Source organism: Equus caballus, chromosome X (assembly GCF_041296265.1).
Source record: "Equus caballus isolate H_3958 breed thoroughbred chromosome X, TB-T2T, whole genome shotgun sequence".
Taxonomy (NCBI): Eukaryota; Metazoa; Chordata; class Mammalia; order Perissodactyla; family Equidae; genus Equus; species Equus caballus.
The window spans coordinates 140,146,959-140,291,137 of NC_091715.1; the positions used below are offsets into that span (position 1 = coordinate 140,146,959).

The following is a 144,179-nucleotide window of genomic DNA, read 5'->3' on the forward strand; positions in this document are numbered from 1 at the left end:
CCCAGGCTCCCACATCTGTCGTGGGGGAAAATTCTTCCCATTTGTATCGCCCTGGTGCCTTCTGCCTCACTTGTGCTCCTCACACTCACTGAGGCAGGAAGGGAGGGTACTAATATGTGAACAGGTGGTCAGGAGGAAGGATGAGAACATAGGGAGTCTCAACTTGCATAAGCCTCAGTCAGCAAGAACACACGACGCCGAGCCTTGAGTCTCCCGCTGCACTTGGGAGGGTGAGAGGACAAATCCCCTGGGGCCTTTCCTCCCTAGTAGTCTGGCGAGACTATTTCCCTGGCCCTGTCTGTACATGATGGCACGAGGTGCTCTCGGGGGATGCAAGAACACGGGAGTGGCCTGGTTCTAAACGCCCCTGTCAGAGGGGAGGAGAGAGGCCTAGGAGGTGGGCACGTGGCTGCGCTGCACCCCTTCACCGGGGCTCCTGGGAGGCTAGCAGTGAGATTCACCTGGGGCCCGGCTGAGCCCTGTGACTCCTGTCCCTGCAATGGCCTGGTCCCCAGCTCTCCTTGCAGGATCCCAGCACCAGCACGGATGTTAGAGGTGCTTGAGCAGTTGGGGTGCTCCCGAAGAGCAGCTCGGACTTCGCCAGGACCACTCTGTGGGAAGAGGCTCCCCCGCTGGGGGGTTTGCACGGGGTCCAGGGGCGAGCACACTGGCCCAGACCTCCAAGGCCCCATCTGGGAGATCTGTCACTGGCAATGTGGGCCCCCTCCTCTGCCCATGGCTGAGGTTCTCCTGCAGTCTAAAGGTGGTAAACTGGGGCCTGTCTCTGCACCTTGTCTCCAGGCCAGAGACTCTGCTTGGTTGTGGACGTGGACGAGACCCTCGTAAAGGTTCACACCAACCCCGCAACAGTTGTCCTCCACAGAGAGCTCACTCACCCGAACACTGGCGAGTGTCAGTCACCACAAGCTAGGCCCAGTGTGCTCCAAATGCTTGACGTTGTTGTACTGTCAACTCGTTTTTTAAATTTAGCTGAGGAACTGAGAATTTAAGAGTTGAAGAATTTAAGAGAAGAATCTAAGCATTTAGGAAATTTAGCTAAGAACAAAGAAACTAATGTTTCCTTGCCACCTGCCCTTTAGCTGTTTCCTAAGAGCTGAGGGGTCTTTCAAATGTTCACGTGCTGTCAGCCTGTGCCTTAAAGAGCCCCAATACTTCCCTGAAATAAAGTCCCTATTAGTGCCATTGATTCTACCACCCCAGACACCTGAACTTGTCACATTTTTGCCTGAACGGTCATCGTGTTTACCCGGACATTTCAACTCGTGTTTCTATGGAAGGGGAGCATGAATGCTTTTCCCTTGATCCTGCCTGGAAACTGAGGCCTCGTGACCTGGATCTGGTGGAAGGATGAGGAGCTAGGTTGAGAGATGAGGACATGCGAGTGGCGTTCTAGGACAGGGGCTCTGCACAGTGGCACCGTGGGCATCGGGGGCTGGCTCATGCTTTGCATGGGGGCTGTCCTGGGCACTGGAGCCCATTTACCAGCATCCCTGGGTTCTGCCCTCCAGATGTCAGTAGCATTCCCTCCCCACCTCCCTAGTCGGGACAACCAAAACTATGTCCAGACCTTGACACTTGTCCCCAGGAGGGGGATCACCCTAGGTGAGAAGCACTCTCCTTGGGGACTTACGTGGGAACTTCTAAGGCTTTACTGGGGAACCAGTTTTCAGCTCTCCTAAGAAAGCTCTCTCACGAATCGCTGCTCCCTCCACTGCTCTATAACCACGTGACCACCAATATCCATCTTTGGGGCAGTGACCCAGAGCTCCCGGGTGGTCCCTATGGCATGGGTATGTCCTGTTTCATACGGCAACCATCACAATGACTGTGGACACAATCATCCTCATCCCTAATGGACACACAGGCTGAAGGAGGTGTGCACATTTCCAGAGCATACACTACAGGACAGATAATGACAGCGCTTCTTTTTCCTGGGGTTGGTTATTCAGTGGGTTAAAGCCTCTGACACTTCCACCCTCCCTCCGGTCATGGTTTGGCCGTAGACAACTTCACCCAAGAAGGGACTGAGAAAAAAGGAACCTAGAGGAGATGGTGGGGGTGCACTGGGGAACAGAGCTGACCCCTGAGCTAGAGGAGGCTTGGGCAATGCCTTGTGGGAAGTGAGTCTGCCATCACCAAAATCACCTGGCTCTTCGACTTTACGCATCAGATGTCACATTTTATGTACTTTGGAGCACATTCTATGCAGCCCACTCTCTGCAACCCTTTCTGGTTGAACTGCATTTTCACTTTCCTAGACACTGTCACCTGTGATGCCCTGGGAACAAAAGTAAAATCCAGGGCTCTGGACCAGCCTGGTCCTTCCTCTGGTCCCCTTAGCACGAGTTGATTTCAAGACTTTATTTGGCTGTCATGGCCCAGCCCATGAGAGCCTTTAAGGGTCCCTTGACTCATGGGTGAGCTTAGAATGCTGCCTCTGCCCAAGCCCAGAAGGCCTCAAGGTCAGCCAATTTCAGTTAACAGTTAACAGATGTGAGGTTCACAGTCTAGACATGACCAAGTGGTAGGAATGAAGTACGGAACTGGTCAGTTACTGACGTCATGCCATCCAGATTTTGTAAATAAAACCATGCCCTTTTCGAAAGGCAGATAATTCAACAGTACAATCCTGCACATATGCCCCTTTCTATGTAGACTTACATGTAAGCAAGTCTCACATGGGCCTAGCTTTATAGGTAAGTGGCCCTTAAACAGCAGCATCTCCGTGTGATTGAAGATCAGGAGGCCCATGGAAGTCCAAGATAAAGATGAAAAAGGTACTTCTTAAAAGCCAAGGAGTCCCAAATGAACGAATGTTGGAAAGGGGATGAGCACCCATGTGTGAGTGTGGATTTCTCAGTGAGCAGGGTGGGGCAGGGAGAATCACCGCAGACCAGAGCTAGACCCAGGATGCCAGTGCTCCTGAGCTCCACTGCCACGTGTGCATTCTCTTACCAGGCTTCCCCCTCCTCACGGGACTGTCTACCTGCTGTCAGATCAAAACAAGGAGGGGGGAGCGGTGTCTTTTGGTCCTGCTGGATCGCCATTTGCACTCTCCCCTCCACCTGATTTCAGAGCTCTTCTGGTGTCTACAGCTGATTATTTCTACAGGAAGAACATGGAAGTTTATTTCTTATGCTCCCGAAGACAAACACTCTTTAAAGAGGCTCATCGACAAGGACATGTATTATGAGCCAGACACCCCAGCAACCAGAGGTTTATCCCTAAATTGAAACATGACACTCTTGAAATGTTTAGCTCAAAAAAGAAAGGAGGAAAAAAACAAAAGGGAAGAAAAAGGGAAAAGTCACCAGATCCACTATGAGCAGTAAAAGCTGATCGTCGATCCTGTGGTGCAGACGCCGAGGAGACCCCTCTAAGGTGACACCTGTGGGAGTCTGGCCGTGACTGTCTGCTCCATGTCTGCTTGTCGGAGAACAGTGAGGGCACTTGTTAGTCCTCTTACAAGGTGAGACTGGATCTCTTCTCCTCTGTGAGATGAAAATCCTCTTAGACAAAGGCACCAACATGACAGAAAGTTGTGTCTGGACGGCCAGGAAAGCAGTGCCATTATTATCACTGTTTGTTTGTTCTGTTTTTTTGTTTTAGGAACTCTATACTTTAAGCATGTACTTCAATTCTTCCAATGTCTCGGTTATACAGTTGTCAATTTAAAAAGCAAATCTGCCTGTTACTTTATCTCAAAATGAGTTTGTTCCAGAATAGCCAAAAGAACTGCAATTCGGGATGTGCATGCTGTGGCAGATCACAGGCAAATACAGAAAACAAGGGGAGCTGCTTCCATAGAGAAAAAGGGGGATTAGGGAGAGGCTGCCATAAAGTCAAGTCCATTGAGTGGAAGAAAGAGTTCAGGGCGGCAACGAGTTCTCAGTGGCTGAGCTGCAGCATTTCTCATTGGCTGGGCTGTTGCTAGGTAGGGAGAAAAATCTTACTTCAATAATAGTTTTGCTTTCCGTCCAAGATAAGAGCTGTCTGTCTCTTCCTGTTTGGTGCAATTGAAGACGTATGATAGGGTGTGTGAGCTCCCCCTACAGGCCTTCCTGACTCCAATTTAGTGAAGGTCTCTTTTATTAATTTCCACACTATCTATTGAATGAAATCTTCTTATTTCCTGGAGATTTTCCTCCCAGAGTCTCTAACCTTTTGTTTTAATCTGGACTGGTTCTCTAAGCCTGCTGCACAGTTGCCATGCTGGAGAATTTTCTGGAGATATATAGAGATATAGATAGTATAATATGCATAACATATATATGATAACATACATGTATGATGACACATGCATGGTAACATATACATGGTATTTATGATAACATATATCATGTGTGATATATGATAACATATATCATGTGTGATATATGATAACATATATCACATACATATATAACATATATGTTTTTAATGGTGATAGTGGTAGTGATGGTGGTATACTCCCATACTTCCTTGAGTTCCTAGAGTACATCCTTAACCTCCTAAGAAAGAGTTGAGTAGGACATATGTTTTGAATTGTCGAATGTCTATTCTATTCTCATTCTTGTTTGACAGTTTGGCTATGTATAAAACTTCATCCTGAAATTTTACATAATTTTTTAAATCTGAAAGCTTTTAGGATATTTTCTTATCCTTGGAGTTCTGAGCTTTCACAAAGCTATGGATCAGCTTGGGTATGTTTTCACTCATGGTGCTAGGCACTTAGTAAGTCATTTCAGTCTGACCTCAGTTTTTTCTTTAGCTCTAAAGCTATTTTTCTAATATATCTTTAATAATTTCCTCTCCTCCGTTTTTTCTTTCTCATTTCTATAACATACTAAGATGTTGGTCTTCCTAATTGGCTCTTATATTTTGTTTCGCATTTCCTAGATTTTGTTTTACCTATTTTATTGGGGCATAACTTACATACGTTAGTACCGTGCACAAATCTTAGGTGTAGAGCTTAATTGTCTCATATATACTCGCTCATGAAACCACCAATCAAATAAAATATTAGAACATTTCCAGGATCCCTGAAGACTTCCTCATGACCCCTTCCTGGTGAGTACCTTCCCCAAAGGTAACCACTATTCTGACCTTTATCATCACAGATCTGTATGCTGTTCCAGAACTTTATATAAATGTAATTGCACACTATGTACTCTTTTATGTCTGGTTTCTTTCAATCAATATTATATTTTCGGAATTCAACTATGTTGTTGCATGTATCAGTCGTTCTTATCTATTGCTGCATTGTATTCCATTTTGTAATTATATCTCAGTTTGTCTATCCCCAATTATTGAACACTGTTGAAGGACATCTGGGTTGATTCCAGTTTGGGACTATTACAAATAATGCTACTATTGGGGCTGCCTCATGGCCAAGTAGTGACGTTTGTGTGCTCCACTTTGGCAGCCTGGGGTTTCACTGGTTCAAATCCCAGGCACGGACATGACACCACTTGTTAGGCCATGCTGAGGTGGTGTCCCACATAGCACAACCAGAGGCACTCACAACTAGAATATACAACTATGTACTGGGGGGCTTTGGGGAGAAGAAGAATAAAAAAAGAAGATTGGCAAGAGTTGTTAGCTCAGGTGCCAATCTTTAGGAAAAAAAACAAATAATGCTACTATGAGTATTCTTGTCCATGTCTTTTGGTGGCCGTAAGTACTCATATCTGTTGGGTACATGCATTGAAGTTGAATTGCTGGGTCATGGAGTAGGCACATGTTTAGTGTTAGCCTTAGTAAATACTGCCACAGAGTTCTTTGCAGTGGTTGTACCAATTAACCCCCTATAAGCAATGGATGAGAGTTTGAATCACTCCACATTCTTGCCAGCACTTGGTGGTATCCTTTCCTGTCTTTCTGTTGTACATTGTACAAATTTCTCTCAACTTGATATTTCAGTTCTCTTATTGAATTTTTAATTTTGCAATCATAGTTTTAATTTCCAAGTGATCTTTTGTGTTGTGTTATAATTTTTTCATAGCAGCCTGTTCTTGTGCTATATATTCAATATCTTCTCAAGTCTTTCTGAGGCTATTAATATAAGATATGTATATATGTATTTTGGTGAGGAAGCTTGGCCCTGAGCTAACATCTGTTGCCAATCTTCCTCTTTTCCTTTTCTCCCCAAAGCCCCAGTACATAGTTGTATATCCTAGCCGCAAGTCCTTCTAGTTCTTCCATATGGGATGCTGCCACAGCGTGGTTCAATGAGTGGTGTGTAGGTCCACCCCCAGGACCTGAATTGGCAAACCCCGGGCTGCTGAAGCACTATGCCGCTGGGCCAGCCTCATAAAAGATATTTTTGTAGGGCCATTTTTTAAACTATTCTTTTCTGTCCTCTTAATTATCTCTTTCCTCTTGGGCCAGCTTTGCTGTTTGTTTTTCTTGATATTTCTCTGTCATCTTGTACACTCTCCTCATATGTTTGGCCTTTTTTGTTGTTGTCTGATTACACTTAAGAATGAGGCTGACTTGGCAGCTCTGTGTACATGGGTGGGACTTATTGATTTGTAGGCTTCATTTTAAAATAAAGAGGCAGCGTACTGACAGTTTTGTTGGGAGCCCTCCAAAATGTCATAATCTGGAAAGATTTTTTTTTGGTGGCTCCAACACTTGCTCCAGTTTTTCTAGTCCTTCCCAGACTATTTATTTGATTTCTTTAGAGAAGAACTCTTCTTTAATTAATTCTTGGGTTAAATACAGGCTTTTGGGTCTTCTGGGGAAGATTAACTTCCATAAAGAAACTTTCAATTAATCTCTCTAAGTCCCATTTCTCACTCCTCCCCTCTGTCATACCTGCTATCTCTGAGGTGGGAGACTTCTAGGCTAAGTTTGTTCCTTCTTTAACTGAAACCCCCTTCGTAGATGTTCTCGGCTGTAGGTTCCTTGGTCTCTACTGTGGCAGCTTTCAGAAACTTGGTGACATTTTTAATTCATTGCAGGTCCCTTCCCGTTCTTTTTTTTTTTTTTTTTACTGAGGTAAGATTCACATAACATAAGATTAACCATTTTAAAATGAACAATTTAGTGGCATTTAGTGTATTCACAATGTTGTACAACCACCATCTCTATCTCAAAACATTTTCATCACCCCAAAGGAAAACCCGTACCCATTAAGCAGTTGCTCTCCCCCAACTCCTGGCAACTGCCAATTTGTGTTGTCTCTATAGATTTCCCTATTCTGAATATTTCATATAAATGGAATCACATAATATGTGACCCTTTGTATCTGGCTTCTTTCAATTAGCATGATGTTCTCAAGGTTCATCCACGTTGTAGCAAGCATCAGTACTTCATTCCTTTTGTGGCTGAATAATATCCCATTATATGGATATAACTACAATTTGTTTATCCATGCATCTGTTGGTGAACATGTGGGCTGTTCCACCTTTCAGCTATTGTGAATAGTGCTGCTAGGGACATGTGTTTACATGTATTTGTTTGAGTACCAGTTTTGAATTCTTTTGTATATACTTAAGAGCGGAACTGCTGAGTCATGTGGTAATTCTATGTTTAATTTTTAGAGGAACCACGAAACTGTTTCCCACAGCAGCTGCATCATTTTGCATTCCCACCAGCAATGTATGAGGATTCCAATTTCTCTGCATCCTCACCAACACTTGATATTTTCCATTTTTTTGATAATAGTCATCCTAGTTGGTGTGAAGTGGTACCTCACTGTGGCTTTGATTTTCATTTCCCTAATAACTAATGAACTTGAGCATCTTCCTCCCATTCTTGCTTGCTGTCCAGTTATATTGTTTTTGTTCCTTCATAATTATTCTAAAGGGAGGAAGAGATGTGGTGAACATATAGATGTACCACCTAAGTCCCCTTTCAATGAAGGACTTCTTGCCACAGTTGCTGGGGAGGCTGTGGGCAGACAGCCTTCTGCTGTTCAACCCCTCGGGGCTTGCCTCAGCAGCAGAGAGCCACGTTTCCCAAGATCAGACCCCTCCCAGAGTAACTCACATTCAATGACTTATTAAGGTGATGTATAAATATCTGGCCATCTCGGCCTGACTCGAGACCACTCTGAAGTGCTATTCTAGCTCTAGACTGCCCCATGGGGTCAGCAAAGGCCTCTATCACAGATTGAGTACTCCTGTCCATTCTTGCTCCCTTCCAAGCCTTTCCACAGGTATTTCTCTGAAAGGCAATCCCAATAAAGATTCTGCACACTTAACTCTGAGTCAATTTTCTGGTGGATCCAACCCATAAGAGACAATAAATGCCTGTGTCTGGTTCATTAACTTAAACTGGAAGGGAACCAATCATTATTTCTTTACTATTCCGGATGTGTATTTAATATTTGCTTGTATGTATTTTATATAGAAAGATTGGGACTGTTTGCTTTGGATGCCCTATTAAATCTCATGCAGGCACTGAGCTACAAAGCAGTCCCATCTGGAGACATTAGATGTGGAAACTGGAGGCCTGATTTTATGATGCTCTCAGCTACATATTTTAGTTTTTGCTGAAACTAGGCTACCCCTCTAAAAACTGCTCCATGAATTGAAGCTACTGTGTGAATGCAGCTGATATTTAGGAAAGAAAGGTTCACATTCTGGTCTCTTGGGGTGTTTTAAATATTTTGGAAAACTGTCAATTTTGAAATTTTATTAGTGGGAATTGTTCAAGTCTGGGGTATCTCCAGCAAGCAGGGCTGCTTTGTGTTCCTTAAACTGGACTACATGTCCAACAAAGTCAGTCTTCAGCTTTTGCTTTCACTTTTTCTGCATCATCATCTCCTTGCACTTGTCCATTTGATCTTTCAAGCCTCTCCAGTTGCCCTGCAAGTTTAATCTCAGCTGTGTCTGTGGCCTCTTGGGCTTTGTTGGAACACTGAAAACATCCCCTTTTCCCTCAATCTTTTCTTTGATTATGGCCGTAGCTAGATTGAAGACAGAGAGGCTGTCGTTTCTCTCCAGAATTGTGTTGTCATCACATACCTCAGCATAGCTGGTGGATTGGTCTTAATGGGCGTGGTTTATGTGGAACAATTCAAAACTGCTTTCATGGACTCTTTTAGGGCATCAGTGCTTTGTTAACCATAAGAAGCTACTTCCACATCTGCTTGAGTTTTGTTAGAGTCACCCTAAAAATGGATCTGACCTTGAGGTCAAATGTCTATTAATGTTGAGAATGAATAATGCTATTGTATTCATTTTCTATTGCTGCTTAACAAGTTACCACAATTTTAGTGGCTTAAAACAACACATATTTATTAGTTCAGCTTCCACAGCTCAGGAGTCCAGGCACAGCTTAGCTGGAGCCTCTGCTCAGGGTCTTACAAGGCTGCAATTGAGGTATTGGCCAGACCGCATTCCCTTCTGGAATCTGGAGTCCTCCTCATGTGATTGTTGGCTGAATTCATTTCCTTGTGGTCCTAGGACTGAGTTCTTGACTTCTAACTGGCTGTTGGCTGGAGGCTGCTCTGAGGTCCTAAAGGCCACCCACAGTTCCCTGTCATGTGACATTCTCTAGGGGCAGTTACAATATGGCTTTTTCAAGACCAGCAGGAGAATCTCTCTAGTGTGTGCTAGCAAGATGGATTCATATATACATGGTAATGTAGTCACAGATGTGACATCCAGTCTCATCTTCACCGTATTCTATTGATTAGAAGCACAGGTTGCACCCACACTCAAATGGAGGGGATTATACAGGGTGTGACTCATTGGCGATCACCTTAGGGTCTGTCCGCCACAGCTGTCAATGAATGCTAGCTGTTCACCTTTATTCAAATCTAAACTCTCCGAGAAAGATATAGATGAGACTGCATGATCAAATGCATCATAGGCCCCATACCTGGTCTCTCATATCTGTCATTAGAGGGCTGGCTGTTCTCTAGAACCAGCTCTGCAGCTGCCCCTTCTTGGTGTCCTCCCACACCTCAGCAACATGGCAGAGGGCCTTGAATCAGTGTCAGACTGGGTGAACTTGTCTTCACATCTGATTGCTTCTTCTGGGGGAACTCTTCTTTTTGACAAATCAAAAGTCCACCTGTGTGATGGAGATCGCATTACACTGCTGCCCCTCCTCCCCACCGAATGTGCACTCTTCGGAGGGAGGAGGCAGGCAAGGCCCAGGCTGCCTCTTATTCCTCATGTATCCCACCAATTTGAAAGGCGTCCACAAATGAACTACAGACATTTTTAGAGCCAGCAACTGTGTGCAACTTCTGCCTCACTCCCTTCTTTGGCCAACCCTGGGGTTTACTGAATTATTTTTTCTTAATGGCTTTTTGATAAGGACAAGTACGGTCACACACTGCATTCTGCCGTTTTGGTCAATGGCGGACTGCATATATGATGGTTGATCCCACAAGATTAGTACCATATAGTCTCGATGTTGACAAATAAAAATGGCAAGCAATAGGATATATTGGAGTATATGAGGAAGCCATTTGGTATCAACCTAATTCAGCCTGACTTTGTTTTTTCCAAAAGGGCCTGACTGTGGCTATTGAGCACGCATTGCATATCTGCCTAGACATTTCCTATGGCCAGAACAAAGGCCCTTGAGACAAAGGTGCAACTTCCCCCCACAGTAGCATTTCCTTAGGGATAAGCATTTTTCCTTAGGCTAGGAACTGATTGCTGCACTCACCTTTGACCACCCAGCTCACCTGTGACCACTCAGCTGGAGACAACAGACTGCCACCCTGCTGTGTTCACTGAGACAGAAGACCTACCTGCTGTTTCCATCAATGCTGTGCCGACAGAGCAGTCTCGCGACTATTGTAAAAGGGACATTTCAATCCTATGTGAAACATCCTCTCTGGGGGTATATAACCAGTCTGTGCACCCCACTTCTTTGGTGTCCTTTCTTCCTTCGGGAAGAAAGGCCCCGGGTTATAATCCTCAGATTTAAGCTCAGAATAAACTCACCCAAATTTTCATTTATAGATTGGTTATGGATTATTTTCGTCGACAGTGTGTAGTAGGCTGTACCATCTAGGTTTGTGTAAGTGCACTCTATGATGCTTGCACAACAATGAAATCGCCTAATGATGCATTTCTCAGAACATATCTGTTGTTAAGTGGCACATGACTCGATATAATTAGGTCCTAAGTTTACAAACTCATAAGAGGCACCTATTGCTATAAGAATGTATTACAGATGCCAAGGAGAGAGGAAATAAGGGTAAAAGCAATTTTCTAGACATCCACTAGAGTCCTTGTTGACATGAGGCTCTGCGTTTCCTGAAATGTTAAGGCCATAATTTTAGGAGGGAAAGGGCAAGACCCTGAGCAGCCACCAAGACAAGGCAAATGTCAGGATGAGGAGGAACAGCTGAGGTGCCACCTGAAACTTGGCAGCTTGGGCCCTTGGCTGGGGTTGGCCCACCCTGAGGGACTCAATGTGTTCTGGCCTGGGGAGTGCAGATGGAGGCTAGCCCTTCCCAGTGGGTCGCCAGCCAGGCTCCAGTGTGAACAGCTGCCTGTGCTCAGGCCCGAGGAAACAGCAAAGCAAGTGCAGCAGCAATGGCAATAGGCCACGTGCGATGACCATGCTCTCGCCCCCTCCTGAGAAGGCACATTTCTCATGGAGAGTCACTCTGTTCCTCCACTTCCTGGCTGTGTGTCCTTGGTCAAGTGATTTAGTCTCTCTGAGTTTTAATTTCTGGCTCTGTAAAATGGGAATGATAGTAGCATCTAGCTCAGTGTCGCTGTGAGGAGAAAATGAGCATGTTGCCCCCAATAACAACACTAATATTTATGCATTCCTGCATGCAAAAAAGATCTTCAATCTGCCTGGCATTGTGTTAGGTTATTTCATCGGCGGGGGGCAGGAGGCGGCGGGCGGGGCGGGCATTGACTGTAATGATGTCCTTCCCAACTTTCTGCCTCAGGCAGACAGTGGGTGCTTCTTGCCAGCAGTGTGATGACTCTCACTCTTCCGGTCTGGTATCCTGGTTCCTTGCCAGCCACACCTGCCTCTGTGCTGTCCTCTAACACTGTCAAGCATACTCTCCACAATGGCTGCTCCCTCTGCCTGGAGCACCTTTCTTGAAGACATCCACGTGGCTTGCTCCCTTGCCTCCTTTAAGTTTTTGTTCAAATGTCATTTTACTAGTGAGGCTTTGCCTGGCCGCCCCATAGAAAATTACAAGAAACACCCCCTCACCTTACTTTTCTCCAGACCGCGTATGCCCGCTGCCATTCTATGTTTATTTGGTTATTTACTGTCTGCAAGGGCAGGGACTTAGAACTCCCAAGCCGCTAGCAGTGCTTGGTACACATATCTGCGGTACTTAATAAGTATTTGCTGAACAAATGCATAGGAAAGGGGGTGCTAAAGATGGAGGAAGGAGGGTTCTCAAAGGGCCTCACTGAAAGAGAATGGCATTTGGGCTGGTCTGCAAGGAAATGTGTGACTTTTATAGATAGTTGAGGGAAGGCAAGGGCTTCTAGGGGAAAGGCATAGCACGAGCAAAGGCAAAGAGGCTGGAAACTGCTGGTTAAGGACAGTGATTGCATCGCATCACAGCTCTTCCGAAACACCTGGAAAGATTCCCACAGCAACTCTCCAACTGTGAAGGGGCCCATGGGCCGCTGGGTGCGCGAGGCGGCGCCCGCTCTGCTGTGTCCCAGATCGCGCGAGGGCCTCGCTCCCCACCAGGCCCCGCCCCCGAGGGGCGGGGCGGGCGGGGGACGAAGAGCGCAAGCGCGCTCGTGCTCCGCCGGAGCCCCAGCCTGAAGAGCCACCTTTGGGTGGTTCCTGCGGACGGCCCTGGTTTCCCAGGCGGGGCTCGCGGTGGCGGCGGCGGCGGCGGCGGCGGCTCAGCCCTGCCCTCCCGCCGCAGCGTGTCGCCGTCGCCCCAGAACGGCTGCACCGGTGCCGAAATGCTGCCGCCCTGCCGGGGCCTGCTATGGCTTGGTCTGGTCTTGGGTTCCGTCTGCAGCTCCCTCGAGTCTGCGGCGCCAGGCGAGTCGGCCACAGGTTCCTCCCTCGCCCTCGCCCAGATTGCAGGACTCCCTCCCTCCTTCTCTGCCTACATCCATCCTTAACTGCCTTGCTCCTTCTCTGATACTGTTCCTTCTCCCATCCACTCTTCCCTGCCTCCATTCTTCACTCCTTTCCTTCCCTCCGACCCGCCATCATTTCTTCCCTCTGTCCAGCCTTCCCTCCATCCCTAAATTCTTCATTCCTTTCCTCTATCCTTCCTTCCCTCCTTCACTCTCTCTCTCTCCCTCATCCAGGCTTTGGCCATGGCCAAAGCCTAACCCTGCCACCCAAGACTGGGGCTTCCTCTGTACTCCCACTCCCACCCTCCCTGAGCCCCAGCCCTGGTCACCCTCTCCCTTGCTTGGCTGGCTGGGCTGTCAAGGTGCAGGGGCCAGCCTTGGGCCTCTCAGTACCCTACCACCTACCATGAGTAGGGGTTCAGTGTCAGTGCAGGTGATCTCACTGAAGCCCCTTCCCCCGTCCAGATCCTCTGAATGTCCTTCTGATCATCGTGGATGACCTGCGTCCCTCCCTGGGCTGTTATGGGGACCAGCTCATCAGGTCCCCAAACATCGACCAACTGGCATCCCACAGCCTCCTCTTCCAGAATGCCTTTGCTCAGGTATGTCTGGGGACCCCTAGGTGTGGATGTGTGCTTTGTGCACTGAGGGTTGGGGGATCCCTTCAGCTATTGTTAGATGGCACTGATTATGCCAGACATCTCTTTATTGGAGGGAGACATAGTCTGGAAAATGGCGTTTGAGAAGACCCAGGCGTCCACTGGCAAGGAAGCTTGTGCCTTCAAGCTTGGTGGAGGATATGCCCTTGGGTGGAGGATATGCCCTGGCTCTAACATGCTCGGGACGGTCCTGCCCAGCTTTCTTCCCCAAAGAGGGGATTGCCTGGTGCTGAGGAGGAAGGGGTGCTGCAGAATGCCATCCTCAGATCTGCTGACTGACCTTGGGCAGGTGCCAGCCTGCCAGCTTGCCATGGTTTTATGGTTTTAATTTGCATTTCCCTAATGACCAATGATGTTGAATATCTTTTCAAATGCTTATTATTCAACAGAATATCTTTTTATTAAATGTATATTTAAATAGTTTGCTCATTTTCAAATTGAGATGTTTTTCTTCTCATTTTTGAGTTGTAACAGTTATTTATGTTCTTAATACAAGTTCTTTATCAATATAAGATTCACAAATATAGTCACCGTTTTATGGCTGTCTTTTTATTTTCTTAATGTTATCTTTGGAAGAGCAAAAGGCTTACATTTTGATGAAGTCCAACTTAGCATATATTTTTAAAATTTTATGGCTCATGCTTTTGGTGTCTTATCTAAGAAATATTTGCCTGACTCAAGGTCACACAGATTTTTTTCTTGTGATTTCCTTTAGAAGTTCCAGTTCTTAAATTGTGGCCTGTGATCCACTGGAGTTGATTTTTGCTTATGATGTGAGGTAAAGTTCATTTTGTTTTTGGCATGTAGATAGCAAATTCTCCCAGCACCTTTATTGAAAAAGCTATCCTTTCTCTACTGAATTAGCTAATTAGCTTGGTACCTTGGTCAAAAATCAACTGACTATACATGTGAAAGTTTATTTCTGGACTTTCTATTCTTTTCCTTTTGTCTGTATTGTCTATCTTTAGACCAAACCCACACTGTATTTATTAGTGTAGCTTTATGGTATGTTTTGTCATTGGGAAGTGAAAACACTCATGATATTTTTTTCTTTAGAAAGATGTTTTGACCATTCTAGATCATTTGTATTCCCATATAACTTTTATGATTAGCTTGTCATCTTTACAAAAAGAGAAGCTTCTGAGATTTTGATAAGGAGTGTATTGACTTTGTAGATCAATTTGGAGAGAATCTTAACAATATTAGGACTTCTAGTTTATGAACATGTAATGTCTGAACATGTCATTTGCAATTAAAGACAGTTTTTTTCTTGCTTTCTCTTCTTTATGTCTTTAAGTTATTTTGCTTGCCTAAATTTTTAAACAGTTTTATTGAGATATGATTCACATGCCATATAATTCACCCTTTTCAAATACCCAATTAAATGGTTTTTAGTATATTCACAGATTTGTGCAGCCATCAACAATATCTAATTTCAGATCATTTTAGTTGCTCTAAAAAAGAAACTGCATACTCATTATCAGTCACTCCCCACTGCTGTCCTTTCTGCACTGTTTAAAATCTCCAGGACAGTGTTGAATAAGAGAGAGCAGACATCCTTGTCTTCTTCATGATCGTAGGGGGAAATAGTCTTTCATCATTAAGTGTGATGCTAGATGTAGATTTTTCATAAATGCCCTTTATCAGTTGAGAAAGTTCCCTTCTATTCCTAGTTTTTTGAGAGCTTTGGATCATGAATGGGTGTTGGATTTCATCTCCCTGCTTTTGCCCTTGCCCTCCTTCAATTTATTCTTCACACAGCTGTCAGAATAATCCTAAAATGTTGCTCAGATCAAGTCACCATTCTACTCAAAATCAAGCAAGACCTCCACATTTCACTTAGAGTAAAAGCCAAAATATCCTAGGAAGCCTCACACTATCTGATCCCTTCCCCATAGTTTTCTCTTTGAACTAATCTATTAGTCTTCCCCCTTGGTCTCTCAACTACAGTCACAGTGGCCTAGTTGCTATTCCTTGAACACACTGGGCACACTTCTACCTCAGGGCCTTTGCATTTGCTATTCCCTCTTCTTTGAACATTCTTTCTCCAGGTGTCCGCAAAGCTCACTCTCATTTCCTTCACGTCATTGCTCAGATGTCACCTGCTCAGTAAGGTATTCCTTGAAGACCCTTTTGAAAATTGCAATCCCTCCCCAATGTTTTCTACTTACATCTTATTATTCTTCCTGAGGCATACTACCTTTTAATATACTATATGTTACTTATCTTGTTTATTTTTTGTCTTTATTTAAATGTAAGCTCTAAAATGGCAACAATCTTGATATGTTACATTGCTTAGAATGATACCTGGCACATAGTAGGTGATCAACATTTGTTGAACACCAATGAGCGAGGAAACTTTTAGTCAGCTCTGTCCCAGACTTGTTGGGTGATTTTGTCAATTTCCTTCCCTTCTGTTTTATCATATGTAAAATATATGAGGGGATAAAAATGGATTTCTGTAAGGCTCTTCCAGCTCTGAAATTCTAGGAAAGAGGTTATATGCCCATTGAAGAGGATAGGTTGAGATATTATATTGTTAAGAAATCATGTTAAGATGCTATTTTTCCTGGAACCCTGGGACTACCTGAACCCTGGCTTGCCCAGCCTACACCTCCTCTCTGCAAGGTCCCCATAGAAATACACGTGTTTAGGAACGAAAATTCATTCATTCATTCATTCAGTAGATATATATTGAACATCTACAGTGTGCTGGGTACTGTGCTAGGCTCCTGGCACACATCAAAGAGAAAAGAAGACAAAAATTCATAACCTTGTCGTGAGGAGAGAAAAAATTTGATAATAGAAAAAATAAATTGTATGGCACGTTATATGTTAGGTGCTCTGGGAAGAGCAAAAGCATGGTAAGTCTTCCTAACCATAGTGTGGATAGGACACTGAGTGGAGGTCAGGGTGGGCCTCGTTTAGAAGATAATAATTAAGCAGAGATTCGAAAGAGATACAAGAGCATAGTGAGTGCAAAGGCCATGATGTAAGAAAGCCTGCCGAGTTGGAAGAGCAGCAAGAAAGCCAAAGCAGGCTGAGCAAGAGAGAGCACAGTAGGAGATAGGCCACAGAGGAACAGAAGACAAGATCATGCAAGACCCTGTAAACCGTGACAAGGACTTTGGCGCTTTCTCTGGGTAAGATGAGGAAACACTAGAAGGCCGTTGTGTAGAGAACAGACTCTAAGGGCAAAGGGTGAAGACAGAGAGACCAGTTAGGGCGCCATGGCAGTAAGAAAACTAACTTGTTGCTGTGGTGAAAGGAAAACCAACTGTGGAGCAGCAAAGGGTAGGGTGACATGGGAGCAAGGGTGCTACAAAGCCCAGTGAAATGAGGGCAATAACTGAGAGGGGTGTGTGTGTGTGCGTGTGCACGTGCACACAGGGCTGAAAAGGGCCTCCTTCCCATCTGCATTCCCATCTTTATCTCTCACCCCAGAAGAAGGGGATTTCCTGGATCGCCTCTTCCTTCCTATCTGGTGTTTGCATAGGAATCAAAGCAGGCCAAACGCCGGACTGGGACTGAAGTCCTATGATCTGAATGTCACATTTTGAGCGGGTCTCTGATCTTTTTTGAAAAGCCCACTAAAGACTATTTGCTGTACTGTGAAAATTATTCATCTTGCATAACTGAAACTTAGTACCCTTTCACTAATACCTCCCCACTGCCCCAACCCAGCACCTGGCAAACACGAGTCTACTCTCTGCTTCTATGAGTTTGACTGTTTTAGATTTCAGATGGCAGGACTTCCTTCTTTTTAAGGCCGAATAATATTCCATTGTATGTATATACATTTTCACTTTTATTGAAGTAACTTTGGTTTATAACATTATATAGATTTCAGGTGTACATCGTTATATTTTGACTTCTGTATAGACTGCATCATGTCCACCACCAAAAGTCTAGTTGCCATCTGTCACCATACAAATGTCCTCCTTTACCTCTTTCACGCTCCCCCTCCCCCTTTCCTCTCTGGTAACCACCAGTCTGTTCTCTGTATCTATGTGTTTATTGTTGTTTTGTAATCTTACACATATAAGTGAGATCATATGGTATTTATATTTCTCTGACTTATTTCACTTAGCATAATTCCCTCAAAGTCCATCCATGTTGTGGCCAAAGGCACAAATTTGTCTTTTTTATGGCTGAGTACTATTCCATTGTATATATATACACCATATCTTCTTTATCCATTCATCAGTTGGTGGGCACTTGGATTGCTTCCACATCTCGGTTATTGTGAATAATGCTGGGATGGACATACGGATGCATAAATCTCTTTGAATTGTTGATTTTATGTTCTTTGGATAAATACCCAGTAGTGGGATAGCTGGAGTGTATGGTATTTCTATTTTTAATTTTTTGAGAAATCTACATATTGTTTTCCATAGTGGCTCCACCAGTTTGCATTCCCACCAGCAGTGTATGAGGGTTCTCTTTTCTCTAAATCCTCTCCAACATTTATTATTTTCTGTCATGTTAATTATAGCCATGCTGATGGATGTAAGGTGAAATCTCGTTGCAGTTTTTATTTGCATTTCCCTAATAATTAGTGATGTTGAACATCGTTTTGTGTGCCTGTTGGCCATCTGTATATCTTCTTTGGTAATATGTCTGTTCATATCCTCTGCCCATTTTTTGATTGGGTTGTTCATTTTTTTGTTGTTGAGTTATATGAGTTCTTTACATATTTCGGATTTTAACCCCTTCTGGATATATGGTTTGCAAACATCTTCTCCCAAATGGTAGATTGTCTTTTCATTTTGTTGTTGGTTTCCTTTGCTGTGCAGAAGATTTTCAGTTTGATGTAGTCCCATTTGTTTTTTCTTTTGTTTCTCTTGCCTGAGGATACATATCCAAAAAGATATTGCTAAGGCCAAAATCAAAGAGCATACTGCCCATGTTTGCTTCTAGGAGTCATATGGTTTCAGGTCTTACATGCAAGTTTTTAATCCATTTTGAGTTAGTTTTTGTGTAGGGTGTAAGATAGTTGTCTACTATCATTCTTTTGCATGTGGCCATCCAGTTTTCCAAGCACCATTCATTGAAGAGACTTTCCTTTCTCCATTGTATGTTCTTGGCTCTTTTGTCAAAAATTAGCTGTCCATAAATATGTGGGCTTATTTCTTGGCTCTCAATTCTGTTCCATTGATCTGTGCATCTGTTTTTTTGCCAGTACCATGCTGTTTTGATTACCGTAACTTTTCAGTATACTTTGAAATCATGGAGTGTGACATCTCCAATTTTGTTCTTTTTCCTCTGGATTTCTTTGGCTATTTGGGGTCTTTTGTTGTTCCACATAAATTTTAGGATTTTTTGTTCTATTTCTATGAAAAAGTGTCATTGGGATCTTCATAAGGATCACATTGAATCTGTAGATGGCTTTAGGCAATATGGACATTTTAACTATGTTAATTCTTCCAGTACATGAGCACAGAATATCTTTCCATTTCTTTGTGTCTTCTTCAATTTCTTTCAACAATGTCTTATAGTTTTCAGTGTACAGGTCTTTCACCTCCTTGGGTAAATTTATTCCTAGGTATTTTGTTCTTTCTGTTGCAATTGTAAATGAGATTGTATTCTTTTTTTTTTTTTTTTCTGAGGAAGATTAGCCCTGAGCTAACTGCTACCAATCCTCCTCTTTTCTCTGAGGAAGACTGGCTGTGAGCTAACGTCCATGCCCATCTTCCTCCACTTTATATGTGGGACACCTACCACAGCATGGCATGCCAAGCAGTGCCATGTCCACACCGGGATCCAAACTGGAGAACCCTGGGATGCCAAGAGGCAGAACATGTGAACTTAACCACTGCACCACCGGGCCGGCCCCTGGGATTGTATTCTTGATTTCTCTTTCTGCCCGTTCGTTGTTAACAATAGAAATGCAACTGATTTTTATATGTTGATTATGTACTTTGAAACTTTACTCTATTTGTTAATTATTTCCTTTAGTTTTTTGGTGTATTCTTTAGAGTTCTCACTATATAAAATCATGTCATCTGCAAATAGTGACAGTTTTACTTCTTTATTCCCAATTTGGATATCTTTCATTTCGTTTTCTTGCCTAATTGCTCTGGCTAGGAATTCTAATACTATGTTGAATAAGAGTGGCAAGGGTGGGCATCCTTGTCTTGTTCCTGTTCTTAGGGGAATAGCTTTCAGTTTTTCATCATTGAGTATGATGTTGGCTATGGGTTTGTCATATATGGCCTTTATTATGTTGAGATACTTTCCTTCTATACCCATTTTATTGAGAGTTTTTATCATAAATGGATGCTGAATCTTGTTAAATGCTTTCTCTGCATCTATTGAGATAATCTTCTGATTTTTATTCCTTATTTTGTTAATGTGGTGTATTACGATTATGTTGAACCATCCTTGCATCCCTGGAATAAATCTCACTTGATTGTAGTATGAGCCTTTCCATGTATTGTTGTATTCCATTTGCTAGTATTTTGTTGAGCATTTTTGCATCTATGTTCATCAGCAGTATTGGCTGTAATTTTCATTTTTGTGTTGCCCTTGTCTGGTTTTGGTATCAGGGTAATGTTAACCTTGTAAAATGAGTTAGGAAGCATCCCCTCTGATTTTTTGAAAGAGTTTGTGAAGGACAGGTATTAAATCTTTGAATGTTTGGTAGAATTCACCAGAGAAGCTGTCTGGTCCTGGAATTTTGTTTTTTGGGAGGTTTTTGATTACTGTTTCAATCTCCTTACTAGTGATTGGTCTATTCAGATTCTCTATTTTTGCTTGATTCAGTTTTGGAAGGATGTATGATTCTAAGAATTTATCTATTTCCCTTGGTTATCCAATTTGTTGGCATATAGCTTTTCATGGTATTCTCTTATAATCCTTTGTATTTCTGTGCTATCCATTGTAATTTCTCCTCTTTTATTTCTGATTTTATTTATTTGAGCCTTCTATCTTTTTGTCTTAGTGAGTTTAGCTAAAGGTTTGTCAATTTTGATTATGTTTTCAAAGAACCAGCTCTTGAGTTCATTGATCTTTTCTATTGTCTTTTTAGTCTCTATTACATTTATTTCCACTCTGACTTTTCTTATTTCCTTCCTTCTACTGACTTTAGGCTTTGTGTGTTCTTCTTTTTTCTAGTTCCTTTAGGTGTACTGTTAGATTGTTTATTTGAGATTTTGTTTCTTGACACAGACCTATATTGCTATAAACTTCCCTCTTAGTCAGAGGCAAGAGTCACACGCACACCTCTGTTGCTGCCCACCAGGTTCTCTGAGGCTGGGGGTGACTCACTCAGCTGCCATGGCCAGGGGTCCAGGAGCCTGGGTACCACCTCTTCTGTTCCCCCATTTGGCCTCCTCTATGTGCTCCAATCCACCCACCTTTGTATGTACTGATGTGTGGCTCTCTCTGGCATTCTGCTGTGTTGGGCAATGTAGCCTTTGTTGGGTTATGGATGTTTTGCTTGCTGTAGATTGAAGGGGAGAGACAAAGGGATCCTCTTTACAGCACCATGATGATCTGTATATACATTTTCTTATGAATTCATCTATCGATGGATGCAGGTTGCTTCCATGTCTTGGCTATTGTGAATAGGGCTGCAGTGAACATGGTAGTGCAGATCTCTCTCTGAGATCAAGATTTCAATTTCTTTGGACATATATGCCCAGAAGTGCGATTGCTGCATCCTATGGTAGTTCTTTTTTAATTTTTTGAAGAACCTCCATACTGTTTTCCATAGAGGCTGCACCAATTTACATTCAAACCAACAGTGCACAAGGGTTCCCTTTTCTCTACATCCTCACCAACACTTGTTATCTTTTGTTTTTTTTTGATAATAGGCATCCTAACAGGTGTGAGGTGACACCTCATTGTGGTTTCAATCTGCCTTTCCCTGTTTATTAGTGATGTTGAGCATCTTTTCATATACTTGTGGCCATTTGAATGTCTCCTTTGGAGTAATGTGTATTCAGGTCCTTTACCAATTAACAATACTGTATTGTATACTTAAAATTTTGTTAAGTGGATAGATTTTATGTTTAGTGCTCTTGTCACACAATATAATAATAAGAAGAATAAAAAGAGGGTGAGAGAAAATATTTGGAGGGTATGAATATGTTTATGGCATAGATTGTAATGATGAGTATATTAGCCTGAGTATAGTCAGGGTGCTTTCTGCTGCAGGAAAAGCTTGAAGGGGTCTTTAAAGTTGTAGCAAGGTGGAAAGAAGGCGAGAAAGGCAGACAGTATGACACCGGAGATCAAAGAGCATTAGGATGTGTTTAAGAACCAATGAAATGAGTACAGCATAATTTGGCTTGTGAAGTTCTCTGCCACCACTAACATCTGCTTCCTCCTCTCTGCTCTGTGCTTAGGTGGGATGGGCAAGAAGTGGATGGGAAGGAAGACAGGAAAGTTATTATAAATCAGTTCTGCTCCTAACCAGAAATCAGTACCTTTTGCATCTTGCTTTGATAATCCATTTGTCGTGGTCTTATTTGCCATGTCCCCAGGACTGCTAGGTAGACATAAAGTAATTTCCCTTTGGCATTGCTCATAAGAAGCAATATCTTGGAAATACTAATATAAATGGAGAGAAGAAACACAATTTTATTTATTAAGCCCTCATGGAATTTTTTAAGTATCCAACACAGGGAGCAGTTTCTTAGTGAAATACATTTCTCTTGTGTCAGATTCTTTGAGTCTTGAATTCCTCTTTATGCCTTAATAATAAAGAGTAGATTGGTGGGATTTTGTAGGCTGACTTGAGAATTGAGCTTTTGTCCAAAAATCATGGGATATTTTGTAAATATCCAAGGGATTAGTTAGAACTGCAAGAACACCTGACCTCTACTTCCAGCCTCTTACTATTTAGAGAGGGAAACTGAAAACAAGGGATGGGTAGGTATTTGCTGAAGGGCATACACTTGGTGTCCACCTTTCAGCCTAGGGTTCTTGCTAATACACACCTGAGTATGTTTGCTTTAGTCAGTCTGCTTTGAGAAATATCTAATATCGCTGCTCTGATCATTTGTGAGGCATCACACATTCATCAGGTTTAACAATTAGCCAGGATGGGAGATGCTGCCCAGTTGGCCACCTAGAACACCAAGAGGATGGCAAGGATTGAATCCAATATAACCAGAGGTATACAGGTTATCTAGAAATAGTTACTCAGAGCTAGGCTCCAAAGAACACTGAATTTTTGCTGTGTGGGTTCCATTTCTACATAGGAGGCTATTGTCTATGCCAAGAACAGCTGAGGCTCAAAAAACTCGAAATCAATCAGAGGAGTAATCTTAGAATAGATTTCTTAGACAGACTAAAGCAGGAGAATGAGTATGGGCATGGCAAATAACAACCCCATCCAGATTTCCATTGAGGAATCCACGCACAGTCTCTCCTATATGTTTTCCCTGTGAAGACAGCATGAGCTCTTCAGACTTGACCGCTGAGGTTACTGATGTCCTCAACCACCTTTGTATTTTATTTTTTGGCTGGGAAAGATTTGCCCTGAGCTAACAGCTGTTGCCAAACTTCCTCTCTCTTCTTTTTATCTTGTTTTCCCTGCCCAAAGCCCCAGTACATAGTTGCATATTCTGCTTATAAGTCCTTCTAGTTCTTCCATATGAGTCGCCAACACAGCATGGCTGCTGACAGACAAGTGTGTGGTTCTGCACCTGGGAACTGAACCTGGACCACCAAAGTGGAGCATGCCAAACTTTAAACAATAGGCCATCCAGGCTGGCTCTGTATTTTTATTTTCTGGCCAGCTGCCGTGTGTGGGTGTGTATGAGTGTACAAGTGTGGATGTATTCTCCAAGAGCCATCTCCTTCAAAGCTATAGCAGTTGCTATGAGCAGCAGAACCATCTCTTGTGCTTGTTCATTATCAGGGTAAAAATTTTCTTTCTATGTATCTCTCCTCTCCAGTGCACTCTTTAAATTGGTTAACTCACACGATAGCCTGCTGAGGATAATTATTTCAGAAATAATTAAACTGCTATCAAGAGCGAATGAGTCAGGACCTGGGGTTTTTAGGCTTCAGTGGGAGGGTGGCTAAGGGAGCTCAGCTAGGTCAGATAAGTTACGTTTGATTTTCTAAAGGTGGTAAGATGGGATTTAGATCTGATCTAAAAATCTGAACACTGAATGCTGCTTTGAGAGCCTATCTAGTTCATGCAATTCATCCCTCGTGTTCATAAGAACTTGGTTCTCAGTGAACCTAAACAAACAAAACCCCACTATACCTAGGAGAATGCCATAACTGGTGAATGGGAACTCAGCTCCATGTTTAATGGCATTCATTTTAGCTTAATTTCATTTTCTGTTCTCCTTTCTTTTAGGTTAACAATTCATGCTGAGTGCCCCATGCATTTGGAAGATTTTCCTATGGATGTGCATGCCTGCCCACTGAAGTTTGGAAGCTGTACGTATTTTCTCACTTTTCTGCTTGCCTGGTCTTCTTCTAAAAGAAACTGAATATTTCCTATTCTGTCCTCTAGTAGTTTCTAAAGCCATTTCTAAAGCCTAGGCATTTAATCCAGGCTGCTATGGGAGTGGGGAAGGGAGTGGGGTTGAGTAGTACTAACTGATCAGGAGCGGGAGACAGCCTTTCATAGAGTTTTCATTCTAGACAGCAAACCTTATTTTACCATGTGAGACTCATTTCTCTCTCATTAGACTGAAACATTAACATCTGTTTCCTAAATTGTCCAGAAGACACAGCAAGAGAGAGCTGATATTCAGTAGCAGCTTCTAAGGACAAAATCCCTCAAATAGAATGTGTTTCTATTTTTGAAATGCCAATTCCACCTGCATCCTCATATACTTCCATCCAATTCTCTACAGTAAATGGTGGACAAGAAGAGACTCGAGATTTTCTCATTTTTAGAGAGTATTGCCTTTTCCAGTAGCTGTAAATCTGACAAAATGAGTAGATACATAGCCCATTTTCAAATGAATTAGAAAAATCAAAATAGAACAGAATTTGGGCAAGTTTCTGACTCTAAGAATTTCAGAGTAAATTTCCTATAGGGAGGTATCAGAGCAATATCTCAAGGTCTGTGGCGATCATCCCTAAATTAGATTTAGCTCTGTATTTTGAAGTAGAAAGTGCATTTAAAAAGACAAAAATAGGGGCCAGCCCGGTGGTGTACTGTTTAAGTTTGCGCGCTCCACTTCAGTGGCCCAGGGTTTGCAGGTTTGGATCCCGGGCGTGGACCCAGCACCACTCATCAAGCCACACTGTGGCGGCATCCCACATAAAATAGAGGAAGATTGGCAGAGATGTTAGCTCAGTGACAATCTTCCTCAAGCCAAAAGAGGAAGATTGGCAACAGATGTTCACTCAGGGCCAAGCTTCCTCACAAAAGAAAAGACACAAATAACTACATGTTATATATTTTTTCAATCATTGCCAAATAATTACAGATTGTCTCTTATGTGACAGGCTCTATTCTAGGAGATTGGAATGCATCCATAAATAAAACAAAGACCTTGCACTTATGAAATGATATTATAGAGGAGAGAGTGATGGTGAAAGATAAAAGAAACAATGGATTAAAAAGTAAAGTATAAAGTATGTTGTAAAGTGAGAAGCACCATGGGAATACATAAAAGTACCGCAGAATAAGGGGGGTCAGTCACGTCTAGGTGGAGGATAGGCATTGCCACTGAAATTTAAAATAGGGTGATCAGCATAGGCCTCTTTGAAAAAGTGACATTTGAGCAGAAATTTTAAGGAGATACAAGGGTTAACAGTGCAGATATCGGACAAAATCATGCTCCGGGTAGAGGGAACAGGCAGGGAAAAGATCCTGAGTGAGAAAAGTGTCTGACTTGTTCAAGGAACATCAAAGTGGCCAGTATGACTGGACAGAGGGAGTGAGGGGGAAAGCACTGAGAGAGGATGAGATCAATGAGGGAGCCAGGTAATCTAGAGTCTTGTAGGACATTAAAGGGCTTTGAATTTTATTCTGAGGGAAAATGGGGAGTGATTCCAGTTTGGGAACAGAATAATTACATTATCTTACATCTTAAAAGAATCATTATGGACACTCTTTTAAAACTGTAAGTATGGGAAGGATAGAAGCAGGGAGTCCAGTTGAGAGGGTATTGCTCTATTTCAGATGAGAGATGATAACGGTTCCGATCAGAGTGATGTTGGTAAAAGTGGTGAGAAGTAGCTTGATTCTGGATGTATTGTGAAGGGTGATCCAAAAGGATCTTGCAATAAATTACATGTATAATATTAGAAAAAGAACTCAAGGGTGACTTGTAGATTTTTGTCCTACTAGATTTACTATCAAATTAGATGGCTATTCCTTTCACTCCCGGTAGGACAGAGTTGTTTGTGGGTGAAAAGTGCTCCCCTCATGAAAAATTAGAAAACCTAGAACTGTAGAAGCAACAAGGATTGTAGAGACTGAAATTCTGGAGAAAGGGTTACCTCTCTTGGACGAATTTGTCACCTGCAGCTTCTTCATTCATGGTGGAACTTGTCAATTCTGGCCTTGAATTGAAGCTTGGAATTTAAGTTCTGCCCCAGCTGTAGGGCTGCTACTGGAGGATAGAAACAAAGCAACAGTTTTGATGGTCACATAGAGATCAAGTGATAAAAGTAGAGATCTAGAAGGTTTCAAACACTTAACTGATACCCCTTTCAAGACAGTTGCTGAATTTTGAATTTGCACAAATCATAAGGCTAAAAGTTAATATGAAAACCTTTCAAAAGTAGAGCTGGCTTTCCTTCAGTCTCCCAATGCTATCAAAAAGAAGACATGCCAGGCTATCTGTTTAAAACCCTAGAGAAGCTATGTTCTAGTTACAAGGGAACAGCAGAGACAGACCAGGTTTAACCAAAACTACAACCCAGCTCAGTCCCTTATGGCATTAAGGTGATAATTCTCCCACACTATCTGCCTAGCAAAGAAAAGAATAAAGTTTCTCTGGTGGAAGTTAATATCACTTGAAAACTCTACAGTTTTATTACACGATGTCTGGAATTCAATAAAAAATCATCAGGCATACCAATAGGTAGGACCATATGACCTAAAACCAAGATTTAAAAACAAAAAAACAGAATATGGAAACAGACCTCCAGGTGATCCAGATATCAGAGTTTGTAGATAAGAACTTTCAAAAACATTGCTTAATATGTTCAAGAAAAAAGAATAAAAGATGAATAAAATATATAAAAGATAGGGAACTTCAACAGAAAATTGGAATCTATAAAGAAGAATAAATTGGAAATTACTTATTGGGAAGTATATATCCAAAATTCATAATTCAATGGATGCTTTTAACAAGCAGAAGATAGGATTAGAGAACTTAAAATTAGGTAATAGAAAATAGGAAACCTGAAGTGTAGAGAGACAAAACTACAGAATAGAGTAAGAAACATGTGGGACACAGTAAAATCAAGTGTATTGTGTAATTTTGCAGAAGAAAAACAAGAAGAAAAAGGAGCAAAAGCAATAATTAAGAAGCTAAAGGCCAATCATTTTTAAAACTGATGAGAGTTATCAATCCAAAGATTCAAGAAGTTGGTAAACACTAAGCAGGATAAATACAAAGGAAAACAACACTGATTCTAAAGTTTATATAGAATGTCGACAAAAATAATCCATAACCAATCTATAAATGAAAATTTGGGTGAGTTTATTCTGAGCTAAAATGTGAGGACCATGGCCTGGGGCCTTTCTTCCTGAAGGAAGAAAGGGCACCAAAGAAGTGAGGTATACAGAGTGGTTATATACCCCCAAACAGGATGCTTTACATATGATTGAAATGTCCCTCCCACAATAGTCACAAGATTGCCCTGTTGGCACAGCACTTGATGGACACAGCAGGTAGTGGGTCTGCTATCTCTGAGGGCGTAGCAGGAGGCAAATCTATTGTCTCGAGCTGGGTGGTCACAGGTGAGCACAGCAATCAGTTCCTAGCCTAAGGAAAAATGCTTAATCCTTAAGGGAATGCCAACATTGAGAGGGGGAGGGAAGTTGCACCTTTATCTCAAGGGCCTTTGTTCTTGCCATAGGGAAAATCTCAAGCAGATACACAATGCATGCTCAACAGCCATGGTCAGGCCCTTTTGGAAAGACAAGGTCAGGCCGAATTAGGTTTACACCAAATGGCTTCCTCATATTCTCCAATATATCCTATTGCTTGCCATTTTTATTTGTGAAAGCTATAGGTTTATTTTAAAGGTATAGGTATTACTGTTGCAAAGATAGACAAACAGACTAATGAGACATAACAGAAAGTCCAAAAACAGAGAGAGAGAAAGGGAGAGAGAGATCTTGACTTTTATCTCTCATCATACTCAAAAATAAATTCCAGATGTATTACAGATAGAAATGTCAAAGGATGAAAGGTAAAACAATAACGCTTTTACAAGAAAACATAAGAGAATACATTCGTGATCGTGGAAGAGGTAGGGATTACTTAAATAGAACATAGACTACTGCTTAGCCACAACGGTAAAACAGGATGACTTGGAATATATTAAAAATAAAGAAATTCTCTTTATTAAAAAACAATGGTGAAATGGCAAGCCACAGGGTGGGAGAAAATATTTGTATTGGATGTACATGACAAGTGACTCAACTCCATAATTATTAAGATCCCCATACAAATCTCTAAGGAGTAGTTAGAAACTTAAATAGAAAAAGAGGCCAAAGTGTTGAACACGCACTTTATAAAACAGGGTTTCCTGATCACACACACAGACATATAAAGTGATTAATTACTTTAGTCTTGAAAGATATAGAAGAAGAGATAACATTTCTTAGCTCATTCAATCAGGTCAGTGTTAGTCTGATACCAAAACCAAAGATCAAAAGAAAAGAAAACCACAGGCAAATATTCCTTATGAATATAGACGCAAAAACCTTCAAGAAAATACTAGCAACCTGAATTAAGCAACTTATAAAGGGAAAAATACACTATCTTTAAGTGGGATTTACCCAAGAAATATAAAGTTGACCTTAACATTCAAAAATCAATGTAATACATCATATTAATAGAATAAGGAACAAAAATCACTTGATCATCTCAATAGATGCAGAAACACATACATATACCCCATGCTAGAAATCCAAAATTTGTCCTGATTTGCCAGTAACTAGAGGTTATAACTTGTTCCATCACTTTGGGTAATTTAAGGTCCTGAGAAGTGTAAGTATTTGTTTTAGTTATAAACCTATATAATGTCTGTTTCCATTTGGTTTCGTATGTATACAAATCCTAGGCTATAGTTGTTAGGTTCATCAGAACCCCTGTATTTATACTGAATATGCCCAAACCAAACTGATTATTTTTTCTCTAAAACCTTCTTTTACGTTCCCTGTCTTGGTTTAGATCCTGTATTCTGGTTGTTACAAACCTCTTCAACCTCATCTCATATCTCTCGCTCCTTTGCTTTGGTCTTCTGCCGGTTCCTAGAACACTGCAGGATCTTTCCCACTTAGAAGCCTTTCCACTTGCTGTTTTATTTGACCTGAAATATTCTCCATCAAGCTCTGGCTCTTTCTCATTTTTTATGTTTCAGCTTAAAAGCCACTCCCTCAAAGAGGTCTTCTCTGATTACTGTATCTAATGAAACCCCTCCCTACCTCATAAACTCTGTTTTATTTTTTTCATAACATTTATCACCATCTGATATTATTTTCTTTATTGTTTACTTATTTATTGTCTTTTTCCACTAGACTATAAGCTCAATGAAGGGATGAGATCTCAAATGTCTTAAGACCTCTGTACTTTAACTACCTAATATAATGCCTTAATATTTGTTGAATGAGTAACTGACTGAATCAAGCAAGCAATGAGTCTCTGACACTATGAGTTCAGAGGGAATGTTTTCTCATCAGTACTATTGTAGCAAGATTGTTTTTAACTTCCCATTTTCCTGGGGCCTGACATATACCGCAGCTTGAGTAACAGAAGGAAGCATTTGGCAAAGCAGCTAAAGGCAGGGAGATGCTTGTGGCATCATACCCCATACAATATATGTGACAGTGCCATTCTGCAAGTGCAGTAGTTCTAATCGCCTGGTAGATATCCTTTCTACAGTACCGCCCCCAACAACTCCTCCATGAAAATAGAATGATTGGAACTGAGGAGTAGGACACTCTGGGAGGGAAGCTGAGGGGTTAAAGGAATCCAAGGGGTGTGGAGGAAGGAGAGAATGAGGCAAAGGCCTAAAGGGGAAGAGTTCTGTTCTCCACTGGATGAATGAATTCCATCATTATCCACACACTTAGAAAAGCTACAATCTCAGGGTCATCTAGAATCCTTCCTTTAACTTCCTCCTTTCCTTTCTTAGCCATCATGAAAACCACCTGTTATAAAATGTTCTACCTCTAAAATTTATTTTCAGTCCACTGTCTACTACCATAGATTATACCCTAAGGCTCACTCACACCAGATACTGTAACGGCCTTTTAACTGCGGTCTTGGCTCCAGTTTCACTCTTCCCAGCCGGTCATCTATACTGCAGCTACTACAATCCTTCCAAAGCATACATCTGGTCATGTCAGCTCTCTACTTAGACACGTCCACAGCAACTTATAAACTATGAACTAGACCCCTTGTTTCTTAGTTTGCGTAATTAGGGGTTTTATGTTACCTCAGCTTCTCTCTAGCCTGTAAGTCCAGGGATATCATTAATTCCCTTAACACTCCATATTCTTGCCTGCTTTTTGCCTTGCTGTGTTGTTCTTTGCTAGGAATGTCCTTCTTTTACCTACTAAAGGTGGCCTCAACTTGTGAGTACCGTCAACTTTATGAGTCCTCTAACACTCCACCCTGGGCAGAAGCAACAGTGCCCCGCTCTGGTTTCATTTAACACGTATTTTTGTTCCACTGGTGTGCATACTTTTCCTGTTCAGGCTTGTACTATAACTATTGTGCACCCTCTGTCTCCCCCAGTAGATTGTCGGCACCCTGATGGCAGTTACTGTGCTTTATTAAGCTTTGTTTACCAGTACAGGGTAAGGCTGTGAGAAGACAATCAAGTAGTTTTCATTTTGTTTTTCAAATTTATTTCTCCATCTTCCTTCTCTTCCTTTATTAGATTATGCCTTTCCTGCTTTGACTTCCATCATATGAGAATATTTTTTCTTCCATAAATCTCTCTGTTCCCATACATTATTGTCATAGAAATGAAACTATTGCTTTTTGCATAAAGCAAGTTGCCACTCTGGGCCCAGTGAAGTGTCTAAGGTACTCGTAGCTGCACAATTTATTGTCACATTTGTGCTAGACCATGCTAGGAATTTAGGGCTAATATTCAAGATTGCATGCTCAAGGTACTCAGCTTAAGTTAAGAGATCCAGCAAGAAATTCTTTTTCTTTCTTAGGGGTTGAAACTCTTCCATCCCAAACACTTTCACGAGCAGACATGTTCTAGTTTTTACATTATCAAACTCTTGGGTGTACCGAGAACATTGCATTGTCCTTTAAACAGAGGGACTGACAACCACCTGAACAGCAAAGATAATAAGACATATTCATGTGATTCTCTGCTTAAGAGTAGTGGAACCCCAAGCAGATATACTAAAGATGGAAGGTAGTGGGGAAAATGAGAGGACAAGGGCCTTGTGAAATCACATTGCACAAATAGCCGTGGGACAGTCCTTACTTAATAGATTTTAGGTAAGGGTGTCAGAAGAGTCCTGAGGAGAGGATTTCCCTTTCTTCTTGGTGACAGAAATATAAAGATCTATAATTCCACCTGGGAGCCCTAGGATACCCCACAGGCAGGAGAGGATGCTTTGTTTCCAAGGCTGAATCACAAAAGACGGTCGCCATCTATAGGAGAAAGTCTCTAGACCAGAGGCTGCAAATTGGTGGTTTGCAGATGTGATTTGTTTGATCCATACAGTTTACAACTTTTTAAATTATTTGTCAAGATTTGAAATTTAGGAGCTGTCGTATAAAATTTCAGATTTGTTTATTTTTTATGAAATCAGAAGATCTGACAGCATCGGGTTCAAATTCCCACCTGGCCACAATCAGCTGGGGCGGAGTAGAGGCTGCCCCTTGTAGAGGGGCACAGCTTGCCCATTCCTCCAAGTCTCCATCACTTTCTGCTCTCTTCCTGAAAACAGGGTCCAGTGTCAGTTGCCGTTAATCAACTCACTTGCACTCTTGTTTTACATATTGTCGAATTAAGAGCTCCCAGTAGAGTCAAGAAGAAAGTGACATAGTTCTTGTACCCATAGCTATCAAAATTTTTAAAACTAAAAGACAGACTGAGAGGACTGTGTTTCAAAAAAGATGGGAGAGTTTGCAGTTCCGTGTAGAGATGAAGAATATTTCTACATCTTTACTATGCATACAAAGTATGCCTTTGTTGAAAAATAAAACTTCAGATATCAACATTATGCAATCCATTATAAAGAACTGTAATTGATATATAAAAAAGATGTACAATGAAAATCTTAGTTAACTTTAAAGAACAAACTGAAAGTTCAACAGATTTGGTATTTGAAGGCCTACACTAAGTGTTGCTGGGAAATGTAGTTATGCGTTAAGCAACAAAACTTCCCAGGCATGAAAATATTCTATAAATGCCAAATTTATTAAAATGTCTATTAATTGCAGCAGAAATTATATATTGAACTACAAGTATTTTTGTCAGTGTGTTGAAGAAATGGCTGAGACTATATATAGGGCATAGTATGTGGAAAAGTTAGATTTCTTGTGGCATTTTCTTTTGTAGCTCTGGAGAGCACAGATACGGAAAATACCATAGAGTTATGCATGATTTCAATGAGAATTTTGATGTGAATGAAGACCTTTTTGGCATATTGACCATTCCAAGCAAATCAGGAAATGGTTTCCTTAGGTATACTGAAAAAAGTCCTAAGAAGATCACAGTTTACATGTAAGGAAGTGTTAATGTCAGACTGTTACGAAATGTATATCCAACATGGCAATGTTTTGTAGGGACACAGAATTTATGTTTGTTCTTTGGTAGATATATTAGGAAGTATTCGCTTTGTGGTAAAAGGTTTAAATAGAGCACATTATGGACACGGAAGCTGCCACCATGAGCTGGAGACCGCACCACTGACTTGAACAACAGACAGCTCAAACCTTGGATGAAATGGGTGAACAGTATGCTGGTCAGCTTCCCTTTGTGAGCCTAGGTGCCTGAGTGAGGGCAAGGTGCTCACTCCAGATATAAAACCCACTGTGCAAAGAGTCGATCCATGTCTGGAAAGAAAACAACTCTCTTCCTTTAAGGCACTAAAATGAAATAACCTTACTCCTCATTCCCTCACCACTTCCCTTACCCACAACACGTCTTAAAACTAATCCGTACTAAATTCCGTACATTGGAATTCCAAACACAAGACCTAACATTAACACCCTTGTGCAGAAGAAAAGGTGGCAGGTTTCTGGTTTGCAAATCAAAGTGGTTATAAGTTTCAAAAGAAAATTCTAATCATTAATTATTGCCATTTTTAATTTTAAAATTTTTTTTAATTTAAAATATCCCTAATATGATTTTTTAGAATCTTATATGCCCACCCCATAATTAATTAAAGAAAATTTTATTACATTTCTGGCAGTTTATTTTTATTACAGCTGGCCTGATTTACTCATTTAAGATATCTCTCTAGCTCTTATAGGCATTTGAATTTGTGACATCCGCACTAGATAACATTATACCCATTCTTCCCTTGCCCCTACTCTCTACCCTCCAAGAGGAGGAAAAGCTTGACCATTTATTGGCAATCTAGAAGACTGTGAGTCATTGAAGGAAGAGAGCACTTTGGGTTCATTTCTGTATATCCAGCGTAAACCATAGTATTTAGTCAATGAGTGTTTATTAGATGGATGGATAAACGTACTTCAATTGAAGACAGACATACCCAGAATTGTTTGGGGATGGAAGTTGTATTTCAGTATCATGCAAGTTGAGTGTCAAGGATAAAATCTTGCCAGCTCCTCTCAATGGCTAATTCTTGGACATTGATAAATGGAACTCAGAGACTTGTTCTATAGGCTTAAGTCCTATCTGTTCGGAAGCTGACCAGTTGCAGGGGCTTGAGGCAGGAGGCGCCCTGAATCCCGACTAATCTTAGGGTTTTAGGCAAAGTGGAGTAAATCTTGAGGCCCACATATCTTACAATACTTTTTGCCTTGAAACGATGGGAACTTTCAACACTTATCTCTGTGGAAGATCTCTGAACCCACAATTAAAAATGAAGTAGGGTACTCTTGTCTTTTTATTTCATTATCTGGACACTGCTCTTCCCTCTCCTTGTGATGTGGCAGTATGTCACCTTGCCCGTGCCCTGTTCTCCCTCCACCCTAGGACCAGGAGAGGGTACCTTAAAAAAAGCAGCATTTGAAATAGACTTAAAGAATAACAAGATTTAGAGATTTGGAATTTGGTATGGGGAAAGGCTACTCTCGAGAAAGGAAATACGGAGGTGTCAAGAGGCCAGAGGTATTTGAGAACACAATCTGTTGGAAAAACTTCAAGTTCACAGTAAGAGGTGGAGGCGATAGAGTCTGGGGCTGCAGGGGTGTGGGCTGCCTCCTCGGAGGGGATTCTGGGGTCAGGTGCTTGGAGCCGGTAGTGGCTGGACCTGTAGCAGCCAAGCAGGCACTGTGTATGGCTGGCCAGGGTCCAGGATGCCCCTCCATCCAGCAGGTGGGGCCAACAGCCCAGCTTTGGAGGAAGCATACAGGTGCTGGTGGTTGCTGTGCCTAGGCCACCTGGACCCTGGCTGTTTGCTCGGAAGAGCACTCCATGACATCGTGTATGGGGTCAGCATGGCTGCTGCACGCCCGAGGCTCACATTCCGGCTGCACCCACCACCCTCTGGAAGTGTCGGAAGTGTGACCTGGGGCCAGTAGTCGCCTGGCCTCCCGGGCTCAGGAGGGTTTGCTTTGCTTCCAGTGAAGTGGAGACGACAGTATACTTGCTGCCCATCAGTTGCAGACTTGCTCCCAGGCTTGAGTGTCCTGACCCATGGACTGGACTCCAGTCTTGGTGTCCTGCTGGCAACCCACATGCCTGGGCCCCATGGAAGGGAAGGGCCAAGGCTATGGTCAGCCAGGCTGGGTGTGCTGGGGGGGAAATCCTCCTCACCTGGCCAGAGTTCTGCTCTCCCCAAGCAGGGTTAGGGAGCAGGACCTTCAGCGCCTGCATGTGCAAAGCACATTCTTCTGTCTCTAGTGCGCCCCTTGAGTTTTTGTGTGGAGGCCAGCCTCCTGCTCCCAGGGGTGCTTCTGCATGCGTCATGCTGCCAGAGGCAGCTGCTGCTACGACCTCCTGTCTGAGATCAGACCCGAAATGCACCACCTGCTCTCCCTCCCACTCTAAGCTTGTGGGCAAAGAGGACGGAGGTTCCTGGAGGAGGCTGTGTGCGCCTGGGTGCAGTGCCACACAGCGTGGCACAGCGGGCCCCTAGAGGCCCAGGGTGTCCCCCTGGCCCCTGGGTTGTCCATCTGGCTGGCGGGAGGGTGAGAATTCTGGTGCCGCTGCATATTGGCTTTGCAAACAATGTACATTGATAAAATGTACATCAGTAAATAGGTGACTTGATATATTAAGGTTCATTTACACAATTCAATAGTATCCTGGTGTTAGATGGAAAGAGATGAGAAAGTTATTTGTGTACTGTTCAGTGGGAATATCTGCAGCATATATCATTGAGGGATAAGAGCAAAGCACAGAACACCAAATGGTATAGGGGTGTATATTGTATAGGGATGATACTTCTAGAAAGATACACAACAATCTCTTCATTGTAGTTAAAGGAAGGAGAAATAAGATGAGTGGTTTGGGGACAGCTATAGGAGGAAGACTTTTTGCTGTATTCCCCTTGATTTAGGAACCATATAAACATTATTACCTTAGATATATGTATATTGTTTTCATGTGACGATAGATTATGGACATTCTTTCCTGAATTCTGGATAGGCTCCTCTATGTGGGGGTTCTGTATCCTGAAAACTTACTGAATTCATTTATTCAAACTTGTTTTTTTGGTGGACGTTTTAGGGTTATCTAAGATTATATCATCTGCAAACATAGACTTTAATATTTCTTCGTTTCCAATTTGGATATTTATTATATCTTTTTCTTGCCTAATTACTCTGCCTAGGACTTCCAGTACTAAATTGAATAGAAGTGGTGAGGTGGACATAGCTCTCTTGTTTCTGATGTTAGAGGAAAAGCTTTTAGCTTTACACCCTAGTATGATGTTAGCTGCGGGCTTGTCATATGTTGCTTTTGTTACCTGAGGTACATTCCTTCTATACCTAATTTGTTGACAGTCTTTATCATAGGAGGACGTTGAATTTTATCAAATGCTTTTCCCACATCTAACGAGATGATCAGTGATTTTTATCCTTTATTCGATTAACGTGGTTATCACATTTATCAATTTGCATATGTTGAACTATCATTGCATTCCAGGAATGATCAGGAATTCCGCCTGATCATGGGGAATGATCCTTTTATAGTGCTGCTGACTTTGGTTTCATAGTATTTGTTGATAATTTTTGCATCTATGTTCATCAGGAATATTGGCCTGTAATTTTCTTTTCTTCTAACATCCTTCTCTGGTTTCGGTATGAGGGTAATACTGGCCTTGTAAAATGAGTTTGGGGGGTTCCCTCCTCTTCAATTTTTTGGAAAAGTTTAGGAGGATTAGCATTCATTCTTCTTTAAATGTTTGGCAGATTTCACCCATGAAGCCATTTTGTCCTGGGCTTTTCTTTGTTGGAGGTGTTTAATTACTGACTACCTCTCTGTATGCAGGAGAGGAACAGCGAGGACTGGACCACGGAGCTCAGGGAATTGGAAAAAGTTGCGTGCAGCTGATGGCAAAGCAGACAAACTGTTTATTCACTCTGGCCAACAGACGGTGGCAGCGCAGCAGCTCCCCTTGTGGCCGCTTTTATATGACTACTAGGCAAAAGTGGCATACAGCCAGCAGATGACATACAATGTTTACATTATGCAGCTTACATAAGGTGTTTCCATACATGGTTGGTGCATGTGCTGCCTGCAGTGGACATGCTGAGTCACATCTGCCTGGAAGCTGCTGCAGTCTGATTGTCTACAGTACCTCCATTTCTCTTCAATCTCCTAACATGATATTGATCTGTTCAGATTTTCTATTTTTTCATGATTCAGTTGTCCCTGTTCCACTGTTCAGCAGGGCCACAGGGGGCCTCTGCTGGTTGGGGGACTAGCAGCTTGCAGCTATTTGTCACCCCCCACCAAAACTGGCTGGCATGCTCTATTCATTGGGGCTTTTAGGTTTTGACCCACTGTGGTGGGCAGTTCTGGTAAGTCAGGGCATTGAAGCCAGTGGGTTTTGACCCCGTGTGGTCACCGTTTTGGCGGGCAAAGGACTTGGAGACCCTCTAGCGGCGCCTGCAGCCGGTTTTGACCCTTGGCGCTCACGGTTTTGGTAAGCGGGAGTGCCACAGCATTAGGGGGTGTGACCTTTTTGACTGGCCAACCGCCTTTCAGTGAGGCCTCTGCTGGAGTTCTGCTGTTGGCTGAGCTCCACTGTGGGATGGGGCCTCTGCCGGCACTCATCTGTTTGCCAGAGCTACAGATGCCCTCAGAGGTTGGGTTTCCTGTGCAGGGAAGGCCAGGCACCTGGCTGGACTCGACGATCAAGCGGGGTTGCTGGCGGGAACCTGCTGCCACCGTGAGGATCTATGCACTAGTAGCTGTAAGTTCCACCCCCTTCTTTGGTCCTAGCTCACCCCACCTGGAATAGCCCTGCCAATTCCCCCAGTGTCCCTCATGAGGCAAGACAGAATTGAGCCTCCAGGGAAATGCCCCCAATGCTGGGGAAGCTGGATATCTGCCTTAGGCTCTCCTTTTCCCACTACAGAAACCACAGACCCAGAGAAACCATCCAGGTACTGCACCCAACTGGCGAGGGGGAGGGAAGAAAGCAGCAAAGTGAAACGATTTCTCTTTCCCTTTTTAAATATGTCTTCTCTTGGTCCTTGTGTGCCAAGAGGGTGTTTCAGCCTTACGCTCTGGTTCCAGGATTTTCACAAGGGCGTTTTTGTCTGTGGATAGTTGTTACTCCGTACTTTTGAGACGGAGTACTAGAGCCAGGGACATCCTATTCTTCTTCTCTTTGCTCTTTAGAAGAGAGACAGCAAGACAGAAATTTAAGGAAAGGAGGATAGAAAAGGATAGAATTGAAGAAAATATATTCAGTTATTTAAAACAAATGGCTAATTTGATAAGCTTTTGAAAAGTCCATTTGCTTTGCCTTTCAGATTTACAGAATATAACTAATTTATGAATATTTATTATATGTTTTATATATTAAATATTTACATGATCAGATATAAGATTAATAGACAAGATGTTAGGGATATGAAACTAAGATGGGGAAGGGGGAAAATTTCCCAAGCTACTCAAAGGCCAACTCTCGTTAAAAATAAATCCTCAGGGGCCGGCCCCAGGGCTGAGTGGTTAAGTTGCGTGCTCTGCCTTTGGCGGCCCAGGGTTTCACCAGTTCAGATCCTGGGCGCGGACATGGCACCTCTGGTCAGGCCATGTTGAGGTAGCGTCCCACATGCCACAACTAAGAGGACCCACAACTGAAAATATACAACTATGTACTAGGGGGATTGGGGGTGAAAATCCGGGGGGGGGGGGAAGAAGATTGGCAACAGTTGTTAGCTCAGGTACCAATAAAAAATAAATAAATAAATCCTCAATGCCTTCTTAATGGAGAGAGAGAGTGAAGGGAAGGACAGAGAGAGAAAGGAGTAGAAATGGACACAGAAAGGAGAGAGGGAGAGAGAGTAGGAGGGGGTGGGGAACAAAAACAGAAATAAAAGGGTTGAAAAAGAAGCGGAGAGAAAGAAAAGAGAGAAACTCCAAAGTTATAATAAAGAGCATATTTCATAATTTTGTATGAGACTACTTTGCTAAATTAAAAATAAGCCCCCTTCTATTTTTCATGTTCACATAAACAAGCTAGACTGTGAATACACACATAATATGGATTGTAGATTGAGCTTGGGATGACCAGATGCTGCTTTCTCGGCTTAGGTACAGGGAGTGGGTGGGGTAGGAAAGTGGGAAATTGCCTCATTTGGGAGACCTGCCAAAATGAAAGGTGGGTGGAGAGACGGGTGAAAAATAAGAAGCTCTGACAGGAAAGGTAGTAGAGCAACAAGATTGCGTGGGTCTTTGGGGACTGTTTTGGGGATTTTGGCTTTTACTCTGAGAGATGGGAAACCATTGGAGAGTCTTGAGCAAAAGAGAGACCAAATCTGACTTGTTTTAATAGGATCACTTTGGCAGCTGTGCTAAGAAGGCATTGAAGGGGATAAGTACAGAAGCAAGACTAGTTAGAAAGCTATTACAGTACTCTAGATCAGAAATGATGGTGGCTTAGATCAGAGTGGCAGCAGTGGAGGTGGGGAGAAGAGGTCCAATTATGGATATATTTTAAAGAAAGAATTGTGAAGGTTTGCTGATTGATTGAGTGTGTGTGTGTGTGTGTGTGTGTGTGCGCGCACATGGAGGCATGCATGAGGGAGGCAGGGAGAGAGAGAAGTCAATGATGATGCTTGGATTTTGACGAATTTGATTTTGGCCTGTGCTCCTGAGAGCTACCATTTACTGAAATGGGTAAATCTGTTAGAGGAGCCAGTTTGGAGCGGGGAGGAGATGGGGAGAGTAAAAGCTAAAACTTGGACATTTTAGGTCAAGATGCCTATTAGATCCCCAAGTGTGATGTCTAATAGGTAATTGAATATATAGGTCTAGAGTAGTATAGGGAATCCTAGGTCTGCCATATCAAAATGCCACAGACTAGGAAGCTTAAAACAACAGAAATTTATTATCTCCAAGTTCTGGAGGCCAGAAGTCTGAAACCAAGGTGTTGGCAGGGTTGGTTGATTCTGGAGGTTGTGAAAGAGAATCTATTGTGTGCCTCTCTCTCCTAGCTTCCAATGGCTGCTGGCAACCCTTGGCATTTCCTGGTTTGTGGATGCATCACTCCAGTCTCTGCTTCCGTCAGCGCATAGTGTCACACATCTCCCTGTGTGTATCTATCTTCTTTTTATAAGAGCATCAGTCATAGTGGATCAGGGCTCATCCTACTCCAGTATGGCCTCATCTTAACTAATTATATCTGCAACAACTCTGTTTCTAAAGAAGGTCACATTCTGAGGCACTCAGGATTAGAACTTCACCATATCTTTCCAGGAGACACAATTCAAGGCATAACAAGTAGGAAGCCCAGGCAGAAGATATACGTTGAGGAGTTATCAGAGTCTGCACTATTCTTTAAAGACACAGGTTGGATGAGAATGCCAAAGGAGTGAGACAGAAGTGAGTACAAGCACTGAGTTCTGACATCCTTGAATGTTTAGACATTTAAAGGAGACTAGAGAGGAAATGACGTAGGAGGGAAACTGGAAGAGCAGCACGGCCTAGAAGTTCCATAAAGAGAGTCATTCCAAGAGGATGGAGTGCTTCACTGGGTAAAATGCACTGACAAATCCAGTAGGACTGATAATTAACTATTGGCTTTAACAACATGGGTAATAATTAGTACCCACCTTACAGGGTTGGTGGGAGGGTGTAAAGTTAATACTCTTAAAACCCTCAAAGTTGTTGGGCACAAAGTAAGAACTCAGTCTGTGTTGACTCTTATTTTGGAGTCGGGGGATGGAGGCCAGCACACACTCTGCTCTGTGAACTTTGGGTTCTAACCCACTAAGTCCATTCGAACAGCAGAGGACAGTGGTTAGAAAGCATCAGCTGTGGAGCCAACACATCTGGGTTTGAATTCAGGCTCCTCTACTTACTAGCTGGGTAACCTTGTGCAGGCTGCTCAATCTCTCTTTGCCTCAGCGTATCGACCTATAAAATGAAGATAACAATAGTCCTGACGTCATCGGGTTGTTGTAAAGATTAAACATTTTAAGAATGTTAAAGTGCTAGAAGAGTGCCTGTCACATAGCAAATCCTGTAGAAGAGATTATTTCTTATTATTATTTAAATGAGGATATTAATTTGAATGAACATATCAAAATTGCTCTGAGCAAGCTGTGTTGGTACACTGTTAGCATATATTTTCATACACACAAAAATACGCACTACAGGTACTTCATGATCATTAAAAAGATTTGGTTACATGGACTTGGGAGGTGCTGGGATGTCTTGTTTTCAATATAAAAGGAGTTTGTGAACTGAATTGGGGCCCACCTTGATTGAAGATGGTTATTTGGCTACATACTGCCTAATTTTAACTCTCTCTCCAGGAGAATATGTCGTCATGACAACCCACTTCCATCTCGAGTGAAAAATTGGCTACTTTGTAATGCAGACCTACTTGCCATGTATCATGACTGTCATTCTGTCACAAGTGTCTTTCTGGCTCAACAGAGAGTCTGTCCCTGCCCGCACGGTCTTTGGTGAGTGTTGTTTTATGGAGAATGGTGGGGAAAACATTTGCGAAGTCTTATGATGGGCAGTCAGAGTCGAGGCGGGTAGAAGAACCATTATTGGAGATAGTGGGAGCAATGCCTGAGCCCAGCATTAGTGACTGAGTCATCGGATCCTGGTGTTTCAGAGAAGTGAATTCTTAACAAGGAACTGGGAATAAGAAGAGGGTTGGAACAGTAAGGTTACTGAGATGCTTCCTGTCTCAGTCAGGCTTGCTCCAGGAGCTGGGGAGGAAGTGAGTCTTCAGTGAAAAAGAGAGGGAATTAGTGGGCAGAGCTGGAGAAGTGAAGGGTGAGAAACTAAGGTGACGACAGAGAAGTGGATTGGGGCTTTTTTACAACCCATTTTTTTGTCTGAGCATCTGACTTTGCTGCTTCTCCTCTAGCCTTTTTGGAAGTATGAATTATCTGACATTCAGTAAAAGCTACACAAAGTTCAAAGGGTTTTTCAATGATCAGAAATTTTCCTCAATACGAATTTACTGATCTCTAGGAAGGGATTTGCATATCATTAGCACTTTTCCCTGGGAGACTTAAAGCATATAAAACATTTTCTGCCTGTTTTTCCCACTGTAAGACTTTTTAGGAGATAAATATTAATTAACTTAAACTGCCTCCATGGCAGTGGTGGCTGTGAGGCATATGCTGAGTACCCACATAGAAGGCCAATGATTCTTTCAAATATCCTGAAGCTACACTGTGTAGTTAAATAGTAAATGATGTTTCAGAAAGAAGCAGCCTTTTAGATCAAGTGGAGGAGGAGACAGCAGTGGTGAAAGAGAAAGAGTAATCTGTAAAGTGGAAACAAAGCTAAAACTAGAAGGGTGTAATATCATGGAAGTCAAGAGAGGAGAGTGTTTCAAGAAGCAGAGGGTAATCCTCTGGAGTGAGTTCTGCTGTGTGCCTAGGTAAGAGGCAGACAGAAACTGTCTGTTGGTTATGGTGATATGCTTGGTTGTTAGTGATCTTGAAAAGAACAGCTCTGGTGAATTGGAGGGAGCAGAGACTATATAGGAGTAAGTTAAAGATACCCATTTTGGGAAATGCAATAAACTAGATACCCTGAAAAATTCTTCCTCTACAGAATCCTAGAACAGCTACATAAAACATAGAAAACATTCTGTTTTAATATCTGAACTTATAAAAACTTAAAGGAAATACTCAGGGGCCCAAATGGAAGAAGGAACTGAAAGCTGGAGTGTTAATCACGTGAGCTGACACTGTCGTAGCGGAAGATGGGTGGATGGACTCCTAGTCTGGGTAAATGAGAGTGAGTTTTCAGGTTACGCAGAAAGGCTTTGAGCCTGAGTAAAGTTAAGGGGTGGAACTAGGATTGTGCGAGGCTGAATACTGGCCCCCAAAGACATCCGTGTCCTAATCCCTGGAACCTGAGAGTGTTACCTTATATGCCAAAAGGGACTCTGCAGATGTGAACTAAGTTAAGGATCTTGGGATGGGGAGATTATCCTGGATCATCTGGATGGGCTCTAAATGAAATCACAAGTGTCCTGATAAGAGTGAGGGAGAGGGAGATTTGCCTACAGAGCAGAAGGCAGTGTGGTGAAAAAAGCAGGGGAGATTTGAAGATGCTATGCTGTTGGTTCTGAAAGAGGAGGAAGGGGCCCCCAAGCCAAGGAATGCAGCTCTAGAAGCTGGGAAAGGCCATGGCTTCTCTCTCTAGAGCCTCCACTGGGAGTGAAGCCCTACTGACACCTCGACTTTAGCCCCATAAAACTGACATCAGAGATTCTGGCCTCCAGAACTGTAAGAGAATGTATCTGTGTTGTTTTAAGCCACTAAATTTGTGGCCATAGGAAACTAATATAAGCATTCATCCCATAAATCCAATACCATCGAAGGGTTATGCCCTCAATGCAAAAGAGCACTAGAAAAATACGGGAATCGGTGCAGGGAGACAACAAGGAAGCATATTGTTTTGGCCTGGGCTTTGTGTAAAATATAGGATTCCTTAAGAACTTATTTTTAATTCAAACTTGGCCTCATGTGAGTTTAGAGTTCATATTTACACTAACTGCATTGATGTGAGAACCTCCAAGATGAAATATTAATTTAAAAAGTGATTGCAAAATTTTTGTGTGACCCAACAGCCAAGAATAGCCAATATCCTCAAAAGAACAAAATGGAGAGACTAGCCTTGTAAGATGTCAAAAATGGTTAAAAAGCTATAGTAAAGACGTGTGTTATTGGCACAAGGAGAAGAAAAATAAATAAATGAAACACTATAGAGAGAGTAAAAATAGACCCACATATATAAAAACTTGATTTATGACAGAGATGGCATTGAAGAGAATTAATTTGAGGTTAATCATGGTCTTAAATATAAAAGCTAAAAATGTAATGCTCTTAGAACTAAATATAAGACAATATCTTTGCAAATTTGGAAGGAAGAAATTCCTTAGTGCACAGAAAAAGTGATAACAGTGAAGAAAAAAGAATAAATTGGACCTCATCAAAATTGAAAATTTCCACTCATCAGAGGATAACATTAAGAAAATGAAAAGGCAAGCCATAGACTGAGAGAAGATATTTTATAAATGTACAGATCTGATAAAACATATATTCCAAAAATATAAAGAATCCAATTTAAAAAACTGAAAAAAACATGAGCATTTTACCAAGAATATATATAAATGCCCATAAGCGCATGGAAAGACATTTAACATCATTTTATATCAGGGAAATGCAAATTAGAACCACACGGAGACATTACTTTATAAACACCAGAATGGCTAAAATTAAAAAGACTGGCAATTCCAAATATTTGTGAGGTTGAGGAGCAATTGGCGCTCTCATACTCTGCTGGTGAGGATGTAAAATGGTACAACCACTTAGGAAAACAGTTTGGCTACTTCTTATAAAGTTTAAAATACATTTACCCTAAAATCTAGGTATTTTACTCCTAGGTATATACCCAAGTGAAATGAAAATATATATCCATAAAAGGCTTATACAAGAATGTTCATAACAGCTTTATTCATGAAAGCCCCAAACTGGAAAACATCCAGTGTCCATCAACAAGTGAAGGGGTGAATACACTGCTGCATATGCGTACAGTGGATTAACAATATTGATTCACATAACGATTTGGATGAATCTCGAAAATTGTGTCGAGCTAAGAAGCCAGACACAAAATAGTACATAATATTTGATTTTATTTATATAAAATTCCAAAACAGGCAAAACTAAGCTATGGTGTTAGAGATCAAAGCAGTACTTTCTTCTGGGGGTGGTGGACTGACTGAAAAATCAAACTTTCGAATCGCTATGATGAATATGTTTAAGTAGTTGAAAGAAACATAAGAATTCCATCATATGACCAGTGTGTGGGGAGAGAGAGACAGAGAGAGCATGCATGAAAGAGCAAGCACATTGGAAATTCTAAAATTGGAATACATAGATAAAAACTCACTGGTATAGATACAGTTGAAGGGAGAAGGGAAAATTCATGAACTGGAAGAAAATATCTAGAATGAGGCCCAGAAAGACAAAAATGTATAAAATGCATTAAGAGAGAGAAACAACATACGATTTATTGGGAAGGTCTAACAGAGGGAATTGGAATCCTAGAAGGAGGGGAGGGAGAGAATGGTCCAGAAGAAATTTTTGAAGAGATAATGGCTGAACACTGTCCAAACCTGATGAAGGACAAATAGGCACGATTACAAGAAGGCCTATGAACTCAAGGAGGATAAATTAAAAGACATACAAACAGAGACACATTAGAGTGAGACTTTTGAAAACAAAAAACAAAGAGAAAAATCTTAAAAGTGGCCTGGAAAAAAAGTACCTTGCCTTTAAAGCCATAATAAATAGGTTATCAGTTGACTTCAACAGAAACAATAAAGACATTTTCAGACAAAAAAAAAAAAAACCACTAAAAATTCATTATCATCAAATTCTCACCAAATGGAGTTCTTCAAGCCAAAGAAAATTTGTCCCAGAACTGTTTAAGATGCATTTGAAAAGAGTGGGAATAATAAGTATCAATGAATGACTATTGAATGTATAAAAGAATAACAGTGGCTTATTGGGTGTACAATATATTTAGAATAAAAGACTAGACCGTAATGTAATGTATATAAGTTGAGATGGGGGTAGATGGTTTCATTGTCAGGGAAACGTGTAAAAATGTCAATATTTAATTTTCATAAGTCAAAGATGCATGCTGACTGAAACTCTCATACATCTGATGGGAATGTTAAATGGAACAACCACTTTACACAACCACTTGGCAGTCTCATGTAAAGTTAAACACGTACTTGCTATATAATCATGCAGTTCCATCCCTAGGTATTTACCAAGAGAAATGAAAGCGTATTCCAACACACAGACTTGTGTGTAAATCTTCCTAGCAGCTTTATTCATAATAGTTGAACATTGGAAACAGTCCAGATGTCCATTAGTAGGGGAATGGATAAACAAATTATGTTCTATCAATACAATGGAACACTACCCTGAAATTAACAGGAATGAACTAAAGATAGATGCAGCAACGTGAAGGAACCTAAAGAATACTATGCTGAGTGAAGGCAGTTAGACACAAATGAATACATACTGTATGATATTTATATGCAACTCTAGGTGGAAAAATCTAATCCAGACTGAAAGAACGCAGAGCAGTGCTTACCTGGGGCCAAAGAGGGGATGAAGTGGCTACAAAGGAACCTTTGGGGTGATAAACGTATTCTGTAGATCATACCTATGAGAAAGGGCGCAGAGGGGTATTACCAGATGGTAGAAATCTCACAGGAGCACAGGTTACCACAAGACTATGATAGTGTAATGGTCTAAGGAGTACTAAAGATCAAGAATGTGGACTCCTACCTCTTGAGCTCTTGATTCTGAATGATAAACCACCTCTTGAGAACCGAAACAGTATACTCAATAGGAGAGTCAGGTTTCAGTTCGGACCAAAAGAGGAAAGTGCATTCAGAGAAGAGGTGGAGAATATAGGTGGTCCTAGAGCAGCAGAGTTGGAAAGTTAGAAGAGTTTTGGAGAAAGGGGATGTTAAGAAGGAATGAGGGACTGGGTCATATTCAGTAACGTACTTTGTGAAACAGGATTCAAGCTGACTGACAATGCATTAACAAAAAGCCTTGCCCTTGTGGTGGTGTCTCAGCTCAACAGGTATATGAAGGATGATTAATTCTGATTGTCTCCTGGGGAGAGTGAGTGCTCATTTTGAATGCTGTGGTCTGAAATGTTTTAATTTTTGTATCCCTAGGACCTAACTCTATAAGGTACAGAATAGACAGTTGTTAATGTTGGAGAAAAGAAGAGAACAAGACCTATATTATCGATAATAATAACAATATTGTTACTGCAAGAAAAGAATATTATTCACTCTGATGGGAGCAAATGTGGTGCAATGCCATGGGCTATAGGCTGAGCAGAGCAGTTCCACTCATCACACAGGCACTAGGGGCCTACTCTGCCAGGTATTGTGTTTGCAGTTGAGCAGATAGAGACGAATTACCCATGGTCCCTGCTCTCAAGCAACTCCTGGTTTAGTGGGGCAGACATGTATAGTCAAAGAAGTATACTTTTAAGACTTTTAGAAGTGCTTAAAGGAAGTGAAGCAGGGCATTCACAAAAAACTTTCTAGAAGAGTCTTGAAAGAGAAGCACTGGATGGCAGGCCTGGATCTCTTTTAAAATGCCAAACCTCTTTGTCCATCCATGAAGTGTACCAAATGCTTGATTGAGGGTCTTACCAGCTCTGACTAGCTAAGAGCTTTTCACAACGTGACAGTGCTAATTAAGCCCTAGAGGCTAGAGCTCTAAAAATCTCTACTGAGCTATGGCACAGGAACACTTGTGTTGCAGTGCAGTCCTCTCCGTCCATGCACTGGCACACTGCTGTGAATGTGCCAGGGTGGACGACTGCATTTGCTGATAACCGTAAATGACGTAACTTGTTTCTCCCATGAACTACTCCTTGCTCGGTGTGGGCAGAGGGTTACTGCGCCCGGGGTCCATTCTCAGAGCTTAGCAGGCTACAAATTCAGACAGTTTGTTCATAGGTACTAGCTATGTGGCTGATTCCTGACAGAGCTTAAAATGTGTTTTTGCTAATTAGCCTTGACGACTCTCTGCCTAAGTTTGTGCAAAGGTACTCCTTTAAGGGTCTCTCTGTTGAAACTGTACTAAGTCTTTTCCAGTCTGGGTTTTCATTTATATAGCAAGTATGTAAGTAAGGTACTCAAGAAAGCAAGATATGATGAAGCCCCAGAGACTGCACCACACATGCTGACTCTCTGGGTAGAGTTAATAGTTAATAGGCTTTATCTGCTTGCTCTTCTATGTAACGTCTCCCACCCCATTAAGACTTCCTTCCTGGGGCCGGCCCGGTGGCACAGTGGTTAAGTGTGCACATTCCGCTTTGGCGGCCTGGGGTTCGCCGGTTCGAATCCCGGGTGCGGACATGGCACCACTTGGCACGCCATGCTGTGGTAGGCTTCCCACATATAAAGTAGAGGAAGGTGGGCATGGATGTTAACTCAGGGCCAGTCTTCCTCAGCAAAAAGAGGAGGATTGGCAGCAGTTAGCTCAGGGCTAATCTTCCTCAAAAACAAAAAAAAAAAGACTTCCTTTCATGCCCTGCTTGACCCAGCTCATAAGGCTCACATTCCCCATCCTCTTGAGCATGCCAACGCTCAGAAAGAGGTTCTGACTATTCCTCCTTCCTCAAGTCTGGATGACTGTGGGTACAGCAACTGCCTCATCAAAACTCTGAGGAATAGAGACTGCATGGAATATTCGTGGCTGGGGAGAATGAAGGCACAGAGAGACTAAGGAAATTGCCCAAGATACAAAGCAAGTAAGTGGGAGAACTCAGGCCTTCTAACTTCTATGGAAGTATTCAGGACTAGAGTATTATTGCTAACAGTTAGACAATTATTATAATACAGTTTAAAATGTGATTATAATTAATTATATAATTATGACAATACTATTGCTATAATAACAGTAAAAATAAGAGTAATGTTAATTATAGAAGCTACTATTTATTGAGTGATTACTCCCAGATGGTGTGCTATGGGCTTTATACACGTCATTTCGTGGGCTCCCCCAACAAATCTCTGAGTCTGGTATCAACACACACATTTTATACGTGATAAAGCTGAGACTTACTGGGGGTAAAGCACCATGTTCAAGGTCATGTTACTAGTAAGCGGGATTGCCGGAATTGTAGTCTATTTCAGTCTGACTCTACAGCTCATATTGTTAACCACAACACTGTATAGCTCATATGTATATCTAGAATATGAAAAGATTAGTAAAAAAATTTTAATAGAATTTAAAAGTGAATAAAGGAAAGTCTTAAATTTAGGTTAATAACACTACCAAGAAAAAGAATCAATTGATCGAAAAGCAAGCTCTTGTTTGGCAAAAACTCACAAGAACTAGATACTGGAACAGCTTTGGTTGTCCACAAAGCTCAATAGGACCTAGAGTGTGATGCAGATAAGAACCATTTTCTACAATAGTTTGTTGTATTTTTAGGAGAACATTGTCCACAATAAGGGAAGTGAAAATCCTACTGAGCTCAGACTATGTCCTGAGTCTTGGGCTCAGTTCTGGGCTGTTCAGAAAAGAACCAACTACCACACTGGGAAAGGAGGAGAAACAAGAGACAGGACTGACCATGTTCATTCTGGAGATGAACAGATTCATGAGGAACCATGGCCATCCTCTCCAACTCTCTGAAGGCCTATCCTGGAGAGGAGGGAGCAGGGTTTTTTTTTTTTTTTCCTGCATTGCCAGAGACAGAACTCTGAGATCAGTCAATGGGCTAAGAGGTACAGGAAAGCGGGTTTCAGCTCATAAGGTAGGTATTTCTAATTAAAAAGCTCTCTTACAATGAAATGGGTTACCTACTCGTCAGTGAAAATGTTTAAGCAGAGGCTAGAGGACAACTTTTAGAAGTGCTATACTGGAGATTCCTATTCCTGTGAAATTGGGATGGCGTGGTTACTAGGTAGAACTTTGACATTCTCTGTTTTTTCCTTTAAAGGGGCCCTTTTGAGTGGGGTATCTGGTAGGAAGTTGACGAGCTCATCAAATATGCTCTAAATGTCTTCCAGTGGAACTGGTTCTCATCTTTCCTCTCCCCAGGTGTCACCACAGTTCTTACCATGACCACCTTGAGTATCAGTGCCAGAAACTCCTTACCTGAAGTGGCATACGCGACGGCCATGGATTGGTTCATAGGCATCTGTTACACCTTTGTATTTTCTGTGCTGATCAGATTTGCCACTGTCAATTACATCACCAAGCGGAGCTGGGCTTGGGAAGGCAAGAAGGTGCCAGAGACCCTGGAGAGAAAGGGGAGATACAGCAAGCGTGGGGGCTGGGAAGCACTCCCTGAGAGAACTGTATTGGAACCAGGAGTGGGCAGCCTGCAGCCTATGGGAACTGGCCAGGGCTGTGAACTATTCACTGGGGTCATCAGTCTAATTCTCAACTGGAGTGCTTCTTGGCAATGTGGAGTGTTTGCTGGGAGAAAAAAGAAGAGGGTAGGTATCATGGAGGGTTGGTGTCTTATCGTGAGGGAACAAACCTAAGTGTGATACTGCTAGTCTCGAGGGGAAACCACTATACTGACAAAGTCACCCGGAAGAGTGGACTCTATCTTCAACCTGGAGAACAATCTTTAGGGCCACCTCTGCCCCTCACTTTCCAGTATGTTCCCATCTATAGTCAACCTAAAGTGATTGCCGTTCCTTCTGTGTCTTTGCTTAATTTTTACTCTCTACCTGGAATGTTCTTTTCTTTTTTCTCTGCATAGTGAAGACCCACTCATTCTTCAAGACACAGATGAAATGCTATTTTCTTCACAGAGCCTTTCCAAAATCATCCAGGTAGCTTTAGCTTTTCTTGGGGCAGGGGTGCTCCTGATATTAAAAGCATTTCTTTGTATTAGAGTTATTTGCCTGCCTCCTCGCTAGACTGAACTTCTTGAGGGCAGGGGTTTGCCTGCATGATCTTTCTGACTAGCCAGCATCCTTGCATAGCATCTGACTCATAGTGAAAGCTAAATAGATGTTAGTTGAATTGGTGGATGGATGGGAAGGAAGAAAACAGAGAGAAAAAAACAGTAAACCAACTGGAATTGGTAGGAATAAAACATGAATACAGTGAAATCAAGATTGTTACGCTTGGCTGCTTTAAAAGACTTCAGATCTCTAGATCTAGATGAAGACTATCCAAAGATGCTAAAAAGAACTGGCAGAAGTGGTCCCAGAACCATTCCAATACTCTTTGAAGAATCATGGAGAAGAGAAAAGATAATGAAGATTTTTCGAACGGGAGGAAAAGATATATTCCATAGAATACAGACTGGTGAGTTGGCAAAATTTTGGAATAGTTTTTAACTATTTATTTAGATAGAATTTATTAACTCCTTGCTATAAATTATGAAGAAATAAGTGTATTTCTACATCCTCCATCTACTCTACCATAGGAATTTTTGGTTGGTTTTATTATTATACTTAGTCTAGTTGTTATCTTTGGATCCTTAAAACATATTTACCCTTCCAGTACTTGATTTATCAGCTATGAACAGGGTCTGCTGACCCCTCACCCATTACAAGATAGCAGGAAATTAGTATACTTATCCTACCTCTCACCTGCTCTATCAGTCTCTGTTGTCTCCCAACTTTTTTTAATACCACTATTTCTGCATTGTCAAGTTCTATAGCATTTATATGCTTTTACGCAGCCATAATTCCTATAGTTGATTAGTCATAGTTCTACATTTAAATTCACTCTCTTCTCAAAATAATCCTTTTATCCATTTTTCCATTCATTGTTTAGTTCCCTCAAGGCTATCCTCTAGAAGTTTCTTTAAGAAGGTCTCATAGGAACCATATTTCCTACTCTCTTGCATGTGTAAAATTATCTGTCAATTGTGTTTATACTTGAATTATACTTGGGCCATTGTACAATTTGTGGGTCACATTCTCTTTCTCTGATGTCCATGTAGACATGGATTGTTATACTCAATTCTAGCAATGCGTGTTGTGATGAAGAAGTTTAAAACCAGCCTGAGAATCTCTCACATAATAGGTGACGATTTTATGGCCTAGAAGCCCATATGCATGTGTCTTTTATTTACAAACTGCAGTTACTTTACAAAGATATATCTTGATCTCTTTGTCTGAATGTTTTCTTGGACAGCATGCTGCCCTTTAAGCCTGTAGACTCACAGCTGTCTTTGTTTCAGGAAAGCTTTCCTGAAATACCTTGTTCTGCTCTCTTCCTGGAAGCACAGATTATACACATCATAGAGCTTTCTTTGTCTTCCATATCTACCATTTTTCTCTAATAAGTTTTAACTCTGTTATTTTCCATTTCATTTTTCTCAAGCCTGTCTTCCATGTCTCTGACCTTTTTCACCAGTGTCTTTTTGCCTTCATTTCTGGAGTAGTAGTATTTGTCCTTACGTTAATTTTATGATGTCTGATGACTTATTTTTCATGTGTTCTATGTTTATTTTGTGTGCTGTTCCACAATCCTTTTTGGTTATTTTTCCTCCTTTTTGCAACATGTTTTGCATCAGTACCACATTAGCTTGTTTTCAATTATTCCTTGAAGTTGCATTAGAGGAGTTCTTTACTAGCTCTGCTCTGTGTGAAAGTATCATTTTCGGGAGGAGCTGAGAGAGTGAGTAGGAGAGTGGTGAGTAGTTGGGAGTGAGTAGTTTGAGCATCATCTGTTGTCTATATAAACTCTTATGAGTACTCCTCCTCGTAGTTGTGATTCTGCTTCTCACTAGCAAGAAGTTTCCCTTGTTCACAGGAAAGCCCTCTATATATAGTTGTGTGTTTGTTTGTGTGTGTGTGTGTGTTTAGCATTATATCCTTTAATTTCTTCAGTCTCTACTTCCTCTGCCACTATGTGATGGTCAAGCAGTGTTCCAGGATGTTCTCACTACCAGCCTGAAAACTGATTTTGTTTCAAGACAGGGGTCCTTTTTTTTTCCTCACTCAGGTCATGCCACCCACCTTTTAGGCCTCTATTCTTGGCCTGAAATCCAGAACAGGCATCTTTGGTCCATTCTTTACCCTGATCTAATTTTTACTGCATTTGGGAGCCCCTACTTTTGGGGACAAGGGCTAAAAATGCTTTCAGGTTTAATCAAAGATGGAGTTTTTGTTTCTCTCTCTCATTTTCCTTATAGTTTTTGGTTGGTTCCGGAGAGGAGAAGGAAGCAAAGATGTCTTCACTCTGACATATTAAACTGAAAGCTCCCTAGAATACATTATTAAACAGATGTTTTAAGAGCAGTTAGCACTAATCACTGATATCCAGCCTGAGTTCACTAAGAAGAAATTATGCCAAACTAACCTTAAGAAATTTTATGAAAAGTTCATTAGACTGGTAGACCAGGAAATATCATAGACTTTATTAAGACATCTGAGTAACTTGTTTTATTATGCCTTCATGAAAAAGAAACAGTAGTTGAAAAATAGTACAATTAGGCTGATGTCACTGGTTGACCAATTGAACTCAAATAAAATTGACTGATGGATGGACAACAACCTGAATGTCCCAGTGATAGTCCACAGGGCTTTGTCATTGACCCTTCCCTCTTAAATGTCATCAGTGACTCAAATGAAGACATAGAAGGTAGGAGATTCCAATTTTTAAGCTGCCATTAATGAATGTTGGTTGGAGAAGAGTATCTTCTGAATTATGAATCAAGAAGAATTTCTAAAGTTTGAGAGAACAGGCTAAAATCAAAACATTAACATTTGCTAACTCAAATTCTTACACATAGGTAGAAAAAAAATAGTTCTGTGATAGACAAGCTAACAACAATTGCACATTATAAATAAGATGCTGGGATATAGGGAAAAAGCAAATTTAATGTAAGTCTTCCATGTGGTGTAACTCTCAAAAAGGCAGATTTAATTTGAGCCTGAGTTAACAGTTACCTAGAACAAGTGAGATGATAAGCCCTTTTACTCCGTACTGGTTGAGCCATGTTTAAAGTACATTGTTCCAGTTTGGTTACTGCAACGGAGGAGGGACAGATGCCTCAAGGGGATGGTGATTGCTAATTTCAGATATCTGAAAGGCTGTCACGGATGTCTTGCTGGGAAGAGGTGTGGGGGCAGTTTGATGTCAGCGAGAGAACTAGAATAGATTGTTAAGAGACTGTAGATGTAGATATCAAAAGTGACAACCATTTCCCCAATTCCAAGGAGCGCTGAAAATGAAAAAAGAGAACAAAAAGAATTGTCTAAAACTCTCTGCAAAGATGGTCATCTCAGTCTTCTTCCTTAGTTCCTCTCCATGGTAAATCCATTTAAGTTACCCAAAAGAAGTCAATTATGAGATTTGAAAAAAACAACAACTATGGAATGAATAAAAATAGGTCTCTAATGTGAGGGTGCTATACTTTGTCCACGCTGCTACAATGTGCAGGGATGAACGGTGAGAACCACTGACCCACAGGAAAAAAGGCTGAAGTGCACTGAGAGTAAAACTATTGGGACTTACATCGTAACTTAGTTTCTGTTTTCCTCCTTTAGAGAGACATATTAACCCTTATTTGCATCATAAAGCCAGAATGGGTGAGCATGAATCTGTTTAAAAATAATATAAATGATTTAAAAATCTATTTCTGATCTGGACTTTGATTAAGGATTACATAAAATGTAAGGAGAAAGGTTCCAAAAGAAAGAAAAAGAAGGAATAGGTGAAAACAAAATCTAATTTTCAAATGAAGACAAATGACTAGCTTATAATAGCACTCTAAAACATAGCTGAACTGCAGGCTTTAAGGATCAGCTGCATGTATTTGCACATCCTACTAAATGAGAGTCAAGAAATAAAATACAAACTCACAAGCATCAGGAGAACTGGAGAAGGGATTTCAGTCAGACAAGAGATTTTAATGCATTGTTTTAGAAGAATGAACTTGGAAAGAAAGAACCCATTTATTAAGCTGAAGTAAGACTGAATCTCCAAGAAACTCGGTGTTTGAGGTGATCGATACAGCAGAGAATAAAGCACAGGGGTGCAACTAGAGAGACTGTTAAAAGTGTGTGTACAGAATAGTCAAGACCCCAGAGCCTGCCCAACATGTGAAATGTCTGCAGCCAGATGTATACTTTGCAGAAAGACAGCAGAAGTCTCTCTTCTAAAGAAGCTGAATGTCTCCCGAGAAAAGACCTTTACATAGTGACATTTTGGACTACCCCATAAAATGATCTGCTTCCAACTGATCTTCTTAAATCATAGTCTGCAATCAATAAGCCAGCTCAAGTACACTGAGCATACACACATTTTTATGTTGCCAAATAATATTGAGATACCAAGGATTAGCAAAGGAAAGTTTGCAATCTGAAAGAGAAAAACAAAGGTTAAAAGAAAAAAGCTCATCTTGGAGGGAACAAAGATAAATTTTCTTTAATTCCCTAAATTTAAGAAAAATAAAACTAACTTTTATATTTGTAAATATATCATATCCGTAAAACAAGAATACGATGCTAATACAAAAGGAAATCAGAGAATAAGGAAGAGCTCTTAAAATTAAAAAGAATTACCAAAATAAAAATTTCAAGAGAGATGGAAAAATAAACTGAAGTTGGGGCCGGCTCCATGGCCGAGTGGTAAATTTCGCGTGCTCTGCTTCTGCTGCCCAGGGTTTCGCAGGTTCGGATCCTGGGTGTGAACATGGCAAAGCTCATCAGGCCATGCTGAGGTGGTGTCACACGTGGCACAACCAGAGGGACTCACAACTAGAATATACAACTATGTACGGGGGGGGGGGTTGGGGAGAAGAAAAAGGAAAAGAAAAGAAGACTGGCAACAGTTGTTAGCTCAGGCGCCAATCTTTAAAAAAAAAAAATAAACTCAGGGAAATCTCCCCACAAGTAAAGCAAAAAGAAAAAAATAAGCGGAGAAAGTTAAAGAAAATATAAGAGACTTAGGAATGAATCCAGGAAGTCCATCCAACTGAGAAGCTGCAGAATGAGTGAAAAGAGAAAAATGAATGAAGGGAATTAACAAAGCACTAATAGGAGACATTTTTACAAACGGAAAGACATAAGCCTCCAGGTTGAAAGCGTCCTCATAGGCCCACATGAAGGCACATCATCATGAAACTTCGGAAAACCAGCGATAAAGCGACAGTCAAAAGCTTCTAGAAAGAAAATAAATGTTATCTACAAAGAATTGATTGGCCAAATGGCATCACACTTCTCAACTACGTTGGATGCCGGAAGACAGTGGAGCAGTAAATCTCATAAATCTGAGGGACAAATGATTTTCAACCTAGAATCCTATGCCCTGCCAAAGTATCAACTAAGTAGAGATGTACAGTTGTCATTTTCAGACCTACAAGAACTCAGAAATGTCACTCCCCACGCACTCCACCTTAGGAAGATACTAGAGGATATGTTCTATTAAAACAAGAGAGGAGAACATAAAAGAAAACGACGCTGGATCCAGAAAAGAGGGCATCCAACAGAGAAGATAAGTGAAGAGAAGTCCTAAGATGAAACCTATGCAGCAAGCAAGCCTGGGGAGGAAGCAGTCCAATTTGGAGCAGGAGGCTAGAGGTATTTATATGGTTCTTTACAATGATGTTACCACTGATATCGATTGAACTAAAAATATTGCTGTAATTGTATTAGAGGATGGAGGAGGGGTTGCATAAGTGAGGTAAATCATTATCATGAAAAGATGGTAAGTTATGTGTAAAACCGGTGGCAGTATAAGCATATCATTTAGCAATAACCCTTAGAAGTATCAGCTAAGAGAATTAAAAACAATTATGAGTTGCTGGACAAGATTGGGGGTGCATCGGGGTAAGGGTTCCCTGGTTTTCATTATAAGCCTTTAAGTTCTATTTTTTTAAAAGTATGTGCATTATTACTTTGATTAATTTTTTGAAAATTACAATAAAAGCAAATTAAAATGAAATAAACCTCTACATTTAAAAAGAAGATAATCATTATTCTCAGAACTGCTTTTAAAATATTCATAAATGCTTTTTTTATTGGGTTCATAATAGTTTACATCATTGCGAGATTTCCGTTGTACATTATTTCTCGTCTGTCACTACGTAAGTGCTCCCCTTCACCCCTGTGCCTACCCCCCACCCCCCTTCCCCTGGTAACCACTGAACTGTTTTCTTTGTCCATGTGTTTGTTTATATTCCATGTATGAGTGAAATCATATGGTGTTTGTCTTTTGAATATTCGTAAAGTCTTATCTAAATTTTGAAAACAGTAATTCTTAGGCTCTTTTTCTTATTTCCAAATAATATTTGAATGCTCTAGAATAATATCTTATTTTACATTAGAGAAACTTCCACACACTTCCATACTGAACTTCCATCCTCATCTTGGAAAAGTTTAGTTACTTATCATTAATGGCCTTTAAATCTATGAGGCAGTCCTATAAACACAGCCACAAATCGAGTCACCCCTTAGTATTTTCTCTGTGGGGTGGATAATACTCACCATGGGTTAAGTTTTATTCATAAACTAGTGGTCTTCTCACCCTGTTCTACAGTAGGCATAAATGTCCTGGAAACAACTGTACTCTGTTACTGGTAAATCGATTGAAACAAAAACAAACAGCAATCATTTCTGGAATATCTGTGGGATGCAGAGCTAAACATTACATGACCCCAGTACTCAGGAGCTGACTGCCTAGGGAGGAAAGTAATGTATATATACACATAGACAGAGCCCAGAAACAGGACCAAGTGCCATAGGAGAGAGAAAACCAAAGTGTTCCCTCTCCATTTTTTTCTTTTCACCTTAACTTGGCTGTTTCCGGAGGAAACGACTTCCTCAGTTGCCATTGCAATAGGAAGCCACGCTTCTATCCCTTCCTTGCTGCTTCCAGGTCATTACCTCCTCCTTTACTTCATGCAGACTGCCTTGCGCTTTGATGCTTCTCTCATCTGGCTGTCTCACTCTCTGTTTTCCTTCATCTTACCAACGTTATTGACTCCAACATGCTCATTTCATATGTAGGATTTTTACAGGTAGTTTACGTTTTTTGCAACAACTGCAAGTTCTGTCTTTGTTTTTCACTTGGATGACCCATCTGATATCATAAACTAGAACTGAGCCTGTGGCCAGTACTATCAGCGGAGCTCTGGGTCATCTCACCTGCTGGGTACCGCTACTGTGTCCACCACTAGGTGAGGGCTTTGGAAATGGACCAATCTAATTACCTGTATACTTGCTCTGGTGGTTTGTTTCTTTGTTTTTGTCAAGAAGACTGTAAGAGTTAAATCTGCTAATTGTATTAGTATGTTTGGACCTGTCACCTGATAATCAGAAAGCTCATAATAAACTTTGTTGTGGACGTGCGAGGTCATATGTTCTACAGGACCCACCTCCATGTCATCTCTGATCAATGCACAAATTATAGTTTCCTCTGTGGTTATTTATCCTCCCCTCACTTCTTATCTTTATACTCTAATGTGCTTTTTTCTAGACTTATCCTCCTACCTCTCATAAACTTTCCTTCACTTCCTCCAGAAACTCTTGTTCACTGGAAAATAAACTATTCTGTACAACTGGTTTTTTCACTGAATGACCCCTCCAACTACTTCCTGTCTTGACTGACACCCATGTCTCAGCTGGAGATGTTAATCTTCTCTCTCCTGTTTTCCGGAAGTGAAGTTCACATCCTCTTAATCCCCAATATTGCTTTCAGACTATTACTCTTCCACTCTTTTATACTAAAGATGTCTCCTTTGAATCTCCAGATCTTCACTTGGATTCTCATACATCAGGATTTCCTGTTTTTCTCTTACTTCCTTGATATTCTCCTTCGCACTCAAGTTGCCATCTCTCTCACTGGCCTCATTGGATTTCCCTCTTAATTTTATTCCTGTGCTTTTTATGCCAACTATCTATTCTCTGCCCAACAGTCAGAATGATCATTCAAAACTGTAAATTAAAAAAATGTGGCTCAAAATACTTTAATGGCTTCCAACCATAGTTAGATCAAAATCCATAATGCTTATCATGGTTTTGAAAGTCTTATAGGATCTGGTCCCCAGATCTGTGATGCTACCTCTTACCATCCTTTTTTTTTTTTCATTCAACTCCACTTAGGTCAAGGAGTGGCCTCCTTGATGATCCTTGTACAAGTCACTCTTGTAGCAACCCGAAGTGCTTTGTCATTACTATTCCCTCTCTCTGCAAGTTTTGTTGCTCACATCTTTTCATGGCTCACTTTCTCATTTTATTCAGATCCCTGCTCACCTTCTCAGAGAGACTTTCTCTGACTAGCGTTCATCATCCTTCTTTGTCCCCGCCCTGCTCTATGTGTCGCCATTATACTTCTCATCTCCTGACATATATTGTTGTGTGTATTTAGTTGCTTACATGTTTATTACATACTCCTCTTCACTGGAATGTGAGCTCCTTGAGGGCATGGGCCATGTTTTACTGTTCACTACTGTACCCCTAGCACCTAGCATAGAGCCTGCCATGTAGTAGACACTCAGTAAATACTTGACAAATAAATGAATAACCTCTATAGTTTCTCAAAGTCCATGGTTCCCTCTCTTCTTGCTTTTCTCTCTAGCCTTGGCCATGTGCTGTATCACCGCAGTCACTCACCAGCACCCTCCACCTCCTCAGTCACTTCAGTCCAACTCCCCTACTTCTCTCTCAAAAAACTCCACAGCCATTGATGGATTGGTGACATTTATGAGTTTATACTTTTGAGGTCTGCTGGGCTTTAACCTGTCCTGCATTCCTTCTCTGTGTCCCTAATCAGTTCTGTCTTCTATTTCCTATAAAATCTATTTTAAACCTCGACTCTTCCCTTCACCTTCTCCATGAGGAATTTGCTTTAACTGTGCACCTTTGTCCCCACCAAAACATAGATAGTCTTTGAGTCTCATCCACTCTCGCCTTAGCTGTGATCTCGCCCCAGGCAACTCCCCAGTTTGGCTCTGGATGCTTCCCACCTTCTCAGGAAACTTGCGCAAGTGATTCCTTTTCTTCCACCTGCGTTTTTCTCTCCATCTATTGGCTTACTGGCCCCCTCCTAATCCCGCATGCGCCCTTCCTCTTTTGAATTTGCCTGACTCATTATTTATGCCTCTCTGCATGTTTCTTTTGCTTTTTCCCTTACATTTTAGTTCTCTTATTTTAATTAATCTCCCTCATTAGTCTAAAATTTATCATCTTAACCGTTTTTAAGTGTACAGTTCAGTAGTGTTAAGTATATTCACAGTGTTGTACAACCAATTTCCAGAATTCTTTTCATCTCACAAAACTAAAACTCTGTCCTCATTAAACAACAAATTCCCATTCTCCCCCCACCCTCCCCCTGGCACCCACCATTCTCCTTTCTGTCTCTATGACTCTAACTATTCTAAGTACCTCATATAAACGGAATCATATACTATTTGTCTTTTTGTGCCTGGCTTATTTTCCTTAGCATAATGTCCTCAAAGTTCATCCATGTTGTAGCTTGCGTCAGAATTTCCTTCCTTTTTAAGACTGAATAATATTCTATTGTGTGGATAGACCACATTTTGTTTATCCACTCTCCTCTCTATGGACACTTCAGTTGCTTCCACCTTTTGGCTATTGGGAATTAATGCTGCTATGAACGTGGGTGTGCAAATATCTCTTTCGAGACCCTGCTTTCAATTTTGGGGGATATATACCCAGAAGTGGAATTGCTGGGTCATATTTTAATTCTATTTTTAATTTTTGGAAAAACTAACATACCATTTTCCATAGCAGCTGCATCATTTTACATTCCCAACAGTACACAGGGTTCCAGGTTCTCCACATCCTTGCCAACACTTGCTATAGTCTGTTTTTTGCTGTTGTTGTTGGTAGTAGGTATCTAATGGGTGTAGGGTGATATCTCATTGTGGTTTTGATTTTCATTTCCCTAATGACTAATGACGTTAAGCATCTTTTCATGTGCCTGTCGGCCATCTGTATAACTTCTTTGGATAAATATCTATTCAAGTCCTTTGCCATTTTAAAAATTGGGTCATTTGTTTTTTGGGATTTTTGTCATTGCTCTGATTTGTCTTTGAATCCCACATAGTATATACTGCATTACCTTGCCCCGCTTCTGAAAACTTGGGTTTGGGAAAGTTGGATGGCTGTTGGGGGTTGTCACACAGGGTGCAGACCATATCTGCACATACTCTGAGGTCCTGGCTGGGTCTCAAGTACATTCAAGGTTCCAACTAAACCCCTAATTAGTACTTCTGGAAACAACAGCCAGGAGTGCCATCTGAGGAAAACTCTTGCGTGGTCCATAAAAGATTTCATTGCCTCATCCTAAAAACCCACATCAGGTGGCTTCCCAGGAGGAAAGGTGTCCTTGTCCTAGGGTCAGACTGCTTGGGGGAATTTGGAGGAGTCAATGTCAGTTTTCTGGTGTGGGAGTTAAGTCCAGCCTGAATTATAGAGATATGCTCTCCATATAGATGAGATCAGAACTCAGGAAGAACGAACTAGAAATCACATCGAGAATCTTCAATGCAGAGGAGGTCATTTTTCGTTCAGTAAACATCTATCATGTGCCTAAGAGCCAGGCACTTGGCTAGGGAGGTAGAAATAGAATCACAGTTTGGGCAAAGTTAAGTCCTTCTAGTTTGTATCTATCAAATTCCAGAACATAGAGAAGTATTAGAAAACTAGATGCCGAAATGGAGAAATATTAGCCATTAATCTCTGCCTTCTTCTCCTGTCTTCTTGACACTGTAGCTTTTGCTTTGATTTCCTTCTTTGACAATTTAGGTAAAAATTATAATGGCTGATTAAAATGTGCCATGTTGGAAAGGGCAAAGGAAATGAAAAGATATTTTTCTTTATTACTTAAAAAATCTGTGGTTTAATCAACTGCTGCTTCTCCCCACCTATAGACTACAGAGTGCCCCCGGAGCTAATGAAAGTGTTTGCTGTTAAGAATGATTGTTCCAGAGACTTGATCACAACCAGCTTATCAGATGACTAAATGAAATAACACATGTGAAAGCTTCTAGCAAAATCAGGGTAGTGGGGGTTTTTCTTTCCTTTTTTCTTTTTTTCTTGTCTACTCATGAAAAAAGAGATTACTAAGCAAATTAATGAGTAAGCAGGCGAAGAAGTAAAGTGCTCTTTTATTTAATAGCAGAGGCATTTAGCAGCAGGCCTCTATCCACACGTTGAATTTGCTAACTATAATTGAGTCCCGTGTAGTATTTACGGCATTTACAAGGTTCTTAGAAGCCTTAGAGTTCTGTCCGCCTTCCACTTGTAGCAGTGTGACTGCAATCCTCAAAGAGAAAGAACAGTATTGCTTTTTAAGTGTCCCATTAGTCAGACTGTTCATTTACTTAAACCAACACCCTCTCATTTGTCCCCCTCCCCCTCCCTGATTGAAAACCCTGCAGGCAGCACAGGCAGGCAGAGCAGGAGAGCCTGGCATACAAGGCCTTTGCCATGCACACTGTGATCCAGCTACAGCAAGCTCCTGGGCACCCCTCAAACAAGCAGTGCCCTTGGCCTGTGTACTGTCCTTTGCTGCATCTTCCTCTGGTGAGCTCCTGCTCATCTTCTGCCACCCAGCTCACAGAACTCATTGCCTTCTCTGAGCCACCTTCTCCAGCACCTGTCCAGTAGAGGGAGGTACTGTGCCCCTCCCTCTGCTGAATTCCCACCACATCTGGCCCACGTCTGTTAGAACTCTGATTACATTTTAAGTCAATGATGTGTTCACAGGGCTCTCTCCCCCAGTGGACTGTGAACTGGAAAACAGGGACTGAAACTGACTCATCTTTTAACCTTTCCACCCATCCCTAAATACCTACATAGTTCTTGGCCAAGTAGATACTCAGTAAATATTTGGCAAAAGTTATTATTAGGATCAGGAAGGTAAATGGCAGTGTGGTCAAAAGGAAAAAAATATGAAAATAGTGGAGACTCTGAAGTAAAGAAGAAAAGAGATAGAAAGAGATTCAGAGAAACGTGTAAGAGAGGGAGTAAAGGAGTAAAACACAGATGCTGGGAAGCCAAGTAACACTGAGAAAGGGAACATGGCGAGGTGTGTGAAATAAGCGTGATACAATGAGTTATCACTTCATACTCTTGGGCACTTCTGAAGCTCATCTAGCCCCACTTTTCCCTAGAAACGAAGAGGGATGGAAGGCAGAAAAGGCCAGAGGGGGAGTGAGGCAACCAACACTACAGGTTATGAGCTTGGCCACTGCCTTTGGCCTGAGTCAGGAACTGGCCTGCTCCCTTGGCCTCCTTTTCGTCAGCCTTTCTCTTCTGATCCAGGGCTGAGCTTTGTCTCCTCTTTTGTTTGCTACATGGAGGTTCATGTATACAGAAGTCATATATGTGGGAACAAATGGGCACATGTGTGCATGCTTGTTTCCTATTGAGTTTTTTTTTTTACTCTGAAAAGAAAAATCCAAAGGCAGTGTCATAGGAAGCCCCTACCTGTCCTTGCCTTTGCTGTGTCAGAGGGGAGTATTTGCATAGCTCCCTGGGAAGGCTGTGGCTCCTGCCTGCAGCTTTGCAAGAGTGGAAAACTCTAGTGTGGCCCCAGCTTGCTGAACACATTAACCGTGCGTGAAGGGTGAGATATTGTCGAAATAATGCATGTAAACATGCCGTAGGATTTATTGTGTCTTTATGACGAAATGACTTTTGGACTCACTGAGCTCTCTTCCTCACAGGAGATGTGCCACTTGATGAAGCCTTTTGGAGTTATTTCTCGGGTGACCAAAAAGTGTCTTGTGCCTAGAATGCAGCACTGGATAAAAGTCAGGAGCCCAGGTGGCTAGTGTGGGCTCTGCTACTCAGTCTGAGGCTGAGTTTTCTTGTCTGTCAAATGGGAGTAATCTCACTCACCAACCTCATAGGGTTACTGTGACGATCAAATCACATGATTATATAGGACCCTTCATGTGACCAACATTTCACAGTTTTCCGGTGATTTCTACAACCATTCTCTCATCTGATCCTCTCAACAACCGTGCCAAATATTTTGATCCTCATTTTGCAGATGAAGAAACGAAAGCTCAAAGAGAAATGACTTGGCCAAAGCCACATAGCTAGTAAACCAGGATAATGCAAGTTTTCTGTTTTCAAACTCATCTTCAATTATCCCCAGACACAACCTGGCTACTCAGAGCTGTTGGCTTCATGGCCACTGTTTCTTAACTTCCCTCATGGCTCCTCCTCCCCACAGCCTCTGAGAGTGCTCTGTTTAACGAATTAATTAGCTTTTGCTTTGTTTCCCCCTTCTCTCCTACTGTTTCTGGCCCCTAGAAGAAAACACTAGCAGCTCCAACAAAGAAAATCAGCACCACCTTCAACATCGTGGGGACCACCTACCCCATCAACTTGGCCCAGGACACTGAGTTCCCCACCATCTCCAAGGGTGCTGTTCCCAGTGTCTCCTCCAACCCAACAATCATTCCTTTGCCCAAGACCACCTATGTGCTGGACAACCCAACTGAGACCAAGACCTACAACAGTGTCAGCAAGGTTGACAAAATTTCTCGCATCATCTTTCCTGTGCTCTTTGCCATTTTCAATCTGGTCTGTTGGGCCACATATGTCAACCGGGAGTCAGCTATCAAGGGCATGATCCGCAAACAGTAGATAGTGGGTGCGCAGCAACCAGAGCACTGTCTACCCTAGGAAGCATCCAGGCACCCAAACCCTGGGGCTCCCCTTCGTGTGTTTCAGGATCTTTCATTTAACCCTCTACCAAGCCGTGACTCTCAAATCATATTTATGAATCTCAATGAAAAAACAATAACAACAGAAAAAAATTGCCCCTCTAACATTGCTGAGTGTACCCTCAGAGCCAAACACTGCCATTTGTCCAAATGCTCATCTTAGTCTGCCAGTCTCCCCCAGCTGAGGGCACTGCATGTATTTTACTGCACTCTGCCCTCTGCAGAAAGAACAGGAGACTCTACTACCTATAGTGGGAGCCTTGGCTGTTTGAGAGGTCCACACCAAGGACAATTGTGGACTGATGCAGATCAGATGATTCTGACTCACTAGGGAGCTAGGCTGGGCTATTGCATATGGGAAAGTCACCTCCCTGCCAAGACAATTAGTGAAATATTGGATGGGGCAAGAGGGTTGGGCTGGGTGGTAGTTGAGGCTTGAAGTCTGGCTCAAAAGAGAGGGCTACTGGCAGGCAAAAGTCAGATTCTATTCTCCATACCTGCCACACCCCAAAGCCTAGCCCAGGCCCAAGAACTTTGCTCCCATTGTGTCAGGGACCTCTGGTCCTCTGTTGATGCTGATTCTGAGAGGGGTGAATCAGAATAGAGTTGATTTTTGAGTCAACTAAAACATTATCTTTATTACCAGTTTGATAATATATTATTTATAGGCCATTTGATCTCATTTGTTCATAATGCGAGTAAAAAGGACATTTATAATTATAATTTTTTTTCTGAGGAAGATTAGCCCTAAGCTGACATCTGTGCCAATCTTCCTCCACTCAATATGTGGGTCACCACCACAGCATGGCTCATGAGTGGTGTAGATCTGCGCTCAGGATCCAAACCCACGAACCTGGGCCACTGAAGCAGAGTGCACCAAACTCAACCACTATGCCACGGGGCTGGCCCCTATAATTATAAAATTTTTATAAGGTAGCTAAACTAAGTCTCAGATGTTTGAATGACTTGCCTAGGCTCCTTACAAGTGTCTGTAGTAGAGAACTATCTTGCACCCCTTTCCAAGGCCAAAATGAAGACATGACTGAGAAGCCAGGTCCACCTTGACCTCAGAATTGGCACAATCTCAATAGGCCTGCTGGGTCCTGAAAACAGTTTGGTTGGACGCCTAAAAGAGTTTTAGAAAGTCACAATATGTCATCCAAGCAGACCACTTCTAATAGTCACAGCTCAAGGGAATGAGATTGTTTAAGATGGCAGCCCCAGCCCCTAGTCCAGAGTATCCTAGAAGGCTAAAATAAAGCCACAGATGGCACCAAAAGCAGATTCTCCCTGCCCACTCTGTGAACAACGCTCCTAAGGGGTCTATCATTAACTGCTGGTTACCTTTTCACCCATCCTTCCCCCATCCCCTGCTTCCTTGCCATTGCTGGGGTAATGCATGCCAGTCCCATTATTCCTAAGACTGTGTCTGTAGATAAATTCATGACTAGAAGAGTGTGGTGTCGTGGATCTGTGGGGATGGGGGGTGGGGTGGGTGGGGCTGCTAATGATCCTCTTAAGGAATTTAGAATGAGCCTGACTTTTGCCTCTCTGTAGAAAATGTTTCCAAATGCTTTGGTGCAATGTTTAGCAGCTGTTTATTAAACTCTCGCTGAATTATACTTGGGCTGGCGAACTTTTTTTGGTCACTCCTTGCCTAACACAAGCAGTACTCTGTTCTTGGCTTTCACCTCCACTCTCGTGCCACCCTTACTTTCCAGTTCTTAACACCATTGGACTATGCTGGAAAAAAGGTATATCCAGAGCAAGAGACCTACTACAGTGATCCAAAATGGAAGCCATGTGAAAACATAGCTTTGATTGACTCAGGGGTCTCATTACCCAATATGACAGAGAAGGAAACACTTGTATTGCTCCCTCTGCTAAATTCACCCACTCCCAGGACATAGAGAGAGGGATTTTCGTTGCAATGCTAAAGGCTCTCTCTCTTTTCCATTGATTACTATTTCCCTTAGGCAATAGTCTCCTTAGGTGATAGTTATTAAGCAGAAGGAGAGTGAGTGGTTGGTTGATCCACGTGTTGGAAAATGGATGATGACCCTTATTTCTTACAGAGTTAGGAAAAATCTGGGAAATAATCTCATGAGATCTGCTTGAGGAAATTGCATGGCTCTTAAGGGATGGGGAAAATCTCCTTGGGAGAGCATTTTAAATCATATAAAAGGTTTTCTTGTCTGAAATAAAATCAGAGACTTGGACAGTCTGACACTTGGTGCATGTTCCAGCCCTGTGGTCATCTGATGGATGCCCTGCTGCCCTAGCAATCTCACAGTCCCTGACTAGTTCAACCGTGCCCTGAGAACAACCATGCAAGGCACACATGGCTGCCTCCCTAGCAAAATTGCCTGATACCAATATTTAAGTGTTGTCGTTTCCTTGAAAACCTTTTGAAGCCACTTTGCCTCTGAAAACTATTTCCCTAGTCTTAGGGGAAATCTCAAGCTGTTCCCATCAGCACTTCTGTTGCTGAGCTCCCCTAGAGTTTGAAACCCTACGTCAAACTGGAACCAGCATCTCTGAACTCAAGTATTTTATGATATTTAGAGCATCAGAGTCATATCCCTAGCCATTCTAGAGGCTGCTGGAAGAATGTCTCACACAGTAGGTATTCAATAAATATTTATGAATAAATTGATGCGAATCTAGGTCAGAGCTATATGGGGGAGAGTCTCTTCAGGGCGGTGTTGGAGAGGAGACAAGCTAAACCATGATCAGTGGAGATTAATGGAAACAAATAAATGCAATTTGTAGCCTTCTAAAGCAGCTTGAAGAGCATCCAAGTACTAATAAATGTGCTTTGTTTTAAGTCATTTTAAATAGATTTTTCTTGCTTGAATAATTGTTTGCTCCTATTGGCTTTTAAATCTGGGAGGTTCATTTAATGGCCTATTAGTTCCTCATGCTAAAAGTACTGAGGGCAGGAGAGGAAGGCATGACTGGGTACCAAGTCCCTCTGAGAGCCCACTGGCCCATTGAAGATGCACCTGTGTTTTGACACCCTTTTGAGGGCTTCCAGTCTGAGCTTGGGAAGAAGGCCCTCCAGAACTCTGAATCTTTCCAAGAAGTCTAGCAGGAGATGGAATGAATGAAAAGGGAAAAGGAAGAGAAAGAATTGGGAGAAAATCTGTCAAAGAGGCCCTAGAATTGGAGGCAGGGATCTCTCTTCAGTCGCAACAGCTTCTAATTACACAGGCTCTCTTTCTCCTGGAAACATTAATCATGTGACCATCCACTGGAGTGAGGCTAAAGGTGCCTGCCCTTGTTGACTAGGCAAGCTGCCCTCTGGGGCCTCTTGCCTTTTCCATCAGAGAGCAACCTTGGACCTGTTATGCCTTGCATCTGCCTCAGCTCAAACAATTTGATATCAAGGGGAAAACATTGAGAAGAATGAACACTTGGATTTTAGCCAGGGCTTAGTCCCCTCACAGTTGCTGTGTGACGTTGGACTAGTCCCTCCCCTGAGCTAAGACTTCATCTCCCCTTTCGTAAAATGTGGTTCTGATCAGAGACAAGTCAACAGAGTACCCCTTCCAGCAGCAGCTGCCCCTGGTAGTCCACTGTGCCCCCGAGTATCACCACATCCTGGGGCCCCCACACCAGCACACTCCAGGAGCACAAGCCCCATCCTTTGGTTGCCTGTCACACAACTCAGATGAGTTGGCAGCTTCCAAAGAATTTGATTAAACACTAAGTAAGCACAGCTAGGAAGCTAAACCTGGGAATACAGAGGCCAAACTCTCAGGTCTATTAGTGATCTCCTTAACACCTCCCCACACACTATATCCTCCGCCTGAGCTTCATGTGGGAGTGTCTTGTGTGATGAGATGCAGGATTATTAGTGGCCCAGCTCCAGTCTTAGCATGGGACAAGTAGGGTGCTAAATTGAAAAGATTAAGGGGGTGCTAGTACCAAGCAGGGGGCCTCCAGGTAAGCCAAGAGCATAGATTTGGAACAAAAGACACCTCCTTTTTTCTTTTTTCCTCCAAAGGTTCAGCTTAGGGGAGGACAGAAATCCTCAGAAGGGAATTCCCTAAACTTCTTGTGACCAAATCAACAGAAGTCATGGGATCTCTCCCTTCCCTTTGTCACGGGCAAAAGATGGTCTCCCTCTGTCTAAGGCCAGTCCCTACTTTATTCTTCATCCATGTTCCTCTCTTCTAAAGGAATTCTATTTCTGTTATCTGCTCTCAGTGAAGCTGCTCTTGCTGAGTCACCACTGCCCTGGTTACTAAAACCTAAAGGCATTTTTCAGTATGTTACTTGACCTGTCAGCAGCATTTGACACTGCTGACAGTGACCTTATTCTTTGGTTTCCATGACACCACGGTCTCCTGATATCCCTGATTTTTTCCCTGCTACCTTCCGATTTCCTGTATTTTTTCTATTCAACTTCTCCCATCCCTGGGGTTCCCTATAGTGATTTGTCTCTGCTCTTTTCACTCCACAGACTCTCCCTGAATGATCTCATTTGTCCTGATGGCTTCAGTGACTGCATATTTGAATTATCTTTTGTTATGTAACAAACCACCCCCAAATTTCACAGCACAAAACAACAACCTTTATTATTCCCATGGGTCAAGAAGGTGGACAGGGCACAGCAGGGGTGGCTTATCTCTGCCTCATGATGCCTGGGACCTCAGATAGGAAGACTCAAATAAGCAAGGGTAACTTAACTGACTGGAACATCGGGGATGGAGGACCCAATTCCAAGCTCCGCATGGCAGGGGATTCTGTGGTGAGATATACAGGCATATTAGTTGCCCAGCTCCAGTTCTGTTCAGCAGGGAAAATATTGGGTCCGAAACTGAGAAAACGAAGGCGGTTCTGGGTGCCAGACCAGGAGGTGGGGTCTGTCACTCATGTGTCTGCCAGCTGGGATGTGATGGTTGAAGGAAGAGTTCAACTGGGACTGTTGACTAGAACATCTATACATGACCTTTCCTTATAGTTTCTCACAGCATGGCAGCTGGGCACTGAAAAGGAGCATCTCCAGAAGCGGCCTCTGGAGAACAAGTGTTCCAAGAGAACCACATGGAAGCTGCATGGTTTCTACTGTCCTAACCTGGGAAGTAGCTGCATTCTGTTTGTTACAATAGACTCACTAAAGCTAGCCCAGATTCAAGAGGAGGGGCACCGACCTCACCTCTTAACAGGAGGAGTGTCAAAGAATTTGCACACATGTATGAAAGCCGCCACACTTCCTTTATGCTGATGACTACCAAATCGACATCTCTAGCCTAGTCCTTTGACGTCAAACTTAGCATGTTCAAAGCGGAACTCTTGACTCTTCCACCCACACAGTTCTTCCCTTCATCATTCCTTTATCAATGAACGGAAGCATTGTTTGCTCAGATGCTTAAGCCAAAAACATAGGAGGAATTCCAGACACCTCTCTCGCATCCTCACATCCAGCATATCTGACAATCTTCTGCACTCAGCCTCTAATTTAAATCCCATATCGTGCCCCCTTCTCCTCGCTTCCACTACCAGCACCCTAGTCCAAGCCTCCACCATGATCTCTCACCTGGATCACGACAGAGCTAGCTTTTTAAACTATAAGGCAGATCATGTCACTTGCCTGTTTAATACCCTTCAATGGTATCCTGCTGCATTTAAAATCCAAATCTAACCCTGGCCTTAAAAGTCCTGCTCATCCTCCTGTTACCACAGTGCTGCCTCACTCACAATGCATCAGCCATATCAACTGCACATCAAGTACTAATATGTCTCAGGGCCTTTATGCAGGCTGTTTTCTCAGTCTAGAATGTTCTTTCCCTTCTTGCCCTAACCTGGCTGGCTCTTACTCATCCTTCAGTTCTCATCTGAAAGGTCATGTCTGTCATGCCTTGTCCTCCATGGCAAAGCAGCTGTGTGCTTGCTTCCACTCCACTCTGTATTGCTCTGCTATCCCAACATTCGCCATGCTTCATTGCAATCTCCCACTAGGTGTGAGGAAGAGCTGACCCTGCACACCACTTTGTAGGGCCAAAACCATAGTCCAAAGTCAGCAAATATTGCATAAAATAACTTCTGATCTGGGCTTTAAAGGATGATTCAGAATTTGCCAGGCAAAGAGGAGAAGGGCATTCAAGAAGGATGCACAGAGACCCAGAAGTGAGAGAGAACATAATGAGGCTTATGGCCAAATTTATTTGTCTTAGCTGTCCAGGCACTCTACCCACTAGGATGGATGATGACTATAGTGGTTCTGGACCTAAGAGGCGGTATGGGAGGCATAAGCTATTATCTATGTGAGAACCTGGCTGCATGCCATCATCTTGTTGACTTGTTATCCCAGAAAGTTGGCTTCTATAAACTTAGAAAGATGACAGCAGCACATGTGACCCGATTTGGGGAAACCCACTTGCTGTAGGATTGATGGCTCCATTCTACGCCAACTTCCTAAAGACCCATGGTCTAAGAGTTTCCCATCCTTTCAGCCGCTCCCCAGCCTTGCTGCATAACAAGCACATTCACTCACACTATTCCAAAGCCTACAGACCCTTTCTCAGATCATTAAAGGGTCAGACAAAATAAACAGAAGTCCATGAAGGGTAATAATAACACTGCTAGGTCCCATTGCAGGCCATTCAGTTTTATCATAGTCTCAGGACAACCCTGAAAGCTGCACCAGGCTGGGGGCTTAGGACTTTCCATTCTTAGCAGATTGAGTTTTATGCCTGCAGGTATCATGTTGGGTTAGGGCTCTTAGATCATTAAAAATTTCAAGCTGAGCCTCCTTCCTGAAATATAGATCTAGCTGGAATCATACCCTTCCCCTCCCTGCCTCTTGATGTGAGGAGAACTAGGGAAATTTAATGAACATTTATTGGCAAAGTAGAGAGCTGGTAAACTTTTAGCAGAAAAAGTATCAGACAGTGAAACCCAAAGTCTTATTAGTTACCACATTCCCTCCATGCTGATATTAGGAACAGCTGCTACTGACTTTGAAACTGTCTAGTACTCAAGCCATATCCATGCTGAGCTGGTCTCCTATGATGAACTATAGCCAACTTTCCCAGGCTTCTGTGGTGCTAGCAGGCCTGCTCCAGGTTAAGGTCAATGGGAGACGTTGCCCAAGGTTAGTGCTCTGGTCAATGGTGCCTCAGCCTGGAATCTGTTCTAGGCACTTTGGCTTTACGTCATGGCCACACTACAACCCCCTTGAAGGAGCCATCATGATAGATGCAGCAAAGCCTGAACATTGAGCAGATGGCCATATCCTCTTGTAAGTATTAATATGTGGCCATTTGAGAGGTTTTTATTGGGACTGGTCCTCATCTAAACCCATAAGAAGAATGAGATACCAACATGGTCAGAGTGAAAAGCTGGTGGTGGTTAGAGTAAATGTGAATGATAAAAAGACACAGGAACTGGGAGGCAAGAATACCGAGTTTTAATCTGGGTTATACCACTGTCTCAGCTGTATGACCTTGAGCAAGTCATTTAACCTTTATGTAACATAAATATAATCAGAAAACTTTTCCAGGGATGACTAGGATTAAAGGAGCTCCTGCCCATGGAAGATCATTGGAATTTTTAATTGCCATATACGTAAGGAACAAATCTTCTAATCTGAACACTGTTACTGAGAGTATCATCCCCAAGATGGCAAGGTAGAAGTTGTTCCTGACTTTGCTTCCCCTCCCAAGAAGAACAACCAACAACTGTCGATGGACAAGACACCACTGAGAGAATCCCAGAACACAAGAGTGAGGCTGAAGCACCCACCTGCACCGCAGAGACCAAGTTAGACCACATTAGAAGGGTATGAGGAGTGGCTACACACTGACCACATTGCCCCTCCCCCAGGGCAGTGCAGTACCATGCCAAGAGGTCTCCCCTGAGCCTACAGTTCCTCCAGTGAGAAAAGAGAGCCCAGAGGTGACATCCAGACCCCGTACCATTATGGGTTGCTTTGTGGGAGCCCCTAATCTGATTTCATGCTACAGGGATCACAGGGGAATCTTCAGAGCTCAACCACTGGGAATCTGATTGTGATGGGGAAGGAAGGAGAGGCTTCCAAAGACCAGCACTCAAATATTGAAGACCATGTTCCTGCCTGCAGAGCCTAAGTAGTAGTCTCAACCAGTGGCTTTGCTCATCTTCAGAACAAAGTTCATGGTGCAGTCTGACCAGGGAACTTGACAGGGTGCAGGTCTGCCTGATTTGGGTCCTCAAACAAGGAGTTTTGTTGGCCCTGGAGCCTGGTCTCTCCACATCCAGGCAGAAAAGCTGAGTCATAGCTTCACCATCTGCAGAATGTGGCCCCTGGCCCCATCTGACAGGAAGGGTGGGTGAGAACCCCTGTAAGCTGCATAACACAGCAACACTCGCTGAGCATTGGAAGGGGAGGGCAGAGCTTATCTCCCCCAGAGCAAGGCCAGTGGCCCCATTCAGGCAGGGACCTTGGGGCATGGGTTGACTTGAGTGAAGACCACAAAAACAAGAGCTTTATTGGCCTTGGAGCTGCTTCTCCCACTGTACCTGGGAAGGAAAACTAATTTGTAGCCCCAGTCATTGCTGAATATAGCCTTCAGCCTGCCCAACCAGGGACCATTGCCAGAGCACACAGGAGGCTGTGTAGCTCATCCAACAGCCCTGCTTACAGTGGCACCTGAACAGAGAGCACACCCCAAGGTTTTACCTGTCTGCAGAGCAAAACCTCTGGCCTCACCTGACCAGGACATTCAATGCACACTCTTGCCTGATTTGGTTCACCAAACAATGAGCTGTGCAGGTCCTGGGTCATGTCCTGCTACCCTGCCAGGGCGGGGAAGCTAATTCATAGTCCCACCTACTGCTGAGTATGGTACCCAGTTCCAACTGTCTAGTAAGTCTGACCAGAGAATAGAGGCAACTTCAGAGGTCATCCTACCACCTTAATCGGGCAGGGAACCAATCGAGCAGTCCTATCCAGCAGTTCTCAGGCTGTCGCAACCCCCCAACCCCTGACCTCAGAGCTTGAAAAATTCTCTTGCCCCAAAATAGGCCCTAATAGCAGGCCTCATCTGCCCAAGGACATTACAAGTAGACATGACCAGAAACCCAAACTGAGCTGACTAGTGAAGAACTGTTCCTGCCAAAGCAAACCTGCAAAGTCTAGAATGGGAGACCACTTTCTCCAGTGCACAGATACCAAAGTAAGGAAGCAAGGATCATGAAAAATCAGAAAATATGACACCACCAAGGAAAACTAAGAAAGCTCTAATAACTGACTTTAAAGAAATAGAGATCTATGAATTGTCAAAGAGTTCAGAATAATCATCCTAAAGAAGTTTAGTGGACTACAAGAACACACAGACAGGCAACTAAATGAAATTAGGAAAACAATGAACACAAACAAAACATGAAGTTCGACAAAGAAATAGAAACTATAAAAAAAACCCAAACAGAAATTCCAGAGATGAAAAATACAATAACTAAATCAAAGATTTCAACAGAGAGCTTAAAAAGCAGGCTCAACCATGCAGAAGAAAGAATCAGCAACCTAGAAGACAGGACATTTGAAATTATCCAGTCAGAGGACCAAAAAGAAAAAAGAATGAAAAGGAGTGAAGAAAGCCTATAGGATTTATGGGGCACAAGGAAAAGAAAGGATATTCATATTATGGGAATTCCAGAAGAAGAGAAAGAGAAAGGAGTGGAAAGTATATTCAAAGCAAAAATGGCTGAAAACTCCCCAAATCTAGGGTGAGAAACAGACATTCATATCCAAGAGGCCCAAGGGACCCAAATAGGTTGAATCCAAATAGGGCTGCACCAGGACACATTCTAATTAAATTGTCAAAAGTCAAAGACAGAATTTTAAAAGCAGCAAGAGAAAAAAGAGAAGTTACATGCAAGGGAATCCACATAAGAATATCGGTGGATTTCTCAACAGAAAATTTTCAGGGCAGAAGAGGATGGGATGATGTCTTCAAAATACTGAAACAGAAAAACTCTCTGTCAGCCAAGAATACTGTGCTTGGCAAAGCTATCCTTCAGAAATGAAAGAGATGAAGACTATCCCAAACAAACCGAAGCTGAGGGAATTCATCACTACTAGACCTGCCTTACAAGAAGTGCTAAAGGGAGTTCTTTGAGTGGAAATAAAAGGATACTAATTAACATCATTAAAACATAAGAAGGTAGTGTAAAACTCACTGGTAATGGTATATATAGAGTCAAAGTTAGATTCTGTAATATTGTAATGGTGATGCATAATTCATTTACAACTCTAGTTTAACAGTTAAAAAACAAACGTAGGAAAAATAACCTAAACTACAATAATCTGTTATTAGTTACACAATATTAAGAATATGTAAATTGTAACTTTAATAACCTAAAATGTGAGGGAGAGGAGAAATAAAAATGTAAAGCTTTGGAATTCTATTGAAGATAAGTTGTTATTAGTTTCAAATAGGGTGTTATAATTTTAAGATATTTTATGTAAGCCTCATGGTAGCCACAAGGGATAAACCTACAGTAATTACACAAAAGAACATGATAAAGAAGTCAAAGCATACTGATACCAAAAGACCTCAAAACACAAAAAGACAGGAGGATAAGAAACAAGGAAAAATGATCTACAAAACAACCAGAAAACAATTAATAACAATTGCAATAGTCAGTTCTTACTTATCAATAATTACTTAAGTGTATATGGATTAAATTCTCCAATCACAAGACATAGAATAGCTGAATGGATAAAAAACAAGATCCAACAAAATGCTGTCTATAAGCGACTCAGCCGTAAAGACACACATAGACTAAGAGTGAAGGGATGGAAAAAGATATTTCAAGCAAATGGTAATCAAAAAAAACAAGGTTAGCGTATGTATATCAGACAAAATAGATTTCAACTAAAAATGGTAAAAGTAGATAAAGAAGCTCATTATATAGTGATTAATGGGTCAATATATCAAGAAGATGTAACAATTGTGTATATTTATGTACTCAACGTTGGAGCACCTAAATACATAAAGCTAAACTAACTGAGCTAAAAGAAGAAATAAACTTCAACACAATAATACCCTGTTCTCAACAATGGATGGATCATCCAGACAGAAAATCAATAAGGAAACAGTGGATTTGAACAACACTATAGAACAAATGGACCTAACCGACATATACACAACATTCTATCCAACAACATCACAATACACATTCTTCTCAAGTGCACGTGGAACATTTTTTAGGATAGACCATATATTAGGCTACAAAACAAGTCCTAGCAAATTCAAGAAGATTGAAATCATAACAAGTATCTTCTCTCCCTGGAATAGTATGAAACTAGAATGAATGAAAGAGAAAAACTGGAAAATTCATAAGCACATAGAAATTAAACAACACTCTCCTGAACAACTAATTAATCAAAGAAGAAATTAAAAGGAAAATAAAAAACTATGTTGAAACAAATGAAAATGGAAACACAACATACCAAACTTATGGGATGCAGCAAAAGCAATTCAAAGAGTGAAGTTCATAGCAATAAACGCTTATATTAAGAAGAAAGAAAGATCCCAAATAAACAACCTAACACTACACCTTAAGGAACTAGGAAAGGAAGAACAAACTTAGCCCAAAGTTAGCAAAAGGAAGGAAATGATAAAGATTAGAGTTGAAATAAATGAAATAGAGAACAGGAAAACAATGGAAAAGATTAACCAAACTAAGAGTTTGTGCTTTAAAAAGATTTAAAAGAATTGACAAACCTTTAACTAGACTACCCAAGAAAAAAAAAGAGAGGACCCAAATCAATAAAATTTTAAATTAAAAAAGGGACAGTAAAATTGATACCACAGAAATACAAAGGATCATAAGAGGCTACTATGAACAACTATATGCCAACAAACTGAGCAACCTAGAAGAAATGGAAAAAATTCTTAGGAACATGCAAACTACCATGACTGACTCAGGAAAAAATAGAAAGTCTGAGTAGACAAGTTACTAGTAAGGAGATTGAATCAGTACTCAAAAATCTCCCAATGAAGAAAAGCCTAGGACCAGATGGCTTCACTAGTGCATTTCATAACACGTTTAAAGAATTAATGCCAATTCTTCTCAAACTCTTTCAAAAACATCAAACAGGAGGGAGCACTCTTAAACTCATTTTTTGAGTCCAGCATTACCCTGATATCAAAGCCAGAAAAGGACACTACCAGCAAAGAAAACTAAAGATCAATATCCCCAATGAATATAGATGGAAAAATCCTGAACAAAATATCATCAAATCAAATCAAAGAATACATTAAAAGGATCATACATCGTGATGAAGTGGGATTTATTTCCACAAATCAATCAGTGTGATATATCACATTAATAAAATAAATGAAAAAAAATCATATGATCATCTCAATAGATGCAGAAAAAGTATTTGATAAAATTGAACACCATTCATGATAAAAACTCTTAACAAATTAGGTATAGAAGGAACATACCTCAATGTAATAAAGGCCATATATGACAAGCCTACAGCTAACATCATACTCAATGGTGAAAGGTTGAAAGCTTTTCCTCTAAGATCAGGAACAAGACAAGGGTGCCTGCTCTCGCCACTTTTATCTAACATAATACTGGAAGTCCTTGGCAAAGCAGTCAGGTAAGAAAAAGAACTAAAAAGCAAAGAATTAGAAAAAAAGAAGTACAATTGTTGTTATTTCGATGAGAAGATTTTAATATAGAAAATTCTAAATACTCCACCACAAAACTGTTAGATCCATTCAATGAATTCACTAAACCTGCAGGATAGAAAATTAAAATACAAAAATCAGGAGCATTTCTATACACTAACAATGAATTATCTGAAAAAGAAATAAAGAAAATGATACCGTTTACAATAGCATCAAAAACAATAAAATACTTAGGAGTAAACTTAACCAAGGAGATGAAAAGTCACAACTCTGAAAACTACAAGACACTGACAAAAGAAATTAAAAAGTACACAAATAAATGGAAAAGGTATTCTGTGTTCATGGATAAAAAGAATTAATATTGTTAAAATGTCAATACTACCAAAAGCCATCTATACATTCAATGCAATCCCTATCAAGATTCCAATGGCATTTTTTACAGAAGTAGAAAAAACAATCTTGAAATACAGATGGAACAACAAACAACTTCAAATTGCCAAAGCAATCCTGAGGGAGAAGAACAAAGCGGGAGGCATCACACTTCCTCATTTCAAACAATATTACAAAGCTATCATAATCAAAACAGTATGGTATTGGCATAAAAAACAGACACATGGTTCCATGGTATAGAGTCAAGAACCCAAAAATATACCCATGCATATATGGTCAACTAATTGTTGACATGGGTGCCAAGAATACTCAATGGAGAAAAGACAGTCTCTTCAAGAAATGGTGCTGGGAAAATTGGATATTCGTATGCAAAAGAATGAAACTTGAGAGTGTTTCCTCAGTTCGAATCCTGGGTGTGGACATGGCACTGCTCATTGAGCCATGCTGAGGCGGCGTCCCACATGCCACAACTAAAAGGACCCACAACTAAGAATATACAACTATGTACTTGGGGGCTTTGGGGAGAAAAAGGAAAAAAATAAAATCTTTAAAAAAAAAAAAGAATGAAACTCGAGTTCTTTCTTACAATACTTGCAAAAATTAACTCAAAATGCATTAAAGACTTAAATGTAAGACCTGAAACCATAACACTCCTAGACAAAAACAAAGGGAAAGAGCTCCTTGACATTAGTTTTGGCAATGATTTTTTTGATATGACACCTAAAGCATAAACAACGAAATAAAAAATAAACAAGTGTGACTGCATCAAACTAAAGAGCTTCTGCACAGCAAAAGAAATGAGAAGCAAAATGAAAAGGCAACTTACAGAAAGGGAGAAAATATTTGCAAACCACACATTTGATAAGAGATTAATATCCAAAATATATGAGGAACTCATACAACTCAAAGGTAAAAAAACAAATAATCCAACTAAAAAATGGGCAAATGACCTGAATAGACATTTTTCCGAAGATATTCAAATGGCCAACAAGTACATGAAAAGGTGCTTAACATCACTAATCATCAGGGAAACGTGAATCAAAACCACAATGAGATTTCACCTCATACCTGCTGGAATGGCTATTATCAAAAAGACAAGAAATAACAAGTATTGGAGAGGATGTGGAGAAAAGGGAACCCTTTTAGGAATGCAAATTGGAGCAGCCACCATGGAAAACAGTATGGAGGTTCCTCAAAATATTAAAAATGGAACTACCGTATGATCCAGCAATTCCACTTCTGCATATTTATCCAAAAGAAATGAAATTTACTAACTCACAAAGACATATGTACCCTCATGCTCACTGCAGCATTATTTACAATAGCCAAGACATGGAAGCAACCTAAGTTTGCAACAATGGATGAATGGAAAAGAAAATGTGGTGTATATAAATATATACAATGTAATATTATTCAGCCATAAAAAGAAGGAAATCTTGTCATTTGCAACAACATGGATGGACTTTGAGGGCATTATGCTAAGTGAAATAAGTCAGAGAAAAACAAACACTGTATGATCTCACTTATATGTGGAATCAAAAAAAACCCCAAACTCGTAGAAAGAGAGAGCAGATGTGTGCTTACCAGAGGTGGGGGTGGGGGGAGGAGGAATTAGATAAATAACTACTAGGGATGTAATGTACAACATGATGACTATAGTTAATACTGCCGTATAGTATATTTGAAAGTTGTTAAGAGAATAAATCCTAAGAGTTCTCATCACAAGCACAAAGAAAATTTCTTTCCTTTGCTTATTGTATCTATATGAGATGATATATGCTAACTAAACTTATCATGGTAATCATTTCACAATATATGTAAGTCAAATCATTCTGCTGTATATCTTAAACTTATACAATGATGTATGTCAATTATGTCTCACTAGAACTGGGAAAGAAACCAAAAACCAAACAGCGTTACTGACTTGGGATAGGCTCTTCACATTTCTGGGTCTCAAATATTGCCCTGTAAAATGAGGATCTTGAGCTATGTGATCTTTAAGTGCCCTTCTGGGCCTGATATTCCAGGATTCTAGCCAAATGTTTTGGAGCTGAAGTCAATTGTGTTTGTGTACAAGACAGTCTGAAATAGTTTTTATTGTTTACATGAAGGAAATGTGAGATGTGCATTTTGGGTGCAAATGGCAGCAAAGTAGGCACTGGGGGAAGAGCAATCCAATGTTCCTGAAGTCCCAGAGTCCCAGTGCCTGGCAGGGTAAATGCGGACTGCCATGCTTGTGTTTATCCCTTGAGCTGTAATCAGGTCAGAGTGAAGTGTAAGGTGTTATCACATTTCTCAACGCGATTATATGCTTTCCAATATGGGTTGGTAATTTGTGGCTTTCTTTATTTTGATCTTTTAAAACTTTCATCTCGGTTGTTCTCTGGGAACAAAATCTCTTCCTTGGGGAAAAGTCTGCTCTTGAGGGAGGAGAGATACTGGTGTTGCAATAGAGGAAAATACGTATTAAACACCTGACATGTAGTAGGCATTTGAGTTTCCTTCTTTCCACCTCCCTCTTTATGTCTCCATATTCACAGACAGTAGCACAATATGTTGAATATAGTAAAAGGCTCAGGAACCGACTGTTGAATAAATGAATGAATATGATAGGAACCCTTTCCCCCAAATCCTAACCCAGAACAGTTTGAGAAAGGATACAAGATTTACAGAGGATCATGGGGCCAAATTAAGTAAACAAGTGGGCTGTAAAGGATAGTGATAATAACAACAAGCCTAACCCTGAGAGCTACCATTCACTGAGTGTTTCCCAGGAGCCAGTTGCTGTGCCAAGCACTGACAGCCACCCTTTGGAGTGGATAACATTATCATCTCCAATTTACAGATTATGAAAGTGAGGATCAGGGAGGTCATATGATCCCCTTAAGGCCCCACAGACTAGACAAAGTTCCATCCCATTTGTGTAGCATTTGTAGTTAGTAAAGACTTTGATGCTTCTTGGAGGTTGCTGCAACTCTGTGAGGCAGGTGGAGCTGCATTGGTTGGCTTGGGGGGTAGGGAGGCAGCACTGTTCCAAAGCCTGGCTGTGGATGTGTGTCTGAGTGTGTATCTCCCAGCATCTAGAAGTTCTGGGGATTGTGGAGATGGCTCAAGGAGTAGGTTAGAGGATGTGTTTATGCCTTGTGCATGGGCTGTGTCCTCTGCACAGTTCTCTTAGTGACTAGTATAGTTGCATGCAAGATGCCAGCCAGTTCTGTTGTGTCATTTGCAACAGATGGAAAGGGCTTCATTCACTCAGCAGATATTTATTAAAAGCCTCCTTGGCATGGGTGCCAAGTCCTGTGCAAAGTGCTGAGGGTTCTGCAGTGAAAAAAGTCGTGGAGTATATGCTAAGGAGGGCACAATCTAACTGGCAGAGTAACAGGAAAAAAGCCAAGAGAACATTGAGTGTTAGGGGCTGGGGGAGCATGCATGCAGAGCCCTTACCTAGCCTGAGACTCAGGGAAAGCCTTCTTTGAATAACTGTCACCTAACTTGTAACTTGGACTGAACAGTTAGCCTGTCCTTGTCCGAAATGAAGTGAGGATTAGGGGGAAAGGCAGAGAGAGAGGAGTGGAAGTGATCAAGCAGAAGGGATATTATGTATAAAGATTAAAGATCCAGACTCTGAGAGTATGAAGACTTCAAGGAACTTAAAGTGGTTAATTCTGGCTGGAGGGTAGACTGCAAGGAGAAGAAGGATATTAGATGAGGCTGGAAGGGAGGCAGAGGCTAAGTCATTTGTAAGGGGTTCTATAAGGGCAGGGTGTGGACTTTAGACCTTATCCTCAAAGCCGTGGAGAGACACTAAAGGAGGTTAAGCCGTAGGATGTAGGGGTGATAGTGGTGGTGAGGTGGCAAGGGAATTATTGGGTCTGAGGTGTGTGTTAGACAAGACTCTCTGACAGCAGTGAGAGAGTGGAAGGAGAAGGACAAGAACAAGCACAGCATGTCCGGTGCAATCATCTGCTTTGAGATTATGGGTCCTGAATTATAGTAGAGAAACCAGGGGTGGAGTAGAGCGGATGACCTGAGAGAGATTTAGGAGCTGAAATTATTAACACATGAAAACTAACTGGATATTGAGCCTGAAGAAGAGGAGGCATCAAAGATAACAGCCAGGCAGGCATCTGACTTGAATGACTAGAGGAATGTGGGTAAAATTTCTGGACATGGGAAAGACTGGAGGAGCAAGTTTGAGTGGAAGATGATGAGCCTTAGAATCTCCTGAGTTCTCCTCTCCTCACCCCACACCCTCAGCCATGGGAGGGAGTACAGACTAAGAAGAGAAAGTGGCCCACACAGAGCCCAAGAGGAGCAGCAGAGGCCCTGGGGTGGGCTTAGGACCAGCAGCCAGCAAAGGAGACTGAGGATGGGTAGCCAGACAAGTACAAGACAGATCAGAAGGAGGTGGCGCTATGGACAGAAGCAGAGGGAGGGAAGGGAATGTTTCCAGAAGGATGGAGGAGCGGGCATGTTCAGTGGTGTCATCTGCTGCTGCTGATTTCAAAGGACAAAGACTGAAAAGTCACCTTTGGATTTATGAACAAAGAAGTCTTTGGTGAAGTTTGTAAGAGCACTTTCTGTAGGGTGATAGGAGCAGAAGCCAGATTTCAATGGATTGAAATGAGGGAGGCAGGAGGAAAGATAGTGAATGTGAAGGACTTCTTCAAGATATTGTTTACAAGAAAAGGAGAAAGATATGATTGTAGCTGGAGGGGATGTGGGATTGAGAAAGGTTGTGATAAAATAGTTTCTATGCGACAAAACTTAAATATGTTTTTAGGCTAAGGAGAAGGAACCAATCGAAAAAGAGGGAAGTGGAAGAAGGAGAGAGGGAGGGAGGTGAGGAGGAAGGAAGAAAGAGACCCTTGGATTGGAGGTGGGGTGTGGCACTGGGCACAAGGATACTCAGAAAGAGACAAGGATGGCTGACATTTACGAACATGAGAGTCTGAGGCCTCAGAATCTTTCCTGTGGTAGGCAGAATAATGTTCCCCCAAAGATATCTACATCCTCTTCACCAGAACCTATGGATATTACCTTACATGGTAAAAGGTAATTAAGATTGCTAATCAGGTGACCTTCCAATAGGGATATGATCCTGGATTCTCTGGGCGGGCCCAATGTAATCACAAGGGTCTTTATAAATGGAAGAGGGGGGCCAAAGAGAAAACCAGAGAGATGGCAGCCTGAGAAGGACTCAGCCCAACATTGCTGGCTTTGAAGATGGAGGAAGAGGGCCAGGAACCAAGGAGTGCAAGTGGACTCTAGAAGTTGTAAAAGGCGAGGAAAGAGATTTACCCCTAGAGCCTCCAGAAGGAACATAGGCTGGTAAGACTCATCTGGGACTTCTGACCTCCAGAACTGCAAGATAAGAAATTTGTATTAAGACTCTGAGTTTGCAGTAATTTGTTATAGTAGCCATACGAAAACCAATACACCTCCCCTCCCCTTTCTTTCTTTCCTGGGTTCTACTCATTGGAAAATAACCAAGGCTTACCAGTTGAATGTTAGATTCACTGCTGGTTTATTGATTGGGGCAAACATTTAAACCCCCAGAATACAAGACTCCTGTTCAAACTCTGTTGAAAACTCTGGCTTGGGGTAGCAGGAAATCCATTGCACAAGTACTTACTACACACACAGCGCTATACTAGATGCTAGGAATACAGCACAGAACAAAACAGACAGGGCTGAACAGCACTGGCATAGAGGGATGTTTCTGGTCACATACAACAAGAATGGGGTACCTGCAGCACAGGTATCCAATCTTCCGCTTTGCATCGTTAACAAAGGCCTGTCCTGGTTCAGTGATTTTGTCAGTAATGTTTGTCCCCATGGGTGAGCAAGGAGCACTTTTAAGACAGAATAGGAAAGGATCCAATTGCCTGGGGTTTTCTCCAAGAAGTGCTTAGCGAAGGGCATGTATGGGAAGGAAGAAGCCACACAAATTGGGGTTTTGACAAGTGCTAGGGCAAAAGGACAAGGGGACAAGAGCATTTAGAGAATAGGTGAAAGCCACAGAGGGGGCTATGGACCCGGATGGCAGTGATGCCAGAAAGGCAATGCCATACTGGGAGAAAGTATAGGGACTGATGGTCTGAGTGTCTGAGCATCTGCCTGATCCCCGCGGATGCTGTGTCCCTGTCCTAGCTCTCGCACCCATCTGCTATCACTGCCATAGCACTGAGAATAGGGTGTTGTCAGTGCTGGTTACCTGGCTGTCTCCCATAGGACTGTGAGGTCCTTGAAGGGAGGGACGGTTTACGTCTGTACTTCCCAGGTCCATGCAAGTGCCAGGCACAGAATAGTCACTGGTTCTCTGCCTCCAGGAGGAGTGGGGCAAAAAGACTCACAGAGACTACAAGCCACAGTGTAAGAGATAGATAACCCTGAAAGAGAAGCAAGGAGGGAGCAAGGAACGGAGAAAAGGGTCATCTTTTTTGACGTTTTTCTCTGTTGCTGCCAGCCCCCCAATCCTCCTCCTTCACTATGGACCTTTTCATTCTCTCCACCCACCTCCTTAAGGGATTGACAACTAAATGAAATTCACCTAGATGTCTTCAGCGAGCAGTCATAGAAGGGAATCAGCAATTAAGGGATTGTGGGAGCAGGGACAGCTGCATTTAAGGTCCTGTCTGGGAGCCTTTGGGGCAGCCCCTGAGCTCTGGCTTTTGGGCAGAATGCTCATGTCTTCAGGAATCACTTAGGCCCTCAGATTCGCACTTTAGAGCAGACCCACAGACCAAGAAGAGACAGGCCAGGGCAGCAGTGTCTCAGCAGGGCCTCCCTGAAATCTTGGTACAGGAAGGACCCTGAATTTGTCGCATTGTATCAACTGGGAAAGTGAAGCACATCTGTCCACATCAGAGAAAGGGGTTCCCAGGGAAGACAGAACTGGTTCTGGTTCTTTCCCACCTCTTCTGCCCCAGGTACCAACCTTCATCCACGGCCTAGCCCCATCACCGTGGTTTCCAGGAAAAAATTAAATTGAAGCCAATAACTACTTCATTTTATGTCATCTGCTCAATTTATTACAGTTTTCCACATCTGAAGATTTTTTGTATAGTATAACTTTCCTCTGATGTAAACACATAAGCACAATTTTGTGCATAATGTATTTTTAAATTGTTTCTTATAGGGTGTGTAAATCAACAAGTCAGACCAAGGCTATTGCATCCAACGATTCTTTTGTCATCAGCCTCTGTGGATCTCACACTTCACAGCTAGCAGTAGTCTCACTTTTTTCTTGGGGGTTCAAGTTAGGAAGAGTATATTCAGAACCATGGGTAAAGAATGTAATTTGAAACCAAGAAAGAAGAGTGGTGCAGCCTCCTCCAGCAGCTATATGGAAATATCCTCATCTTGTAAGGATGCCCCAGTCGTTGGTATGGCAGGAATTCGGTGCCCCCTCCCAGGCTGCCCACTAAAGCCATCTTTCGAGTGGATTTCATTTAGTTGTCAATCATCCGAGGGAATGGGAGAAATGGAAATGGAGGGGGAGGCGTAAGGGGCTGGTAGCAGCAAAGAGAAAGGTCAAGGAGGGTGATCTTTTCTTCTCTCCCCTTTCAAGGCTATCTACATATATCCCTTTTCTTCTATTTGCAAAGCTGGAAGCTCAAGATAAAACTTCAGCTGAATTTTTCTTTTTTTAATTATTATTATTATTTTTAATTTTTTAATTGTTGCAGTAACATTGGATTATAACATTATATAACTTTCAGATGTACAGCATAATATATTTCAAATTCTGTGTAGATTACATCATGTTCACCCCCCAAAGACTAATTACAATCCATCACCACACATGGCCTTTCGCCATCTCCCCTCCCCCATTTCCCCTCTGGTAACCACCAATCCAATCTCTGTTGCTATGTGTTTGTGTGTTGTTGTTTTTATCTTCTACTTATGAGTGAGATCATATAGTATTTCACTTTCTCCCTATGACTTATTTCACTTAGCTTAATACCCTCAAGATCCATCCATGTTGTCACAAATGGCCGGATTTCATCATTTCTTATGGTTGAGTAGTATTCCATTGTGTATATATACCACATCTTCTTTATCCATTCGTCCCTTGATGGGCACTTAGGTTGCTTCCAAGTGTTGGCTATTGTGAATAAGGCTGCAATGAACATAGGGGTGCATGTATCTTTATGCATTCGTGTTTTCAAGTTCTTTGGATAAATACCCAGCAGGGGAATAGCTGGATCATATGGTAGTTCTATTCTTGATGTTCTGAGTAAACTCCATACTGTTTTCCATAGTGGCTGCACCAGTTTACACTGCCGCCAGCAGTGTACGAGGGTTCCCTTCTCTCCACATCCTCTCCAAGACTTGTTGTTTCCTGTCTTGTTAATTATAGCCATTCTGACTGGAGTGAGGTGATATCTCATTGTAGTTTTGATTTTCATTTCCCTGATAGTTAATGATGTTGAACATGTTTTCATCCACCTGTTAGCCATACATATATCTTCTTTGGAGAAATGTCTGTTCAGATCTTTTGCCAACCCTTTTTTAATTGGGTTGTTGGTTTTTTTTGTTGTTTAGACATATGAGTTCCTTGTATATTTTGGATATTAACCCCTTATCTGATATATGGTTTGCAAATATCTTCTCCCAATTGTTAGGTTGTCTTTTCGTTTTGTTGATGGTTTCCTTTGCTGTGCAGAAGCTTTTTAGTTTGTTGTAGTCCCATTTGTTCATTTTATCTTTTGTGTCCCTTGCCCAGTCAGACATGGTACTTGAAAATATGCTTTCAAGACCGATGTCAAAGAGTGTGCTGCCTATGTTTTCTTCTAGAAGTTTCATGTTTCAGGTCTTACATTTAATCCATTTTGAGTTGATTTTTGTGCATGGTGCAAGATAATGGTCTACTTTCATTCTTTTATACATGGCCGTCCAGTTTTCCCAGCATGAAGAGTCTCTCCTTTCTCTGTTGTATGCTCTTGGCTCCCTTGTCGAAAATTAGCTGTCCATATATGTCCATATAAGTCCATATATATATATAAACCCATAACTATCAGAGCTTATTTCTGGGCTCTCTATTCTGTTACATTGATCTGTGTGTCTGTTTTTGTTCCACTACCATGTTGTTTTGGTTACTATAGCTTTGTAGTATATTTTGAAATCAGGGAGTATGATACCTCCAGCTTTCTTCTTTTTCCTCAAGATTCCTTTGGCTATTTGGGGTCTTTTCTTGTTCCATATAAATTTTAGGATTCTTTGTTCTATTTCTGTGAAAAATGTTGTTGGAACTTTGATGAGGATTGCATTGAATCTATAGATTGCTTTAGGAAGTATGGACATTTTAATCATGTTAATTCTTCCAATCTAAGAGCACAGAATATCTTTCTATTTCTTTGGGTCTTCTTCAATTTCTTTCAATAATGTTTTATAGTTTTCAGCGTACAGATCTTTCACCTCTTTGGTTAAGTTTCTTCCTAGGTACTTTATACTTTTTGTTGCAATTGTAAATGGGATTGAATTGTTAATTTCTCTTTCCGTTACTTCGTTGTTAGTGTATAGAAATGTAACTGATTTTTGTATGTGGGTTTTGTATCCTGTGACTTTCCTGTATTCATTTGTTATTTCTAAAAGTTTTTTAGTGGATTCTTTAGGGTTTTCTGTATATAAAATCATGTTGTCTGCAAATAGTGACAGTTTTGCTTCTTCTTTTCCAATTTGGATCCCTTTTATTTCTTTTTCTTGCCTGATTGCTCTGGCTAGGACTTGCAATACTATGTTAAATAAGAGTGGTGAAAGTGGGTGTCCTTGTCTGATTCCCGTTCTTAGAAGGATAGCTTTCGGTTTTTCTCCATTGAGAATGATATTAGCTGTGGGTTTGTCATATATGGGTTTTATTATGTTGAGGTATTTTACTTCTATATCCATTTTATTTAGAGTTTTTATCATAAATGAATGCTGTATCTTGTCAAATGCTTTCTCTGCATCTATTGAGGTGATCATGTGATTTTTATTCTTCATTTTGTTATGTGGTGTATCACATTGATTGATTTGCAGATGTTGAACCATGCTTGCATCCCTAGAATAAAGCCCATTTGATCATGATGTATGATCTTTTTAATGTATTGTTGTACTCGATTCACTAGCATTTTGTTGAGGATTTTTGCATCGATGTTCATCAGTGATATTGGCCTGTAATGTTCATTTTTTGTGTTGTCCTTGTCAGGTTTTGGTATCAGGATAATGTTGGCTTCGTAGAATGAGTTAGGAAGCCTCCCCCTCTTCAATTTTTTGGAACAGTTTGATAAGGATAGGTAGTATGTCTTCTTTGAATGTTTGGTAGAATTCACCGGGGAAGCCATCTGGTCCTGGACTTTTATTTTTTGGGAGGATTTTGATTCCTGTTTCGATCTCCTTACTGAGACTGGCATATTCAAATTCTCTACTTATCCTTGATCCAGTTTTGGAAGGTTGTATGATTCTAAGAATTTTCTAGACTATCCAATTCATTGGTGTATAGCTTTTCATAGTATTCTCTTACAATCTTTTGTATTTCTGAAGCGTCCATTGTAATTTCTCCTCTTCCATTTCTGATTTTATTTATTTAAGCCTTCTCTCTTTTTTTCTTGGTAAGTCTAGCTAAAGGTTTGTCAATTTTGTTTATCTTTTCAAAGAACCAGCTCTTGGTTTCATTAATTCTTTCTAATGTTTATTTAGTCTCTATTTCTTTTATTTCCACTCTGATTTTTATTATTTCCTTCCTTCTGCTGATTTTGGGCTTTGTTTGTCATTCTTTTTCCAGTACCTTTAGATGCGATTTTAGATTGTCTGTTTGGGATTTTTATTCTTTGTTGAGGTAGGCCTGAATTGCTATAAATTTCCCTCTTAGAACCGCTTTTGCTGTATCCCATAGATTTTGGCATGTCATATTCCCATTTTCATTTGTCTCCAGGTATTGTTTGGTTTTTCCTTTGATTTCTTCATTGACCCAATCATTGTTCAGTAGCATTTTGTTTACTCTCCACATTTTTGTGGCTTTTCTGATTTTCTTCCTGTAGTTGATTTCTAGTTTCATACCTTTGTGGTCAGAAAAGATTCTTGGTGTTATTTCAATCTTCTTAAATGTATTGAGACTTGGTTTGTGGCCTAGAATGTGATTAATCCTGGAGAATGTTCCATGTGCATTTCAAAAGAATGTGTATTTGGTGGTGTATGGATGGAATGTTCTATATATATCTACTAAGTCCATCTGACCCAAGGTGTCATTTAAGGCCAATGTTTCCTTATTGATGTTCTTTTCGGATGATTTATCCATTGGTGTAAGTGCAGTGTTAAAGTCCCCTACTATTATTGTGTTACTGTCTATTTCTCCTTTTATTTCTGTTAATAATTGCTTTATATATTTAGGTGTTCCTATGTTGGATGCATAGATATTTACAAGTGTTATATGCTCTTGTTGGATTGTTCTCTTTATCATTATATAGTGCCCTCCTTTATCGCATTACATTGTTTTCCTTAAAGTCTATATTGTCTGATAGAAGTATTGGTACCTCTGCTTTTTTTCTTTGGCATTTGCATGGAGTATCTTTTCTCATCCTTTCCCTTTGGTTTGTGGGTGTCTTTTGGTCTGAAGTGTGTCTCTTGTATGCAGCATATATATGGGTCTTGTTTTTTTATCCAATTGGCCACCCTATGTCTTTTGATTGGAGCATTTGGTCCATTGACTTTTAAAGTAGTTATTGATAAAAATATATTTATTGTCATTTTGTTACTTTTTTTCTGGGTGTTTTAGTAGTTCTTCTCTGTTCCTTTCTTCTTCTCTTGCTCTCTTCCCTTGTGGTTTAATGGCTTTCTTTAGTAATATGTTTGATTTCTTTCCTCTTACTTATTTATTTTTCTTATGATAGGTTTCTGATTTGTGATTGCCACGAGCTTCCTATATAATCATCTATGTATGTAGCAATCTATATTGAGCTGATAGTCCCTTTAGCTTGACCTCTTTCTAAAAAGCTCTACTCTTTTACTCCCCTCCTCCCACATTTTATGTTTTTGGAGTCATATCTAATCTCTTGTTTTGTGTGTGTCTATCCATTACCCTCTTATCATTGAAACAGGTAATTTTAGTACTTTTGTCTTTTAACCTTCATATAATCTTCATAGGTGGTTGATCTGTTACCTTTACTGTATTTTTGCCTTTACTGGTGATTTTATTGCCTGGGGATTTTTTTTTTTTTTTTGGATAATTTTCTTATCCCTATTTGTGGTCCTCTCTTTCCCACTTAAATAAGTCCCTTCAGCATTTCTTGTAGAACTGGTTTCTTGGTGATAAACTCCTTTAATTTTTGCTTGTCTGAGAAGCTCTTTATGTATCCTTCCATTCTGAATGATAAACTTCCTGGATAAAGTATTCTTGGCTGTAGGTATTTTTCCTTTCAGCACTTTAAATATGTCACGCCACTCTCTTCTAGCCTGTAGGGTTCCAGCTGAGAAGTCCACTGGTAGCCTTATGGGCTTTCCTTTGTATGTCATTTGTTGCCTTTCTCTTGCCCCTTTCAGTATTCTCTCTTTATCTTTAATTTTTGAATTTTAATTATAATGTGTCTTGGTATGGGCATGTTGGTGTTCATCTTGTTTGGTTCTCTCTGTGCTTATTATACTTGGATGTCTGTTTCCTTCCTTAAGTTAGGAAATTTTTCAGCTACTATTTCTTCAAATAGATTCTCTGCCCCATTGTCTCTCTCTTCTCTCTCTGGGAAAGCTATAATACACATGTTAGTGCACTTGATATTGCCCTAGAGTTCCCTTAGACTGTTATAGAACAGTCTGTCTCATTCTTTTATCTTTGATCTGTCCAGCTTGGCTGATTTCCTTTAGTCTTTTTTCTGGCTCACTGATCCATTTTTCTGTATCATATTCTCTGCTATTGAGTCCTCCAGTGAATTTTTATTTTCAGTATTGTATTCTTCATTTCTGATTGGTTCTTTTTTATATTTTCCAATTTTTTGTTGACATTCTCACTGTGTTCATCCAGTCTTCTTCCAATATCAATGAGCATCCTTATGAGATTTTGTTTGACCTCTTTTTCAGGTAGACTGTTTATTTCTCTTTCATTTAGTTCTTTTTCTGTGTTTTTGTCCTGCTCCCTTGTTTGCAATGCCTTCCTTTGCCTCCTCATTATGCCTCTTTCTCTGTGCTCATATCTATTATTACGTGAGTCAGCTATGCGTCCTGATCTTGGAGAAGTGTCCTTATGTAAGAGATGCCTTTTGAGGCCCAGCAGTGTGCTTCCCTCTCGCCACCAGTCCAGATGATCCAGGAGTGACCCCTTTGTGGGCTGCTTATGTCCTTCTGCTGTGGCAGGGTTGCTCTTACTGCAGGTACCCAGGGAGTCTAGCCTTTCCCTCCTTGGCAGGCTGTAAATTGGGTTTGGGGAGCCCCAGCACCACTGTCTACAAGGTCTAATACCACACTCCTATTGCAGTTTTCCTGTTAATTGAGTAGGCACACAGTGTAGCTGGTTGCTAGGCTCAGGGGCTTACAGTTGCTATAGCCCTCAGGCCTGCAAGGCTGTTGTCAGCTCTCTTAGGATTGCAGCAGAGTGGGGCTGGCCCTAGGCATGGGAGAAACCAATAATTTCAGGCTCTGGAAGGTGGGACTGATCTTCTTTGTGGCTGTTTGTGAACCACAGCTCTTCTGCCACTGACAAGCCCCCTCCCACCACAGGTCCACACACACCATCAACACAACCCTGGCCCATGCACACTTCCCATTCCCCCGGAGTGTACTCAGATGCCCCACTGCAGAGGCCCCCACCTCTCCACCAATGCCCCCCTCAGCTCACATTGTCCTCACGCAGGCCCAGTCCCACAGAGGCAGACACACTCACCTGCCTGTAAAGGATCAAGGCACCCAGTCTATGCAAGCCGACAAGTAGCCTGAGAGCTTACTGTTGGGTGGGCCAGTCCCTTGGGTGGGCTTCCTACCCTTGCTGAACTAGATTAAATCTGCACTCTAGTGGGTGTGGCAGAACCCTGGGCTGTCAGGCCAGGGGAAGAACTTAAATGGCATCTGCCACCATTTGTGTTAGCATGGCTGTACTAGGTCATAACAATGGCTGTCACCAATGTCTCAGTCTCTGGAGAGGTCTCACCTCTCACCAAGATGCACCCAGAGCCTAGCAGGTGAGTCTCTTCACCAAAGGACTGTGCAGCTTTCTTTTTGGAGATTTTAGGTTGCCCTCTGAGATGGGAGAATTTATACATGGGGCCTTTAAGAGGCAAGTTTTTTTGGCTTTTGTCCGTAAGCTTTTCTGGGGGTATCCCCCATTGCGGTTAATAGCCAGTGAAGCCAAATAGTAGGACACTCATCTCAGTTGTGCTGAGTCTAAAGGATGCTTATAGTGGTAACAGGCCTGCACTAACATCACCACTTCTCCAGGGAGGGCTGTGTACCTTAGGGTGGCTCCTGCCCAGCCGGCTGTAAAGCTCCATGGCTCATGAATGTGGCTTTTTTCTCTCCAGAAGGAATTTCTGCCTTTTCTGCCTCAGTCAGGACTGTCCCTTGTTGTGGGGGTTCTTTTCATCCAGGTTTCAGTTTTCTTTCCATCGTAATTTTTCCAAGAATAGTTGTGACCTGTTTGTGTTTTTGGGAGGAATTGAGTTCAGAGTCTGCCTAGCCACTATCTTGACGAGCTCTACATGTGTGATTTTAATATAGGTAAGCTGATTAAATTTATCCCATCAAAAGAAATAGACACTCAGACTTATTTTAAAAAGAAATCTAGTTACATGTCATTTCCATGGCATTGCTAAAACAAAATGATAAAGAAAGTAGGAAAATGTATTCAAGCCAAATGCCAAAACAAAGGAAACAGTAAGGACAATATTATCATAGAGAGTAGAAATCAAGGTAAAATGCATTAAACATGTATGAAATGTGTAGTGTAGTTTTTGATAATTCATAACATTTATTCCCCTAACAATCTCAATTTAAAATATAGAAAGCAGAAAATATCAGAAAGACAAGAAAAAGTGGACATATACACAACTATAGTGGGAAATTTTAGCACTTATTTCTCAGAAATGAACAGGTTAAAGAGGTAAAACTAATAACAGAAATATACAAGATTTGATAAATACCATTTAATACATACAAAAGCTTAAAAATGTAAATATGTATTGTGCCAGACTGCTACACTTGGCTATCCAGTTAGTATCTATTTCCAGCCTCCCTTTCACCCAGGTGAGGCCATGCGCCTAAGTTCTTCTGAATGGAATGTAAGCAGCTGTGATGTGTGCAAATTCTGCCTGACTTAACAAAAAAAAAAAAACACTTTCCTTGGACATCCTTTTTCTTGTTCCCAATGCCTGGAACAAAGATGTGTTTGAGTTCCAGCTAAAATCATACAAACAAGGACAACTTTCCAGGGATAGTAAAGCAGCAAAATAGAAGGATTTTGGATCCCATAAAGGCCAGGTGAAGCAAAGCTTTCCCCAACCCTAGGCTATATTAATTAGGACCGTTGTATGAAAGAGAAGTTAATAACTATTTTTCCTTAAGTAATCATATTTCATGATATCTTTGTTACAGGAGCTTGGGCCCACCATAGATAGATGGCAAACAGATAATAGATTATAGATATTTAGATATATATAAGTAGATAGAGTTTGGACCCAACTACCAAAAAAAATCCTTTTTAAATGTTTATGGGGGGGGCCAGTCCCGTGGCCAAGTGGTTAAGTTTGCACACTCCACTTCAGCAGCCTGGGGTTTTGCTAGTTCGTATCCTGGGCATGGACATGGCACTGCTCATCAGGCCACATTGAGGTGGCATCCCACATGCCACAACTAGAAGGATCCACAACTAAAATATACAACTATGTACTGGGGGGATTCGGGTAGGAAAAGCGGGGGAAAAAAAAAAAGAAGATTGGCAACAGTAGTTAGCTCAGGTGCCAATCTTCAAAAAAAATGTTTATGGGACATTTGCAAAAGTTGATCATGTACTAGGGAACTAAAAATTTCTCAGTTTCCCCAAATAGAAACATTCAAGCCATATCTTGCACCATAATAGATAGGAAAAATAAGCAAAGATATGATAGACTGATAGGGAGATAGTTAGATGGATGGATGATAGACAAGGGATAGATAGATAGATTAATGAACAAAGTACCTGGAAAATATCACTGTACTTCTAAATAACTCTTGGGTAAAGAGGAAATAAAAAATAAAATATCTAAATGGGTGTGACAGACGATGAGATCACTATGTGTGAATACCTACAGGATGCATGCAAATAACTATATTCAGAGAAAATGTATAGTCTTAAATGCATTCATTAAAAATTATTTAGAAAACAAGAAAAAGCGAAATTAAATAAACTAAGCATTCAATTTAAAAAGCTACCAAAAGGAGCCAGCCCTGATGGCCTAGTGGTTAAAGTTCGGCGCTCACCACTTCAGCGGCCCGGGTTCACTTCCCTGTCATGGAACCACACCACCTGTCTATCAGGTTCCATGCTGTGGTGGCACCTCACATAGAGGAACTAGAATGCCTTACAAGTAGCAGATCCAACCATGTACTGGAGCTTTGGGGAGAAAACAAAACGAGGGAGATTGACAACAGATGTTAGCTCAGGGCAGCTCATTTCCCTGTGGAAAAGAAAAAAAGCTACCAAAAGAGTAACAATATTAACCCAAGGAATATAGGAACAAGAAAACCATCAAAATAGTATAAGACACTAATGAAATAAAAACTGCACAAACAAGAAAAATAAACTTGATAAAGAAACTCAAAGATCAAGGTAGTTCTCAACAATAAGACAAACCTCTGGCAAGTCTTGAGAAATAAAACTCAAATGGACATGAAAAAGAAGAAAAAGTGACATATAGACATATATTGGAGAATTTAAATCTTAAGATAATACAATGAACCACCTCTAGCTGGAAGACTTGACAACTTATATTAAATTCACAATATTTCAGTAAATAGGTCACTAATATGTTACCAACGTTGACTGAAGTATAGAAAATGAACATGTTCTTTGACTTAGAAACATTCTACTTGTATGAATTCATTCTAAAGATGTACTCACATATATGCAAACTAACATGCATGCAAGGCTACTGGAAGTCCCGGGGTTTATAAGAGTAAAATAATAGAAATAACCTAATGACCTACTAAAGTCATAACTTCCTATCTGGTAACACTTGGCTTCCCATAGGGCGGACCCAGAAAGACTCTAAGAGATTAACTGGCCTGAGACTCTAGTCTCAGACTCTCAAATTAAGCCATAAGCTTTGGTTATAATGATCTGTTTAAATAAAAATCTGGTAGTGGGTACACGGGTGTTTGTATCATTATTTGCACCTTTTTCTTTTGCCTGAGGAAGATTGCCACTGAGCTAACATCTGTGCCAACCTTCCTCTACTTTTTGTGTGTGAGACGCTGGCACAGCATGGTTTGGTGAGTGGTGTGCAGGTCTGCACCTGGGATCCAAACCCACGAACCCCAGGACACCGAAGCAGTGGGTGTGAACTTAACCACTATGCCACTGGGGTGGCCCCTCTAATTTATTTTTTAGTTTGTCAAAATAAAGCTTTAAATTGTCATTAAAAATGTGATAACTTTCAGTTTCAGCTCTCACATGTAAAGTGCCTAGACGTTTTCACTCCCATCATAATGACAAATAAAAATAGCAAGTAATAGGATATAATGGAGTATATGAGGAAGCCATTTTGTGTAAACCTAATTTGGCCTGACCTTGTCTTTCCAAAAGGGCCTGACCATGGCTGTTGAGCATGCATTGTATATCTGCTTTAGTTAATCCCTATGGCAAGAACAAAGGCCCTTGAGATAAAGGTGAAACTTCCCTCCCCCTCCCATCGTTGGCATTTCCTTAAGGATTAAGCATCTTTCCTTAGGCTAGGAACTGATTGCTGTGCTCACCTGTGACCACCCAGCTCGAGACAATAGACTTGCCTCCTGCTCCACCTGCTGAGATAGCAGACCCACTGCCTGCTGTGTCCATCAGGCGCTGTGCGACAGGGCAATCTTGTGACTATTTGGGGAGGGACATTTCAATCCTATGTGAAACATCCTGTATGTGGGTATATAACCACTCTGTATACCTCACTTCTTTGGTGCCCTTTCTTCCTTTGGGAAGAAAGGTGCCGGGCCATGGTCCTCAGATTTCAGCTCAGAATAAACTCTCCAAAATTTTCATTTATAGATTGGTTATGGATTATTTTCGTTGACAATTACAATAAGGAAGATGCTGAATAAACTGAAAATCAATGACTTTCTTGGACTCATCAGAGAATTGAGGTTACATATAAAACTGCCACTCCAAAATTGGGAACGACAGGTGAATAAATAGAAACACAGCTGAGATCAGCTTACCAGCAGTAAAAGTCACGGGAGCTATAAACTGGTAAGAACACTGAAACGGTGTTACATTAATTAAAAAGAAGGGCTTCAGACTGAAGGGGCTCTAATGCCATGGTGGCCTACATACGCAAACCAAAATCTAGGCCTGTAAATGCCTCAAGGCTATGATAGTGAAACCTAAGGACAGCCAATCACTAACAGCCAACTAGGCTTTCAGCTACAGCCAATCAATAATTTCCTTACTTTGCTTCTTTCTTTCTGTATAAAAGTCTCTCCCCGAGCTCCTGTTAGTGGAGTGCACCTAACCACTTCTGGTTTGACACTGCCCAATTCAAAGTGATTTTTGCTCAAATAACTCTTAAGTTTTTAATATGCCTCAGTTTATCTTTTAACAATGGAGACATGACAAATTTGTGGGGCCTGAATGTGACCAAGTGTGAGACCAAGAAACTCCTGGATGTACAGTCTTAAGGGGCCCCCATACTTTCATGGCTTTTCCCTCCAAAAACCCCATCAGATTATCACAGTGAGGAGCCAAGAAAAATTATCTCATGTCTTTGGCAATGGGAGGGGGAGATTAAGCATTTTTAAATATATATAGTGCATTCTGCATAACAAAGACCTACTCTCTAGTGAAAAAGACTTTACCAGAGTCTTATCTCACATAAGCAGAAGGGCAACTACCCTATTCCAGCCACCTCTAGCATTCTTGTCTCACCTAAGCTGGGAGGGGAGAGAAGCATAAATTCTGAAGGACACGAGCCAGGAAAATAGACTCACTAGAAGACTGAGATTTCATCACACGATTATGGAAGGCCTCCCCTCTCCTGCAGCTGACCACCATAACAACGCCTCCATTATAATAAAACAGTAGGTTATAGCTGAAAACGCAAGACACAGAATCTATTTAAGATGTCGTTCCTAGGGAAACCATAAACAACAGAGGAGAAACAAAAACACAGAAATTATATGAATTTTAAGCCTCTTACACCTATAGCTGCAATGCTAGCCAGATGACATAAAACCTCAGACTATAAAGGCCTATTTACTTCAGTTCTAACTGCCAAATATAACATGTCTGGCTTTTCAACAAAATATTACATGACATGCTAAAAGGCAAGAAAAAATACAATCTGAAGAAACAAAGCAAGCATCAGAAAGAGACTCAGATATGACAGAGATGTTGAAATTATCAGACAGGGAATTAAAAATAATTATGACATGTGTTCTGAACTGAAATGGAAAAAGGAGACAATATGCAAGTCAGATAGGTAAGCAGATGTAAACTGAGAAATGGAAACTATGAAAGGTTCAAAAGGAAATGTTAGAAATAAAAAAATACTGTAGCATAAGTTAGGGATGCTTTTGACGAGCTCATCATCAGAGATTGGATATGGCTGAGGAAAGAAGCAGTGAGCTTGAAAATATGTCAATAAAATCCTCCAAACTGAAATAAAGAAGAATGAAAAAAAAAAAACCCAGAACAGAATATCCAAGAACCATGGGACAATTTCAGACGGTGTAAAATTTAAGTAAGTGGAATACCAGAAGGAGAAGAGAGAGAATTTAGTTTCTAATTTAAACAACACAGTTCCAAATACCTCTGGATCGGGAGAGAAGCCCCAATATAAATTTCTAAATATTTTGAATTAAATTAAAATAAAAATGCAAATATAAAAATTTGTGGAATGTAGCAAAATCAGTGCTTAAGGATAAATTAATAGCACTAAATATATTAGAGAAAAAACATCTAAAATAAAAACCTACTGGAACGTCTAAAAGTGAAAAAACTCACAAGTCTAATGGCTGATGAGAATTCAGAGCAAGAGGAACTCTAATTCATTTTTGGTAGGAATGTAAAATGGTACATTTACTTTGGAAGACAGTTTGTCATTTTCTTAAAAACTGAACATAGTCTCACCGTAAGATCCAGCAAGCGCACTCCTGGCTACGTACCCATCTCATTTAAAAACTTATGTCCACACAAAAACTTGCACATGAATGTTGATAGCTGCTTATTTGATAATCGCCAAAAAATGGAAGCAAGCAAGATGCCCTTCAATAGATGAATGGATAAACAAACTGTGGCACAACTGTACAATGAAACACAATTCATCAATTGAAAAAAAATGACCTACAAGATGTGCAAAGACATAAATGATTCTTAAATGCACATTGTTAAGTGAAAGAAGCCAGTTGGAAAAGGCTAGAGAGTGTATGATTCTATGTACATGACATCCTGGAAAGGGAAAAAGCAAAGAGATGGTAAACATATAGAAAAAGGTTTAAATAGTTTAAGCACAGGGAATTTATCAGGGCAGTGAAGCTATTTTGTATGATACTATAATGATGCATACATGACAGTATGTATTTGTCAAAACAGAAAACTTGATGGCATGCAGAGTAAATATTAACGCATGAAAATGAAAAAGTTAATTTAGAAGGTCAAGGAATCCGTGGATGGAATGCAGATCGTGGCAAAATATTCTAACTGCATTAAAAATGTACGAAACAACCTCACTGCAGGGAAAGTTGCTGCCCTAAGTACCTTTAGAAATGAATGTTACAAGGCTGAAGTCAAAAGGAACTGCACAGGGCCAGCCCAGTGGCGCAGCAGGTAAGTTCGCATGTTCTGCTTTGGTGGCCCGGGGTTCACCGGTTCTGATCCCGGATGCAGACATGGCACCACTTGGCAAGCCATGCTGTGGTAGGCATCCCACATATAAAGTAGAGGAAGATGGGCACTGATGTTAGCTCAGGGCCAGTCTTCCTCAGCAAAAAGAGGAGGATTGGCAGTAGTTAGCTCAGGGCTAATCTTCCTCAAAAAATAAAATAAATAAATAAAAGGAACTGCACAGAAGCACTGTACTCCAGTTGGTGCAGTTGTTTCCCACAGCAGTACAGGTGAACAATCCTGAAACTACCGTACATGTATAGTGGAACTGAACAATTACATGGATTGAACAATAAATTCAACTGGTGGTGGGAGGCAGATTTCTCACTGTTGCAGGGGGATGTTATAGGTAAGCAAACGGAGGAGGCTAGAGTGATCTTTGTGATAATGGATTAGAGTTGGAGACATCAGTATAAACTCACATTCAGCTTAAAATAGATACAGATGGTTACATATATAAATATTTACAGGTATGTGTATTTACACAGGTTAATACAGACATACATATTTCATTGCTCTGTTAGCTGACAGAGCCTATGATGTAACAAGGCCCCAGTAGCAGCAAGGATACCTAGTACAGAGATTGAGGTTTCTTAAAACCATCCAACAAAAGGACCTAGGAATCCTTGGAGAAATGCTGGTCCTAGGACTGGGGCAGTAAATATACAAACAGTCTGGGGTATCTTTTAGTGTCAGAAAGTAAGGTCAGAAGAACATGTTAAGGCACGCCACAAATGTTGCATTCAGCAAAATCCACACTATGGGAGCCTGGACAGAACTCAAATCTTGTCTTTTTAAAATATTAAGTGCAAGGAAAGAGAGGTAATGTGGGAAAGAATTATAGATTAAAAAGATTTAAGGGACATCAAAAACAGCTGCAGTGATTAGCTTATATTTGGGCACCGATTCAAAGAAACTGGTGTTTTTTGAAGTATACATCTGCCAGGTAAACATGAAAAATACCTGGACATTTGATGATCACTTATTTAAACTTTTGAAAAGATAATTGTATTGGATTTATATTTCACAAGAGAGTCCTTATCTTTTCTAAATCCATATAAAATATTTAGAAATAAAAGGGCATAATGTTTTAGATATGCTTCAAATTGCTCTAGTAGCAAGAAATGGGGGACGGTGAGGGTATAATCGGAACCGGATTGTACTGACGATTGTTGATGCCGAGTGCCAGGTGTACTGGGTTCATTATAATGTTCTCTTTATATTGCATATGTTTGATAATTTCTGTAATAAAAAGTTTTGACTATAAATGCCATGCCATTAAATTTGAAATCCTAAGTGAAATTGACCACCTAAAGTTTAATCAAACAATAGAAACTGAAGCTGTATTCAAAACTCAAGCCACTGTCAAATGTTCCAGGACAAGGCAGTTTTGGGGAAAAAACAAACTACCATCTTATGTAAACTCTTCCAAAGCATACAAAAATGGGCAATTATTCAACTCATTTTGCCAGGCTAGTACTCCTTGATTCAAAAACCAGGTGAGAACACCCCATGAAAAGAAAACTTGAGCCAAGCTCACTCACACAGCAGCAAATGTTCTAAATAACTTAATAGCATATTCAACACAGCAGTGAATTAAATGAACAAAGACACTGTGTCTGAGGAATAAAAATATGATTTGACGTTAGAAAATACCTTCAATTATAATTCCCTGTACAAATTAGAGAAGAAACATTGATCATATCAATGGGTACATAATAAGCCTTTGAAAGAAATTCAACGCAAGTGCACGGTAAAAAAAAAAAAAAGATAAACATTAGAATAGAACTTCAATTTCCAAGTCTATAGCAAACACACTTAAATGTGAAATGTTAGAAGAATTTCCATCAAAGTCAGGGACAGACAACACAAAAATGTAAGCTCTCTCCTCTACTGTTCAAAACTGCACTGGAACGCATAGAACTATGGATATCAAAATAAATAAAATATGAGTATTGAAAAGAAAGATAATATTTGGTGACAATATTATCTGTAAAATACTTTTATCTATAATATTATATCTATTCAAAGGAATAGGTAGATGGAATATTCAGATGAATAAGAGACTTCAGAAAAATGTTACATGGAAGATCATTATAGCAAAATCAAGAACCTTGCCACATAAAAGCAATAACTAATTAGAACTTGTATTGAAAATATCCCAGTCACAACTGCAACAAAGTCCAAAAATTACCTGAAAAGAATCCCAAGAACAATGTACAAGATATTAATGGAGGCAAATGTAAGAGTTTGCTGATAGGTTCAGCTAAAAGAAGTCTCTAATAAATAGAGCAGTAAAACATATTTGTTAATGGGGAAGAATATTATAAAGATGTGAATTCTCCTTAAATTATTTACAGTTTTAGTGCCTTACCTGTAGATACCAAGATGATCATCCAATTCACACTGCTGACTTCCACTCCCCAAATCAATCCTCAATAACTATAGAAGGCAGAGGGGGGGAAATCAACAACAAAATCTGAACAACCAAACAGGAGAAAGCTCTGGGGGAGACTGCAGATTGCGGTGAGCTGGTACTTGTGTTTGGGTGGGGCGTGGGCAGCGGCAGCCAAGTTGGGAGGGCCTGTAGGCTGCATGGATGCAGATGACGGGATGGGGAGGAGGAAAGGCTTCAAACTTCTGCTCCTGCCTCACTGCACACATCTGAAGCAGGCCCTCAGGCCACACAGGCCAGTGGCCCTGGGGCAAAAGCAGGACAGCCAGAAAGATGGGATGATTTAGGTAGTAGGGCCCCAAAGTCTGTGCTAATAACCACCTGAAACCCTTTTAGTGTGTTAAAATCAGAAATAAATAGAAACCAGCCTTGAAAATTCCCTGAGCAGACAAAATCAGTTTAGTCATACAAACAGTTTAATTCAGTTTATTTTGCAAGACTAACTTGACCCGAGTCGTTTCTTGCTTATACCTCTGGAAATCATAAGCAAAACTTAAACCATTTCCCAAAATTGACATGAGGTAACCACTAACCAATTCCCTGTCATTCAAGAAAACTCCAGTATTATAACCAATCACTGTGAAGAATAAACAGTCACTGCGTTCCCACTGTTGTAAGCTGCTCTATAACAATAGCCCCCTGAGCCTCACTCCATGTCTGCTTTGAGTGTTCCCAGTTCGGAAACTGTCTTTTGGGTGCGTACACAATAAACTTTACTAATTACGACTTCAGTGATTCATTGGTTTTACTTGTTATTTCTGAACTTTTGACAAGTGGGTAAGGATTAGCCTTTCAAACATTATTTTAATAGAAGATGAAGACTGGACTGGAAACAGAACAGGAAGTATCAGTGATCCACACATAGTAAGTGAGATATTCTTTCATGAAATTCTACGCATTCTAAATACACACTTGGTAGATATGTAAAATATATTTTTTACTAGGAATGAGGGTTAAGAAAATGAAAACAGCTGCACTGGAGGATCCAGTGTTAGATAACCTCAAAATAGCAGGACATCCCCAAATCCTGTTGCTCAGCCTTTGCGGAGTACAAAATACATCTTTTAGAACAAAATGTTTCTGGAGTCTGGCTGGCTGGTGAAGAGACACCATTGGAAGGTGTGCTTCTCTGCCCTTCCTCCGCTGGTGGTGGGCACTACAGCTTCGTATTAGCATCTAGTCTGGGACCCAGGGGTGTCATTCTCTGCAAGGGTTGCAGCTGGGCAAATGCTCAGAGCTGATAGGGAGGGAGCATCTCCCAGCCAGCATTTAATCAAGGAGCCAGGAGCCTAGATGAGGACCCTCACGAGTGAGGACTGAGGGTGGGGAGGTTCACCCTCCCCAGGGGGCCCATAGAATCCACGTCCACCCCTGATGACAGCCCTGGGAGACCAAGGTAGAGCTGTGAGGCTCAGAGCCCCCATCATTTCTGCCTCAGGGGCTCTCAGAGCAGTGAGAGCCTTGGCCGGAAGGAAGCCAAGGGACTCAGGACAGCAGCGAGAGGAGTCTCAGGCCCTGCCGGGAGTCAAGGTGAGGATCTTGAAGCAGCATTTAGACAACCTCCCATCCCAGAAAAGAGGGGTCCCAGCATCACTGCTGTCCCTGCAGTCAGCCCCTAGAGACCCTAAATCAGGGAAATATGATGGCCCCTCACTTCCTTCTGGGGAAGAGGGGATGCAGATCCCAAGGAAATGAGGCTTGGATACAGAGTGCATCTTCAGATCAGCAGTGAAAGGAGTCCCAGTACCTGCCAGGAGTCAAGGTAAGGACTCTAAGGAAGGACTGAAAGGACCCTCGACCTCAAAACAGAGAGGCCCTCAGCCCCGCCTGCCCTGCCCCTGCGATCAACCCTGGCAGACCTCAGGAAGACATAGCCCAACATGGTGGCCTCTGACTTCCGCCGGGGGAGGGGGTCTTAAGGAGGGGAAAACCTTGATTTGAAGGAGCTGGACGCAGGTCAGCGGAGGGAATGGCCCATGACCTGTCAGCAATCAAGTTGAGGACCTGAGGGAGGATTGAGGGGACCCTGGACTACAGAGGGGACTCCCACCCACAACAGAAACCCACCCTTTCTGTCAGCCCAGGGAAGCCCCACTGCGGTCTGGCCAGATGTAGTATTTCTTCACTTCTACCTTGGGATACTGAAGGAGGGCTGGCTTGGTATGAGGCAAGTGTCCTCAGGTCAGCAGAGGAAGGGGTCCCAGGCCCTGCCAGACGTGAAGGTAAGTAAGGACCTGAGGGAGGACAAAGAGATTCTGGACCCCAGACAGAATCAGTCCTGGGAGGCCGCTGGGCGGCATGACCACATGTAGCGTTTCCTGACTTCCACATCTGAGTATGGGAGACTGGAGACTTGGTCAAAGGACAGGGCCTGAGGTCAGCAGAGGGGAGGGCCCCGAGAAGAGATGCTGAGGGAAGAATGAGGGCACCTGGGACCCCAGAACAGAAGACACTCTACAGAAATACGCCCCTGCTGTCAGTCTTGGGAGGTTCCGGAACAGCTTTCTGACTGAAGCTACCCCTCCATTTGCTCTCGGGAATCTGAAGGAGGTGAGGCCTTCATCTAAGGGGGCAGCATAAGGCCAGCAGAGGAAGGGCATTCAGGCACCACCAGGAGTCAAAGTATGACTGAGGGAGGAATGAGAGAGACTTCTACTTGAGAACACCCAAGGGCATCACGGAAACCTGACCTGCTCCGCTTTCAGCTCTAGGAGATGCCCATCATGGCTGTCTGACCGATAGCACCCTCCTTTCAGTCAGGGGAGTCTCAGGGAGGTGAGAGCTTTAGACTGAGGGGCCACACTCAGGTCAGCAAAGGGAGGAGTCCCAGGCTCTGGCCCCTGTCAAGGTGAAGACTCTGAGGGAGGACTAAGGTGACCCTGAACTCAAGAACATAGGGGGCTACGGCTCCTCCCCTGCCACTGCTATCAGCCTTGGGAGACCCCGGGCATGATGGCCAGGTGTTGTGTACCCTCACTTCTGTCTTGGGGATCTCAGGTAGGTAAGAGTCTTGGTCTGAGAGCAGCAGACTCAAGTCAGCAGAAGGAAGAGGCCCAGGCCCTGCCAGGAATCAAAGTATAGACCCCTGGTGAGGACTGACCATACCTATGCACTCCAGAAAGGAACTCACAGATTCTGACTGTTGCCAATTGTCAGCCCCAGGAGGATTCTAGTAAGAGTGGCATCCACTTCTGCCACAGGCTGGGGTTGGGGAGGGGTCTCGGGGAGGTGAAGCATTGGCTGGAGTGGGTGATATCAGGTTAATCCAGGGCAGTGGTCCAAGCCCTGCCAGAAATAAATATGGATATCCTGAGAGAGGACTGAAGGAACCCTGCCTACCCCACAACAGAGAAGCCTCAGCCCCTACTGTTAACCCTGGGAGACCCCTGGCCGGGGGAGGCCACAGATGTGGAACCTCATCGCTTTTGTTCTGGAGCTCCCAGGGAAGTGAGAGCCTTGGTCTGAGGGGCAACATCAGGGCTGTAGAGGGTGGAGTCCTATGCCTTGCCAGGAGTCTAGGGGAGGACCCTAAGGGAGGATTGATGGTATCTCCCACCCCAGAACACAGAGGGGTGCCCACAGAAATCTACTCTTATCTCGCTGGCAGCCCTGGGAGACTCCAGGCAGGACTTTTAGGCTGAGGCACCCCCTTGTTTCCAGCTTAGAGGTGTCAGGGAGGTAAGGGCCTTGGTCTGAGGGGGCCCAACTTAGGTCAGAAGAGCAAGGCTTGCAGACCCTGCGAGGCATCAAGTTGAGGACCCTAAGGGATGACTCAGGAGACCTCTCACCCCAGAGAAAGTAAACCCCCACCCTCTCCTTGTCATCCCTGTGTGGCTCAAAGTTGTGGTGGCCAGATGTATTGAACTACCATTTCCACCTTAGACAATTCACCCCAGAATAGTGGGGACCTGACAAAGTCCAGGTGTACTCAGGCAAGGGAGGGCCTTGGCCTAAGGGAGCCAGACTCAGGTTAGGAGAGGGAAGAATCTCAGGCCATGCCAAGCGGCAAGAGTTCTCAGGGTGAGAACTGAGAAGACACCTCGGATCTGAACAGATGGAATCCCAGCCTTACTTTGCCCCTTGTGCTGGCCATGAGAGGATGTGGAACACGGTGGCTGTCTGTGGTGCCCCTCACATCCACCTTCACTGTCTCACAAAGGTGAGACTTTGGTCAAAAGGAGGGTGGCCTCAGGTCAACAGAGGGAGTTGTCCCAGGCCCTGCAGGGTGTCGAGGTGAAGACTAAGCAGACCACCCATCCCAGGACAGATGGAACCTGCAGAATTTGGTCACCCCTTCTTGTCCCTTGGTGCCTCCTGTTAGCCCCTGGTCAGGTGTTGCCAGATGTGGGCCCCCTTACTTCCTTCTGCCCAGTCTCAGGATTGCGTGGTCTTGTTCTGAGAGGTTTGCCTCAGGTCAGTAGAGGGGCGGGGCCCAGGCCCAGCCAGGGGAAATGTAAGGACCCTGAGTGAGCTCGGAGGGGACCACTCACCCCAGAACAGTGGGGATCTCACAGAGTCCGGCCCACACCTCCTGGCAGCCCTGGGGGTCCAGGGCTGTGCTTGCAGTCTGAGCCCAGAGGTGCCCCGTGTTTCCTCTTACAGGGGCTCCAGGAACCTGGAGGTGAAGGCCTTGGTCTGAGGCTCATACCCTCAGGTCGCATAGGAGAGGAGGCCCAAGCAGTGCCAGGAGTCAAGGTGAGGTATACACCCCAAATGTGCATCCAGGGCCTCCCCCACACCAGAACCGAGAAGACCCTGCAGACCCTGAGGCCACACCACCCCAGCCCACCGCCTGCCCCAGAACCTCGGGCTGTGCTGGGTGCTCCCTGATGAGCCCTATCACTTCTTCCTTCAGATCCCTAGGGCACAGGTCACCCTGGAGCACCGGGCCCTGTGATGCCAAGAGCACCCCTAACAGGAGACCTGTAATTTGCTTTTTTCAGAGCCGCCAAAGGTGTGTTTCTCAGCTGAGGCCACTCACACTCTCTCTCTCCCCCAGCCTCCAAGGTCCCAATCGGTCACCTGCCCACATTCCAGCTGGCTGCCTGACACGTTGTCATGAATCTAGGTCAAGTGGGTGGCTCTGCAAGTGTGAGGAAGACCATCAGGACCCAAGAGAGACCCAGGGCCTGGTGGATGCACAGCTGTCTGGGGCTGAGGAGGAGGAGGCCATATCCCCCTCATCCTCCCCTTCTGTCCCCTTCCTGGGCACCCTGGAGGAGGTGGCTGTGGCTGCAGCCCTGAGTCCTCCCCAGGGCCCTAAGAGTGCCCGGCCCTCCAGCTCTGCCATGGCAGCCACTCCTTGGAACCAGTCCGGAGGCGATGGCTACAGCAGCCAAGATGAGGAAGGGCCAAGCACCTGGGAGGACCCGGGAGACGCCGACTCCTCGCTCCAAGATACACTAAGTCTGAAATTCACTGACCTGGTAGGGTTCCTGCTGCTCAAGTATCGCACAAAGGAGCCCACCACAAAGGCGGAGACGCTGAATACGGTCCTCAGAGATTACCAGGACCACTTCCCTGTGATCTTCAGACAAGCCTCTGAGCGCATGAACCTCATCTTTGGCATTGACGTGAAGGAAGTGGACCCCAGCGACCACGCCTATGTCCTGGTCACCACCCTGGGCCTCACCTATGATGGGATGCTGAGTGGTGAGCAGAGCATGCCCAAGACCGGCCTCCTGGTGATGCTCCTGGGTGTGATTCTCTTGGAGGGTGACTGTGCCCCCGAGGAGGACGTCTGGGAAGCACTGAGTGTCATGGGGGTGCGTGCCGGGAGGGAGCACTTCATCTACAGGGAGCCCAGGGAGCTCCTCACCCATGTTTGGGTGCAGGAGCAATACGTGGAGTACCGGCAGGTGCCCAGCAGCAATCCTGCACGCTACGAGTCCCTGTGGGGTCCCAGGGCCCACGCTGAAACCAGCAAGATGAAAGTCCTGGAGTATTTGCTCAGGGTCAGTAGCAGGGATCCCAATCCCTTCCTCCAGCTGTGTGAAGAGGCTGTGAGTGATGAGGAAGGGGCACCTGAGCCCGAGGGCGGCCAGGCACGGGGCAGGCCCATGCCCAGCACCTTCTCCTGCTGGGCATGAAGTGAGGCCGCTTCTTCACTGTGTGTTTCATGAGAGAGCAGTGAGTGTCCTAAGTAGTGGAGGGGCGAGGTGGGAGGCCACTGTGGATAGTGTCTGTGGGTTCCTGTCCTCTATGATGGATCCTGGAGATGGACCTTGGTTTCTGTTAGGAATTTTCAAATGTTGTTCCTTTTAATAGAAGGTTTAATTTGCTTCAGCGCCTAAGTTTTGAATGCCCTTGATCACATATGCATTTGTACTTATCCAGGCCAAGAGTAAGAGTTTTGCTATTTTGTAAAAGTAATTGGGACACCTTCCACCATAGCCTGTGATCTGAACTGGATGACATGGCACTGGAACAGCAATTTCCTTGGAAATGTGAAAGAACTTAGCAGTCAAATCGATGGGGTCAAGAAATAGAGAAATAAAAGTAGAAGGCACTTGATTCTTGGCTTCTTATCCCTTCTCGTCTGTCGTTCTATCAAACTGAAAGACATATATATGCCCGGATTTCTTGGGTTGATTCAAGAAACTCAGAGAAATTTAGTCTGCATGACTAAGACCCCTGCTCACTGGCTCCATTCTTCCCCAGACTTTTGCTGAGCCTCTGCTCTCAGGAAGGCCCTGTGTCAGTAATGGGGACACAAGGATAAGCAGGAAACCCCCACCCATAGAATGAGAGTCTGGGAGCCACAGTACCAGAAGAAAGGTGGTGAGGTGTCCCCTCCAGGACGAGTCAAAGAAGGTGGGAGGTGGTGCGGCCCCAGGGGAGCGCACTCACGTGTAAACGCCCCGAGTCAGGGCAGTGTGGGTCTTCGGGAAACTGCGATTCCTTCTGTGGGAGTTGGTTGTCATGAAGCTCGGTGGTGGCAATGGCCAGACTCACAGTGTGTCTTAGGGCTGAGGGGCAAGTCTGAAATGGAAAATTGCTCTGAAGAGTTTCTTAGGGATCTCGGGTAACCAGACAGAAATCTCCACCTGGGCAGGAAGGGAAGGTGTCCTGGGCTCTTGTCACATTGCAGTTGAACACAGTGAAGAACGGCGAGTTTGACATCCATTATCTGTAAGGATTTCACAAGAAATACGGTCACATTCCTTTGAAGTGTTTCCCAGAAGTCAGTGGCCTGGCACTCCTCTCCCAGGCCTGGGAGAGCCAGAGCCCACAGCATAAATTAGGTGTTAATCTTAATTGAGTTTAATTGGCCAATTGTAATGAAGGGCTAGATTTTGGTGGGGTGAAATGAAAGGAAGTAGTGGTCTGGATGAAGAGCAGCTTGGAGGGAGGCAAGGAGTCGGTCCTTGATTCTGTTTCTAGGAGCCCTGTGTTCCATCCAGCTGGGGAGACTGTCCCTCATCCGAATTTTCACATATATCCTCTAGCTGGGAATTTATTGAGTTTCATTTGTGAAACATCCTTTTTGGCTCATTAGTTATTTCGTGTCCTGTTGAGCTGCATGTTCTCTAATACGACCTTGACAACAAACACACAAAATCCCAGAGGAGAGAGTGGAAGGTCTGGGATCAAAACAATCCTAGAAATAACTGCCAGTCCTCAAAGTTCCCATGTATACCAGGCACTGTGCCAGGTGTTTGCCACACATCCCATCCGTTCCCGCAGTCCTACAAGACAGGGCTCACCAACCCACTGCCTTCGCAGAGGAAGAGCCCGAGGGTCATAGCGCTTGGTAACTTTCCCAGGATCACATGTCTAGTAAGCGACAGAGAGACTAGACCCGGGTCTGGAGTCATCTAGAGCCCACGCTGTTGCCACCCATCCCAGCCTGCGGCCCACCTTCTGACTCCTCATTCATTTCTCTTCTCATTTCTCCATGATGTCTCTCAGGTGACAAAATTAGGACCCTGAGGCCCAGCTAGTGAAAGCAGGCCTAAAGAAGGAAGGCAACAATGAGAATCAAATACAATTTGGGGATGCTCCGAGGCTTGTTGAGAGCTGACTCCTCTGGGTGTCGCCATTTCTGTCCAGTCCCAGCACTTTTCTGCATGACAGCACCCTTCCCCTGGTCTTCCCCTGTGCGCCCTCCTGTCCAAGTCTGGAACATGTCACCTGACATACTCGTCACTGCTCCATCCTCTGAAGGTTGCACAGAACCTCCTGCCCTCCCCCTGACACAGAGCTTTCCTACTCCGTACAGGGGTCCAGGGGCCCTCCCATATCTCAGCCTCAATCCCGGAGAGCCACAGCCGCTTACATGGAGAAGGTCACTCCGGACTGTGACATTTAGACACCTGGTCATCCCTCCCTGGGAGCCTTCGACACACTCACTGTTTGCCAAATGGGCTGTGAGTAGAGTATGATGGCGCCTATAATCTACTGGGACCTGGGATACAACCCTGAAGTTATACAGACTGTTTGTGAAACGACCCTGTGTTTGCAATAGGACTTTAGCAGGCTCCTTATTTGATGCTGGGAACTGAACACGTACACAGAGGAAAGAGCTGATTTAGCTGGTCAGAAATTAATGCCTCGTCACAAGCGGTAGATGAGGAGGAATCATCCACTGAAGCCGAATTCCTATGAACCCTGGAATCCTCCTAGGAGGTGAGAAATGGTTCTCTAGTGGATATGTTGGGTCAAATTCACAAAGAAAAAACCACCATTCTCCCACTGTTCTTGTCTGGTACCTGCCCCCCCCCCCCCCGGAAAGTCCTGTCTTTCAGTGAGCCTGGGGGCACCTGTGCCGCTGTTCAAGGAAGTTCAGTCACTTCCTTGTGGAGGGTAGCTGAGACCCACAGGCTAAGATTTCACCCCTGCATCAGAAGGAAGCCTACTGAGATTATAGGCGGTATCGCAAAGGGAGTGCAGAAAAAGCCATAGCGTGAAGAAGGCGAACCCTCTCTGCTGAGATTGACAGGATCCTCTTACAATGAGATGTGCTTCTGTATTTGAGAGCATCTGTTGCATAGTAGGCACTTAACACTTCAGAGAATTTCAAGGCAAACCTGACCTCAGAAACTCACCCACACAATGAACACGGATGTTGTCATAACAAGTTATAATTGTTGCTTTGTGTTGGGCACCTACTATGTAACGGGGCATGGGAGAGACTTCAGTGCTCATCCATATCTCGTCCAGCTGTTATTCCTGGACACAGGAGACACTACATTGCCAGGCCACTTGTAGTTATGAAGGGACATGTGACAAGCCTTTGCCATAGAGACCTGAGCAGGAGCATTGTTTGTCACATCCAGGCATTTGAGAGCCTGTATGCCAGTTCCATGCTCTCTCCCACGATTCACCAGCAAACGTGGTAACCCCGTGTTTGATGGTGGAACCACAAGATGGAAGCAGCCTGCATCTCTGGGTCTCCTAGAGCAGAGGGCCTCTGGCTAACTGCATCAGAATTTATGTGCACAAATAAGACAGTTTTCTTGTGTTAACCTTTCAAATGACATGGTTTTTCTGTTGCATCAGCTATTGCTTACACTGACACAGCTACTTTTCTATTGCTAGGTTTATATAAATATTTTATAATATAGAGATTACTATATATTGCATTATTATATATGACATATATTGCATATATTCTTGTTGCAAAAAAAACTTCCAAAAATAGAGGTAAATCACAATTTCTTTCTTTATAAAATTCTTCCCCAATTCAGCCCCCTCCTCTAAGGTCACCACAAATAACATATTGCTGTACATTATTTCAAAGCTTATTCTAGGATTTTTCATCCATAAATATGCTGTGAGATGTGTGGCATTTTTAATGTACGTAGGTAATAACATACATGTTGATCTATCATGTGCCTTTGCTGCTTAATAAGATGGATGCAGGATATTCCCATGACAGCACATATCAATCTACCTCACTTAAGAAAGCCAACAAATAACCCGATTCCAAAATGGGCAAAGGACTTGAATAGACATTTCTCTAAAGAGGATATACACATGGCCAATAAAACAAATGAAAAGGTGCTCAACATCAGTGATCATCAGGGAAATGCAAACCAAAACCACAATGAGATATGAACTCACGACCATCCAGATGGTTACTATCAAAAAAAAAAAACCCCACAAAATAACATGTGTGGGCGAGGATGTGGAGAAATTGGAACCCTTGTTTAGTGTTGGTGGGAATTTAAGATGATACAGCAGCTGTGGAAAACAGTATGGCAGTTCCTCAGAAAATTAAAAATAGAGGTCAGCCCAGTGGCACATTCTGCTTCGGCGGCCCGGGGTTCACCAGTTTGGATCCCAGGTGCAGACATGGCATCACTTGACAAGCCATGCTGTGGTAGGCATCCCACATATAAAGTAGAGGAAGATGGGCATGGATGTTAGCTCAGGGCTGGTCTTCCTCAGCAAAAAGAGGAGTATTGGAAGCAGACGTTAGCTCAGGGCTAATCTTCCTCAAAAAAAAAATTAAAAATAGAATTGTTATATGATCCAGCAATCCCACTTCTGAGTATATACCCAAAAGAGGTGAAAGCTGGATCTCAAGAAGATATTTGTACACCCACATTCATAGTAGCATTATTCATAATAGCTAAACGTGGGTGTTATATTGTGTTTTATAAGAAAAATATATATTCGGTCTTTCTCATGACCAAAATATATTTTCCATATATATTTGCTCTTTGTCTACCGTTCCTGACTCACAGCTCCCAAATCACTTGGAATTTCCTAGGTGTTGAGAATGACAGAGGTGTCTCTGGTTATGTTATTGAGATGACTTTTGGAGTCCACCCAAGGATGGGGGCTGGTTGACATGAGAATGTCGGGGAAGTGGGAGAATCCTCCCCCACCCCTGCTTTTCCTTAAGGTTCCTATGGCTGGTCAAATAGTCAAAGAGGCAGGTTGTGAGGAGAAAATCAAACAAAATTTCATAGCATGTACACATGGGAGAAACCCAGAAGAAACTGAGTAACTCAGCCGTCTGGCTGAGGCTGCCTGTTTAAGTATCTTCAGCTACAGACAAGGAGGATGTTGGGGATAGTGATTTGGGGCTTCAAAGGGGAGGAAGACAATTTACATAGAGATGGAATGCAAATGCTTGTTAAACAGGTTTTGCTAGGCCAAAAATGGGTTTGTTGGTGTCCTTTTATCACACCTATTTTACATCATACTATAACTATCATATGGTATGAGCTCCTTCCTGGAACAGGCCTTCTATGTTAAGGTTTTTTAGGCAGTTTGTGGGGGAAACTTAGGATGCTCTTCCTGAGTCTTTTGAGCCTTTATTGTCTTCAGCTTGAAATAGTCCGCATACCAGAGTGGCGCATCTTGGGGCAGCCTGCCATGAACCCCATCAAGAACCAACCAGGTGATTAGAGGGTTGGAACTTTCTGTCCCATCCCACCTCTACTCCACCCACCCCTGACCTCTGTGGAGGGGAGAGGGCCTAGTGAATTAATGACCAGTAGCCAATGATTTAATCAACCAAGACAAAGTAATGAAGTCTTCATGAAAACCAAAGAAGACAGGGTTCAGAGAGCTTCCAGGTTGGTGAACACGTGGAGGTGTGGGGGGAGCGGCCTGTCTGGAGAAAGCAAGGAAGCTTCATGCCCCTTCCTATGTACCTTAGTCCCTATCAGCTCTACATCTGGCTGTCCCTGAGTTATATCCTTTCACAATAATCCAGTTATCTAGTAAGTGACATGTTTCTCAGAGCTCTGTGAGCTGCTCCAGAAAATTAATTGAACTTGAGGTGGGGGTCATGGGAACCTCTGATTTCTAGCCAGTTAGTCAGAAGTACAGGTAATAACCTACGTTTGCAATTGGCACCCTGAGTTGGAGGGCGTCGTGGGAACCTCCAACCTGTAGCCATTCAATGAGAAGCACGGGTAGCAACCTGGACTTGTGACTGGCATCTGAAGTGGGGGGGGGGCAATCTTGTAGGCCTGAACCCTTAACCTGTGGAATCTGCTACTGTCTCTGGGTAGATAGTGTGAGAACTGACTTGAATTCTTGGACACCCTGCTGGTGTCTGAGAATTGCTTGTTGTGTGTGTGGGAACTACCCCCCGCCAATGTGGAAATTGAGTCTCAGAACACTAAAAGAGCAAGAGCAAACCAACAGGTGACTGAATAGCAAAATGTGGTACAAACATACAATGGAATACTATTCAGCCTTAAAAAGGAAGGGAATTCTGACATAATCTGGTGAAAACTAATATACAGAAACCTTATTTCAAATGGAGTCAGGAAGCAAGAAGAGAGAACGCTCATGCATGAGCCTCTCAATGCACACTATAGACTCCAAGAGGAAGAGGCATAACTTGCATCTCCCACAGGAAGTGATATACTTTACTACCCCAGCAGAAGGAAGGAAGGAAGGAAGGAAGGAAGGAAGGAAGGAAGGAATTCTTCCTTGCCTAGCAACAGTTCAGCCAATGAGAGACAGCCACAACTCACCAATGAAAATTCACTATACTTCGAACTTCCAATTTCCTCCAATGGACACTTTGTTTATAACAGCCCCTCCCAACTTGATGAAAGAATGTTTTTCTCCTTTGTTTCTCTAGACATGCCTGTGGTTTGCCACAGACCACGTGTCCCTTATTGCAATTATTTGTTGTTCCCGAATGAACCTATTTTGCTGGTAAAATAACTGGATGTTTTAGGTCAACATGCTACAACACAGATGAGCCTTAATGACATTATGCCAAGTAAAATAAACCAGACACAAAAGACAAATGCTGTATGATTCCACTTACATGAGGTACTTGGAGTAGTCAAAGTCATAGAGACAGGAAGTAGAATGATAGGTGCCAGGGGCTGGGAAAAGGTGGAATGAGGAGTTATTGTTTAATAGGTAGAGAGTTTCAGTTTTGCAAGATGAAAAGAATTCTGGAGATGGACAATGGTGATGATTGCACAACAATAAGAATGTACTTAATAGCACTGATCTATACATTTAAAAGTAAGATGGTAAATTTTATGTTATGTGTATTTTACCCCAATAACAAATGTATTTTATTAAAAAGAGACACTGTAACAGGAATGAAGAATGCCTTTGATGGGCTCCTCAATAGACTGGACTCAACTGAGGATAGAATGAGTGAGCTAGAAGAAACATCAACAGAAACTTCCAAAACTGAAATGCAAAGAGAAAAAAGAATGAAAAGATGAAAGAGAATATCCAAGAACTGTGCGACATGTGCAAAAGGTGTAACATATATATAATGGGAATACAAAGTGAGAAGAAAGCGAGAAAGGAACAGAAGAAATATTTGAAGTGATAATGGCTGAGAATTTCCCAAAACGAATGATAGACATGAAACCCCAGATTCAGGAAGTTTGGAGAACATCAAGTAGCATACATAACCAAAAAAGTCTACATCTAGGCATATCATATTCAAGCAGCAGAAAATCAAAGAGAAAGAAAACTTCTAGATAAAAGGCAGAGGGAACAAAAAGTGTGAGCGGAATCTTCTGTTAGTTCTCTCCCTCCAAGCACCTTCCAGTTGGCCAGGCAGTCAGACCCATTCAGGGGAAGTGCACAGTAGTGTCAGGAGACTGAAGACCCACTGTCTAGCTAGAGGACCACAAGAGGGTCCCCTGGGAGCCGGAGAGTGTGGTGAAGGAGTTTTGTTCCAAACAGTTTTAGCTGTCTATGAGCAGTGTCGACGACATGTGGTGCAGCTGTTCTGAGTGGAAAGTGCCAGAGCTGGGCCCACCCCGGGCTGTGTCATAGTCAGTGCTGTCAGGTGTCCTCCCAGGCTCAGCAGTCGTTTGCATTCCATCACTTGCAGCAGCTTGCAAAGGCAGCATGGTTAGTTTTCCTTCAGGAGGAGGGCAAAGATTCCAGGAGCAGTTCTGGAAAACCAAGGTCAAAAAGCTCTCCCCTGCGCCACATATCTCCCAGGGTTGGGTTTTGTTTTTCCTCCATCGTTACAAATCAGCGTGTCCCACACAGTGATCAAATTTACATTGTTTCCATCATCCCCTCTTCTCCCCCAGACCCTTTTGTCTGGAAGGATTGTATGCAAGAGGGGCAAAGGCATTTTCACAGACAAACATTGTCATACAAGTGAGCCAGAAAGACATGTCATATTCAGGATGCGGTCAGGAAGAAATCTTCACTTTTCATCGATTTTCAAAACAGATTTACATAACCATTTTTATCCGATTGCTTATCAAGTGAGAGGTGAAGAGGGCAAGGCCTTTCTGGGGACAGTGTCATTAACACTCACACTGCCTGGTGCGCGCACCAGGAGAAAGGTGAGGGAAACAGTCAGGCAGTCAATCCTTGTTGCAAACTGCGACTAACCCGTCCACTCAAAAACAGAGGAACATCGCGAAAGGGGGTCTCAGTGGAATCTGTCTGGAGTGCATGGAGGGCTCCCGGTCCCCATGATGGGCCCTCCTCCAATGTACAACTTGCACAGGCAGCCCAAGTTAGGAGTGCAATCATCCGCCTCAGAAATGGAGTGCCCATGAGCAGCTCCATCTCACTTGGTCCCATCGGATACTGAGCCCTTCATTGCGGGCATCTGCAAAAGACCCAGACGGTGCAGGACACCACTCAAGAAGCTTTGACAGATTCATACCCCACAGAGGGTTGTCCCAAATCTGCAACAGTCCCAGAGTCCAAGACCTGTTCGTTGAGCTTGGCCTGCTTTCCATTCAGCACAACTCGTGTTGAGGCTACAACAGCCCATCGTGGACAGTTTGAGGATTTATCTTAAAGTTGGTCAATTAGGATTTGTGGGTTTGGGGTCCAAAAAGAGTCAGTGGCTTTTCTGCAGCAGCAGGAAAGCCAAGACACTGCAAGGCCAGACAGCGGGGGTCCAAGTCCAAGTGACAAGCAATGCTTTCCTAAGCCCTTTCTTCCTTATCAGCCTTAGAGTCCCTCCCAATTGACGCCTGAAAAACACAGACCTCAGGTCGGATAATCATCAGCCTCTTAGGGTCAGACACGTGATTTCACAAGCGCTCATTAGCCAGCTGTAGGGGGTTCAAGGGATTGGAGGCTGACCCAGTAAGAAGAGATGACCAGGAGAGGCAGCAACGTACCACAAGATTTACAGGATGGTGCCTCAACAGGGTTGCATTAGAGGGGAGTCCCTCACAGCATGAGATCGTCCATGGTGTATGGGTCAGTAGGGCACTATCAGAAGGGGAGCGCTATGGTCTGGATGTTTGTATCCCCTCAAACGCATATGTTGAAACCCTAACCCCCAAAGATGATGGCATTACGAGGTGGGGCCTTTGGGAGGTGCTTAAATCATGAGGGTAGAGCCCCCATGGTTGGCAGTCACCTTATATAAGAGGCCCCAGAGAGATCCCCAGCCCCTTCCACCATATGAGGACACAGCGAGAAGGTGGCAACTAGGGACAAGGAGGAGGGCCCTCACCTCACCATGCTGCTGCCTTGATCTTGGACTTCCAGCCTCCAGAATGGTGAGAAATAATTTTCTGTTGTTTATAAGCCACCCAGTCTGTGGTATTTTGTTACAGCAGCCGGAGCAGGTTAAGGGGGGAAGGCAAGGGACCTGTTGGGAGAGAGGCATCGGAGAGGGGGCCCACATGTCTAAGCGATGTCGCTCAGCAGAAGGCAGCCTTGGAGCAAGACCCCAACAGGCTGAGTGGCCCCCAGACAGAGAAACGAATTGTCATATGAGAGGGCAGCAGGAGGAGCATCCTTGGCAGGAGCTCATAGCATGTCAAGGAATAGCGCCAAGGGCCTAGTGGAGCTGGCCCGGGGCTACAGCCCAGCAGATGATGAGTGAAAGTGGCTGGAGGGCCTCTGGGCTGGCAGACACCTGAGTGGGTAAGAGGAGCACAGTGGCCAGGAGGCTAGAAAAGTCAGGTCCCCACTGTCATGAGGGACTGTGTCTGTGCCATGCTGAGAAAAACAACTTGGGTGCAAAATAAACCAACTGCAATGGCACAGCTGGTGCCCAGAATGGAGGGAGACCAGTAAGGACGCAGCTCCCACACTGACCCAAGGGGCAAGGGGGGCTTGAGGGAGGGGGAGGCACAAAAGGCCACACAGCCAGGCTTGCCCCTTGGCGGCCCCAGGCCTTGGGCCCCATAACCCACAGCTAGGCACTTTCTCCATGGCTGCAGGCTTTGCAGAACCCACGGTGAGTCCAGACTGAAATCACGTTCCCTCCGGGGTGGCTGTCCTCAGAGGCCAATCAGCTGTGATCTGCTAGAGTGACCTGATTCTGGGGGTTTTCTCCATAAGGCAGTGACACATATGGGTCACCTCTGGGGCCTCTGGAGCACTGAAAAGCCAACCAATCATTTCTCTCAAAGGGTCTTGAGCATGGTAGGTACCTAGTAAAGACTGTCGAAATGACGGCCACAGGACCCAGGGTTCAAATTCTGGACAGAGAAGGCTTAGTCGAGGTAAGCTGTTTCCATAATGCATCTCATCAACTAGACTAAAGTCAGCACTGTGAGTATCTCATCTTCAGAGGAAAAGATGAGCCTCGTGTCCTAGATTCTTAACGCCAGCAGAAATTCGGTGACTCCCGAAAGAAAGGACGTTAGCTAATAGTCCTACAGGAGACTTAGGATGTAAGAGAGCCCAAATCACATCAAGTAAATACCTACTCCCTGCAGAATGCTGGACTGTGGTTTCCCAAGTCATTTTCTCCTCTCCCACCAAACAGCCCAATCTCTTGGTATAAGTCATCAGCCGAGTTCATGAGCTAGCACAGGCCACAAGGAAGTTTCATTCTCAGTCTTTACAGAACTCACTGAGGCAAAAATACTCTGCTGTGCAACTGAAGGAAGATGGCTATTCATCCAAAGACTTTAGGAGCCCCCTTCTGAGAAGCCACCAATGGCCTCGATTTAAATTCTTAGCCTCTGAGGGCATGTCCCTACAGGATAAGCTGATGTCCTCAATGAACACTTTGGAAACCTGTTTTGAAGCACAAAGACCACAGACCAAGCCCAAATGTAAACCTGGGGGCTCCGTTAAGGATTGCAGTCCTCAAACTGAAAGGCATCTTGGGAGATTCTATTTCAAACCCTCTTTGCACTCCCCTTTTAGAAACAAACGATTGACCCTCAGAGAGGGCAAATGACCCTACTCAGTGGCAGCCTGGACAAGGACCTGAGATCCTTGCAGACAGGGCCTTCCCATGGTACCACTCAATCTCCCGATGCAGAGTGACTATTAAGAACAAAGTTGTCCACAACATCTAGAGAATACGTATCACCAAATTCACGGTCGTATCCACTGTACCATCCTCTGTGGTGAGCATGACTTTCATTTGGGTTTTGTCCCATTCCACACCCAGACTCTCATCTATTTTCACGTACACAATGATGGGTATCTTCATGTTGGCTTCCTTACTCACATCTAGCTAAACAAGAAGGAATTTTCCTTGGGAGTGAGTCTGTGTAAAGGAGGCCCTTTGAAAAGGATCTAACCCAAGAGCAGACAAAATTATTCCATGGACCTACCACCCAGGTAATGGCAGGGGAGGGATACTGGGGTCGAGGGTGGGGATTGGCTTGGGGCAAGGAGAGCAGGGATGGCTCAGGAGAATGGGTCAGTGAAATGCTTTGTCTCAACAGATCAGAATAGGTGTTAAACCCCCCAAATCAATTAAAAGGGGAAGTACCAGAGGAGATCCAATTTGGAAGTGGGAGGCCAGAAATCCGGGAGAGCATAAGCCAAACCACTCTGGGGCAGAAAGGAAATAGGGCTTTAGAGGCAGCCTCAAGGGAGGCTGTAGGCAAGCAGTTGAGGAAGGTGATTTGAAGAGGGCAGACGCAGGTGTTCCCAAAGGGAGTCTGTCCAGGGCAACCAGAAGAGTTTCTATGGTGAAGAAATGGAAACTAAAGACAACCCCACTGTGATCTAGAGAGGGATACGATCTGGGGGCAAGGAGAGTTCAAGAGGAGACTCCCTCCCAAGCACAGTGGACGATGTGGCCATCCACCACCACGCCGGCACTGTGGGTAAGTGTGTCTGAGGTGCTTTGGGTGATACTGAGATTGAGGATCATCAGAAGCACTCCCACTGTGCTCCAGCACAGCCCTACTCTGGGGACAACTTGACCCAGGGGCAAGAAAACTGGACTCCTTGTTTGGGCCCATCTGAGCAGGACCAACCAACCAGCAGAAGCAGCTGGAAGAGACCAAAGCAGGAAGCAGGGGTGAGAGGAAGAAGGAAGAGGCTATCAATCTAGGCTAGGCAAATCAGCCTGCTAGGGACCACCGTCTCCTGGGAGGCACAGTCCCCCAGTGGCCCATATGACCCGCCTAGTCTTGGTGGGAGCCAAGCTAGGACTAACCAGGGCCTGGCCCTTGAGCACATCAGAGGGGTCAGCAACAGGCCCCCTCCCCGTCTTTAGGGGTGGGATTGGAGATAGGATCATGCTTTCTCGACCCATCCAGGGCCTGGACTCATGAAACAATGTGCCTGGCAGCTAACAGGAGCCTTTTCTGGGAACTTGAACCAAACGTTTCTCTCCTTTTAGAAAAGAGAGAAGCTGGGACCCTGCACCCCTGTCCTCCCCCACACTTGGCCAGGGCTCCCTCTCCAGACCAGCTGCGAGCAACCCTTGTGACATCATGTGACAACTAAAGAGAACGATGACTTAAGCAGATGGTTGCCCCTCTACCCAGACTCTAGAATTTTGTGGACATTATTTACTGGGCATCCCCACCATGACCGAAGGCATTTCTGACCTGAGAGTTCAGGGATACCATCTCAGCTAGAAAGTGCTCCTGATCTAGACTAGCTCCATGGCTAGTCAGAGTACCGACCAGATAGATGAAGTCAAGCAGGCCCCATCAGGTGACCGAGAGCCAGCAACAGGCGTCCCATCTAATTCATCCCCGGATCCAAATCTGGATTCAAGGGAGATTTTGGAGACCCACAGTGACCAAGCCATGAGCCAAGATCCAGGCCCCCGCAACAACATGCGACCACAGGACCCAAACCAAGGCGCCGTCCATGTGGAAGAAAACAACCACCGTCTGGGGCTCTCCTTCCCAAGAAAGCTTTGGATGGTAGCTGAGGACGACGCCTTGACGTCTGTGCGCTGGAATGACGAGGGAGACACCGTGATCATTGAAGAGGATCTTTTCCAGAGGGAGATTCTTCACCAGAGAGGCCCAGGGAGAATTTTTGAAACAGACAGCTTGAAGAGTTTTATCCGCCAACTGAACCTCTACGGCTTCAGCAAAATACGTCCAAACGACCCTTTGGTTCACTCTCCAGGGAACAAGAGAATGATGGTAAAGTAGAACGTCCTTCTGTTTCCCATGTTCTCCGTTCCTCGAACATCTTCCTAGTAGACCAAGATAAATGATGCACTGAAAGGGTTTAATTTCTGAGGATAACTTTTTTCACTTGAGACTTTATTTATGGAAAGATGAGAAGGTATAGTTGTTCCTATGAAACGACAACCCCCTCAGAGGTAATCTGCAGGTGTGACGAAAGACTCTGAGAGGTCACTTAATGTCAAGGAGATAGATGCACCTTAACCTAGGCATTGTGTATGTTGAGTGAGCTCAGGCTCTAGGGCAAAATGAAACTTGCCAGCAAGTTAAAAAGATCTTTTCTCCCTAGGAAAACAAGACCATTATGATTGGGGGGGGTGGTGAATATTTGCTCCCAGGATGACTAACTGGATTATTTTGTTTCAGATGTACCGTAACTCCAACTTTAAGAGAGACAAGCCTCTGCTCATCAAGAACATTCAGAGAAGAGGCAACCTGAGAATTACCACTCAGCCAGGGACCAGCACAACAACTCCAAAGAGAAAGAAGCAGGTAGAAGCTATGAGGCGCTCCCCACGAATCCGTCACAATGAACCCACCACAGAAGCTGACAGAAAGGCCCAGAAGGAAGCCCCAAAAGCTCAGGGACCCACTGACACCTGGTCGGTCACGTGCTCTGATATCCACTCTGTGAGCAGTGTAGCAGGACATGCCACAGAAGTTCGTCAACCAAGTGAGCCAGCTAGCCCAAGTGGGGAGGGCACATCCGGGAATGTTGTTTGTGCCCCTGGCTACTGCCGGAGGAGACGGTGCAGAGGAACCACCCACCAGCCCCCCAGATTACCCAGATTATGATTCGGTGATGTCCCTGTACAACACCTGTTATTCCATCCTGCTGGCTTCCCTTTCAGTGATGGCTCCACATGAGGCCCCTGACGAGGACGAGGAGCAGGAAGTCTCCTCAGATTACAAGTGTGCACTTTGTGAGCGCTTCAAGGACAATCCAGGTTCCTAAGCTCACAGGTCACTGGTGACAGATAAAAACCACCATTTTACAGCCATGATGCAAAACTCTGATGGAGTAAATAAACAATCTTATGAGAATTGTGACTCGGTGTTCTAATTTGCAACACTACACACACCTCATCAGGTAAGCCTGAGGAGGCTGGAAATCCTGGCCCCAAACAGGCTTTGGTCCCCATTGTCCTCTTTGATTTGAAGAAGCAGCATTTTCACACATTCAGCCAAGGACTTGGCTAGGGAGTATCGAGGCAAGCCCAGGAAGATCTCGTTCCCTGAGCCTGGCCTGGTGGTCAGGACACAGAACAGCCTGACTCTTGTCCTTGGGGCTATCGCCTTCCACTATTCACGTATCTTGAAACAGGAGAGTCTTTCCTCATGGGGCCCCCTAAGATGCCAGGAAGCTTCTGATCAGCAGCTCAATGTCCCTGGCCTAGGAGGCAGGGGTCTTCCAAAGTAGGGCCAGCCCATTTGCCCAGGGAGGTCCGACCACAGCAGTCTGGCTCAGAAGCGACAGGTCATTCCAGTCACTGCCTGGGGGAAAGCCCATCATGCTTATAGGTAATAACCATTAGAAACTTTCCTAATAAATGATCAAAAAGAAAGAAAGAAAGGAAAAAGACTTCCCACAAAATAAACAACACTACTTATCACTTTTCTGAAAGAGCTGTATTTAGGCTCCTTGTTTCACACATGAAGTGGCTGTGCGACATGTCTAACACGTATGCCCCATGAGCCAAGGGACACTTTTACAGCAGAGAAAGTCTTTTGCAAGGACAGGTGCTCTGTTTCCAAGTCTGATGTCCTCTTCATCAGGAATGAGGCCATCCAGGGCTGGTCACTCTCCAGCAATCACTCAGCGCCCGCTCCCAGCCTCCACACAACATCCCCTGGATGCTGTGCAAACACTCTATGAGTTTGACTTTAACAAAGAGAGGGGAGAACACTAACGAGTCCTCTTAAAATGTATTTCTTTGGTCAATCCAGAAATCAGGTGGACCAAAATGAGTGGCAGCGGCAAGACCTCAGGGGCAGCTTTCCCTTTTTCCTGAAGGTCAAGGTCCTTGAGACTGTCACTGAGCCCAGAGAGGCATCTTGCAAGTAAAGCCCTGCTCCCCATCCCTGCATCTGAGCGGAGAAGCTGTTTACGTGAATAGCACATAGTGGGTTGCACGCTCCCCTGTGGTGCCAATCCACACTGAACCCGATTTCCATGTCCTCCGTTTGACGACGAGCTGCTGGGTCATGATTTAGCTGGTCTCTCGGTGACCTTCCTCTGAGGAGCTCACGCTCGTCAGGCCTCCTGCCCCAAGGGGATCAGGTGCTCTGGGAGGTCTACCTGGAAGACATCCTTTCTGCCTTTCCTGGGGATGGGCTCCAGCAGCCACCTGGGGTTTGAAAGCACCGTCAGGAACTTCTGCTTCAGGTTGGTCAGCACGGCTTGATTTGCCAGTTCCACCACCTCATCAGGATCTGGACATTGCAAAGTTTCCCCAATGTCAACGAGCCCTGTGCACAAAGGGAGGAGCACAGAGACGTTTTTCCTTCCATAAACCAAGGCCTGCCTGTCAGAGAACATGGGTATTCAAAGTTACAACCACCAGAGACTAAGATGATATCGCCCAATGGACACGGAGTGAAGTGGGTCTTTCTCAGTGAGCACTTCTGACGTGCCAGACTCTGTGCACGGGATTTTGGGAGAGGCCGAGTGAGGGACAATGAGGAGGAGAGGCTCTTGTCCTTAACAACCCTACCAAAATAACAGGCAGATCCCAGTCAGACTGCTGGGGGCAGCAGGTACAGATCACAAGGGCCCCGGCCACAGTAGGGAACTTACAGGCCATCAGGTCCCCAAGCACTTCACCAGCAGACAAGAGCTGATGTGGGACCTCAACCATTGAGGGATCAGGGGACTTGCCCAGTATGCAGTGGGCACTGGGGGTGGGACAGTCACCTGAAGCCAGGAAGGCAGCCTGAGTCCAGAGGCCGGTCCGACCTGCTCTGTGTGCTATGCTGCCTCTCAGGATCTCTGCCACACGCATGCACACGCAATTACATACACACACAAGCAAACCCCACATGCAGACTCGGACCTCACCCTGCCTCTCGTATCACACATGGAAACGGAGGCCCAGGATGGAGAAAGGGTTCACCCTGGGTCGGGGAACCTCGGCCGACCGACCCCAGGGCCAGGGCCCTTTTGCTGCCCCTCTGAAGGTATGTTGCTAAAAGAAACCACACAGCCCACACACGCAGCAGTTCAACAGAAAACAAGCTACCAATCTCCCGAGCAATGTCCTGGGGGCAGCCCTGGGAGGTGTCTGAGCGGTGCTCGGCACAGCAGCACTTGCTGGTTATCACTCCACAGCCGTACTTTTCCCCTTCCTGGAGCAAGGCCTAAATCTGAGCAGGGGTCTTTCCCAGCCTTTCCACCAGAAGCTTCCTCCAGGCCACATCTTTCCAGTCCCTGTGAAGAATGTGGATGGCAATGGTTCAGTCCTGGTGGCTGTTCAGCAGGGGACGCCAACGCGTCTCCATGGTCTCGACCCCTTTTAAGACAAAACCTGCCTAGGGCTGCCGGAAGGAGAGGCAGATGAACTTCATCTCCCCAGAGCTCCTTGCGCCTCACGTGGCCTGTGGAAACGCAGAACCGCAATGTCAATAAACCTCACGCACCGGCACTCCAAGCTCATGGCCCATGGACCTGACCTCTCCCCACCATCCCCCGGGTGCCCTGAAACCCTACTGAGCTAGAGAATGTTGGCTTCTCCTTTCAATCACCAGGCAGTCAGTTGATAGGCCTGAAGGAAGAGGCTGGCCACTGGGATGACTCACCCGTCAGATGGAGTCTTTGGGGAGCTCTTGGAGCAGGGTGGGGACAGCTAGAGAAAGGCACAGCCAGGACAGCACTTGGTCAGTTGTACAACAGACATCACAAATAAACAATCTAACGGTGCATATAAGGAACTGGAAAAGAAGAAGAAACAAAACCCAAAATCAGCAAAAGTAAGGAAATAATAAAAATCAGAGCAGAAATAAATGAAATAGAGACTAAAAAAAAAACAATAAAAAATTACTGAAACCAAGAGCTGATTCTTTGAAAAGATAAACAAGATTGACAAACCCTTAGCTAGACTCACCAAGAAAAATAATAGAGAAGGCTCAAATAAATAAAATCAGAAATGAAAGAGGAGAAATTACAATGGACAGCTCAGAAATACGAAAGATAATAAGAGAATGCTATGAAAAGCTAGACGCCCACAAATTGGATAATCTAGAAGAAATAGATAAATTCTTAGAAACATACAACCTTCCAAAATTGGACCAAGAAGAAGGAGAGAATTTGAATAGACCAATCACCAGTAAGGAGATCGAAACAGCAATCAAAAACCTCCCAAAAAATAAAAGTCCAGGACCAGATGGCTTCCCTGGTGAATTCTACCAAACATTCAAAGAAGACTTAATACCTATCCTTCTCAAACCCTTCCAAAAATTGAAGAGAAGCAGAGGCTTCCTAACTCATTCTACGAAGCCAATATTATCCTCATACCAAAATCAGACAAGGACAACATAAAAAAAGAAAAATACAGGCCAATATCACTGATGAACATCAATGCAAAAATCCTCAACAAAATACTAGCAAATCGAATACAACAATACTTAAAAATATCATACATCATGATGAAGTGGGTTTCATTCCAGGGATGCAGGGATGGGTCAACATCTGCAAATCTATCAATGTGATACACCACATTAACAAAATGAAGAATAAAACTCACATGATCATCTCAATAGATGCAGAGAAAGCATTGGACAAGATACATCATCCATTTATGATAAAGACTCTAAATAAAATGGGTCTAGAAGGAAAATACCTCAACATAATAAAGGCTGTATGTGACAAACCTACAGCCAATATCATTCTCAATGGAGAAAAACTGAAAGCTATCCCTCTAAGAACAGGAACCAGACAAGGATGCCCACTGGCACCACTCTTATTTAACATAGTATTGGAAGTCCTAGCCACAGCAATCAGGCAAGAAAAAGAGATAAAATGGATTCACATTGGAAAAGAAGAAGTGAAACTGTCACTCTTTGCAGACGACATGATTTTATATCTAGAAAGCCCTAAAGAATCCACTAAAAAACTTTTAGAAATAATAAAGGTATACAATCAAGTCGCAGGATACAAAACCAGCATACAAAAATCGGTTGTGTCTCTATACACTAACAACGAAGTAGCAGAAATAAAATTTAAGATTACAATGCTATTTACAATTCCAACAAAAAGAACAAAATACCTAGGAATAAACTTAACCAAAGAGGTGAAAGATCTGTACACCGAAAACTATAAAGCATTGTTGAAAGAAATTGAAGAAGACACAAAGAAATGGAAAGACATTCCGTGCTCTTGCATTGGAAGAATTAACATCATTAAAATGTCCATACTTCCTAAAGCAATCTACAGGTTCAATGCAATACCTATCAAAGTTCCAACAACATTTTTCACAGAAATAGGACAAAGAATCCTAAAACTTATATGGAACAAAAGACCCTGAATAGCCGAAGGATTCCTGAGAAAAAAGAACAAAGCTGGAGGTATCACACTCCCTGATTTCAAAATATACTACAAAGCCATAGTAACCAAAACAACAAATACCAGCACAAAAAGAGACACACAGATCAATAGAACAGAATCGAGAGCCCAGAAATAAACCCACAAATTTATGGACAGCTAATATTCGACAAGGGAGCCAAGAGCATCCAGTGGTGAAAGGAGAGTCTCTTCAATAAATGGTGTTGGGAAAACTGGACAGCCACTTGCAAAAGAATGAAAGTAGACCATTATCCTACACCCCAGACAAAAGTCAACTCAAAATGGATTAAAGACTTGAATGTGAGACCTGAAACCATGAAACTTCTAGAAGAAAACATAGGCAGTACACTCTTTGACACCAGTCTTAGCAGCATATTTTCAAGTACCATGTCTGACCGGGAAAGGGAAACAAAAGAATAAATGAACAAATGCGACTACATCAAGCTAAAAACCTCTGCACAGCAAAGGAAATCATCAACAAAATGAAAAGACAACCTAACAATTGGGAGAAGATATTTGCAAACCATATATCAGATAAGGGGTTAATAGCCAAAATATTCAAAGAACTCATACATCTCAACAACAAAAAAACCCAACAACCCAATTTAAAAATGGGCACAAGATCTGAACAGACATTTCTCCAAAGAAGATATACGGATGGCCAACAAGTATATGAAAAGATGCTCAACATTATTAGATATCAGGGTAAATGCAAATCAAAACTGCAATGAGATATCACCTCACTCTGGTCAGAATGGCTATAATTAACATAACTGGAAACTACAAGTGTTGGAGAGGATGTGGAAAGAAGGGAACCCTCGTACACTGCTGCTGGTGGGAGTGCAAACTCGTGCGGCCACTACAGAAAGCAGAATGGAGTATCCTCAGAAAATTAAGAATAGATCTACCATATGATCCAGCTATCCCACTGCTGGGTATTTATCCTAAGAACTTGAAAACACAAATGCATAAAGATACATGCACCCCTATGTTCACTGCAGCATTATTCACAATAGCCAAGACTTGGAAGCAACCTAGGTGCCCATCAAGGGATGAATGGATAAAGAAGATGTGGTATATATACACAATGGAATACTACTCAGCCATAAGAAATGATGACATCCAGCCATTTATGACAACATAGGTGGACCTTGAGTGTACTATGCTGAGTGAAATAAGTCAGAGGGAGAAAGTCAAATACCATATGATCTCACTCATAAGTAGAAGATAAAAAGACAGACAAACAAACACATAGCAACAGAGATTGGATTGGTGGTTACCGTAGGTGAAGGGGGGAGGAAGGAGGGCAAAAGGGGTGATTAGGCTCACATGTGAGGGGATGCACTATAATTAGTTTCTGGGTGATGAACAGGATGTAATCTACACAGAATTTGAAATATATTATGATGTACATCTGAAAGCTATATTATGTTATAATCTAATGTTACTGAAATACAATAAATAAGAAAAAAGAATAAAGGCTTGAATTGGGTTTGAAGAAAAATCTAATTAGAAAGCACAGCATAGTGTCCAGGTTGAAGCAATGTCTGGAAAACCATATCATGTGAAGAGAATAGTTGAAAGTAATGAGAGTTATCCTGTAGACAAGAAAGCATAGAGTAGCTCTGAGAGCTGTTATGTGAAAAAGGAAGCAAGTGCTATAGGGGCCTACAACTGGTAGACATTAGAGGAAGGTGGACTTCTGCTAAATATAGGAAGCACCTTCCAACTCTTAGAGCTATGCCCTGTGGGAGTAGGGCGGTTTATCACTGGAGGGATTCAAACCGGTAGATTATCAAGCATAATGCAGGAGGAACTCTTGACCAGGGTAGGGGCTTAGGACTGACAGCCACTCATGTCCTGTATCTGGCTCTGAAAATTCAAGATTTGCGGATTGAATGGTAAAAGTATTGATATATTGATTCCATGATAGAGATTATATGCACATGGAAGGGACTGGACCTTTCATACTTACACTTCAAATCACAATTGGCTTGAGACACACCTACTCAGCATGTGCCCCACTTGTTCACAGTATTGGCTGAGCTAAAGGAAAATAAAAACCAAGTTGTTCATGCCTTCTTAGTAACTTTGTATTTACACATGTGGTCACAGGTGCCAGTTTATTCTGAAATTAAGAGCCCCAAGAAAATATCTTCCAAGATGAAAACGTACGTAATAACTGACACCTTTGGTACACAAATCAGGCTATGTACGTGGCAAGGAAACAAAGAAGCAATCCCCCAAACATTTACTCTTAAGTTCACAGTATCTGCTGTCACCGCTGCCACCACCATATAACCTTGACACAGAAAAAGTGTTGATATGGTGTCACATCCATCCAAAATCATTGTTTCTACTCTATTCTTAAATGTGTAAAAATGAGACCTTGTGCCTGATGTCTTTCATTTCCCCTTCCAGATATATTCTCCACTCTTCTCCACCCTGTTCTCTTTCCTATAAGGCTGACCCGCATGAACTAGACAAACAGGGCTCCCATGGCCTCTGGCTTCAACTTGGGTTGGCCTCCTTGTCTCAAGATCAGAGGGAGGAAGAAGAGCAAAGTTTGAGTAGGTAATCCCCTGGCTCTCTCCTTGTGAAATCTCCTCCATCAAAGGTCTCTGCACCTCTTTTAAAAACATGTTTTATATGACATAACTCCTGCCGGCCTTAGGTTCTTCCCAATCCCCTGGGGTGCCCCTACACCCAGACCATAACTTTACAATTGGTCCCTTTGCAATTCTACCTTCTTCAAACAATGTTAATTGAAATGCCTCATCTGTTTTCTTTGGGGTCCTGACTGATACATATCTCAAGTTTCAATAAATTGCAGTCAGACTTGGACAAAAGATCCATTTGGCGCTTATTTGATACTTAGGTTGGCCCATTAGGAAATTGCTTATATTTGACCATTTTGACCCAGAAAAATGACAGTTTCATAATGGTTCAACCTAACACGGTTCACTCATATAGTTCTCATTTGTCGATGGTCAAAATACTGGACCAGGAAGTAAGAGTCTAAGAAATGTCTTTATTATGTGAAGCTGAAATTGTTCTCTGTAGCTTTTCCTTAAGAATATGGGACTGGGAATCAGAAACTAGTGTTCCAGACCCAGCTCTACTATTAAATTGCTATAATGTCTTAGAAAAGTCCGTTTCCTTTTCTGGACCTCAATTTCTTCAGGCAGAAAATGAGGACTCACACTAGATGCTCTCTGTGGGTTTTCCCAAGTCTGCTACTCTAAAATTCCAGAATATCGTATCCCTAACTATACTGTTAGTTCCTCGAGACAAGGACTGTGTCCCCAAAGTATTGTCAAAGATTCATTACATCAGAATCAACTGGGGCATTTGAGAAAATACAGATTTTTAAGCACTATCCCCAGAGCTACTAAATTACAATCTCCAGATGTGGAGCCTTCTTCCTTGCTCACACATACTGAACATTGAGAATCATTGCATTGGGCACATGAGCTATACAAAGTACTGGTCAATAAACTACTGTTGATTGTTGTAGCTGCTTGGGTAGCCATCCCAGGTGATTCAATTGAATAAAACACTAAAAGTAGATAAAATAATGCAGCAAATGGGTTTTTTTCAACACACAAAAACATCATTCAGAAGATATCAAAACAAGCAAACAAAAAGGAGCAGCTCTTCTAAGTATCGGAACTATCAGCATAAACCATATGTTTTAAATTTGTATTTGTTCCTTTATTTCTAGAAAATACAAATACAGTTCCAAACCAAATATTTGGAGCCAGGCTTTTAGTTGTCTCATCCCTCCAAAGCATGAATTGCATTGGACTTGGAAGAAAGTAAACCCCCCAAAGTTTCTAATGCCCCTGTGTTATATTCAAGCACTTCTTTCTGCTTTTTCAAGCAGGATCTCTTGGGCTTCTCTTTAATATAATTACTAAAAGGCTTGGTTATCTGGTTTTCTAAACACCAACAGCATGTAAACAAACCCATGTAAACAAGAGAGGTCACAACTAACACTGAGGATGGAGACACAAAATGAAAAAGGCAGATATAGAATGAACATACTGAATATTCTTTATGATGACCATAAAGCCACCAATAAAAGGGACTACTCTGTTCAAAATCCTTGCTTAAGATTATAATAAAAGATGCAATACATTTTTAGAGAACTTTCTTCTCAAAGTTAAAATTAAAAGGCTTTAACACCTGAAGAGGTAAGGTTCATTTATTTAAAACTTCCATCTTATTTAGATCATCTATCATAGCCCAGTGAAGTCAGTACATGAGGAGTTAATGAAATAGAATTAGTCTGTTTTTCCAGAATGGGGTAAAGAACAAAAAGGGCCTCATGGGCAAACTTTCTAAGGACATATCCGTCCAGATCGGTAGCCCTCAGCCACAGAGATTACTGTTGAAAATGCGATAGAAGATGGAAAGACTCAAAGTACATTAAGATAATCAACCCTGCAAAAATAATTAGAAACAAGTCCCAATGCTTCCAAGAATAAGGGACAGTAGCCAAATGTAAAACAATAACAAAAAAGCCACTATCAAACAATAAAATATCCTGTGTAATACTGCAATACTTCAAGCCTAAGGGGGTCATTTCTGGTAATGATATTTCTTGAATGTTATGGGATTTTAAAGTCAAAAGAAGTTCAATACAGCTAAAGAACACAGAGTTTGGTGACAGGAGGACTACAAAATAAGGCTGACAAGATGGGTAGAGGCTGGGTCAAAACAGGCCTTATAAAATCATGTTTAAAAGTTGGGACTTTAATCCAGGGACAGTAGGAAGCCATTAAATGACTCTAAACAGGATAGATATTGTATTGTAGAAGAAACTCTAGCTACAGAGTGGAAGCCAGTTTGGATGGGAGCAAGACTTCAGGAAGTAAGACCAATTAGAGACTCTTGCAGTTGTCCAAGTGAAAGACAACACTGGATTAAACTAGGCTGGTAAGAGGAAAGTTAGAAAAAGTAAATGAATTCAAGGGGTGCGGGAGGTAGAAATGACAGATCTTGGTGATTGATTCAATCTGGAGAGCGAAGGGTAGAAAACTGGCAAAAATGATTCCAAGTTTCTGGCTTGAGCAATGGGCTGTATGGTGGTGTCGTTGATTGAAACAAAGAGAGATGGAAGAGGAGCATGTTATGTTTGCTTGTTGTTTGGTTTTTGTTGTTGTTTTTAAAGTGGAGGAGGGAGATGGAAATGATGAGACTACTTTGGACATGCTTAGTTTAAGGAGTTTACGGAACAGCCAAGTGGACCTGTCCAATAGATAGTTGGATTTAGAGGTCTGATTCTCAAGGAACGGCAATTCAGACAAGAGTCGTTGGCATATATATAAGGTAACAATGTCACAGAGATGGATGAAATCACTTACAGTCTATATGGTAAGAGGAGCACCTAGAACAAAACAAAGAAAAACACCAACACCTGAGAAATGAACAAAGAAAGAGGGAGATTACCAAAGAGACTGCAAAAGATCTTCATATCACAAAGGCCTCTGATAGAGCTATGTAATATTGTGGAAAATATTCTAAAAAGCATAGCCATAAAACCGTGAGGAAAACCAATTATACTATTTACTGTTAGTAATATGTCCAGATCTCTTTTCCCGGGCCAATGAAACCATCCCCCAGCTAATTCTGATTATTACCATTGACCTAAGGGAGCCACCTCACCCTAAAATGCCTGAGAAGTTATGTCTTCTACCAGTCAGCTCACAGGCAATGACTGATTGAGATGAGGCTACAAAAGCCCAGGCCCCTAGGCTCAAGGTGGGCCAAATCTGGAGTGCCATTCACACTCCAAATCTCCCCATGAGGTCAAATGGAGGCTACACTTCAAGTAAAATCGCACCTTTGCTTTACTTCTTCCCCTTCCCCATCTCACCTCTCTTACTTCCTTACAAGTTTCTCTGAGAGGACTCTCTCAAGAATCCATTTGCTTGAGAATCCTTGTCTCAGGCCCTGCTTCTAGAGAACCTAATCTAAGAACCAGGGAATTATGATGTCTCTGAAGTCAAAGAAAGAATTATTCTTAAACTATACATTTATATTTTATGCAATTTTTATATATATGTTTTATTTCATAATAAAAAGTAGTTAAGGAAGAAGAGAAAAGTCAACAATGTTGAATGTTGCTACATGCTACTAAAGAAATTGAGTAACATAAGAACCAACAAGTGTTCATTTTAGCAACAGAGTCAACACTGGTCATCTTGGTTGCAGAAGTTGCCTTAGAGTCATGGAGTTGGAAATCAGACAGCAGTGGTGGAAAAACAAGCAGTGGGTAAGTAGAGACAATAAAGAAAACTCCTTCTTCAAGAAGCATGACTGTGAAGAGAAGGAAAGATTTAAGGTACTATCTGGAGGGAAGTTTTGTTTGGTTGTTTGTTTTGGTTTTTTTGCTGAGGAAGATTCACCCTCAGATAACATCTATGCCAGTCTTCCTCTATTTTGTATTTGGGTTGCCACCACAGCATGGCTGCTGATGAGTGGTGTAGGTCTGCATCTGGGAACCCAACCCAGGCAGCTGAAACAGAGTGCACCAAACTTAACCACTAGGCCTCGGAGCTGGCCCCTGGAAGGAATATTTTTAAATTTAAGTTGAGGGGGTGGTCCCATGGCCGAGTGGTTAAGATTGCACGCTCCACTGCAGGCAGCCCAGTGTTTCGTTGGTTCGAATCCTGGGTGCAGACATGGCACTGCTCGTCGAGCCACGCTGAGGTGGCATCCCACATGCCACAACTAGAAGGACCCACAACAAAGAATATACAACTATGCACTGGGGGGGCTTTGGGGAGAAAAAGGAAAAAAATAAAATCTTTAAATTTAAGTTGAGAGATTCTTAATTACATTTAAGTGCTAATGGGACAGAACCAATAAAGAGACACATTGAAGATCCAAGGGAGAAAAGAGAAAATTGAGAGCAAATGGCTGGAGAGAACTGCTTTTAAAATGCTAAGAGGGAATTCAAACACGGGCTAGAGAGTTGCCCAAGAAGAACTTTGAGATCTCTTTCTACCTTAAGAGTCTGAGCTGATGATGTTTTTCCAAATACAGTGCAATGTCTGAATATCAGGGACCAGAGTACTTGAGTTCATCTGAGAAAAAAATAAAAAGTTTTGGTCTAAGGCAAGAATTTATCACAGCCTTCTTTTGTTCTAGGAGTTAAAGGCTCTTACCCGCCAATATCCTGCTTCACAAAGTCCCCAGGTTCTTGTCGTCTTGATTCCCCTTGGCCAGTTGTTCCAGGAAGAATATTAATCAGGAAGAGAAGACCAAGGCTGATCATGCAGAAGTGACTCATTTGTGTGATTATCATCTTCTTAGGCACCAACTTGCAGAGACCTGTGAGATCCCTGTTCAGGGAAAGAGGAAGGGGAAAGGAGTAGAAGACAAAGGGACGGGGGAAGAAGAGGTTTTAAAAAAAGATTTTATTCAACACTATTAGAGTCATTTTACTTCCTTGGTATCCAGTTACTAAATGACTAATGTGACAGTCCCCTTTCCCTAATTCATCAATGCCACCGAAATTCACCCCAAGCATATCCCTCACTTGAATGTACCATAGCCCATCTAAGAAAGGGCAGTGTAAAGAAGTCTTAGGTTACAGTTCCAGCTCTTTGCCTGTCTTCCCATGACTAGATGAGTCACAGCACTTCTCTCAGCCTCAGTTACCTCGTATAATCCAAGAGCTTAAAATAATCTCTCATGTCTTCATTTTATTTCCCCCCACTCCCATTTGATTTTTACCATCACAAATGCCTTTGCCATAGTTAACTGTGTAATGTTGTAGACAATCGTAGAATATTAAGACCTGGAGCCTCTTTATAGCATTTTTGGGATTGATTCTCATCTTGATACAGTTGAGCAATTTTCCAAAAGATCAAGGGCCTGGGGTAGATGAACTGTTTCCCCTGAATCAGGTTGAGAAAATGCTGAATGATGAGACACCATGGCTCTTGAATAGGAATGCAATGTTTCCCCACAAAGAGAGTTGAGGACAAAGCCGCCCCATATAGGGGCCACAACATAAAAAATAAATCCAAGCCTAAGCTCCCGGTACAGAAGTCCCTAACAGGTCAGCAAATTACGCCGATAGGATTATGTGATTTAGAGTTGCCTATATGCAAGATTCTTTTATGAACTCTGGACTGGTGGAGGTTTACCCAAGAAATGGGATTAAGAAAACAGTGTAAAGTGGCACTTGCTTGCTATCTCTAAACCTTATGGCTTCTTTGAATCTGAAACATTGACCACTTGAAGGAGACCTAACTCTGAGCCAACACCATGCTCTTTTTCAGCCATGTCAGTGTTTTAACTTTCTGAAGGAACGGAAAGATGTGAAACTTTTTTCTAAGGAAGGTTTATGCAAGAGACTAATATGTAAAACAGATGCAGGCTGGAGAGGTATTCTGGTTGATGAGAAGATGAAGAACAAGTCTTTCTAAACTGATCTCATCCCCAAAAAATCAGCCACTAGGATCTATACTAGATTGTCTTCTTGAATCTGTGTGATGGGAAAACAGCTATTTTGAGTTGCTGCCCAGGCATTACAGTACGAGAACCCTGCTCACACCCAGAGTCTGGACATTTAGATAAGGACTGGAGCTTAGGATTTCCACCACAAGTTCCTGCTTTGCTTTTCTCGGGGCACCTTTTAAAATAACCACTTATAGTTAAGCCTGTGAAAAGTTAGTGACCTCTGCCCCAACCACATTACAAGTAATAGGTGCTTGCTACCCTGCTCTCTATCTCCTGCTTGCTCATGACCTGGCATGGAGAACTGCCCTTCCCCCAGCTCATTGCACCCCTCTGCCCCATTGTGGGATCTGTGAGTAATAAATCTCGTGACTTTACTTCCTTTGCGTGGGTGTATTGAAACTGTGCCTTCAATCAAAGTGACCCTGGGGTTTTCACTTCCCTAAAGTTGGAACTTGGAGGCTGAGGGAAGTACCTGCCAGCCCTGTATGGGTGGCTTGTGCCTCCTCATTCAGCAGGTCATAATCAGCATATTCTTAATGTAATACATCAGCTACAGGAGCCCCAACACAATCTGATACAGGCATAGAAAACTACGATAACGAAGAAGACGGACTTCTGACACGAAGCATTGTCCACATTATAGATAGAAATAGATGTATTATTAGCCTGCATCATAAAAAATTGCCATATTTGACAATTTTTGTTTCACAAAAACAGCAATGTCTTATGATCAATCTAATGCTGTGACATTCATGATTCATGAGCTGTAAGTTGACGGTCATTTTACAGAAATGAACAGAAACATGTGAAGAGATATTTGGTATATTAGTCCTTAACCGTGATGTGTGCACACACACTGTATGCATCATGGCAACCATGATACAGGAATTAAGCAACATGGTTTAAGAACAGATGGCCATGCTAGGGGAGTAGAACACCATGATGCAGGAACAGAAGGCTGTGGTGCAAGAGTAGGCAGACATGCTCAAATGTTTTTCAATGGAGCAGAGAGGTGAGATATAGATGTAAGTGGCCACAGTGAAGAACTGATATCTTTCGAGTACCAATGACCGTGGTGAATAAGTAGCTATCTATAACATATGAACAAACGGATATAGTACACCCATCCATGGTGAATAAACTGGAAATTACAGCAAAGGAACATCATATAATGACATGGATCTTCAAACAACTATGCTGCATGAGCAGAATTTAAACAAAGACTAGTTTTAAAGTTAGTATAAAGAAGCAAGACCACATTGTAAACATAGGCAACCATGGTGTATGCTCATATAAGGACAGCACATGGATAAACTCTAACGACATATGAGCTTACAACCAATGAACATATTCAGATAACCATGGGCACAATAGCAAATGCCTGTGGTAGGAGCAGATGGCGATAAAATATGAGGAGACAGCCCTTGGGCACGCTCAGATAATCTTGCTGTTACAATGGATTATCCATGGTGTATGAGCACATAATCAGAACACATGCTCAAGCCACCATAATATGTGATTGCGCAGCCAAAACAGCAAATGGTTACTCAACCAATTCACTCCACTTAAAAGCTAAAAGAGGATACAAGGAACAAAGAGTAAGGAAATATCATCTATAAACTGATGACTTACATATTAATATCTCCATCCCGGATCTCTCCTGCAACCCGTATCTGCACTTAGATGTCTGAGAAGCATCTTAAACTTAACATGTTCAAATCTGAGGTCCAGATTTCCATGTCCACACACACACTCACACACACACACACACACACAGACCTGGTCCTCCTGTAGTCTTTCTCATCTCACATAATTGAACTCCACCCCTCCATTTGTTCTAAGTTTTTATTCTTGACTCCTCTTTTACTCTCATCCCACATCCAATCCATCAGTAAGTCTCATTGGCATTCCATTCAAGAGTAAACATATACAGAATAAAACCACTGGTCATCATTTCTGCTGTTATGACTCTGGCTCAGCAGCTCTTGCTGAGACCGTTGTAAAACCCTCTTAAATTGGTCTTGCTGCTTCTTCCCTTGTTTCCTTACAGTCTGTTCTCTATACAGCAGACAAGGTGAACTTTTAAAGTGTTAAGTAAGCTATGTCTCTCCTCTGCTCAAAACCCTCCAATCACTTCCCATTTCAAAAGGCTTATGAAGATCTACAAGGACCTACATGATCTAATCCCCCAACAGCTAGCTAACATCCTCTACTACCCTCTTCTCACTCGCTCCACTTCAACCACTATGGCCTCCTTGCTGCTCATTGAATATGCCAGGCATGCTCCCGTTCTAGGGCCTCTGCACTTGTTATTGCGTCTACCTATAATATTCTTTCATCCAGTTTCCAGATAGGTTCTTCCTTCTCTCACTTCAGGTTTGTATTCAAATATCACCTTTCCCATTGAGGCCTTCCCTGACTACCCTATCTAAAATTTCAATCCTTCACACATCTCGGATAGTTCCTATGCAGATACCTGCTCTATTTTTTCTCCTTTGCACTTCTAATATATATTTTATGTTTTTTGTTATTGTCTGTTTCCCAAGTAGAATATAAGCTCAATGGGGACAAGGAATTTGCTTGTTTTAATCACAGATGTATGCCCAATGCATAGAAGAGTACCTGATAAGTAATGCGGAGTTAATGAATAAATAAATGAATATTATTTTGAAAAAATCACATCCATAAATGAGGTAAGATAGTATAGGGGATAGACTGTAGGATGGGCTTTGGAACCCACTAGATCAAGAGACTACTTAGAACTACCGAAAGCTAGTGTTAAGCTTTAAAGATCTCCTTCTTCAATGTAAAACAGGGATAATAATACTCATCCTCTAAGAATACTAAAGATTAAATAATATAACATATATAAAATGCCTGGCTAAAGACCTGCTACCACGATGAGTCTGCTGTTAGATCTTGCCCAAATACAAATTCATTTTATCATGAATATTTGCACACCTATTATGTACAAGGCGCTGATACAACACAGTCTCCTATTAGAATTCCTAAAACTTCTTTACCTCAGTGCCTAGAAACTACCAGATACTGACCCTCTGTTTTCAACTCCATTGCTTGGATGCCACGAGGCGCTATCTGCCAGAACTTTACCTGAACAGAGGCATCCCAAGTGCTGCCAGCCAGATGCTACAAAGCCCATGCTGCCATTTCTTTGCCTCAATTTGTCACCAATTTCATTTGAGGCCATCTAATTCCACCCAGCCTCAAAGCACTGTCATTATGAAAGGTTTTGGAGTCAGAAAGATCTTAGTTCCAATTCTTGATATACCACATAGAAATCTGATATTGGGTGAGTGATTCGACTCAACATTCTCATCTATAAAACGTTGATAATGATAACACTGCCATATAGGAGTGTTACGAGAATTCAATGGTATAATTCATGTGTAGCATTAAGCATTACATTTGATATATAGCAATCTTTGGTCACTATAAGCTACAAGTCAATTCCTTGACCTCTTGCCCTCCGATGAGCCTCAGCTCCACCCTAATCCAGTCACTCATTCCAATGGTCATATCCTAAATCTTGTCCTTACGTAAACTCATAATCTCAAATAACTAGCTGACCACATCTTTCCAACCTTTTTCATCCAGTACCTTCATACTGTCAACTCTTCTACCCTCCTAATCTCTAATCCCTTGATTTTACCACCTTTAAATTGCCCATCATCACCTTCATGTTCTTACTTCTTTTCTTATCCTCCTTGGATTACATACATCGTCCATAATTAAAATCATTATAATCATTCTCAGGTATGTGCCCTCAACACACTTGGCTCTCTCTTACTCTGCTGTAACTGCCTAGAAAAACATAAACCCTGGTTGAATCCATCTCTTTGCCTGCAAATGAGCAGCTAAATATTGCTGGAGAAAAATGCGTAATTATGCCTGACTAGTCTCTCTTTAAATTTCCCTCAACACTCTTCAAATGCCCCATGATCCTCTTACATTTGCCAAACCAATTTACTCTCCCACTCTCTGAAACATCTACTTCTTTAGTTTCTTTTTTCTCCTTAAATCTCCAATAACTCTTCTCCCAGATCCTCAGCAGATGGCTGTGCTTCTTATTTTATCAGAAAAAGCAAAACAATCAGAAGACCTCATCCTCCTGATATCTTTGAGACTAATCTACCTGAATCTCTGTCATACACTCTATCTTTCCCCTCATTACCAGGGGTGTTTATGCTCCCATATATCACTATCCCTTCCATATGTGCCACTGATCCCATTCCCTGTCTCCTGCTCAAGGACTTTACTTTGGGGACTTTCTTATCTCTCCCACACTTGTCAGCTTTTTCCTCTCTACTGGCTCATCCCTTACAGAATAATAATTTTAAGAAAAAGATGTAACATCATCCATCATTAAGAAAAAGAAAGCCCTCCCTTGACCTGACATCCCCTCCAACTTGTTCCCAATTTCTCTCTTTGCCTTTATAGTAACTCATGTCAGTAATTTTCGGTATCACTGTCTCAATTTCCTTACTTCTCATTCTCTCATACCATTTACACCAATCACGCATTTTCACCTATCTCTCCAGTGAAACCACTCGTTATTCATTCATTCAAAATTTATGGAGCACCGTCTATGTACCAGGCACTGTTCTAGGTGCTAGGAATACAACAGTGAACAAAACAGCCCAAAAGGGAATCAGTGAAGAAAGAGAGGAACACTAGACCAAGCACTTGTCTCTCTTACATACCCCGTATTAAATCCCCCCATACCCAATCCACATCTACACCTTAATTTCTCTCTTCTACACCCTATATTCAAACTACCAGCTTATCCAGTTCATTTCAGAACCGATTCGGACTCTAACCACTTCTTACCACCTCCGTTGCCCACAGGCTGGTCTAAACCATCATCTCTTGCCTGCATGACTGCAATGAATAGCCTCTTATCTCTCTGCTTCCTCTCCTGACCCTACAACCCATTCTCTGCACAGCAGCCAGAGTGAGTTGTTTTTAAATATGTCAGGTTTTATCACCCTATTCTCAAATTTTTCCAGTGGATTTTCATTGGATCCAAAGTACTTGCCACGACCTATAAGGATCTACTTAATTTGACCACTGGCTACCTCTGAATCTCACCTCTTTCTACTTTCCCTCTCCACTACTCATATCAAGTTATACTGATTTTCCTACTGTTCCTTGAAAACACCCAACATGCTCCTGCCTTGGGAGCTTTGCCCTTGTTCTTCCCTTTGTCATAAATGCTCTTCCTCCATACATCAGTTTGGCTCACTCCCTCCCTTTCTTTATGATTCTAGCCCTGTGTCACCACTTCAGAGAAACTTTCCCTCATCACTCTTAACTAAAACTGCACATTCCTTCCTCATTTCTCTCTATCCCTTTCCAGTTCCATTTTTCTTCCTTTTTTTTTTAAGATTGGCACCTGAGCTAACATCTGTTGCCAGTCTTTTCTCCTCCTCCTCCTCCTCCTCCTCCTTCTTCTTCTTCCTCTTCCTCTTCCTCTTCTTCCTCTTCCTCTTCTTCTTCTTCCTCCTCCTCCTCCATAAATTCCCCCAATACATAATTGTATATTCTAGTTGTAGGTCCCCCCAACTCTGCTATGCGGGATGCCACCCGAGCATGGCTTGATGAGCTGTGCTAAGTCTTGCCCAGGATCTGAACTGATGAAACTCCGGGCCGCTGAAGCGAAGCACACAAACCTAAACCACTCAGCCACCAGGCCAGCCCCTCTATTTTTCCTATAGGATATACCACTACTGAAAATTATATTGTATATTTATTTGTTTATTTTCTATTTCCCCCACTAGATATAAGCTTCATTAGTACAGAGACTTTATCTCTATTTCTGGGCCATAGAACAGTGCCTGGTACATGGTAGCAACTCAATAAAATATTTGTTGAAAAAAAGAGTGAATGCTCTCCGGAGTTCATGCCCACGCTACTCTAGGCATCCTTTCCTTCCCAGAGATATATTCTCAGGACTATCTTGCCCTTCTAAAACCTTTCCCCCACGGCCTTTCAATCCTTCCTTTTATCGGAAACAAATGTTCCTATATCCTCAATCTCTTAACAGAAAATTCTCCCCTTCTCCTTACCTTAAGCAAGTTGGAGTTGATGTCAAAGACACTACCTCATTAACTTTCCTCTGAAGTGTAGCATGCACATATTTCCATACATTATGCAACTGAGAGACACAATCAGAATTATCTCATCTCCTCAATGCCACTTTGAAACTATTCCTCCTCTGTGTGCACACAACTCCTTGCCATTTGAGGTTCATGCCACCTATCTATATCACCCTCTGCCCTCACTAGTCTTACATTGGTCTCCTTCTGGCCTCCCCACATTGATTCAAAAACAATGCTAAGCCCACACTTTTTATGTCCTTCCATCATCTTCAGTATTTCATTGTTGGTGCTGATAATGTATCTATCATAGTATTTGACCTGCACAATCCCTATGACCTTCTCTCCTATTTTACTTGAGTAATCTATGCCCTTAGTCACACTCTGAATCTTATGCATAATTGCTCCCACATCACAAATCTTATAGTATCTCTAATTTCTGTCCTTTTTCTATTATTCTTCTAGTATTTAAACGATTACTTCTACTCCACTTGTTCTTTGAAATTAGTGCTCTTATTTATTGATGCTTCCATTGTCTCTTAGTCTCTTGGGCTTGCCTCATGTTACTTTCTTTCATTTCAAGGCTGGACCCAACAGCAAATCACTTGAATTACTCTTTCACCAGCATCTTGCATGTATGACCTTCTACTGAGTTTTCCCAGAAATTCTTCCTTGCATCAATCAACAAAAAAATCTTGTTCTCTTGGACACAACTTAGACAAAACTTGGTGAGTGCTGCTGAAGAAAATTCCACAATCATGCAAATCAGCAGCACAACAAATCTGTCCCCAGTGCCAGCACCACTCAATGATCCTTTGATTTGTCATGAATCAGCCCTCTCTCCTACTCCTCTCAACTGTTCTAATCTTTTATTATTATTATTTACTTTTTTAATTGCAGTAACATTGGGTTATAACATTATATAGCTTTTGGATGCAAATCATAATATATTTCCAATTCTGTGTAGATTACATCATGTTCCCCACCCAAAAACTAATTATAGTCCATCCCCTCACATGTGAGCCTAATCACCCCTTTTGCCCTCCCCAAGCCTTCCCCCATGGTAACCACCAATCCATTCTCAGTAGCTATGTGTTTGTTTGCCATTGTTTTTATCTTCTACTTATGAGTGAGATCATATGGTATTTGACTTTTTCCCTCTGACTTATTTCACTCAGCATAATACCCTCAGGCTCCATCCATGTTGTCACAAATGGCTGGATTTCATCATTTCTTATGGCTGAGAAGTATTCCATTGTGTATAAATACCACATCTTTTTTATCCATTTGTCCCTTGATGGGCACCTAGGTCGCTTCCAAGTCTTGGCTATTGTGTATAATGCTGCAACGAACATAGGGGTGCATGTATCTTATGCCTTCGTGTCAAGATCTTTGGATAAATACCCAGCAGTGGGATAGCTGGATCATATGATACATCTATTCTTAATTTCCTAGGATACATCATACTGCTTTCCATAGTGCCGTCACCAGTCTGCACTCCCACCAGCAGTGTACAAGGGTTCCCTTCTCTCCACATCCTCTCCAAAATTTGTTGTTTCCTGTCTTGTTCATCATAGCCATTCTGACCAGAGTGAGGTGATACCTCACTGTAGTTTTGATTTGCATTTCCCTGATAGCTAATGATGTTGAGCATCTTTTCATATGTCTGTTGGCAATCCGTATATCTTCTTTGGAGAAACCTCTGTTCAGATCTTTACCCCATTTTCTAATTGGGTTGTTTGTTTTTTATTGTTTGTTGAGCTGTATGTGTTCTTTGTAAATTTTGGATATTAACTCCTTATCTGATATATGGTTTGCAAATATCTTCTCCCAATTGTTAGGTTGTCTTTTCATTTTGTTGATGGTTTCCTTTGCTGGGCAGAAGCTTTTTAGTTTGATGTAGTCCCATTTGTTCATTTTTTCTTTTGTTTCCCTTTCTCAGTCAGACATGGTACTTGAAAATATGCTGCTAAGACTGGTGTCAAAGAGTGTACTGCCTATGTTTTCTTCTAGAAGTTTCATGGTTACATTCAAGTCTTTAATCCACTTTGTGTTGATTTTTGTGTAGGGTGTAAGATAATGGTCCACTTTCATTCTTTTGCATGTGGCTGTCCAGTTTTCCCAACACCATTTATTGAAGAGACTCTCCTTTCTCCATCGTATGCTCTTGGCTCCCTTATCTAACATTAGCTGTCCATAAATGTGTGGGTTTCTTTCTGGGTGCTCGATTTTGTTCCATTGATCTGACTGTCTGTTTTCGTGCCAGTACCATGCTGTTTTGGTTACTATGGCTTTGTAGTATATTTTGAAATCAGGGAGTGTGATACCTCCAGCTTTGTTCTTTTTTCTCAGGAATCCATTGGCCATTCGGGGTCTTTTGTTCCATATAAGTTTTAGGATTCTTTGTTCTATTTCTGTGAAAAATGTTGTTGGAACTTTGATAGGTATTGCGTTGAATCTATAGATTGCTTTAGGGAGTATGGACATTTTAACAATGTTAATTCTTCCAATCCAAGAGCACGGAATATCTTTCCATTTCTTTGTGTCTTTTTTGATTTCTTTCAACAATGTTTTATAGTTTTCAGTGTACAGATCTTTCACCTCTTTGGTTAAGTTTATTCCTAGGTATTTTATTCTTTTGGTTGCAATTGTAAATGGGATTGTATTCTTAATTTCTCTTTCTGCTACTTCATTGTTCGTGTATAGAAATGCAACCGATTTTTGTACGTTGATTTTGTACCCCGCAGCTTGACTGTATTCCTTTATTAATTCTAAAAGTTTTTTAGTGGATTCTTTAGGGCTTTCTAGATATAAAATCATGTCGTCTGCAAAGAGTGACAGTTTCACTTCTTCTTTTCCAATATGGATCCCTTTTATTTCTTTTTCTTGCCTGATTGCTGTGGCTAGGACTTCCAATACTATGTTAAATAAGAGTGGTGCCAGTGGGCATCCTTGTCTGGTTCCTGTTCTTAGAGGGATAGCTTTCAGTTTTTCTCCATTGAGAATGATATTGGCTGTAGGTTTGTCACATACAGCCTTTATTATGTTGAGGTATTTTCCTTCTAGACCCATTTTATTTAGAGTCTTTATCATAAATGGATGATGTATCTTGTCCAATGCTTTCTCTGCATCTATTGAGATGATCATGTGAGTTTTATTCTTCATTTTGTTAATGTGGTGTGTCACGTTGATAGATTTGCGGATGTTGAACCATCCCTGCATCCCTGGAATGAAACCCACTTCATCATGATGTATGATGTTTTTAATGTATTGTTGTATGCAATTTGCTAGTATTTTGTTGAGGATTTTTGCATTGATGTTCATCAGTGATATTGGCCTGTAATTTTCTTTTTTTGTGTTGTCCTCGTCTGGTTTTGGTATCAGGATAATGTTGGCTTCGTAGAATGAGTTAGGAAGCCTCCCCTCCTCTTCAATTTTTTGGAAGAGTTTGAGAAGGACAGGTATTAAGTCTTCTTTGAATGTTTGGTAGAATTCACCAGGGAAGCCATCTGGTCCTGAGCTTTTATTTTTGCTAGTTGTTTTTTGTTTTTGATGACCTTGAAAGTTTTAAGGAGTACTGGTTAGGTATTTTGTATACTGTCCATCTATTGGAATTTTTCTGATGTCTTCCCAATGCTTATATTGGGGTTATGTATTTTGGGCGTAAGATCACAGAGCTAAAGCGCCACACTCATCACATCAAGTCAAGGGTACATGCTAACAACATGACTTACTGATAGAGACTTTCATCACCTGGCTGAGGTACTGGTTGTCTGATTTCTCCACTATGAAGTTATTCTTGTTTCCTCCTTTCCATACTTTGAAAGGAAGTCACTGTGCCCAGCCTACACTTAAGGAATGAAGATTTAAGCTCCCTGTCCTTGAGGTCAAAGTGTCTACATAAATTACTTGGAACGCTTCTGTAGGAGTATTTGTTTCTTCTCCCCAATTTATTTATTTATTCAATTATTTATATTAACATAGACTCATGGAAATTTATTTTATACTTTAGGTTGTAATCCAATATGCCTTTATTTTGATGTTCAAATTATTCCAGCTTTAGCTATTCGGAGCTCTTTCAGTTGGTTACTTTGTCCCTTTCACCTACCCCCATCAATGTAGGGTTTTTTTAATCACTTCATTATTTTCTGGCACTGCAAGATGCCCTGGCTTATGGTATATATTTCCTGCCTCAGTTCTAGAATCATTTTTCTGAGAAGCCTTGGTTAATTTGTTAAAGAATGGTTTTAGAAACCTAAATCTGACTGCTAGGTGTGCTTTTTGCTACTGGGGATTCATTGCTTCTACGTCCCCTCAGCTAGCAGAGCAAGGTGATATATGCTAACCTGTGCATATACATATCTATGAATATTTAATATATGAAACTATCTGTATCTCT

At 42.4% G+C, this 144,179-nt stretch overlaps 3 protein-coding genes and 1 pseudogene across 13 annotated transcripts; 3 read left to right on the top strand and 1 right to left on the bottom strand.

Moving 5' to 3' along the window:
• Window positions 1–12,669: 12,669 nt before the first annotated feature.
• LOC111771564 (gamma-aminobutyric acid receptor subunit alpha-3-like) lies at window positions 12,670–65,454 on the top strand. 11 transcript variants are annotated; one of them, XM_070257393.1, is made up of 8 exons: window positions 12,689–12,957; window positions 13,464–13,600; window positions 14,373–14,435; window positions 23,979–24,061; window positions 39,604–39,700; window positions 40,927–41,079; window positions 49,249–49,649; window positions 63,417–65,454. In XM_070257393.1, the coding sequence occupies exons 6-8, from the start codon at window positions 40,986–40,988 to the stop codon at window positions 63,750–63,752; spliced, it is 831 nt and encodes a 276-aa protein (XP_070113494.1). In that variant the 5' UTR covers window positions 12,689–12,957; window positions 13,464–13,600; window positions 14,373–14,435; window positions 23,979–24,061; window positions 39,604–39,700; window positions 40,927–40,985; the 3' UTR covers window positions 63,753–65,454. The 11 variants fall into 11 exon arrangements, with proteins under 11 accessions (XP_070113500.1, XP_070113502.1, XP_070113492.1 ...); XM_070257400.1 differs by lacking the exon at window positions 39,604–39,700 and adding an exon at window positions 39,866–39,991; XM_070257399.1 differs by lacking the exon at window positions 39,604–39,700 and having other exon boundaries at window positions 12,670–12,957.
• Window positions 65,455–104,872: 39,418 nt separating this feature from the next.
• Window positions 104,873–106,842, top strand: LOC138921851 (melanoma-associated antigen 8-like). The gene has a single exon (XM_070257403.1). The coding sequence runs from the start codon at window positions 105,173–105,175 to the stop codon at window positions 106,430–106,432; it is 1,260 nt and encodes a 419-aa protein (XP_070113504.1). The 5' UTR covers window positions 104,873–105,172; the 3' UTR covers window positions 106,433–106,842.
• A 12,168-nt stretch (window positions 106,843–119,010) lies between these two features.
• LOC138921801 (heat shock transcription factor, X-linked member 3-like) lies at window positions 119,011–119,593 on the top strand. The gene has a single exon (XM_070257161.1). The coding sequence runs from the start codon at window positions 119,090–119,092 to the stop codon at window positions 119,591–119,593; it is 504 nt and encodes a 167-aa protein (XP_070113262.1). The 5' UTR covers window positions 119,011–119,089.
• A 1,662-nt stretch (window positions 119,594–121,255) lies between these two features.
• Window positions 121,256–123,508, bottom strand: LOC138921823 (protein EOLA1-like; annotated as a pseudogene).
• Between the last annotated feature and the right edge of the window lie 20,671 nt (window positions 123,509–144,179).

What these genes read in the sequence shown, in the direction of transcription:
- LOC111771564 (XM_070257391.1), top strand. Translation starts at nt 13,494, where the DNA reads ATGACCTGCGTCCCTCCCTGGGCTGTTATGGGGACCAGCTCATCAGGT. An exon ending in CCCACTGAAGTTTGGAAGCT is followed by an intron (nt 24,062 to 49,248) that starts GTACGTATTTTC and finishes TCCTCTCCCCAG; the next exon opens with GTGTCACCACAGTTCTTACC. An exon ending in CTGGGAGAAAAAAGAAGAGG is followed by an intron (nt 49,650 to 63,416) that starts GTAGGTATCATG and finishes TCTGGCCCCTAG; the next exon opens with AAGAAAACACTAGCAGCTCC.
- LOC138921851 (XM_070257403.1), top strand. Translation starts at nt 105,173, where the DNA reads ATGAGCCCTATCACTTCTTCCTTCAGATCCCTAGGGCACAGGTCACCC.
- LOC138921801 (XM_070257161.1), top strand. Translation starts at nt 119,090, where the DNA reads ATGGCTAGTCAGAGTACCGACCAGATAGATGAAGTCAAGCAGGCCCCA.